Source organism: Delphinapterus leucas, chromosome 15 (assembly GCF_059928025.1).
Source record: "Delphinapterus leucas isolate spDelLeu-1000000601 "Yukka" chromosome 15, BTC_Dleu_Yukka2, whole genome shotgun sequence".
NCBI classification, from domain to species: domain Eukaryota; kingdom Metazoa; phylum Chordata; class Mammalia; order Artiodactyla; family Monodontidae; genus Delphinapterus; species Delphinapterus leucas.
In genome coordinates, this window is record NC_143143.1 from 20,820,405 (window position 1) to 20,964,583 (window position 144,179).

At 42.6% G+C, this 144,179-nt stretch overlaps 1 protein-coding gene, 1 non-coding gene and 1 pseudogene across 4 annotated transcripts; 1 reads left to right on the forward strand and 2 right to left on the reverse strand.

Moving 5' to 3' along the window:
• Positions 1 to 552: 552 nt before the first annotated feature.
• On the forward strand, positions 553 to 77,798 carry USP31 (ubiquitin specific peptidase 31). 3 transcript variants are annotated; one of them, XM_022588555.3, is made up of 16 exons: positions 554 to 1,376; positions 34,596 to 34,733; positions 36,644 to 36,732; positions 36,823 to 36,915; positions 37,531 to 37,666; positions 39,953 to 40,097; positions 44,470 to 44,650; positions 47,639 to 47,750; positions 48,352 to 48,446; positions 49,859 to 49,936; positions 50,531 to 50,660; positions 56,494 to 56,613; positions 58,880 to 59,105; positions 64,380 to 64,538; positions 66,105 to 66,257; positions 68,160 to 77,797. In XM_022588555.3, exons 1-16 carry the CDS (start codon positions 747 to 749, stop codon positions 69,719 to 69,721), a joined length of 4,047 nt encoding a protein of 1,348 aa, XP_022444263.1. In that variant the 5' UTR covers positions 554 to 746; the 3' UTR covers positions 69,722 to 77,797. The 3 variants fall into 3 exon arrangements, with proteins under 3 accessions (XP_089752161.1, XP_022444263.1, XP_089752160.1); XM_089896034.1 differs by lacking the exon at positions 34,596 to 34,733; XM_089896035.1 differs by lacking the exons at positions 37,531 to 37,666; positions 39,953 to 40,097; positions 44,470 to 44,650 and having other exon boundaries at positions 553 to 1,376; positions 68,160 to 77,798.
• Positions 51,242 to 56,251, reverse strand: LOC111182249 (T-complex protein 1 subunit zeta-like; annotated as a pseudogene).
• Positions 52,986 to 53,114, reverse strand: LOC115803810 (small nucleolar RNA SNORA22). Its single transcript, XR_004024601.1, has one exon. It is a non-coding gene; the product is annotated as a small nucleolar RNA SNORA22 (small nucleolar RNA).
• Positions 77,799 to 144,179: the final 66,381 nt, after the last annotated feature.

Consider the following 144,179-nt stretch of genomic DNA (forward strand, 5'->3'; position numbering starts at 1 on the left):
TGAATGAATGAAGGAATGATGGTAGAGCTCAGGGGGGTCTGAAAAGGAAGGTATTCTGATAATATAGTTTCACCGCGACCCCAAAGTGCCGCCTGGAAGACAAGCCTGGCCGAAACGTGCCAGGCTCTGCGATGGCGTTCGAGTGGGCAAGCAGACCGTCGGGGTCCTCGGGAGCCTGGCGGGGCTGGCTTGCCCAGGATCGGTCAGGGCCATGTCCATCACCTCTTCCAGGGTATGGTAAGTGGGCGTCCTGATTCCTGCACTTTCCCAAGGCCTCCACCATCAGATAGGTCAAGACGGAGTCCCACGCCGGGGCATCCATCACCCAGCGCTAGCCCAGCGCTAGCCCAGCGATACCCCGCGGCGTCTGGACCTTGACCACACTAGACATGGCCTCCCTCGGGCTTCACGGAGCAGTACCGCGCCCGGAGCCGCCAGTCATCGCGTCTGGCTGGGGAGGCAGCTCCGTTCCCGGAGTCAACATGGCGGCCGCGGCGGCTTCAGCGCGGGGCGGGGGAGCTGGGAGGCGGGTCACGTGAGCGGCCCAGCTGGGCGGATCTCGCGCGCTCCCGCCCGCCCCGCCGGCCGCGGCTCGCTTGCTAGCTCCGCGGCGCTCTGAGGTGTGTGGGGCATCGAGCCCCCCGTCCTGGTGAGGCGCGGCGCGGCGCGGCGGGATGCGACGGCGGCCGTGGCGGGGACGCGGGCCGGGCGGGCGGACGCGGTGATGAGCGTCAGCGGCCACCGCCATGTCCAAGGTAACGGCGCCCGGGCCCGGGCCGCCGGCGGCGGCAGCGGGCGGGAAGGAGAAGCGCTCCTTCAGCAAGCGGCTGTTCCGGAGCGGCCGCGCGGGCGGCGGCGGCGGCGCTGGAGGCCCCGGGCCGGCCGCGCCCTCCTCGCCCTCCTCGCCCTCGTCGGCGCGCTCGGTGGGTAGCTTCATGAGCCGCGTTCTCAAGACGCTGTCCACGCTCTCGCACCTTAGCTCCGAGGGCGCCGCCCCGGACCGCGGCGGCCTCCGCAGCTGCTTCCCGCCCGGGCCCACGGCCGCGCCCACGCCGCCGCCGTGCCCGCCGCCGCCCGCCTCGCCCGCGCCGCCCGCCTGCGCCGCGGAGCCGGTGCCCGGGGTGGCGGGGCTCCGGAACCACGGCAACACGTGCTTCATGAACGCCACGCTTCAGTGCCTCAGCAACACCGAGCTCTTCGCCGAGTACCTGGCGCTCGGCCAGTACCGGGCGGGGCGGCCCGAGCCCTCGCCTGACCCCGAGCAGCCCGCGGGGCGCGGCGCGCAGGGCCAGGGTGAGGTCACCGAGCAGCTGGCGCACCTGGTGCGGGCCCTCTGGACCCTGGAGTACACCCCGCAGCACAGCCGCGACTTCAAGGTGAGCCCCTGGGGCACCCGCCTGCCCAGAGCTTCCTTCCCCGCTTCCGTCGCGGCCAGAGGACTGATGCTCTGGTTGCCTAAGGAAAGAGGAGCGGGCCTCGAGTCCGGGCAGATGGCGCTGATTGCGAGGGACAGTCATTCACTCATTCAGGCATCGCGCATTTGTAAGGGCTTGCTACGTGGCGGGCCCTTTGATGGGCACAGGGGAGGGATGGGACAATGGGCAAGACCGTCTGCCATCCTGGAACTTACATTCTTGGGGGTGGGAGGGTTGAGCTTGGCTTCAAATCCTTGTTCTGCCACTTACTAGCGGTGTGACCTCGGGCAGGTTACTCTACCTCTCTGTGCCACAATTTCCTCATCTGGTACCTACCTCATAGGTGGTTGTGAGTTGCTAACAAGTTGATATGTTGGGTTGAACCCTATGAAGTTACCCACTGTTGACCGTTCTGACTTACAGATTGGCACTTTTATGGCGTTCAACCTGGTATGTAAAATGCTTCCATTGTGTGCAGTGCTATGAGTATTTGCTGCCATTATTATTTTTAGTATTAAAAACTTTAACAAGTTAAAGAGGTGGTACCAGACAGTGGTTTGAAGGAAGTAAAACCTGGTGATGTGACTGATGTGCTGGTAGGGTACGTTACATGGGTTAGGGTGACTTCTCGGAGAAGGTGATGTTCTGAGACTTGAGTAACCACAGGAAGGGCCAGCCTTGAGGAGCTCAGGGGAAAGCGGTTCCCAGGTGTAAGGCAAGTGTGGACACCTTGAGACGGGAAAGAGCCTGGTGTACTTGACCCGCAGTGTAGCTCCGGGATGGGCAAACTCTTTCTGTAAGGGGCTGCATAGCAAATGTTTTAGGCTCTGCTGTTCAAGATGCAAACTCGAGGATATTAAGTAGATACATATATAACAAGAAAAGACACATTTCTACACATTTTTTATTGCCTAAAATAAAAATGTTATAATAATTGAGTACAATATTTTGTAATACAGGTCTACTAATGAGAAGCATGGGACTGTTCTTTTGGAGAGTACAACGTTTAACTTAATTGGAGTTCAAAATTAATGTTCCCTGTTGTCAAATTGATTACAAGCATTCATCTCTCCAAATCATTCATAGCTCACAGGCCGTACAGAAACAGGCAGTGGGCTAGATGTGGCCTTGGGTCCTTGTTGTGAGTGCGTGAGAGCTGAGAGTGGAGTGTGAGTGGTGGGCTGAGGCCAGGTGGTGTAGGATCATAAATTTAGGGTGTAGTACTAAGGAAATGGGCTCTTACTCTAAGCAAAAGGGGAAGATGATTTGGGATTGTATAAGGGATACTTTTAGGTGGGAAATGGATATAAATAGAACTAAATAGAATGAAATCACACAATGAGAAAGTTAATTCCTATTCTGTTCTCTTTCTGTCCTGATCATGCCCAAGAGAAAGTCTCAGCTTGGTGGTTAGCTTGTCTTTAACACCTCTTGCTCACTCCCCCACCTTTTTTTTTTTTTTAATGTTTATTTATTTTATTTATTTATTTTTTGGCTGTGTTGGGTTGCCCCTGCTGTGCGCGGGCTTTCTCTAGTTGCGGCGAGCGGGGGCTACTCTTTGTTGCACTGCGCGGGCTTCCCATTTCTGTGGCTTCTCTTGTTGTGGAGCATGGGCTCTAGGCGCACAGGCTTCAGTAGTTGTGGCACGCAGGCTCAGTAGTTGTGGCTCGCGGGCTCTTGAGCGCAGGCTCAGTAGTTGTGGCGCACGGGCTTAGTTGCTCCACGGCATGTGGGATCTTCCCGGGCCAGGGCTCGAACCCGTGTCCCTTGCATTGGCGGGCAGATTCTTAACCACTGCACCACCAGGGAAGCCCCCTTTTTTTTTTTTTAAAATAGAGAATAAGCTTCAAGTTTAGAGATCTGAATAGGTAACAGTAGCTAGAACTTAATAAGGTTATGTCTTCATTGGATTTGTCCTTACATTTGTCTTTTTAAAAATAAATTTATTTATTTATTTTTGGCTGCGTTGGGTCTTCGTTGCTGCGTGTGGGCTTTCTCTAGTTGCAGCGAGCAGGGGCTACTCTTTGTTGTGGTGCGCGGGCTTCTCTTGTTGTGGAGCACAGGCTCTAGTTGCACAGGCTTCAGTAGTTGTGGCACGCAGGCTCAGTAGTTGTGGCTCGCGGGCGTGGACTTCAGAGCACAGGCTCAGTAGTTGTGGCTCATGGGCTTAATTGCTCCGCAGCATGTGGGATCTTCCCGGACCAGGGCTCGAACCCTTTGCATTGGCAGGCGGATTCTTAACCACTGCACCACCAGGGAAGCCCTGTCTTCTATTTATGGCAAATGGTACTGGCATTCCATTGGTGCTATGAAGTTTCTTTCTAAAATACACTTATTTAAGTATGAGTAAATGATTTGATTAAAATATAAATTGGTCAGCTATCTAAGGGAATCAGCTTGGTTGAGGACGTACTGTCTTGCTGAGGAACAACACTGCCAAGGTCCACTCCTCTCCTTTTAATACATTTTACTTACATGTTATTTATATTTATTTATGTTCTACCCTGTTTTTCTCAAAAAGAAAAAAATGGTTGTTTGATCTTGGAAATTTGAATGGAAATACTTGACTGGGATAGGGACTGGAAAAAAAGAGATTCATGTCAGAGATCTCAAAATAAGAAAGTAGGAGGGAATGGCAGCCAACCAGCTACTATCGGTCTTTTTCTTTTTGCCTATACATGTCTGCAGGTAGCCACAGCAGTTGCAGACTTTTCAAGGTCTCACAGCCTAGTGTTTTACGTTTGGTTTTCCATTCTTTTCCAAAATGTGAAAATCAATTTCTACAGCATTTTTGTATGTGAACATTTCCATTGCTTTTTAAGAGATTGTGTTTACTTTTTTGTCAATTAAAAAGCTGTAACAGAATTGGGTCAATAATTCTAGAAAAGCATGCTTTGGCAAAGTTGAACAGGTTCTTAGAGGCCTTTTTTTCCCTGAATTTTATTTTATTTATTTTTTTATACAGCAGGTTCTTATTAGTTATCCATTTTATACATATTAGTGTATATATGTCAATCCCAATCTCCCAATTCATCACACCACCACCCCTACCCTGAGGCCTTGTTTTTAAAAAATGTAATCTTCTGAACCGTTAGTAGATTTCACTTTGCATTCATTCATTCACCTCCCTCTGTTGAAGGTTTGTTCAGTCAGTTAGGAATGCTCAGCACCAGAAAGAAGAAGCCCTAATGACAGTGCCTTAAGCAATAAAGATGTTGAATTAGCTCACCTGTAAGAAGTCTGGAGGTAGGTGGTTCTAAGGTGGTGCAGTGGCTTTATGGGCCCAGCTAGGACCCAGACCATTTCTGTGTTTCCATTCTGTTGTCCTTAGCTATCAGTGGCCTTTTGTCCTTAATGTTTGTCACCTCAGGGTTTTCTTCCAAGTCAAGCCAGGAAGTCATTACGGAAATAAAAGTTCTTCCAGAAGCCCCTCAACAGGCTTCTACTTACATCTCATTAACTATAATCATGTCGCTTGACCACCCTGGCTGCCATGGAGGCAGGAAGGTGGTGTTTGGGTTTTCCTGCCTTAATAGAAGAGATGAGTAAAGGAGGGGATTGCCCTGTAGGCAGCCCACCAAAGTGCTTCGCCTACCACGTGCCAGGCACTCTCACGTGGGGAAGGCACTGCGCCTGCCTGTGAGGCACAAAGGAAGTTGAAGCACCAAGCAAGAGGATGCGGGCTCACCAGTCACCACGCCCCCCTCACCTGCTGGTGATATTGATATTTGAGGCAGATACTCTTCTCTACTCTTCTTGAGCTCACATTCAGCCTCAGAATCCTGTTGAATTCTGGGCTCCAGACAGCCACTACCAGTTGGCAGAGGAGATAAAACCAATTTGCCATGTTGAGATAATTTGCCTTGAGGTCTCGAAAAGCACTTAGTATGTCTTTGCATGTACTTTTATAGTCCTAAAACTTCTTTAAGTTCCTAACAATTTTGTTTGTAAAATTTTCAATTTGGATTCTAACCACATTGATTTCAGCTTTAGGAGCTTGCCAGGTAAACGGATTTTTGGTTTTGGATGAGCTAGATGGTTGTTATGGTTGGATTTTCGTTTTCCAGAATGAAAGAAGTTGACTGGTCCAATCTTGGTAAGCTTTAAGAAACTTCTGTAGCTGCCACTTATATCTTTTTCTTTTTTTGTGCAGTCCTTTTTCTCCTGCTGATAGAGTAGCGGTTGTCAACCAGGGCACTTTTGCCTCCCCTACCCCCTCACTTCTGGGGACATTTGGTGATGCCTGGAGACACATACTTGGGTGTCACAGCTGGGGTGGGGTGCTACTGGCAACTAGTGGGGAGACTCCAGGTTTGGGGCTAAGTGTCATACAACATGCAGGACAGTATCCCTCAAAAAGGATAATCCAGCCCCAAATGTCAGTAGTGCTGAGGTTAAGAAACTGTTGGAGGAATGTTTTGAACTTCCTTAGTGCAAGTTTTCCTTACTTTCCCAGCCTTTAATGGTTATCTTGTTACTTTTTCTTCTCTGTGTTTGCTGTAGCACTAGAGTAAAGGTTGGACTTTACTGGCAGGATCCTTGGATCACTGTCTTAGTAAAACTATGACAGTAAGTAAATCATTTTGAAACCCGAATGCTCAGTATGCTGTTGTAAGAGGAAATAAGCCTATTGTCCTAACTTTAACAGGATGCTAGCTTGGGTGCTCCAGGTTCGTACAGATGCTTTCTGATTTCTAGTACTCAGTGCCCTTTTGCAGCAAGTGAAAGACGGAAGGTCATCTTTCAAGTAACAAAGATAGGTTTTATAGCAGCAGTTTTCAAACTGTGCTTCCAAAGAACAACTAGAACAGAGTGATCTACTGATAAAACAAATGTGGGGACTCCTTTCAAATTTGCAGGAAAACAAAAAGTAATTGATGAATCAAATTTTCTCTCCCACATGTTTTTCCTTGAACTTTGGTGCCTGGTGGTGCTTATTTATTAGTGAGAGTTCTTGGGTTACAAAGGGAGTATATGTGTGTAAATGAGTAGTGGCAGAGAAGCTAGCAACCAGGGGCTTCCGCTGGCTCAGTTTCACACCTTACTTTGTCATGGATTAATGCTGGGGAGCTCTGATTTTATGCTGCAGACCTGTGATAAAAGTTTTCCTCGTTTGTATGAAGCTGTTTAGTACGTTGACATTTCACAGTGGTTCCCAAGAAGTGATCTGATTTTAGGGTGTCCCTCAAATTAATTTGAAAAATAGGGAAAAAAAATGAAATAGTGTCGGTCACATTCAGATTTGTAATGGTATTAAATAGAAAGTATGTCTCCTCCTGGTCTGTTCTCTTGTCTGTCAAATGCTGTCAGTTCTGTTTTAGTGAAGTTCCACATCTTTGAAGAAGGGCGGTGAGAGAATCATCAAATTTTAGACTTGGAAGGAGATGTGAGTGAAATGTGAGTGGTCCTCAGCCTTTCTGGATGCGGAAACTAAGGTTCACCTGCTGGCTAGAGGCTGAGGGAGCAGAACCAGAGTTCTGACCACCCCCCGCATGCCGATGCACGCACTGAGCCCTGGTTCTGAGGTCGCTTATTAGCACAACCACTGAAGCGACAGGTCTCAACATAAAACATAAACAGGGAGGGTGGACGTGCTGAAACATGTAGCATTTTTTTCCTCTAAGTTTGCGGTGCTAAATCGTAGTGAAAATAAGGTCAGCTGCAGCTAGCTTTATATATGTGCTATTGCTCCTGAGACTTAGGCACTTTTGGAAGACTTCCTTAAAAAATTATCCTTTCAGACCATTTAAATGCATATATAAACACATCTTTTACATTGATGGGCTTATACTCTCCATAGAGTTCTGTAACTTGCTTTCCCTTATGCCCCTATACTGGACTTGAAAATATATCACGGGTAGCCATAGCTTTCATTGTTTTTTTGTTAATACATCCAAGTCCACCTCATTCTTTTTAACAGTTGTATAGAAGCCCACTGATGGGTGTTTTGGTTGTATAAAATTTTTAACCATTATAGCCAATCCTTCAACATACATCAAGTCTCCTTTTCTAAGGAGTGGGTCTTAGCTGTGGCGTTGCTGAGTCAGAGGGAACGGGCATTTACCCTGTTGATGCACCTCACCAGACTGCCCAGCAAAAGCCTGTGTAGGACAAGACTCTGACCCATCCATGCTGCATGCTAGGGCCTCGCTGCTGACATGTGCTTCCTCTTTCAAGTGACTGCCCTATTCTTCAGTTTTCAAACTTATTTTCTTTCACATAGGTCAGTTTTGTTCCTCTAGGTATGCCTATTCTCCACTCTTCTTAAACGTGTATGTCTCTCTTTCCAGACATGTCCGCCTGATGTGTGCAGCTTCTTATCAGGTGGTAAAGGGGACGCATGAGAAAGTGCAAGAAAAGCATTGAAGAGGACTAGTTGGGGAATAAAAATACACAGGACAATTATGGACTCTCATGTTTGCTGACTTAAACCACATTTACTGAGCAATTATTGTGTATAAAGGGACTAGTTTAGCGGAGAGGGTTGGGAATAGAGGATTAAGTATGACGATTATAGGACAAAGTTCTTGCCCTCAGAGAACTTACCAGTTTTATAGGGAAATGTTTAAAAAATTGTATTGACTGGGAAAGTTCAGTGGGAGTTCAGAGAAGGGTGAAATCATTGTGAGCTGAAGTGCAAGTAGAAGATTCATTCATTCATTGTCGGCAGTTAAGCTTCTACAAATTTATGAATTTATGGAGCTCCTAACTCTGTGCCACGTGCTGTGCTAGTCCTTGGGTATATGGGGTAAACCAAACGGTATGGTAACGTAAAAAAACGGTGCCAGGTCCCGTGATCCATTCCTTCTTGGAACTTCTATTGTTACAGGGGAGGCAGATGTTAAACACACACTGGTAAATGTGAAATTTAAAATTATTAGAGCTAAGAAGGAAAAAATAAGGTGTATGAGAGAGAATGATGGGTGTGGCCAGGTAGGAGTGATAAAATGTATTCAAAAGGCTCTGCAGGGGACAGGGCTGGGGGTCCATTTGAAAGCCTGACAGGCCTTTTTCATGGCTTAGAGAGCTAGGAGGGGTGTGGGATAGATGAGGCTGGAAAAGGAGGTCAGGTAGGCAGAGGCGGGTCCTGTAGGACCCCCTTGTAGACCAAGGTTAGGGGTTTAGATTTGATTCTAAGAGCAGTGGGGAGCTGTTGCAGGTTTTAAGCAGAGTTCTGGCATGATTTCCTTGAAATGTGAAGTGTTCATTCTGAGTCTGAATAATGAATATAGACTGGAAGCAGGGAGGCCAGTTCAGAGGTTTTGCGAAGGTGGTGGATGGGATGGAGAAGCGGATAGATTTGATTATATCTGGAGGTAGACTCGACGGGACTTGCTAAAGGATTGATTCTGGGGAAGGCACTGAGGCAGAGGGGAGCAGCCAGAATAACGCCCTGGTGTTTGTTTTGAGCAAGAGAGTGATTACTGGTGCTGTGCACTTACTTGAGGAGCAGCAGTTCTGGGGGGAGTCGGGAGTTCAGTTTCAGATGTATTAAATAGGACACTCATGAGATACCTGGTTGGCAGCTGGATAAGGAAGTCTGGAGTTCAGAAGATTGGGACTGACTAGAGATAAAGATATGGGACTCCTTGGTCTATAGGTGGTATTTAAAACTGTGGCATATTGCTTGGAATGGGATTTGAAGATAAATAAGGCTTGGATAGTTAAGGGAAAGAGAGATGCCATTCCATATTGTTGGGGAAATATTCTGAGCAAAGGCACAGCCATGGCACATTGTCTAGGGTCAGGGAGGCCACTGGGCTGTCTGCTGTGTGCAGTTGGTTTGCAGAAGTTTTTTTCAGCCTTGGCACTGTTGACATACCTGGCATTATTGGCTAGATGAGTCTTTGCTGTGGGGGGCTGTCCTGGTGTATTAGGATATTGAGCAGTGTCCCTGTCCTCTACCCACTAGGTGCTGGTAGTACTCCCCTGCACCCACCCCAGTCATGATAATCAAAACTGTCTCTAGACGTTGCCACATGTCCCCTGGGGGGCAAAATTGCCCCTGGTTGAGAACCACTGATTTGGAGAGAAGGGCAAATAAATGTAGATGGCTGAGGAGATGAGAGGGGACAGATTATGGGTGCCCTTGAAAGTCTGTCACAACAATTTAGCCTTGAGGCTGCAATCAGTAGTGATTCAATTGAGGCTTCTTGAGCTGTGCAGACTCTGATTTGATGAAAAAAGATGTTTTAGAAAAATGGTTCTGATGGTGAGCAAAAACGAATCAGATGGAGGAGAAAGTAAGTGCGTGGAAAGGGCAATCACAGGTGTGACATGAGGAAAAGGAGGAGGAAAGGGTGAATCCAAGAGACATTTTGGAGGACATCGTGACATCATTAAAGAGGCTCCAAGAGATGGAGAGGTAAAGGAAACACCGAGGTTTCAGACCTGGGTGATGGAGAAAATAAGGGGATATCTGACAGAGGTGGAGCAGTCCAAAAAGGGCACTAAGGGCAGAGAAGATCATGAATATAATTTGAACATGTGGGGTTGGGGGTCATAGGATATCTAAGGAGAGTCTTAATAGTTGGAAATATGGTACGATTTAGAACTAGCTTTGTAGACTTGGATTCAGCTGCATAGAGGTGATAATTGAATCCAGGAGCATTGAGTGTGTAGTCAGAAGCCCAAGGCCAAGCCCTTGGGGGAAACTAAAAATAAGAGGATAGGAGGAGGGAGGGACTTCTTGGACTTGTTAAAGGGGCAGAGAGATAGGCGGAAAACCAGGAAAGCAGAGTCAGGAAACCTGGCTTATTTAGGTTGACTTCCTGCTCTTAGCCCTGAGTACAGTGTAGAGCTGCAGAAATGTCAGTTTATACCCAGTAAGAGGGGCTTCCCTGGTGGTGCAGTGGTTAAGAATCTGCCTGCCAGTGCAGGGGACACGGGTTCGAGCCCTGGTCCGGGAAGATCCCACATGCTGTGGAGCAACTAAGCCCGTGCGCCACAACTACTGAGCCTGCGCTCTAGAGCCCCCGAGCCACAACTACTGAAGCCCGCGCGCCTAGAGCCCGCGAGCCACAACTACTGAAGCCCGCGCGCCTAGATCCCGTGCTCCGCAACAAGAGAAACCACTGCAATGAGAAGCCCGCGCACTGCAACGAAGAGTAGCCCCCGCTCGCTGCGACTAGAGACGGCCCGCTCACAGCAACGAAGACCCTACGCAGCCAAAAATAAAATAAATTAATTAATTAATTTAAAAAAATGCTATATACCCATTAAGAATCAAATTCAGGTTGATATATTGTAGTCATGATTTGTTAAGTCTACAGATTTATCGAGCACATTTTTGTGCTGGTCCTGTGTTGGGAGGCACTGAGCTGTGCCAGGATGAGTGAGATGGTCCATGCCCTTAAGGAATGCAGGGTCTAGAAGGGAAGGGAGGGGTTAAGAAACGATTGCAGAAGGGTAGGATGAGTGCTGTGATAGAGGTATGTATAGAAGTGCTGTGTAGACCCCAGGGAGGGAAGGGAGGGTTGGAGGGGACTGGAGAGATGATACCTTGGCAAGTATCAAGAGATGATACTTGATGGCTGGAAGGATTTGGTCAGAATCCTCTAGGTGGATAAGGGGAGAGGTGGGAAAGGCCTTTCCAGGGCAGAAAACCCATCAAGTACAAAGGCTTAGAACCTCAAACAACTTGGCTTATTCAGGAAATTTCAAGGTCTAGTGTGGTTGGAGCGGAAGGGTAGGGTGGTGGATGGGTTGGGGAGGAGGTCACTGAGTGATGCTTTGGGCAAGGTTAGATCTCTGGCTTTGTTCTTTGGGTGCCATGTCAGAGAATAGCATCTTGTGAGGGCAGCACCAAGGAATTTCAGACAGGCTTGTGGTATCATTGTCTTTTTCTTTTATTATTTTTCAAAGAATGATCACTCAGAGGCCAGGGACATTGAGGATGGGGAGGTGATGATGAGAGAGGGCAGGGGCAGAACTGGGGGGTTCAGGGAGAACAGAATATATCTTAGCCTCTTTGAGCCTGGTTACATTTGGGAAACTGAGGCAGCATAAAACTTTTCAGAGGTGCTAAATTCCACTTTAGGCATGTTGTATTTGAGGTCCCATGGTAACTCATGGAGGAAAATATTCAGTAGTGTAGGCTAGAGTTTCGGCTAGAGATTTTTATTTGTTATTAAACTCCCCTTCTGAGTTTTTAAAAATATCTTTCAAACCAGCAACATAAACTAGCACTAAATCTGTTATTTTGATTTGATCTAGTTTGGTTCTTTACACATTTGCAGGGGCAGAGCTTCAACTTGAACTCAGGGCAGTGTGATGATAACATTTATGCTCTCACTGTACTGAACACATTGCCTTGAAGTGCCATCAGTTTACATTTTTGTACTTGTCCACATACATATATATTTTACGTAGTTGCTATTATCCTGGCCAGGCCATTTTGTATTATAATTTTTTCTCATGCAACTTATAAAACATTTTTCCATGTTTCTAAATAGTACTCATAATACTGTTTAATGTTTAATGATACATAGGGTATCATACTGCTAAGTGATAGTTTAATCATCCAGTCCTCTTTTTTTTTTGCGGTACACGGGCCTCTCACTGTTGTGGCCTCTCCTGTTGTGGAGCACAGGCTCCGGACGCACAGGCCCAGTGGCCATGGCTCATGGGCCCAGCTGCTCCGCGGCATGTGGGATCTTCCCGGACTGGGGCACGAACCCGTGTCCGCTGCATCGGCAGGCGGACTCTCAACCACTGCGCCACCAGGAAAGCCCTCCAGTCCTCTTTCATTGGGCAATTTCCCCCATACTCTTTTTTATTATAATGAACATGAATCATGTGTATAGCTTTTTGTTTTGTCATGTTATTTATTTAGGATAAGTTTCCAAACATGTTCTCAGAGCGTCAGAAGCTTATGGACATCTTTTTGACTTCTTATTACAGAAATTACAGTGCTGCTAGTTTGATCATAAACTTCACCCAGCCCAGTGAATGGTGCATGTTGGATGCTCACAAACCATTTTTGGAATGAGTTGGATTTTATAATTTAAATTTGTCATTGTCAGTTTATATTCATTCTTTGCTTATTTGTCTATTGTCATTTTTTCCAATTTTTTGTTGTGGTAAAATACACATAACATAAAATTTACCCTTTTAGTTGCTTTTAAGTACAGTTCAGTGGCATTAAGTACATTCACTGTTGTGCAACCCATCAACCACTGTCCATTTCCAGAACTTTTTCATCGTCCCAAACAGGAACTCTGTATGCATTAAGCAATCACTCCCGTCTAGTCCCTGGTAACCTGTGTTCTACTTTCTGTCTCTATGAATTTGCCTATTCTAGGTATCCCATATAAGTAGAATTACACAGTACAGTACACAGAATCCTTTTGTGTCTGGTTTATGTCATTTAGAATAATGTTTTCAGTATTCATCTGTGTTGTAGTATGTTGCAGAATTTCATTTCTTTTTATGGCGGAATAATATTCCTTTATACGTATGTACTACATTTTATTTATCCATTCATCTGTTGATGGACAGCTGCGTTGTTTCTGCTTTTTGGCTATTGTGAATAATGATGCTATGAACATAGGCATTCAAGTATCTATGTGTGTCCCTGTTTTTAATTCTTTTGGGTCATGTAGTAATTCTGTGTTTAACTTTTTGAGAAACTGTCAGACTTTTCCACAGTGGCTGCACCATTGTACATTCCCACGAGCAATGCATGAGGGTTCCAATTTCTCCACATCCTTGCCAGCACTTGTTATTTTCCATTTTTGTTTTCAAATAATAGCCATCCTAGCGTGTGTGAAGTGTTATTGTGGTGTTGATTTGCATTTCTTTAATAACTAATGATCATTAGTCATTAATAACTGATGACTTGGACTATCTTTTCAAGCAATAGGCTTATTGCCTATTTGTATATCTTCTTTGGAGAAATGTCTATCCAAATACTTTCCTCATTTTTGAATTGGATTTTTTTGTTGTTGATGCTGAGTTGTAGGAGTTCTTTATATATTCTGGATATTAATCCTTTATCAGATATATGATTAGCAAGTATTTTCTCTCATTCCGTGGGTGGTTGTTTCACTCTCTTGATAACTGTGATGAAGTCTAATTTGTCTATTTTTCTTCTTCTGTTGTCTGTGCTTTTGGTATCATATCCAAGAAATCATTGCCAAATTTAATGTCATGAAGTTTTCCGTCTTTGTTTTTTACTAAAAGTTTTATAGTTTTAGCTCATATATAGGTCTTTCATCCATTTTGAGTTAACTCTTGTATTGATATGTGGTGTAAGGTAAGGTTACAGCTTCATTCTTTTGCATGTGGATATTTAGTTTTCTCAGCACTGTTGTTGAAAAGACTACTGTTCTTTCTTTGTTGAATGGTTTTGGTGCCCCTGTCAAAAATCAATTGACTGTATATGTGAAGGTTTATTTCTGGGCTCTTTATTCTATTCCATTGATCTATATGCCTGTCTTTGTTTCAGCACCACACTGTTTTGATTACTGTAGCTGTGTAGTAAGTTTTGAAATCAGAAGTTTGTGAGTCCTTCAAATTTGTTCTTCTTTTTCAAGATGGTTTTGTCTTTGGAGTTCCTGGAGATTCTATATGAATTTCAGAATAGGCTTTTCTTTCTGCAGAAAATGGGATTTTTATAGGGATTGCACTGAAATCTGTAGATTGTTTTGGGTAGAATTGTCATTGTAACAATATTGTCTTCCAATCCATGAACATGGAATGTCTTTTTTAATATTTATGTTGTCTTTAATTTCCTTCGCTTACGTTTTGTAGTTTTCAATGTACAGGTTTTTCACCTCCTTTGTTAAATGATTATTCCTAAGTATTTTATTCTTTTTGATGTTATACATGGGACTGTTTTCTTAATTTCCTTTTTGGATTGTTCATTGCTAGTGTATAGAAATGGAACTGGTTTTTGTGTGTTGATATTGTATCCTGCACTTTGCTGAATTCATCTATTAGCTCTAACAGTTTTTTTTTTTTTGTGAGTCCTCAGAGTTTTCGACATATAAGATCATATTATCTGCAAACAGATAATTTTACATCTTCCTTTCCAGTTAGGATACCTTTTTTTTTTTTAGATAAAGCATAGTCGGTATACAATGTTGTGTTAGTTTCTGGTGTATAGCAAAGTGATTCAGTTACATATATTCATATATATATATTCTTTTCCATTATAGTTTATTAAAAGATATTGAATATAATTCTCTGTGCTATACAGAAGGACCTTGTTGTTTATCTATTTTATATATAGTAGTTTGTATTTGCTAATCCCAAACTCTTAATTTATTCTCCCACCCTTCTGCTTTCTCGCCTAGTTCTGGCTAGAAATTCCAATACTCTGTTGAATAGAAGTGGTGAAAATGGGCATCCTTGTCTTGTTTCTTCATCCTAGGGGAAAAGCTTTCAGTGTTTCACCATTGAGTATGATGTTAGCTGTGAGCTTTTCAGATATGGCCTTTATCATGTTGAGGAAGTTTTCTTCTTTTCCTACTTTGTTGAGTGTCTTTATCATGAAAGAATGATGAATTTTGTCAAGTGCTTTTTCTGAATTAATTGAGATGATCGTGTGGTAGTTTTCTTTCATTCTATTAATGTAGCATATTACATTGATTGATTTTCATACGTTGAACCCCTTTTCATCCCAGAAATAAATCCTACTTGGTCATGGTGTCTCTTGGGATTTTGAAGGTTCTTTTCTTTTTTAAAAAACTTTATAAGGGCTCTTTATAGAGTGTAGATGTAAGGTAACACCTTCATTAAGCCTTGATACATTTGATATAGATACTTCTTTCAGTCTCTTGCTCTTTTAGTTTTGTTAACTTTTATGTATTACAGAAGGTTTTAATGTTTTTGAACCTGTACCTTTGCCTTATTTTTTTGTTATGTATAGCTGAAAAGTTAGGCTTTCATATAGGATACTTTTTCTCTTTTATTTTTTGTCAGTTTTTTCTTTTATGTTCTAAAATATTTCCCTTTCCAATAGTTTGGAGTTTGGTTTAGTATAGTGCAAGTGTAAAGTGGGGATTTATTTTAAGGTTTGCGATTTCCCATCTTGTATAGTACACTGAGTGGTTGAGAACCTGGACTGGGGAGCCAGACAGCCTGTGTTCCAATCCTAGCTGCAGCACTTATTAGCTATGGGTCCTTGGGCACTTAATTCTCTGGGCTTAGTTTCCTCATTTGTAAAATGGGGATAAGACTATATCTACCTCATTTGGTTGTTTTAAAAAGAAGAGAAAAACTTGGCTAAGGGACTGGCATACCATCAGTGCTAAGTGAGTGTTAACTGGTATTGTTACCCCAGCCTTGTTATCACACTGCTTATTTGTAAAAGTCTTCTCCATATTTAGAATTTTATGGTCTATTTCTGAATTTTGTGTTCTGTTTCATCAGTACTTTTATTGGTACCACATGGCATTGTTGTTGCCTGTTCTTTTCATGCTATTCTTTTTTCCCCCCACTGTGAAACATTTATTTTTCTTCTGCAGTATTAGGCATGATTAAAACCAGTGCATAAAAGTACTCAGTACCTTGGGTAAGAGATGAGCTATCTTGCTGTTCTTTTAAAGTTCTCCAGACAAATTTTAGAATCATTTTGTCAGGTTTCAAAAACCAATCCTATGTGAATTTTAGTGTTAAATATCTACATTAGTTTGGGACAGATAACCATCTTTGCTGAATGTCTGCCTGTCACTGATAAAATTCATAACTTTAAAGAAACCATAAACTTATAATAATGTTACAGTAAGAAAACCTGGTTGACTGATAAGTGAGGGAGAAATTGCAAGAGTTATTAAAAGAACTGCCTGTTCCCCCAAAAGATTACAGAATTGGATGGATTTATTCGTACATTTTTCCAAGGATCAGATAATCCCCACGTTGTATGACTGTCAAAAGTGTAGAAAAATTTCCTCTCCGAGGCAAAAGGATTCTGTTTCCTAAACCTGTTCATGTCTGTCTCCTCCACTCCACTGCGAGGCCCTCGAGGGCAGTGAGTCTGTCTTATTCAGCATTGTTTTGTTGGAGGTGCACAATGTATTGGTCCATCTGAACTGAAGATGCCACAAGCAAGGAAGGACAGCTTGCAGACCAGCCTCAGTTGTAAATGTAGATATGCTGATGATGGGCCACTTCTCTTGTACACATGGGTCAGACCTCACTTGAGGACTGTGATCACGCTTAGGCTTTAAGCCTTGCAAGAGGAGGACGGAAACTGGAGATGGGTGGCATGCCTCAGTAACAGAATTTTTTGAGTATGCTGTCTGAAAATGGAATGAGATGCCTCACCTGAGTATTTTTCTCATTGGACAAGTTGAAGCAGAGCCCTGGGTAGTATTGTAAAGGAGAGTTACACACCCCATAATAGATTGGACTGGATTCAGTTTATTTCTTTCCCTTTCCTTGTCTCCTGCTCCTTTCCTCTGACTTTTGAACATATAAAAAATGTATATTTGAAGCAGAGTTGACAGTGTTTGGCAGCTTTACGTGAAGGGTGGATAAGATGAGGAGGTGAAAATAACTTCGAGGTTTTGAAACAGGGTGTCTTGGGATGGTGTTCTTCACGCCTGGAAGCACAGAATGGAAAACGATTCTGGAGGTGAGTGGATAAGTTCAGTTTTAGAGAGGTCACATAGTATTTGAACATAAGAGCCCTAGGAAAACTTGTTTGTTGTTGTTATTATATTTGTTGAATGTCTCTCATATGTCAGGCAGGCACTGTGTAAAGTGAATCGTTTTAAGTTTTTGGTGAGCCATGTAGAAATGTGCCTATCTGGTCAAAATGTGGAAATCTCTCTTAAATTGATACAGATGTAGTAATAAAGATGCTTGTGCTGAGTTACAGATGCTTATCCTGAGTTAGGTGTTTTACATCTTCCTTTGTGTGGCTTGAACTTTTTAGTTTGACTCTGCCACTTTTGTTCTGTTGTTAGTGTGTGGTTTGGTGCATTTTTCCTGTCCCCATCTATACACTTGTCACAATGAGGGGCTGCTAAATAGGGCAGTGTTCTCTGTTTGTGTAGTTCCCCGCAGCTGTTTCCTATAGTGAAGACTCAGGAAAACAATGACCTCATGGTTTCCACAAAAAAAGCCTTTTATATATAGTCATGGAAAAGAAATCATTGAAAACTGAGTAATTTAAAATTCTGTCCTCTGCAGCTTTTTCCTTCAAAAATATTCTTGTTTGCTCTGTTAATTGGCTGTTCCTCAAATGACCTTTTATGTTTAACAAACAACATTTTTGCAGTGGAGCACATCGGGATATCTTGTCTTTCATTTGATTGTGATCTTTCTCTATTTAGAAATCATTGTTTTCTGCCACGGACTGTGGCAGTTCCTAGAGGAATTGGCCAGTCACCCAACATCTGTTGCTTCTTCCCTCCAGCTGTTGAGCTTGGATGGTAGCAAACAGTGTGTCCACAAACAAATAGTTCACGCATTAGAAGACTGCATAGGACTGGTCAGGAAATGCCTTTGTTGCTTCTACTGTCAGGAACCTTTGTAAGCTCATCACCAGCTTAGTAAATTCTTTTTCTTTTTTTTTTTTAAATTCTTTGACTTTAACTCTTGGTCTTCTCATCTTTAAGAGCAAGGCAGAGCTGTATGATTCTCAGGAGATTTAAGAAATAATAATAATCATAATGAAAATACCATTTATTTGTGTGGAGCCAGATTATTGATTGATTGATTGATTGATTGATTGCGGTACGCGGGCCTCTCACTATTGTGGCCTCTCTCGTTGCGGAGCACAGGCCCAGCGGCCATGGCTCACGGGCCCAGCCGCTCCGCGGCATGTGGGATCCTCCTGGACCGGGGCCACTGCGCTACCAGGGAAGCCCCATTTATTTATTTTTAACCTTCTTTTTAAAAAATTTATTTATTTGGCTGCGTCGGGTCTTAGTTGTGACATGTGGGATCTTTCGTTATGGTGAGCGGGATTCTCTCTAGTTGTGGCATGCGGGCTCTAGAGTGTGCAGGCTTAGTTGCCCTGTGGCATGTGGGATCTTAGTTTCCTGACCAGGGATTGAGACTGCGTCCCCTGCATTGAAAGGTGGATTCTTAACCATTGGACCACCAGGGAAGTCCCTGGAGCCAGATCATTTACACTGTACATTCATATACAACTTTTTCATTTAATCTTCACAACAGCCCGTGAAAGAAGCATTGCTATTCCATTTAAACGATTAGGATATAGGGCTTCAGTGCTAGTACTTGATAAGTAGCAGAGCCAGAACTCCAACCTTGCATGGTTTTTATGAGGTTAAAGGAGAAGATATAATTAAGGGTTTAGTACAGAAACTTGCACATGGTAAGTATTCCAGAAATGGAAGGTGGTGATGAGGAAGGTGCTCATTCCAAGTCTGTGGCCACCTGAATACCCTTCCCCATTTCTAAACTCTGTCCTATTGGCAGTTTTTCTTGCTGCCAGAGTAATCTTACAGCTTATCTGTAACTACATTATTTCTCTTCTCAAAAATTGCCTTTACTTTTTCTTTTATATACAAAATGTGGTATAAATTTCTTAGCTTGGCATTTAAACTTTTCCGGAAAAATAAAATAAAAAAGGCATGCATAAAACCAGCCCCATTAAAAATAATGGTTAGATTCAATAGACACACAATTACTGTTAATTTGCTCTAAATGTTACTGATGCTTACTTTGATTTCTGTACTTATCTCATCATGGACTGGTGAAAAAAGTTCACAGACAGGCACCTATCTGTGGATCATACTTTGAAGAGCACTGTTGTGCAGCTTCCCATGGTCTGATTTTGTCTGTTTATTCCCATAGTTTTCAATGAAAATGTTTTTCTGTCTTTGCTTTTCTTGTAAAATGGTAGTTAGATCTAGAGGCTTAATGAGATTCAGGTTTGAAGGTTTTTTTAAGCCCTCTTCTTTTTTTTTTTTTCGGTAAAACTAGTTTGTGGGAGGTGTTATAAACTTCCATCAGGAAGCCTGTCTTGTCTGGTCGTGTCTCTTGCAGTGTTAGTAGCCGTCAATGGTTAGTCCTTGATCCATTAGTTCAATAAGGGTTGAAAAATGGTGTTTTAATTTTAACATTCCTTTTCACTTATTAGCTGGAGAACTTCTATAGAGACTCTCGCCCTTGTCGGTTGTTTGGTTATCCCAAAGTAAATTTGGAGAAGAAAGGCAAAATAAATACGTGGTATTTTTTTCCCTTGATTTTTCTGGATTTCAAAATAATTACTTGATTTCCAAATGTAGTTAGTGAGTTTTTTTTGTTGTAACTGTATGAATTAATGGATTTAAATGCATATTTGATGTGTTTCAGTCAATTACAGTTATTAACCTTATTATGCCCAACTTGTACCTTTTTTGGCCATTGGGACAAGTCGGCTACCAAGTCCTTTTGACACAATACTGCTAGTAGTCTGTGATGTCAAACCAAAATGCAGGAAGTTAAGATTTTCAAGGCTCATCTTATATGTTTCCTGCTCCAGATCTGGAATCAGTCATTTCTTCAAGGAGCCCTAGTTCCTTTTGGTGGCAGATGGTACTAAGACACCACAGTCTGGGCATTAGGGGTGTACTTGGTTTCTCTGTGTCTAAGTAGGCAGAGCTAGGAAATGTGTGATTTGTTTTAAAGGTGTAATAAATCAAGAATTCATATTGATAGTTTCATTCAGGATTTCAGGGTTTTTATTTAACCTCATTGATCTTACATCTGTTTTTCCTTTCTTCCATGCTGAAACTCCTGTTCTTAACACTAGTGTAAATTCTCGTTTACATTATCTCACAGTGCATTCATAAGTCTCAGAATAATCCAATACTACCAACAACAGGATGAGTATTTGAAAAAGGTTTAAGATTTATTTATTCATTTATTTATTTTTGTCCATAGGATATGTCCTACTAGGACTGTATAGTCATATTATTATGTTTTAAAGTCACTTGGAATAGTTCTCAGTGTGGCTTTGTCACCAATGTGGAATACAGTTAAATTGATTTCTTTTTGCTTTTGGTTTTGAAGAGTCGTTTTTTAAAATTTAGCTTTGTTGCACAATTATGTAAAAAATAAAATTCATTTGCCTGAAGTCAAATCTACATAACAAGATCTGTTCAAAGAAGTCTAGTTTCTGTCTCTGATTCCTATATGCTATTCCCTTTCTCGTTAAATTTTATGACTTATTCTTTCATTGTTTTAATATAAGCAAATACATGTATTCATAATCTTCCTCTTATTCAGATAAATAGTAGCACACCATACGTACATGATTTTCTTCGTCTTGCTTTTTTCCTATAGATAATATGTGAGTGCTTACCATATGCCCTGCACAGTGGATTATTTTATGTATTCCTTATAACATTGTAAGGTAGATATACATATTATTATTTCTGTTTTACAGATGAAGAAGCAGAGGCATTTCTACAGACCTTTAATTCTCTGATTCCCATTATTCCCCATAGTATCTGGTCCTGTCCTTTGTGTGCTTGTTCATGAGTGAATGAATGAGCAGGACCTCACTTTTGTAACTGCTTTACTTTGAGCAACGATGGGAGCAGAGAAAGGCTGTTTTTAAACTGTAGGAAAGGAGATTCAACCTTTTCTTTGAGGTCCATAGCTCTCTATAGCTGGAGAAGAACGCATAGTAGAAAGAACCTTTTTCCTGACCAGGGGTGGTCCCAGCAATTACAAAGATACATTAACTTGGAATATTCTTTAATGTTACCCTAAAATAAGAGTCCCTTTTTGACAGTGCAGTGACAGCTTGGTAAATCTCCCTCGTTTTAGATCTTTATTCCACTGAAGTTATGATAAAGTAGGATAGCTAAAGAGAAGACAAACTCCTTTAAAAGCAATAGCTCATGGGAAATAGCTACTAGTTAATGATTTCAGGATTTTAATAGTGACAGGAAGGAAGGAGGGTAGCCTCATTTCCCTGCAGGCAGGAGAGAAAGAGGAGCATTGGCAGCTTTTTATCTTATATCCAGCAGGAGGAAGGGTTAGCTAGGTTGGAGGCCTGTTGGTCGTTACCCTTTGAGGCTCTGTTGTGACATCAGGCAGCTGGTTAGGCTGTAGTAACTGCCCCACCCACTTCCTGGTGATACCCAGTTCTCTCTCAGGCTTCAGGTTGTCAGCATCAGAGGATAGTGCTGGGAGGAGGATGAGGGCAGCCAGGGTGCAGGTCTGCTCCTTTGCTTTTGAAAATCTGTGAACCCATGAATTTTCAATTTAGTTAGAATCCTGGTATGGCTGAGATCTTGGGGTGGTCACTGAGCCTCAGTTTCCTTATTTTCCTTTTCATTGCCATGTGGTAATGTCAGCCTCACAGACTGTGGTGTTGAATAACCACTGGTTCCTTTACACCTAAGTGGTGGAAACACTTTAGCAGGAAAAACCCACCAACCCAGCCTGTGAAAGTAAGCCTAGAACATAGGAAAGGGACCCTGGTAGGAAGAAGATGTGGAGGATCCTACACCACAGCTAAGTGCTGAAGAGAGATAAATGTGTTCCACCCCAAATTTTCTCTGGGTATGGCCTTGTGACTGTAATTGTTTTGAGCTCACATTTCATGCATGTGTGCTGACCTCTTGAGTTGTAGACTGTTTTTGAAAGGGTGGTATTTAAATCTCCAGTGTAACGGTGCTAGAGGACTCACTGAGGCATCTGTCCCCCAGGAGGGTATCTCTCACTATGATATATTCTGTGCCATTTTGTTGTCATTGTATGATCTTTCTTTTTTTTTTGTTAATATTTATTTGTTTATTTATTTATTTATGGCTGGTTTTGGAAGCCCCTGTATGATCTTTCTTGAGTAACACAGTAATAACCCATTCATCTGGCTTTTCGAGGGAGTAAGTCTTTCATATAAGTTATTTCCTAGATAATTATTTATTTAAATATCAAGTCTTTAAAAGTTTAACTTTTTTTTTTTTTTTGATAGATGGCTTGATATAGCATATTTTACACACTCACTTTCTCAGGGAGGGAATCCTGGGCATACTTTACGCTCTTTGGTGATTTAGAGTCTTTATTATGAGCATGATCTATTGCACTCTTCTTCTGTACTATGGAGGTTTCTTTGGGGCTAGTGGGACTATGTAGGACTTAATGAAGGGTCCTGGCTTGCTGTATTGTTTGAATTCTTATTTCTACTTTTTGTAATACTCCTTCTTGCTCCCTACAATCGTCCCTCAAGGTCCTTCCTTCGTTTTCTCTTGCTTTATCCTGTTTTACTTTATCCTGGGAGCCTGTACCTCCTACCTCCTCATTCCTGCATTTTGCAGTTTCTAATCTGCTTCTAGTTAAATAACCAGATAAATAGAATTGACTCAAATAAGACTAAATATGCTGAGTTAGGGCCTGAGAGTCTGGCTAAATTAAGAAACTTTAGGGTTTTCCTTTTTGAGGTCAATTTTTAAGAGCTTCAAAATAAAGTATGGCCTACATACAGAAAAATGCATAACATCATTAGTGTACAGCTCAATGAATACTAAATCCTAATGTGATATTATATCACCCAGATCAAGAAATGGGCTGTCATTAGCACTTCAGAAGCTTCCTCTTTTGCCCCCTCCCAAACCCTACCCTCTCCCTTCTACCCGAATGTAACCACTTGCCTGGCTTCTAACACCATTGATTCGTTTTGCTTGGTTTTGAGTTTTATTATGAATGAAGTAAAAGTATATGTTCTTTTTAAAGAGAGCTTTATTGGGATACAATTTACATACCATATACTTCACACATTTAAAGTGTGTAATTCAGTGGTTTTTAGTATATTCACAGAATTGTGCCTCCATCATCACAATTTTAGACATTTTTATTATCCCCCAAGAAGCCCCATATCCATTAGCAGTCATTGTTCATTGCCCCCAACCTCCCAGTGCCAGATGTCCATTAATTTACTTCCTGTTTCTGTAGATTTTCCTGTTCTGAACATTTCATATAAATGGAATCATACAACACATGGCCTTTTGCATTTGGCTTCTTTCACTTAGCATGATGTTTTTCAAGGTTCATCATGTCATACCATGTATCATTCCCCGTTATGGCTGAAAAATATTCCATTATATGAATATACCATATTTTGTTTATCCATTCATTTGTTGATTGACATTTGGATTGTCTCTGCTTTTTGGCTGTTACGAGTAATGCTGCTGTAAACATTCATCTACAAATTTTTGTGTGGAAATATGTTTTTATTTCTCTTGGGTGTATACCTAGGAGTAAAATTGCAGGGTCATATGGTGACTCCATGTTTAACTTTTTGAGCAACTGTCCAACAGTTTTCCACAGCGGCTGCACCGTTTTCCTTTTCCACCAGCTGTGTGTTAGGGTTCCAGTTTCTCTACATCCTTGTCAGCAGTTGTTATTGTCTGTCTTCTGTTATAGCCATCTTAGTGGGTGTGGAGTGGTATCTCATTGTGGTTTTTATTTGCAGTAAGGAATCTTTTGTGTTTGGTTTCTTTTGTCAAAATTCATTATGAGTAACATCTATTTGGATAAGAGTAATATCTAAAATATTGTAGAAAACTTGGAAAATATGTAAAAGTTGAATGAGGAAAATTGAAAATGTATTTTTTCCTTTTTGTGTATGCTTTAACATAATTGGGATCAAACTGTGTATACAGTTTTGCATTATGTGATTGTCTTTTCATATTGTATTAGTCATTTTTTTTCACAAAAACTCTTTAGATCACTGTATGAAGGTACTGTAAACCTTTTTTTGGATGGTTTCTGGTTGCAGTGAACATATTTTTTACATAAATCTTTCATTTTGACTATATCTTTTGGATATTTAGAAGTGAAATTCCTTGGTCATTGTTTATCTATTTTGAAGGTTCTTAAATCATATTGTTAGTTTATTTTACAGAAGGGTTGTGCCATTAGCAGTGTAAGAATGTCCGTCATACCCCACTGTTGCAAAAAAGAAACCCTTAAGCTGATAAATGGAAAAGAGCATTTTATTGTTTTATTTGCATTTTTTTGTTGATAGTGAGGTAGGACAGCTTCATCTGTTCTTTAAAGTGGGAGGATATCTATATGAGAGTAACATTTTGATAATTTAGGGAATTACTCTGTTTTGATTTCACAGATTTCTCTTGTTTGCTCTCTGTGTTTTCACACACACCCTTCCAGTTAGCTTTCACATTCTACAGGCAGATGAACAAGACCTGTACCAACTAACATTGGCCGAGATTGGGGCAGTGAGACCAGGTCTAGACTTGGAAGGTTCTAAGTTGCACTTTGCTAGGAAAAGCCTGGAGCCAGGATAAGCTGGAGGCTTGCTAGTTGTCTGCTACCTGATTCTCTTTTTTTTCAATTAAAAAAAATTAATTAATTTTTTTGGGCTGCATTGGGTCTTCGTTGCTGGGCATGGGCTTTCTTTAGTTGCGATGAATGGGGGCTACTCTCTTTGTTGTGGTGTGCAGGCTTCTCATAGTGGTGGCTTCTCTTGTGGAGCACAGGCTCTAGGCGCGCAGGCTTCAGTAGTTGTGGCACGCGGGCTCAGTAGTTGTGGCTTGCAGGCTCTAGAGTGCAGGCTCAGTAGTTGTGGCACATGGGCTTAGTTGCTCTGTGGCATGTGGGATTTTCTTAGGCTAGGGCTCAAACCCATGTCCCCTGTGTTGATAGGCGGATTCCTAACCACTGTGACACCGGGGAAGTCCCTGCTACCTGATTCTTGTGGTGAGGGTTGAAAGAACTGGTGGAGGCCAGGACTGATTTGGAGACTACACCTGTGTGCAGTTTACTAGTCCGCTTGGCTTAACTATCAGACATGCACAGTGCTGGGTATGGAGAAGAGTGAGGCCCATGAGCAGGCCCATGACTTGAATGCTTCTTTAGCCAGTTAAAATTTATTTGGAGTGCTCTGGGTTTATGGCAATATGAATGCATAATTTATAGAGAAACTTGCTGTATCTCTATCTGCTTATGAATAACATCTCTTGATTACTACTAATTGATGCTTTAGTTATCAAAATGCAATAACAGAATATTGATTCAAAGCAAGATTATTTCCAGAATACTTTGAATCCCTTTATAAAATTGTCTATTTGGTCAAAAACATTTTAGATCTGTTTATCATCAAATTCCAATATATTCAAAATCAAGAGGATGTATACTTTGCCAGTGAACGTAAACACACTGATTATGGAAGAAGTAAATGCACGTTTGGCCTTGGAGTAGTTCAAGGCTTCATGCCTACCCCACTCCTTGTCTTTCCCACCCTATTTCACCTCTGATGACGTGTAGGTCCCTTTACTTCCACCCCAAAGAGGAGTGACACTCAGCCAAGAACATCATTGGCCCCTGTGCTGGTGAGCAGAGCCATGTGCTGAGTTCATAAGCCAAGCCCACGTTCCCCCTCTTCTTCCCTCCACTTGATCAAGAAGCTGATGCTGCTATTCTTTTTTTCTCTTACTAGGGTTAAGCTTTCACCTCCCACCGGGCAAGCCAGGGAGGCCTTTTAAAAAGGCCCCTGATGGGTGGCTATAGGCATAAATTCTTCTTTTTTCTCTTTCCCTAATTTTTCTTTGATGCTGGCTGCTTTTTCCCCCAGTTGGTAAGATCCAAAGATTGATTTGGGCTTTGGGTTTAGGATTAATATAGGCAGAAAACTTTGATTTAAGGCTCCCTACGTCTGTCTAGCAGAGAAAAAAATTCTTAGCATAGTGCATCCTGACTCTCAGGGATTTGGGGCCAAAACTTCAGCTAGAAATAAGGTCTGTTTTTATTTGTTTTTTTTTGTCAGCCCTGTTTTCTTTGCATAAGATTTGGGTTCCTTGGTCAGAAATACTAGGGTATGCTATCATAAGATCACCCTTACGTACCACTTGGTTATCATTATCAACAAATTCATTTTAGAAAACGTGGAAAATACTGAAATGTGTAAAGAAGAAAAAGAAAACTCACCCAAAATATGCCACTTTAAGATAATGACTGTTAATATTTTGGTGTATATTTACAAGGATAAAAAACAAAAAGGTCTTTTAAAATGTTTTTTAAAAGTTTGAAATCAAGTTCATACGTAGTTTTGTTATCTTCTTTCCACTTAATTTTATTATGTATTTATTTCTTTGAATTTTCTAAAACTCTCAAACGTTTGTAATGTCCCATGGTAGGAACATATAGTAATTTCTGAGCTATTTAGATGTGGCTTCTCCAGTCTTTCTGTTTTGAGTTTTAACTGCTGAAGATTATTACGCTTCCTGTATGATGACCTTTTAGTCACATCAGGGCTGGGTGTTTGCTTTTTTGATTGTGTTGGTAGTTAGCCAAAATTCCCTGTTTTTTTAAAAAAAAAAAGCTTTTAAAAAGCATTATTTTACTATAGTTGGGAAGAATCTTAGATTGTGTAGGAAAATGTCAAGAAGACTAAAAAGAAGACACTCTTGAGTTACTTGATTGTATACATAAACACATTTTGGTGACCCAAGCTGACTTTGGAGTTGGCTAGGCTTGGCCTGTTAGAGTGCTCTGGGAGGGACGGACGGCATCAGAATCATCTCCACCAGCAGGACAGCTTGACCATTGTAAGGTGAACACTCCCCTTTACATTTGTTGGTGAGAGACAGATGCAGCTCTCCGAGGGAAGGTGGTCGACTCTCTGGTTTCCTTTCTCTAGCATCCTGGGACACTCAGGCAGGTTATAGTTCTTCACATGCTGCACCTTGATTTTCTGACATAGTCCGAATTCCTCCTTATTTCTTGAATAATAACATTTCAATTAGATAAACTGCATTTTTCTTTCTGGGCCATGTTTCAGTCATAGGAAAAAATGCAAATTATAACAAAACTGATTAACAAGAATTTATTTAAAAGCAAATAAACTCCCAGAAGCCTCAGGCTTGGTGCAGCTGTAGTTCAGTCTCCAACACATGTTTTGTGTCTGCATTGAGAATGGCGTTCAGAATGAAGAACCTCAAGCCCTACATGATCCTGAGTTCTCGAAGGGAAAAATCATTTATTGCACAAAATGATTATGGGCAAAAATATTTTAAGGCCGTTTTAATCAGATGAGGTTTAAGAATAGAGGTAACGATGGACAAGTTACTTCACTTTACTGAGCCCAAGGTTTTTTATCTGTAAATAGTGATGTTAATACTTAACAGCCTAGGGAATTTCTGGGGATTCATTTTATAGGAAATAACACCTATAAACAATTAGTATAAAGCCTGATACATTACAGGCACTCACATATTAACTTATTGTTATCCTTTGTGTCAAGTATTTTATTCACTAAGCTTGGGAGAAATAATATTGAGTAAGACATTCCTGATCACTGTCTAGTGGTGGAGACAGATATAAGATTATATATTCTGGTGATTTGTAATAACTGATATAATACAGTTACGACAAAAGAGGCTCCCATAAGTTTTAATGCTTTTGGAACTGAAACTTCAGCGTTTTTCCGGTGTAGCATGCTCTTTCTCAGTCGCAGCTTCACATTAGAAATAGAACTGTGAAAAAAGAAAATCGCATTTGACAAAAAACTAGTGATGATCAGGTCCCACCATAGACCTAATTAAATCAGCATCTCTGGGCTGCTGCCGTGCATGGTTTTTATTTAAAAAAAAAAAAAATTTTTCCCCAGGTGATTCTAATGTGCAGCCAAGGGTCAAGAGCCAATGCTTTAGATACTTTCTTCTCTTTTTCTTTGGTGTTTTCCAGGATTACACTATACAATAGGGTAATTCCTTGCTTTTTACTTGACTTTTGAAACTTACATAATGGCAGGTGTTTAGAGTTTAAAATGCTTTTATGATCTCATTAAAGCCTCACAGTGATAAATTTAGAGAAGTATTATCAATCCCATTTTGCAGAAAAGATAGCGGAAGCTCAGAAAGACTACACCTTAAGTAAAGGGTAGACTTAAACCAAGGTATTCAGAATCCAGTCTTTCTGTTTCTGTTGCATTTCTAGCAGAAACTTCCAACCACTGTTTAAATACTTAAAGGTCTTGCTGCTATATTTTCTGCCGATACAGCTTTATGATCTGTTGAGAAATCTTTGCTCATTGTTCATCTGACTGAACCACTTGTATATTTCTTTTTATATTTCTTCCTTTTATCCTGGCTCTAATGCTCTTGACCATACTTCCACCCTCAGCTATAATTTCTTGAAATGCAGTAGCCATTTTTCAATCCTTTTTTTTTACAGTTTTTTCTTTTATAAAAGAATATACCCTTTCCTATATTTTATTTCAGTGGTGAGTCCCTGCCACCAAGTCTTTGTGGTATATATGAGTTTGTTTAATACTGAAAACTAATCTTATAACTGCAAATATCCGTTGTTGTCCAAATCTGTTTTAGTTCCCGAGTTTGGATCTTGAGAACTTGGATATAAGGGACACCTGTACTTGAGGTCATCTTTGTTCAGTTCTCTGTCTGGAAGGATCAAGGAGCTCTGTATCAGAATAACTCACTTTTCCCTGTGGCCAGACATGAACACATGAACAGGTTGTGTGTGGTGTTCTCTACTATTCTTCCCGAGTTGTCTTTCCATCCTGGAAGGAAACTCCTTTCCCATTGCTTCCTTCCTTTTCTTTCTCCTCTCCCACCAGGGTCCCAGCTCCATCTTGCTGAGGAAGGAGGAGGGGGCAGTGCATTTGGGAGATGGGAGTGGAGGGCATTCCAGGCATAGGGAAAGTGTGTGAAAGTCTGGAGGCCTTACGGTCTCTTTCAAGGGCCCATAGTTGCCATGGCTGACTAGTACTGAGGGCCTCTCTGCCTCATATGTACTATTATGTGAACAGACCTCCCCACCAGAGGTGACAATAAAAGGAGGAAAGGCTGAATGAAGGTCACAGAGAGCCCCGTTGAGTGTGGCTGTGTTCTGTACCCTGGCATGGAATTCTGTTGTATGGACACTTTATCACTGTGCTTTATGGGTCATATCTGGTTTTACAGTGTTCATCCATTTGTACCAATTTCATCCACGATGTTTTTAGTTAATTATTCTTCATCAACTTAGGTGTCCAGAAAGTCAAATACAAGAGATGAAGCTTTTCTCAAGACAAGTGCTTATCATTCTGTTCTTTCCAGCACAGTCCAGAAACCAAGTTTCACTTTTAGATACCATCTATGAACCCAGCTGTTTTTTTTTTTTTTTACACTTCATCTTTCTCTTAAGATGTAAATATATTGTCCTCCCAAGTTCTTCTGTTCTTTCCCAGAATCACTGAAAATAAATTCTACGTTCCTTCTGGCATAGAGTCAAGGAAAGTGAGTGATGATTTGGTTTGATGAGCTTTGGCAAGCCACCTTCTCCCCAAAAGAGTAAGCCAACTCCTGATCAGTCATGTCAGACCGATACTGCCATGTCCATTCCCCATGGGAGGCAATCACCAATAGCCATTACTTTGTCATCTTCTTGGAGTCAGGTAAAGGATGTCTTGAACCAATTACTGTCTTTTTGCTGGAGCCCAGGATTCTGCTGCTTCTGTACTAGGGCTCTGTGGAAAGAAAGAACCTCATGTCTAGTTTTATAGCTCCAGTTGGATAGACTTCATTCTTTTCCTTTTCTGGACCATGCTTCCAACTCATTTTTTTTCCCCTTTAAGGGAAAAAAAAAGTTCTCTGTAGTTCTAGTCCTTAAGGTTTTATTTGAAGGGTAAAAAGAAATTTTATGAGGCTTGAAGGCCCTACAAATGTGTTTGACTTTTACTTTATAGTAACTAGATGTTAGGGATCATCCTGAATGGAAAATTAGAATGATGGTTACATTTATTTGTAATAGGATGTAAAGGATTTAAAGCAACAGTTTAATGTTTTTACAAACCAGAATCATACCCAAATTCTATAAAATAGACACAGATGTGTAAGGTTAATTTTAAGAAGGCTCTTCTCTATTTTTCATAGAAGTGTCAAATTTAATTTTAAATGGTTTCTCAGATTGTAGCAATGCTTATATTTACAGATGACATATTCTAGTGATAATCAACTTTTTAAAAAACTGCAAAACTACGGAAGTATTAATTTTAGGACATTAAATAAACCAAGATTTATTAGGAAGAAAAAATCATAAAAGACAAACCAAAGCAGTGTCAGATATGGCCCAAAAGAAAAACCAAATCACTTGCTGGGACTCTAGGGGCAGAGCTTGGGTGAAGATATGGGATGCCAGGGTCTCTGTGGTGGTCCAGCTCAACTGCTTCATTGTATGACCAGGAATCAGGTTTGGTGAGTTACCTAAGATAACCATCCGTGTGTGGCAGAGCCATGCTTGAGCCCAGGTTTCTTTTTTTTTTTTTTCGGTACGCGGGCCTCTCACTGTTGTGGCCTCTCCCGTTGTGGAGCGCAGGCCCAGCGGCCATGGCTCACGGGCCCAGCCGCTCTGCGGCATGTGGGATCTTCCCGGACCGGGGCACGAACCCGCGTCCCCTGCATCGGCAGGCAGACTCCCAACCACTGCGCCACCAGGGAAGACCGAGCCCAGGTTTCTTGACTCCTACTATGTTTCTTCCTTCTGTAACACATGCTAAAGGATGGTTACTAGGTTATTCTGTGTTATGGTTTCTCTGAGGAAGAAGTAAAATAAATAGTCCCTTGGGTCTCTGGAGTGGGAAGAAGTCACCATTGTGAAGGGAAAAAGGAGCCTTTGTGTTGTGTATGTTCAGTGAGGTTTCCTTTAAAATTTCATTTAGTTTGAGATATAGTGATTTAGGGCGGGGTTGACCCAGAGCAGTTTTGGCCGTAGTTACAGAGGATTGTGGAAGTCCTGTTGCTTGTTTAGTCGTGCCCAACAAAAATCTTGTTGAGCAGCTTCAGCACAGCACCTTTTACAGAGTGATTGGAGGATAAATGCTGGATGAGTTGAAGTGATAGTGGCAGGAGGCATGAATCAGATTTAATGCAATCCTGATAAAGAACTGAATGTTGTCTCCACCCTGAATTTGGTGGCCACCGTGCATAAAATATCTGCTTTGACACAAAAAGAAGCATTTGATTTCAGCTAATTTGTTTCTTAGGATACATATACTGAGAACTACCTCTCCCTCCCTGTTGGGAGTAAATAAGGGAGAGGGTCCTGAACAGAAGCTTGTTATGCTTCTAGCATTTTGTGTGCCCCAACTATATGCCATGAGATTTGTCTTTACCCTTGCTGTACCTAAAACTTCCTCTTGGCAATTGGCCTCTGCTTCCTCCACAAAACAAAGTTTCCCTGCCTTCCTGTGTATAACTTCTCTGAATCCATAACTATCCTTACCTCCTTCTCTTCTCTCTTACCTCCTGTTTAAGATAGTTCCTCTACCTCTTTTCTGAGTCCTTCCTTCTCCCCTTACTGAAGAATCCTCTTTCTTCAAGTATCTCCTTTCTGTTAGCTTCTTCCCTCAGCACTAAGTCCCTCTGTCCTGTAGGTGCCCCCTCCAGAAAGTTACGGCATCTTTCTTCCTGCCTTTTATAACCAAGCTTCTTGTATATGAAGAGTGATCTTCTTGTAACCATTCAGTGTCAGTACCTTTTCTTCTCCTTTAGCCTCTCTGATCAGTGTCACTGAAATTGCACAGGCAATCAATCTCTTAATTTGCAATTCCAAAGGACCGTCTCTGTGCTTGTCTTACTTGACTTTTCTGTGGTGGTTTACGTCGTTTCCATCTCCTTGGAGGTTTCTTCTCCGTCAGCTTGTGTGATGCCACTCTCTTCTGGCTGCTACCTCTTATCTTCTTCTTGGGCCTCTTTTCTGTGACTTGTCCCTTCTATAAGATTCTGCCCCAGCTGCCTCCTTTTCTCATTAAATGTTCCCTATTTCCTCTATGCGCATGTGATAGGTGTATGTGCTCTGATTTAACTGTCCAGCTCAGATCTCTTTCCTGAGCACCAGACCTAACCTCACTTGAGATCCTATAGGTACCTCAAACTCAACATGTTCAAAGCTCTGCAGTCCCCAGTCTCTTCCTCAGTTCCCGATTTCGTTATGCACCGAAGTCCGAAACTAAAAACCCGATTTCTTCTTTATATCACTCAATATAGTGTCACCAGTCATCTCTTTCTCTTCCATCCTGAATCAGCCACAGGTCTACCTGCTAGTGCTGATGATGTTTTCTTTTTACTGATTCATTTTTCTTTGCTAGGAGGTCTCTGTCTTCTGTAGCTCACTTTCTTCTGCTCTTCATGCCAGTGGCTTTAGTTTTGGTTCTCCTAAATGAGAACATAATCATGGCCGCAAGCCAAACCTTTTCAAGATGGAGTAAGATGTCAAGTATATAAAATGCTACAGGGAGAATGAAAAAGGTGAAGACTGAGAAAGAAGAAATTAGATTTGGTGATGTGGGTGGCGTCTGACCTCTGGGGTAAGTTTTGTAGTGTAGTGAAGACTTTTCCCCACACTCACTCCGCCTTTTGTGTACCTGTTTCTGAGGTGGCACCCAAGTGGTATCCTTCAAGTCACTTGAAATCTTGTTTGTTACCAGGGTCCTTTCTCTCTCTTGTTCACTTCGTTCAGTTAGTGAGTTTTGCCAGTGACACTCGTATATTCTCATTTGCGTTGCTTTGATTTTTTCCTCCTTAACTTCGAATTTTGTAGATCATCTTTTTGTTGTTCACATCTAATTGATCATCATGTTGTGATGGTTCTTCTTCATAATTAAAAATGTACCCCTTCTTTTCATCTCTGTTATCATTAATTGGAAAATACAATGGACAGTTATTAGTTCTTTGGCTTACTTTGTCATTCTTCAACTTTTATACAATTGATCACTCTCTCCTTCGTAGCTCTCTTCTCTTGACTCTTGGGACTCCATTCTCTTGATTTTCTTGCCACATCTTTGACGGCCTGTTCTTAGTCTTCTTTTAGGGCCCCCTAAATATAGAAGTCCTCTGGATTCTGTCCTCTGGCTTGATCTCTCATGATCTTGTCTGGGCAGTCTTAGCCATACTCGTGATTTCAAGTGCCACCCATCTGTTGACCCCCAAACCTTTGTCCTGAGCGCAGACTCTTCTACTGAGTGCCAGATCTGTTTTTTTTTTTAGTTGTTTGCCAGGTACTTCCATTTGGAGGTTCCACAGAACTTCAGATATAGTGGATTCTAATGGGAACTCATCATCCTCTTTTCCAGACTCCTTCCTTTTTTATTTTGTCTTGATGAAGGGAACCACCAGTGGCCCATCATCCAGATAAGACACCTGAATGACATTAATGCCTCCATCCTCACTTTCCACATTCATCAGGTCACAAATCCTATTGATTCTACTGCCCCAGTTTTGAAATCTCTCTCAAATTTGCCCTCACGGACTTAGTTTAGACCCTTGTTGTTTCTTGCCTGATTGTTTCATTTGTCTCCTAACTGCTCTCTCTTTGTGCAGTTGTCTCCCCTCCTTTCTCCCTACTTCCAAATCCAATATTCATAGCTAAAATTTGAGTGCTTCTTATATATCATTTACATGTGAAATGTTTTATATGCATTCTCACTTGACCATCACACTAAACCATTATTATCCTTTTTACTTTGGAGCAGAGTAGGCCAGGCCTCACAAATAGTGGTAGGACAGAGAGATTTGAATTCAGGCTATATGCTCCAGAGCCCATAATCTTAATTTTAATTAACCAGTTCACCTACAGCCATTCATGGCCACCCCTCTTTGCATACTCTAGTTTGGAAGCAAGTCACTGTCACAGTCTATATTCAAAGTTGTGGGGCGGGGTTGGGGGGTTAAGATCCAACTCCTGGAGGGGGGATTATTGACATAAATTATTCAGAATTCTTCTTTAAGGAAGATTTATCTCTTCCCACTTATTTATTCACTCAGTCATTTACCTTACGTAGACTTGGTTATTTTATACTTTGGTTGATAATCGAATACTGTGATACTTATTTAACCAATTCTCATTTTTTTCTTTTACTTTTTAAAAAATTGAGGTATAATTGACATATAACATTAGTTTCAGGTTAACAACATAATGATTTGATATTTATAACAATTCTCATTTTTAAGATGTTCAAGTTATTACCAGTTTTTTGCTATTAGTGAATGAATATCTTAGAAGTCTTGGCATGCTGTGTTGATGGTTTCCTTTACATATATTCCTAAAAGTAGGATTGTTGGGTAGGTGCATTTAAAAGTTTTTGGTACATGGGTGAGGTTTTTACATTGAGCATCTGTTTTCATATTTGCTGTCTTTCCAGGAAGTACTCTAACACCCTTGAGATCTTGCGTTCCTCTTTGGGATTATGAATAGTTTATGTTTAAAGCCAGGAACTCACAACTATTCATGCTGATTTATTTACCTGTGTAGAGTATTGTGTCAAAGAATGCACTGCAATATCGGGGAAATTCCCAGCATGACGCCCAGGAGTTTCTGCTGTGGCTTTTGGACCGAGTTCATGAAGACCTCAATCTTGCTGTGAAGCAGAGTGGCCAGCCTCCTCTGAAGGTAAGGGCGCGCCCTCAGGGCAGTCAGGGAGCAGTGAGTGGCTGCAGCCCAGGCCACCGGTGAACCGGTGAACCTAGTGAGGAGTGAGCATAGATTCTTCTTCCAAACCTCCTCTGAGGAGTTGTTGCAGTTTGCAGTTAGTTAATATAGTAAAATTGACTAAGCTCTGGGTGAGTATAAAATTCATGGATACTTAGAGACTGTTTCCTCTGTTTACCACTGTGCTGGCAGTGTCGGATAGGAGCTTACACTCTCATGAGAGGGGACACATTTGCATGAATGACTACCTTTAGACTGACATTAAGGGGTTCCATCTCGCTAAACTGTTTTTAAAGCAGAAATTTGCTTTCTATTCCAATGAGACATAGTCTGTAGATCATTGGAATGTGAATACACAATCAAAAAGGAAATGTATTGATGTCTCTGCTGTCAGGATTCGATTTGAGTGTAGGAACTGAACCCTTAGAATATACTTCCTGAGAAACAGTGATTCATTCTCAATTTTTATTTATGTAATCTTAGTATGATGGGTAGAATGATTTATATAAGGCAAATAAAGTGTTCTCTCACAGCTTCAAAAAATTTTGATAATTCTTTTCTGTACCTCAAATTTTATTTTATTATTTTTTATATCTTTATTGGAGTATAATTGCTTTACAGTGTTGTGTTAGTTTCTGCTGTACAACAAAGTGAATCAGCCATACGTATACATATATCCCCATATCCCCTCCTTCTTGAGCCTCCCTCCCACCCTCCCCATCCCACCTCTCTAGGTCATCACAGAGCACCGAGCTGATCTCCCTGTGCTATGCGGCTGCTTCCCACTAGCTATCTATTTTACAGTTGGTAGTGTATATATGTCAGTGCTACTCTCTCACTTCGTCCCAGCTTCCCCTTCCCCCCCGTGTCCTCAAATCCATTCTCTATGTCTGCATCTTTATTCCTGCCCTGCCACTAGGTTCATCAGTACCACTTTTTTAGATTCCATATATGTGTGTTAGCATACGGTATTTGTTTTTCTCTTTCTGATTTACTTCACTCTGTAAGACAGACTCTAGGTCCATCCACCTCACTACAAATAACTCAATCTTGTTCCTTTTTATGGCTGAGTAATATTCCATTGTGTATATGTGCCACATCTTCTGTATCCATTCATCTGTCGATGGACATTTAGGTTGCTTCCATGTCCTGGCGATTGTAAATAGTGCTGCAGTGAACATTGTATATACCTCAAGTTTTAAATTTCTAGTTTTGGTAAGTTGTTGAAGTATTCTGATTCAAGGTCCTTTGTGCCTGAGCATTCTGTACTCTCATATGACTATATGCTTGCGGCTGACTTTCCCACCAGATTGAGACGTACTCAAGGTCAGGCACTGTGTCTAATTATCTTTGTATCTTAATGCCCTTTGCATTGCTCTCTGCACGTGGTAGCTGATGCTCAGTAACTGTGAGGGGGAGGGACATGAAAAGGTTAAGTAAAATGTGAAGTAGAATGATTAGGCCCAAATAAGCAGCAGAGGTAATAGGTGCCAGACAAAAAATTCGCTTTAGGCAGGGGAGGAATTGGTACTTCTGAATAGTTGGGGTTATTTCCTGGAAGAGGTTGGAGGGGGCCCTTTGAGAGTTGGAGGGGGATTGGAGCTCTCTGGGGAAGGACTGCCCGACTGCCTGGATGGGGTGGAGAGACGAATAAGCACTGTGTCTGGGAGAGCCTGTGAGGCGATGAGTCCATGTGACCCACACCCTGGCATCTGTGTTCTGGTCCCTTTAGCAGATGTCTTTCCCTGAAACATCTGGATCTGATGCAGATCTTGTAAAGGAGGTCAAGGACATCTGTGACATTTTTAGGCTCATCTTTAATCAAGAGCTGGCACTTTTAGTCTGTGAAATTGTACTTTATTTTTTTTTAGCCACCATCAGAGACTGATATGATGCCCGAGGGACCATCTTTTCCTGTCTGTAGCACTTTCGTACAAGAACTTTTTCAAGCCCAGTACAGGTACGAGCAAATTAAAATTTCCCTTATGTTGTGTGCTTATGTAGTTCTAGGTGATCTTAATGTGAGTGTCTTACATTTTTATTTTTGCAGATCTTCTTTGACATGTCCTCATTGCCAGAAGCAGAGCAACACTTTTGATCCTTTCCTCTGCATTTCTTTGCCAATTCCACTACCCCACACAAGGTAAGAACAGAGTTAATAAAATTAAGACTATATTTCTATATGTTCCTTTTCCTCTGTAGGCTCCTGTTGGGGCTTCTTGCATATTTAAACAAGTAATAGGCTCAGTGATAAATTGAATACAGGCATTGTTAAGGCCTTATAGAAATTTATAAATGCCTGTCTGAGTTTGCAGGGTGAGCAGGTGCATGGGGCAAGCAAGTCTTTTTGGTTGGTCTGGTTGTAGTCTGTTCCGCCTATAGGTCATCCACCTATAGTATTGGGGCCGGAGAAGGTTGTTGAATGCCTTCTAGAGCCTCTAGAGACCTTACGTTCCACTTTTAATTAGCTGCTTTATTTGAACTGTTCCTTGAGATTTCTAGGAGTTACGCTGTTATAAAGAAAATACAAAGCACAGAACCAAGTATTGATATGCTGTATTTTTGTTGTGTTGCCTTTATTGTTATGCTGTATTGTCTTTTCCAAAGAGTTCTTGATTGTTGTTTGATAGCTCTACTTAGGTCCAATTAAAGGTGTGGGTTAGCTTTAGTTTTGTTGATTCCAGATCAGGGTTGTCCCGCCTCTATATTTTAGTTGAAGTAAGTGACTAATAAGAATATCTGACTTTGATGTGTACAGGCCTCTGTATGTCACTGTAGTGTATCAGGGGAAGTGTTCTCACTGCATGCGGATTGGCGTGGCCGTGCCTCTGTCTGGGGCTGTCGCCAGACTTCGGGAAGCAGTGTCTACGGAAACAAAGATCCCCACTGATCAGGTAATAAGCTTGCTAAGACCGATTACACACGAGCCACAAAAGTGTTGCTTTCTTTTCTTCTGGAAGTTTTTAACAGTTCTCAGCCAAACATGGTTGGAGAGAAATTTAAAACCAGTTGTTTCTAGTGTTGAGGGAAAAATAAAAAATCAGGATCCAAAGGAGAAAAATATACACAAAAACTTCTCATGCTTCATTTAATTGTGTATATATATTTAAAAGGAAAAGCTATGACTTTACACCAAGACCTTCTTTCAGCTCTGTTTATAAAGTATAATTAGTTAACCCCTCTTAAATCATTCTGTGGGTGCTCATGTGGGCAATAGGAAGAGCATCCTGTGGTATTTGAAGGTCAGAGAGGCTTAGAAAACTCAACCAGTGGCTCTTGAAAATCCCTTCCCATTATGGTGATAAGAATGGGCCTATTTCTAGTACAGCACATACAGGTGCTCAGTTTGGTTTATTTTCTGATTAAAGCTAGGCTAGAGTCTCTTACCTTGTTTAGAGAAGAGAAAGGAAAGTTGTATCTCCTCCCTTTCTTTTTTGGGTAAATTTTTGATAAGTAGTTATATTGACCGAAAATAATTTTGGCCTGTTTGTGACTTGACATACTTTTGCATACTCTTTTACTCAATTCACTGTTGGGGTTTTATTTGGAAAAAAATTCCCTATTTAAAATTTACCAAGGAAAGATGATCCCATGGCTGAATAGCTTTCCCTAGATAACTTCTGGAAGCTGCTGGGTAATCATGTGACTAATAAAGGTGTTTTGTACTTTGGCCTCCTGTGACCTCATTTGAGAAGCTACCACAGTAAAACAAAAACAACCAACAGCGTTGCCCTGATATAGCAAATGTCTCATATTTTCATAGGCCAAGTACTGGCAGATTGATAAAATGTTCACATTTTTCCTTACTTTGAGGTGCTCATTGATTTATTTGCTTATTTATTTATTTTAAATTCAAGGTGAGGGAAAAGACAGAAAGAGGGAGGCTTAGGTGTGTGTCCGAGGCAGATCTGTCTGTATCTTTAAATCTTCCAGTGCTGTCTGGCTCTTTTTGCATTGTTTAAATGAGTGATGTAATTACAAGTTCGTTTTTGACCTCAGCTTGCTGGAGAAAGTGAATTATACTTGCATGTTCACCTTCAGGAAAACAATACGGTCATTAAAATCATTAGAAGAAAAAAGGGCCAGAAATATTTTTCTTGGACTGTTTGTGGAATATGCCACCAAGCTCCTTTCACCTCATCAACTCATAGTATGTTTGTGATAGTAGAGGGGACCTTAGGGGTCCAGTCCAACCCTCTCATTTGAAGGAGGCCCAGAGAAACCATGTGACTTGTTCAAGATCACAGGGCTGGTTGGCGGTGGCAGGCCAGAATTGGAACTTCTTCAAGCTCAGTCCAGTGCTTTTTCACTAGAGGGTGCTGCTGAGCACGTAATGAGGTCTCTAAATGTCTCCATTGTCTTTTTCCCCATCTTTTGTTTTTCTTTCATTACAAAATACTTAACCATTTCAGAAACTTAACTTAGAAGTGAAAGTATCTTGTACTAAGTATCTTAACTAAGGGTTACTAACTTTAATACTGTGTTGTATATTCATTCATATTTTTTCCTGTGCATGTACTATATTAATATTTTATGAAAATGGAACTGTGTAGTCACACTTTTCTTTCCCTACTTTTAATATTTACTTAGGAGATCTTTCCACGTTAGTGCAGATATATGCAGCTCATTCTTTGGAAGCGCTTTATCATTCCAGTAGAACTATAGTATAGTTAACTAGTTCCTTTTGTTGGACATTTGAGTTGATTTCATTTTTTTTCCAACACAAATGTCCATGATTATTTGACATTTTTTAATCTGAAAAGAAGAAAATTTAATGGTAGGAGAAAGTCTCGGAGTCAGATGTGGACTCTATCCTCGCTACGAGGCTGAGTAGTTGTATAACCTTAGGCAAGTCACTCCATCTCTCTTTAGTTTCTTCCCCCTGTGAAAGAAGGGCCTTAGACTTTGTATCTGCTGAGTCTCTTCACCAAAACTTAGAGGAAACTCTGGATTTAGTGCCACAGCACTCTGAAATCAGAGTATGTTGTTATACAATCATAGAAGATACTGTGCTTCCAAGACTCTCTTATTAAAGGCAAATCACATCGGCTTGATGAGGTGTTTCCAAGCCCTCAGATCACTGCAGTCCTGCTGGTCTGGAGATGTTCACAGCTGGATTGGGAGATCAATTCATATTGACTTTCCAGTTATCCAACTATTTACATTTTTCCCATTTTTAGATTGTGTTAACAGAAATGTACTATGATGGGTTCCATCGTTCCTTTTGTGACACAGACGACCTGGAAACAGTCCATGAAAGCGACTGCATTTTTGCCTTTGAGACTCCAGAAATATTTAGGCCTGAAGGAATTCTCAGTCAAAGAGGTAAATGAGTATCTGTTTCCATAATACCACCTGGGTTTGCAGGTCTAACAAATGTCTACCCTCTTAGATTATATGATGGTATAATTTTTTTAAATTGTGGTAGAATACACATAACACATCTTTTTATGATGGTATAAATTTTAGGTAACATATTTCCCTGGCAGAAGGCAATTCTTGGGAAAAACTTTGTTCCTGGCCTTAGTGTTCTTCAAGATCCTAGGGCTTCTATTCTGTTTGCCATACTCCAGTGGTTGTCAAAACATCAGTGTCTCCTGGGAACCGATTAGAAATGCAAATTCTTAGGTGCCACTCGAGACCTGCTGAACAGAAACGCTGGGGGCAGAGCCCAGCAATCTGTTTTTAACAGGTGATTCTGATGCACGTTAAAGTTTGAGAACCGCTGCTCTACCCAGTCTTGCCAGTATTTTCTACTGGTGATTTTTAGAGCGAAACTCTCCACTAGCCCCCACTTTTCTTCTGGTTCCATTCCCTGACTTCCAGCTGTCCACTGGAAACTCTGTTTATAGTCCTACAGGTATCTTACACTGAGCATTTCTTTCTTAGCTCCTCTTGCGTTTCTTCTGTGAAATGCGGCACCACCATCCTTCTCTTCACCCAAGCTGGACCCAAACACTTCTCCCTCAGATTTTGACTTAAATTCACAACTGAAGTTTTCCTCTGCATTCTACTGTGACTGACACAGTGCAGACCAGTCTCAACTGGGCTTTTCTAGTAACTTCTTTACCCCTGGGCTTTCTCCCGTTCAGTTATTTCTTCACAGCGCCACCAGACTTATTCTGACGTACAGTTCTGACCACGTTACATGCTTATTGATTTACCAGTGCTTCCCTTTTGTCTGCGATTAAATCTGAATACCTGGGAAGAATGCATGGCCCCTCATGATTTGGTCCTTGCCTTTTTTCCAGCCTCTACTATATTCCATTTTCTTCCCCATGTACCCTATCCAAGTTACTCTTTATTTCTGGAACATGCCACATGCTTTTATACTTTCCCTACTGTTCGCTTTGCTAAAAATTCATTTCTCCAGCTCCCGTCTCATTAGCTCCTACTTTGTCTCCCCTAAGGACACCTCCCAATCTCCCCATCCCACCCAGTCCTAAGCAGTCATTATTCTACTTTCTGTCTCTATAGATTTCCCTAGTCTAGACTCCGATATGAATGGAATCGTATAATAAGTGGCCTTCTGTGACTTGTTTCTTTGACTTAGCATAGTGTTTCAAGGTTCATCCACATTGTAGCATATATCAGTCCTTCATTCCTTTTTATGGCTGAGTATTATTCCATTATATGTATATACCACATTTTGTTTATCCATTCATCTGTTGATGGACATTTGAGTTGTTTCCACCTTTTGGCTATTATGAAATACTGCTGCTATGACCATTCACGTACAAGTATTTGTTTGAATACTTATTTACAGTTCCTTTGTAGGTATGTACCTAGGAGTGGAAGTGCTGGGTCATACGGTAATTCTATGTTTAACTTTCTGAGGAGTTGCCAGACTGTTTTCCATAGCAACTGCATCATTTTTCATTCCCACCAACAATATATGAGGGTTATAATTTCTCCACATTCTTGCCAATGTTTGTTATTTTCTGTCTTTTTGATTATAGCCATCCTAGTGGGTGCGAAGTGGTATGTCATTGTGATTTTTATTTGCATTTTCCTAATGACAGATCATGTTGATCATCTTTTCATGTGGTTTTTGGCCATTTGTGTATCTTCTTTAGAGAAATGTCTATTCAGGTCCTTTACCTACTTCAAAATTGTGTTGCTTGTCTTTTTGTTTTTGAGTTGTAAGAGTTCTTTATATCTGCTGGATACTAGACCTGTATCAGATATATGACTTGCAAGTATTTTCTCTCATTCTGTGGGCTATCTTTTTACTTCCTTGGTAGTGTTTTTTGATGCACAGAAGTTCTTAATTTTATGAAGTCATATCCAAGAATCCATCACCAAATCCAAGGCCATGAGGTTTACCTGTGTTTTCTTCTAAGAGTTTTATAGTTTTAGCTCTTACATTTGGGTCTTTGATTCATTTTGAGTTAATTTAGCTCTTACATTTGGGTCTTTGATTCATTTTGAGTTAATCTTTGTGTGTAGTGTGAAGTAGTTAATCTTTGTGTGTGGTGTGAAGTAGGAGTTCAGCTCCATTCTTTTGCATGTGAATATCCAGTAGTCCCAGCGCCATTGTTGAAGAGATGATTCTTTCCTCATTGAATGGCCTTGGCACCCCTGTTGAAAGTTCTTATTTTAGTTCCTCTTTTCCTTCACCTCTACTTCTAGAGGTCTCTGGTGCCTCTAGTCTCTGAACCTTTGGTAATTCTGTATTTTGGGTTGGTCGGCTTTCTGCACTGCCAGCTTAGGATTCAGTTTTCTCTGGTCTACTCATATTTACATTATTAGTTTTTTGAGTCTTATTTCAGTTGTCATTCTTTGACTTGGGAGCTTTTTTGTTTATTTTCTAGTTGTTGTGTTTTCAGGCATGTGCTTTTGTTTGTTTAAATTGTTTTCTAATTTTAGTTGCATTATAGTAAAAAATAGCCAATCATCACCTTGTCCAGAAAACCTTTCCTCACTTCCCCCACCCCAGACTGGCTGACTGACTTCTGCTCTCCTGTGTTCCAGTGTAGCTTCTGCTAATCTCTGACACTAGCACGTTGTATGGAAATGCTCTGTTCTCTATCCTTCCTACCAAACTGTGAAATTCTCTGCAGTTGGGACTACACTTTGCTTTATCTTTCTGTACCTAGCAGTTTAGTGTACTTCGTAATACACAGTAAGAGCCCAGTTAACGTTTGTTTAACTGAAAATTTCCCCCAATCCCCCTTCATACCCCAATTGCTTACAGTTAACACTAAGTTTCTATTTATAAATGAATTTGGTGAGGTCCAAGCTTATATAGTCTAGCCAGAGAGCGCCTTTGTTGGAAGAATATACCACTAGTGAATATGAGTAAGCCTCTGTTCTTTACAAAGGCCTCATCAATATTTTGTTGGTGCATATGAGGCTACTGTCTTCCCCAGTTCACCGGTGAGGGAGCTGAGACTTAGAGAGGTTAGGTCACGGGCCCAGGTCACACAGTTGGTAGTGATGGGCCTGGACTATGAATGCGGAGCTTGATTTCTGAGCAGTTGAGTGGTATCCTCTCATCTCATTGGCAATCCTGATCACTTTTAGCAGAACTGGTCTTCCCAGCCTTACTTCTGCCAAGAACCTGGGAAATGAGCCTGTTAATTGTCTCAGATTCAGACTTCTATTTATTTTTCTCATACCAAAGTTTAAGGTGGTTGTGAAGTGAAATCTGCTGCTCTTTTGTGATTTCTCTATGGTATTTAAGCTTAAAAAGTTTTCTTCCCTCTAATAGCTTGGTGAAGATTCAGTTCTTCCTTATTTCTAGTTTCTGTGTTCTCGTTTCTAAACTCTAATTAATCTGGAATTTATTTGAGTATTAACTCTGTATGTTAATAGGTTCAACAAATCTCCTATTGCTGGATATTTAGGTTATTGCTGGAATTTTGCTATGGATACTTTTGTGTAAACCACCTTTTATTTTATTCTCCTTTTGGTGATATTGTTATTATTTCTTTGGTGTGGTAGTGGTGGAGGGCTTCTTCTGTTCTCCAGTTTGGGGTATCATTTCCTTAGGCTATACTTCCAAAGGATTAAAGAAATGAGCAATTATTTAGTCAAGCATTTATTGAGTTCCTACTAAGTGCAGGACCTTGTGCTAGGTGCTGAATTGCTAATGCTAAGTACCTCTGATTGACAGATAGCTCTGCTTTGGGGCATGTCTGAAGACCTGGTTTTTAGCAACCAGCACTGTGCCTGTCAAACATATATTTTTGTTCACTTTATTGTAGGTCAATCCAGGCTAGTTGATTGTATTAAAGTTCCGTAATGGCTGTGAGTTTCTTATAAGTCTGGGTCTAAAGTGGGGAAAAGAAGCTGCTGTTGGAATATTGAAGATCATTCTACATGTACTAGTCTTTATTTTTTATTAAACTTTTTTTATTTGCTTGCTGCTTGTAGGGTCTCACTTTAAGTTTGTCTCAGTGGGTCACCTCTGCAAACTTGCCATTCTAAAACTGATATTCATTGAAGTGAAGAGTTTTAATTTGCAGTTTTTAAGGTAGTAGGTGGTAGGTAAGGCGAGTTTAAATGAAATAATGGATGCAAAAAATTTTCTTATGACTAGATGAGTAATCTCAAAGTACGTCATTTGTTCCTTTTTTCAATTGCAGCTTAAATAACATAATGACAACTTCTTAATTTCTCTAATGGGTAAATTTTTTGTAATGAAAGAATAAAAAATTTTGAAGACATAAAGTAAGTTTTCATTTTGTTTTAGGAATCCACTTAAACAACAACCTAAACCACTTGAAATTTGGCTTGGATCATTATAGACTGTCTTCTTCTACACAAGCAGCAGCAAAGCAGGGGAGAGCGGACTTAACCCCCACGACAGCAGGAAGCGACAAGATTGTTCTGTTAGTGTGTAACCGAGCCTGCACTGGGCAGCAAGGGAAAAGGTGAAGACCAACTTATTTTCCAATAAATATTGAGACTTTAAAAGTCTAATATTTTCAAATGTTTTAAAAAGTAGGGATAAAAAAATCCTTACTTTTAGTAGTTAATTGTTGATTCTGATATTTAGAAAGAGCATGTGTGTAAATTGACCTGATTTGAGGGGTTGGGGGGGGGAGAAGATAAAATTAGGATGATAAGATCTGAGTTAGAATGGCTCCCAAGCTCATGTAGTTTTTAAAGGCACATTTCTCTTGTATATTTTCAGCTCAAGATCCTCCTGGGTATCTAGACCTATAGACCTATATCCAGCTACTTTCTTTACAGCAGTTTTTCTTCTATTAATTCTTAACAAATCTACTTGGATGGCATGTGCACCTCAGTCTTGTGTTCCAAACTGAACTCATTGTGTTTCCCTATAAACCTGACCCTCCAGTATTTCCTGGCTTGGCAAATGGCACCAGTATTCATTCAGCTGCATGTAGTCAGACATTTGGGAGTTCGAAATCTCTCTCAAATCTGTTTCCTTCTGTAAGAATTTATGGGAGTTACTTTTCTTTTTTTTTTTTTTTTTTTTTTCTAAACATCTTTATTGGAGTATACTTGCTTTACAATGTTATGTTAGTTTCTGTATGGGAGTTACTTTTAAAGTAACTTTATCACAATAGTAATGTAACTTGAGTAATAACAAGATATGGATGTGTCTCAGGGAGGAAGGATACTGTGTTTCTAATATTTGTCAGAGTAGCATTTATATTAACTTTTTAAAATGTTGCTTTGAAATAAGTTTCTTATTTAAGAATGGTAAATAATGTAAAAGCAAAATGTGTTGATTTGTATATTTATGATGTTCATTAGCAGCTACTTTAGTGTACAGTGTGTTGGCCACTATTCTGAACACTAGGGATACAGCAGGATCTGTGTGTTCTCATGGAGCTTGCATCCTAGTTAGGACAGAGCCACTAAAGACAAGTAAACACATTTAACTTCAGACAGTCGTTGTCACTTTGAAGATGTTAAAACATGCAGGTGTGATAGAACGTGCTGGTGGGGTCTCTAGCAAAACTGTATTAGAGAGGGAGGCGAGGGGGGCCTCCCTGAGGACGCAGCAGCTGGGCTGAGCCGAGTGGGAAGGTGCGAACTGTGTGAGCCTCTTGGGAAGGGATCCCGTGAAGAGGGGACATCGAGTACAAAGATGCTGAGATTATGGCTGAGTAATATTCTATTGTATATATGTACCACATCTTTATCCAGTCCTCTGCTGATGGACGTTTAGAGTGCTTCCACGTCTTGATTCCTGTAAATAGTGCTGCTGTGAACATTGGGGTGCAGGTATCTTTTCAGATTATGGTTTTCTCTGGATATTACCGGGGGAAAGGGGGCAAGGGATAAATTGGGAGATTGGGATTGACATATACATACTACTATATATAAAATAGATAACTAATGAGGACCTACTTGTATAGCACAGGGAATTCTACTCAGTACTCTGTAATCTCCTATGTGGGAAAAGAATCTAAAAAAGAGTGGATATATGTATATGTATAACTGATTCACTTTGCTGTACACCTGAAACTAACACAACATTGTAAATCAACTATACTCCAATGAAAATTAAAAAGAAAAAAAGTTGCTGAGATCAGAAGGAGCTTGGCATGTTTAAGGGACAGAAGAAAAGGCAGCTCATCGTATTTATATAAAATAAAGAAATTATGAAATCCCTTTCATGATGCTAGTCTCTTAAAAGTGAGGGCATTGTCATGTGAAAAATATGGCTACTGATTTACACATCGTGCTTGTAACTTATTTCGCATCACAGTTGTCTTTAGGAAGGTAGGCTCACTCTTGAGTACTACTGTGAGTAAACTGGTACTTGTTAGGAGCGGGTTTCTTGGTGACCTTAGCACCCCTGCTTTGGCCTGAGTCAGCGTTTATCTGTTTGTTTATTCACTTGTTCATTCATTCATTCAGCACCTACTGTTCTCTAGGTATGGCTGTTTGGGCTAGGAAGATAAGTCGGTCACAGTTCCTGCTGTCAGGTAACACGGTCTGTTGGTGGAGGCAGCAGAATAAACAGGCAGTATTTGTAGTGCAGCAGAGCTCAGGGAACAGATCAACAGGGTGCCAGTGGCTCCTTCTGCGGATGACTAGGAAATAGCTTAAAAGAAGAGTGAGAAGGGTAGTCCAGACTGAGGGAATTGGCTGTACGTTGGCGGTGTGAGTCGGACGCATTCAGAGCACAGCATGCAGGTCTGAATGGCTGGGGCTTGGGTGAGAGTTAAGGCTAGGCCAGTGCTCCTCCACGTTGGCTGCATATTAGAATCACCTGGGGAGCTCCTCAAACAGCCTTAGTGCTCCAGCCACAGACCAGAGGGATTGCAGCAGAATCTCAGGGGAACCATTGTGTTTTAAAGTTCCCTCGCTGATTTCAGCCTGCAGCCACTGCTGAGAACCATGGTTCTGCCTCTGATTCCCTAACGCCTGTGAGCTCAGCACTGGATAGGAAACCTGGCAGGGGCCATGTGACTTCTGCCCTAGGCTAGGAGCTGACTTTTAGTGTCACTTGCTTGCCAGTGCCGTCCTTGTTGTCAGGCCACCTGGATGTGGCTGCCTCGCTGCTAGACCTTCCAGCCCTGTCTTTTCCTCTGGCACCTAACCCCTTATACGTTTGACCCATGCTGCTTGCTAGACTCGTGTCCACTCCCACCTGCTTTCCTCCCCATCTCCACTAATCCTGTCATCTTATTACCAGGCACCATACTCTATTAGAAGCCATTTTGGTGTATGAGTTGTTAAATTTCATTTAGAAATCTCAGTTTCCCTTCTGTTTCATCCACTTATGAGAGTATTAAATTTCCTGTTTGTTTTATTTTGAGAACTGTCCTAAAACTAATTGTATTGTGATTCCATTTAAAAAGATCATGAATAAGGAGTTACAGTATTAAAGGAATTCTCATACTTTTTAAGGTGATTATAATATTTATGTGTGCTAGATTTGGACTACCTTTTGTGCTGCACTTAGAGAAGACAATAGCATGGGACCTTCTGCAGAGGGAAATCTTGGAGAAGATGAAGTATTTCTTGAGGCCCACAGTTGGCATTCAGGTGTGTAAGCCTTTTGGTACTCCGGCATAGCATGTGTGTACCCAGTGAAGAAAGTCATTACGGTGAGATTGGAAGTTCAGACCTTTGCCCTTAGGGAAGACCAGACACTGAGCTGGAATGCTGGGGAGCCCTGGAGAAAAGCTGCATAGTAAAATCTGCTGTGTTCAGGTTTTCCAGAATGAGGACTGTTCCTCATTTTATGAAGGGAGTTGACCACTGCACGGTTTTCCATGCACTGCCAGGTGTTCCTTTATAATGTTTGTCTAATAAAGTTTAGCACATGATCGGCTTGGAGAGATTTTGTAGACTATATATTTTCAAAATTATGATTTCTTTGTTAAGGTATCCATGGAAAACTTATATTAATGTTCAGCTAAAGTAACATATTACTTGTCTTGCATAACATATTTGGTATGTAAATTGCATTTGGGGCAATCATATTTAAAGTGTATTAGAGTGGCTCAACAGCCTCACGGAATGTTGTAGAGAAGCATTTTGCAAAACAGTTTGCTCTCCCTCTAATCTGTTTTGGAAATGCCCCAGTGAACCACATGCCCTCGAAGAGAAACTCAGCCTGATTTGCCTTTGCCATTTGTTGCAGGTGTGTCCATTCAGTTTGCGAGTGGTCAGCGTTGTGGGAATAACATACTTGCTGCCCCAGGAGGAGCAGCCCCTGTGCCACCCAACAGTAGAAAGGTAAAAAAAAAAAATCACCTTCTAGACTTTCATATATGTTTGTGTGTAATTTCTAGTGATGTCTGATGTAATTTCCACATAAGTGTGGTGGGTCCTCCAGGCTCACTTAGAAAGTAAACACTTATTTTACTTTTGATTCATATTTGAGTAGGATACGTTTTATGATCTTTTTTGGAATCGGGAAAGCCTAGAGTACTGATGTTAGGAAAGTAAATTGATTGGCCTCAGGACCGCAGATGAATTGCACTTTCATATTCACCAAGATAAAAGTTTTCCAAAGTAGAATTCTAATCATAACACTTTCCTCCTTGAAATCCTTAAATGGTAACCCGTGGCCTCAAAGATAAAGCCCAGTTTCCACAGTATGTGAAGTTCTCCACAGTTTGAACCCTGACTACTTCCCTTCTGTCAGGCCTCTTTCTTCTCCCCACTATATTAAACATTCAGCAGCATCAAAGTACTGAGGGTTGTTTGAACGCACAATATGGTTTTACGTGTGCCTTTGCACGTGTAGTTTCCTCTGTTGATAATTCATTCCTTTTGAGCCTCTCTTCACAGTGTCCCTCCTCTCCCCCTTAGAATTATCTTCTCCCCTTTGCTATCTGCTTTTACATACTTCTGTTATTAATAAAGTAATAAAGATATGTGTATATAGACACACGATACATATATGGATACATATAAATATAAAAACACATTATTGTTTTTATTATAATGACTTTTTCAACAAATATCATAGTGCCCTGCATTTCAGGATTCCAAAAAAGTATACAACATGGTTCTGTTTGAAAGCAACTCACTGTTTGGTTTTAGAGATTAGAGTTAATAGATAATGATCCAAAACATTGCAAAACTTAAAAACTATTTGATGGGTAATACTGACTGTTAATGCTGAGTATCTCAGGAGATGGCGAAGGAGCCAAGGAGCTCAGGGGAAATAAGTGAGGTGAAACTTGAGGGGTGCCTTGTAGGAAGGCACAGTTTACATTGGTGTGGGCATGGTCCAGGGACCAAGCATGGCCTATGGGGGCAGGTGGAGAGATGCAGGAGCAGAGTTTGTTCCCAGAGGGACTATCGTCCCGTCCAGTCTCTATTGATTTGGTGAGATATTGGACGAAAATTGGAAAGATCATAACATCTAAGAGTTATTGTGGATAACCTTATAGTGTGGTACTAAATTTATTCCAATATCTTTATTTCCATATTGAATATTTTAATTTAAGGATTTTTCAGTCCAGTTGTAATCAAGTTATTAAATAAGAGTTTATAATGGTCAGAAACCTTTTCTGATGGGGAACGATGATGAAGATTTTCAGCAATCACACTATGATTTCAGATTTCAGATCGGATGTATATTTAATTAAAATCATTTATTTAGAAAGTAATACGTGACTTCCTTCCCCATCCTATAGGGCACTAAAATCTTGTGGACCAGGTGGCACTGCTCATGTGAAATTAGTGGTAGAATGGGACAAGGAGACAAAAGATTTGTAAGTATTTTTTTTACTTAGTGTTTGTAGAGTCATTGTCTTAATTATCACTATAATAGCATACCTTTGATCTTTCAAATTAGCTGAAACACAAACCTCTGTTTTCTTTAGCTAAGTATCCAAGTGTGTTGCTGATCCTTTATTTAAGTAATTTATTATTTCTCTCCTACACATTCTGTCGTCTGGATCCCAAAACCTTAGAACATTTGTTTGCTGCTAATGAGACAGAAGCTATATATTCATTAACTACTGTGTAGGTCAAATTACTTTTTTTATTACAGACCCATTAACTCTAGCAAGTTATGCCAAATGCATGCCCTTTGTTACAGAGGACAAGAATATATGATTAATCAGTACAGTTTGTGCCCAATCCCAGAAAAAACAATTCCAAGTTATTTCTTGAAAATAACATTATAGATAGAGAACGTCTCACGACATTTTGGAACATAGAAAAGTTGGATTGCCACTTTTACTTTCTTATATATTGACCTTTTTGGTTATGAATTTACAGCCACGTTGTGAAGCTGTTAATTGTATTTTGTATCAGTTTTCCAAGACATTCTCTAATACATGCTCTTTCTCCCCTGATCGCAGCTTGTTTGTAAATACCGAAGATGAGTATATCCCTGATGCAGAAAGTGTCCGGCTGCAAAGGGAGCGTCACCATCAGCCTCAAACTTGCACTTTATCCCAGTGTTTCCAACTCTACACCAAAGAGGAGCGGGTAAGGGTTGGGCAGCATTTGTTGGGTGGTGAAGGTAGTAGGGAGGGCCCAGGGCAAGATGACAGTGGAGAAACAAATTATGCACCAGAAAACTCCCCAAGGATTTTTGCATTTACATAGGTTCTGCACATGTGATGTGCATCTTAGTGTTATTCCTCTTAGGATTTTAACAAAAAGTAGTTTAAATTTCTGGAAAACCTTGATTAAATGAAATGCTCTAGACATGAACCTTTGTATAGTTCCTTTTTTTTTTTTTTTTTTTACTTTTTAGTGGTTAATGATAAAGTTATATTTTTGTTTCAATTTAGAGATTTTAAATTATTTTCCTTAGTAACTAGATCAGTGGTTCTCAACTTTTTGGAACTAAGAGCATAGGTGCCATTTTAATTAAAATTAATTAAAATTAAAAATTCAGTTCCTTAGTCGCATTAGCCACATTTCAAGGGCTCAGGAGACACATGTGGCTAGTGACTCGTATTGGACAATGTAGATAGAGACATAAAGTTCTGTTGGACAATGCTTTAGACCACTTAGCATAGTGTTTGCAGATCGTAGGTACTCAGTAAATATTTGAATGAATGGATGGACAAATAGTGGATAGGACCCTTGCCTATGTGTTTTTTTTTTTCAACAGGAATATTTAATAACAAGGTAGATAACATGTTTATCTAACATATATTTTTATATAACTGAAGCGAAAGCAAAACATCCTGTTATTGGATAAATATGGCCTGCTGTATGTGTGTACACTGCAGTGCAATTAAAAAAATACTGTAAATATAATTTCAGAACTTCAGAATTTGAATAGGTGCCAGTATTCTGTCCTTTTTTCATATGGGAAAAGAAAATTCCTTTGAAAATCATTTGAAGCTTGGAGCAGAATTCTATAGCTATATTCTTAATATCACTCTGGAGAGTCTTCATGATTCAGGTGATACAAGGGAAGCTTCAGTTCAGCCTTCCTTTCGGAGAAGACATTCCAGCTTTCATGAGCTCATCAACCAGGAGGATATTGGTGGCAATCACAGTGCAGGAGTGAAGAAGCTGTTTCTTTACATAGTAGTGTTCCCATATGCCTCCCATTGGCTTACCTGGGTTCAGGTCCACACCCACAAGCTGACCTGAATGTTCTGCTTGGACTCAAACTAGTGTTTCCTGAAGGTCCAAACCAGAGTTCTGAGCAAGAGCCTTGTGAATAATGAGCACTGCATTAGCAAATACTTGAACTCCCAAGTTGGGCCCTGCCCTTTACACTGACTGGGCTTTTATTTAATCAGGGCTTCTGCCATTGCCACTTGCACTGCACCAGTACCTGGAATGACACAGCCATCATCAATAACATTTTTAACAGCTGTCAAGCCACCTTTGATTGCATCTTTGATTTGCATGAGTGTGTACTTATTTGGTCCTTTGACCAGTAATGTGACGGACGTTACGTTTCTCAATAAAGTCAAACTTCTCTTCTCCCAGTGTGTAGTCATAGACAAGTCCTGCATTTCCCAAACAATCAGGATTTAGGTCATCAATAGTATTTAGAGCTACCCCACCACGAGCAAGCATCAGCCTTTCCACATATCTCTTAGGTCTGTGCAGAACTACTATGCCTTCTTTTGCAAGAGCATCTAAGGCAAAGGGGTCAATTCCCTTTTGATTAATAACAACAAATCCTTTATCTGAATCACCACCACACTTTCTTTCAAAGTTCTATTATTTTTTTAACTCCATCTTCAGCGAATTTTCTTTCAGTCTTTACTAATTTCTCTCTTCTGCACGCTTATTAAAAAAAAGCCAGAATTCACTTCTGTTTTTTCATATTCTAAATGGCACATTTCGTATGAAGATGTATGCATCTTCTACTTTTTTTTTCATATCAGGATGCCATGTCCCATGATCCAAAACAAGACCTCTGATTAAGCTTGTATAGGCTTCAGATTTATGTTTCATCCCTGTGATCTCAACCATGAAGGGGTCACTACGTTCATCTTGCTTTTTAATGGCCAAAATGGAGTCCACTGCAGCGTCTGTTAAAACGTCAGCAAGTTTAGCATGAATTTTAGTATGTAGAGATGTTCTGGCCACGTCTGTAAGTGTTTCACTGTTCATCTCTTTGCATATTTTGACTAGTTGCCAAAACTGAAGTGCCTTTTTCTTTGCAGCTTCAAATCCTTCTGTTATTATTTTGAGATGAAGATCCTATAACAAACACATGGTTACAAAACCACCACTAATACTAGCGATCTTCAGTTAGATGCAACTATAGTTCGTGATAAAGCAGATTTTTGGAAGGATATTCTGGATCATTCATACCCTTTAATACAACTAATATGATGTGCTGACTTTCTGAATACTTTACAAAGGATAAATAAGCTTTCAGGGTAGAGGAAAAGAACAGACATTGCTCTAGCACAGAGTTGAAACCAAGGAACTAAGGCACTCTTGGTGTTCACTGTGCAACAGGCCTTTGTGGTTTTTAAACCTCTCCAGGTTCAGGCGCCTTGAGAAACCTTGACAAGAGCTCTTGGAGTTCATCTGATTTTGAGTTGATGTTTAGGATCATAATTCTGGCTACTGATTCTTACTGCTCACTCTTGCATATAGGGAATCATGCAATTTCAGGGTCAGAGGGGGCTTTAAAATTTCTTTTTTCTAATGGTTGAGTTCTGCCTAATTTCAAATAGGTGATTATCCAGCCGCTGTTTTTCAGAGACACCATTTTCTCTTAGGGTATCTCTGATGGTGACTGACGTTAGTCTGAAATATGTCCCTGGTTGCTACAGCCAGCAGGTGAACTCTCAGGTCGTCAAGAACAGAGGACTGGTCTTCATTTTCTTCTACTTGTTTGTCCTTCAAATATTTGAAAATAGTTTTAATCTTCTAAGTCTTTTCTCCCCCAAGCAGTTAACAGCTAATTCCTTTAATAGTTTTTCATTAGACGTATTTTTCCAATCTTGGGCTTATATAAATAATTGGCTTTGAAACTGGTTGATCACATGCTGTATGTAGCACCTTATCCTATTTAGCTTTTTTTTTTTTAAATTGATTTGGGAGATGTCTGAGAATGTCACAAAGCTTAAAGGTGAGCAGATCTACTAGATGATAACATTGGTATTCTACAGAACATCTCGCTGATCTTTCAAGCTAGCCAGATACATTTTAATAGGGCTTTGTTCATTCAGTACATGTCTGTTGAGTACATACTATGTGCCAGGTACTGTGCTAGGAACTGGGAATATAGCAGGGACCAAGACAGACAACAGTTTTGCCCTCAGCTTGTTTACAGTGTAGTGGGGATAAACAGATAAGTAAAGGAAGCAAAGGTCTTGGGGTCAGAGGAAGGTTGAGAAAAGAAATGAGGCCACTGTGGCTGGGGCACAGCAGGTGAGAGAATCCATCCTGGTCGTAAAATAACCCCAGCATGTCTAGCAGTGTCCGGCCCATGGAAGGCATTCAGCAAATCTGTGCCGCAGTGAACGAATGAGTGAGTGTTCCTTGGGGAGCTCAGTCACTGGGTCCAAAAATAACAGTCCAGATATGGAAGAGGAGGAGGTCAGACTTAGCAGTGGGCTGTGTGACGATAACTTTGGGGTCGCGTTGTCTTCAAGCTCAGTATGATCAGCAGTGTCATGTGGGTGTCAGCCGCTGTTGGCTACCTAAGGGTGCTTTAGAAACAGTGTCCAGAACTCAGATGGTGATAGCACTGCTCTTCTCATTGCCTTAGGTGTTCACTGTTAAGAGACTGACATCCGGGGCCCAAGCAGAGAGTGTGGATAGGGGATGGCGCGGCTGAGTATATCTGACGAAGGAGACCTTAAGTGAGGATCTGATAGTTATTTTCACATACCTCGAGGGCCATCCTGTGGATAAGGGGTTGGACTTAATTTTAGCTAAAAAGCAGAATTAGAGATTGGAAATTACAGGGAGAGTGATTTTGTCTTAATAAGAGGAAGAACTTTGTAACAGACTGCCTGAAAGTGGAACAGCTGCCTCTGGGGCTAGTCACCTTCCTTGCTGGGCAGTTAGCGAGGCTGGCCACGCTCCAAGGGTGCTCTGCAGGCCTAGCAGCTCTTTGTGGCAGTTTACAACGAGATAAGTACAGAAGTCGAGCAGTATTGTAGAAACTGTCAAAGCTGCCAGACATTGTCTTGACATTCTTACTGTATCTTATCAAAGAGTATCTGTTTATGATGTATTGGAAATTAAAAAACAAATAAACAACAACCTGTTCCTTTACCGCGAGCACTGGGCTGATGGCCACGTCCGTAGACAGTTAGCGTGTTAGCACAGATGTGGACGTGCCAGATGACAGTTAGGTTCCTCCTGCCTAACTTTCTTTTTTTTTTTTTAACATCTTTATTGGAGTATAATTGCTTTACAATGGTGTGTTAGTTTCTGCTTTATAACAAAGTGAATCAGCTATGCATATACATATATCCCCATATCTCTTCCCTCTTGCGTCTCCCTCCCCACCTCTCTAGGTGGTCACAAAGCACCGAGCTGATCTCCCTGTGCTATGCCTGCCTAAGTTTCTGATTCACTGCTATCCACCCAGACTTCTGTCTCCCCCCATCTTTCCTACATACATGATAGGATCTCCCTCTCAGGAAAAATAACTCCCTCACTTCTGCTTCCCTTTCAAACTACTGTGCTGGTCTTTCTCTCCTTTTCTGTGTAACTTTACCATTTAGTGATTTCAGGTCTTTCCCTTTCCTCCCTTCCAAACCTCTTGTCATCTGTCTGACTTGCGTTTCTGACATTGCGCTCCGAAGTTCTCGGGGCCCATAGTTTGCTCAGTTCAGTGGCCTCTGCTCAGTCTGCATTTGACCTCTCCGTGGGATATGGTACTGATAACCACCCTGTTCTTGCCACTCTCTTTTCTTGGTGTGCATAAAAGGAATGCTTCTGATTTGCCTATTTTTCTGACTGTGCAGCCTCATGTTCTGGTGGTTTCTCGACCTTTGTGTTTCCCTTAAAAGTTGGCCTTCTGCAAGATTCTGTCCTTGGCTTCTTTCTCTTCCATCTGAGTGGGCATTGCCATCTGTTCCCGTGGCTTCCCTTACCTCATTGTGTTGATGGTCCCAGATCTGATGCATCTTCAGAAATCCAGGGAGATTTTAAGAATCTCTCTTACCAGACATGCTCTGTTAGTACCTTTGTGTTGTCATCCTGAAACCCTTGCCTGCAGAGGTGACATACGTGGATTCGAGGTCTCAGATTGATGTTGAGGAAGATCTTGCTGGTAGCAGGATGGGGAGGATTGTTGGGAGCAGTTTGATGCCTGGGGGAGAGAGGACAGTTAAGAGACTTGAGGAAGTCCAGGTAAGAGTGAGGACTTTGAATTACGGTGGATGGAGAGGAGGAGACGGTGTGAGGAATGGCAGAGAGTGTTACGTCGGATGGACGTGGAGCAGAGGAAGAGGGAAGGGTTTGAGGCTTTGGGTTAACCCCCCGTGTTCTGCTCTTGACGGGTGGTTGTGGTATTTGCTGGGGTAGGACATACAGGAGGAGGAGAAAAGGGAGCTATATTGATAGAAAGGCGACGAGTTGAGCTTGGGAGTATGCTGAGCGTGAGGTGCTTCTGTGGCATCTAACATCTCTGTGCAGTATTTACCTAGTTGGTCATTCCTTTTTGAGAGGTAGCCTGTTCAGCAAATGTTCGGGTGCCAGCTCTAGCCAGGCGCCACTCTTAATTGTGCTTTTCTGTCGGCCCCCATCGGACATAGTTTGGGGAGATCCAGCGCTGTGCCGCGCCCTGGCCGGGAAGTGTCTGGCCGTCTCCTGTAGCAAAGTCTTGCCTTAAGCGGCTCTTAACAGAAGCCGTGCTCCTTGTTTTCAGCTTGCCCCAGATGACGCCTGGCGTTGCCCGCACTGCAAGCAGCTGCAGCAGGGGAGCATCACCTTAAGCCTCTGGACTCTGCCGGATGTGCTCATTATACATCTGAAGAGATTTCGACAGGTAAGGAAACCCTCTGTCATAGGGAAAGAAGCTGTGACCAAGTTTCTTATGCCCCTTACTGGGGGGCTGTTGGGTGGGGAGTTCTTTGGTGTCCCTGTTTGATCCTGTGATCCCGTGTTGTTATGGACACACATCTGCCCCTGCGTTTGGAGCCATGTGTTCTGTTCTTTCCCAGAGCAGTTTGTGCGTCCTGTGGCCCTTTAAATCCTCACCATTGTAGTTCATACTGCAGGTATTTTACTCTGTTCCTGAGGATTTGCTTTAGATTTGTAAATGTTGTGCTCAAATAAGTGCACTTTGGGATTAAAAAAAAAAAGTTGAGCGCCTTTCTTGGGGGTGGGTGGAATTCTATTTCTGCCTAAAGTAATAACGGGTGTTGTCCTGCTTCCAAGGTGCAGTTGTACAGTTGTGGAGATGAGTCATAAATATATACAAAGAAAATCTGCTTTGAGTTGTGTTGCTTTGTGAGTCAGTTTCCCCACAGAGGCTCTCTATTCCTAAGGTTAGAGTTGTCCTGGGCAGCCCCCTTGTAAGAGAGGTAAATGAGGGGTAAACGCTGGAGGAGTCTGAGCCTGGCGTAAGAAAGTTTGCATCTGAAAGATTAGGAGGAGGCCTGTACCGGGTGAGCTGGGAGCGGGGCTGCACATATATAGCGGCTGAGGGAGCAGCAGGTGCAGAGCACGTGCAGGAGGCTGAAAGCTGAGGCCAGTGTGGCTGTAGCTCCGGGGGGTCGGGGGGAGAAAGGCGTGCGTTGAGGTAGAAGAGCAGGCAGGGGCTGGTTGTCCAAGCAGTCCTTGTAGGCAGAGTGGGATTCTGAAGCAGAGAAGCAACATGACCAAATTTGTTCTTGGAAGAGACCATTCAGGCTGCTGTGTGGAGAATTAGAGGCTACAAGGATGAAGACAGGGAGACCTGAAGGAGGCCTTTGCAGTCACTGCAGGGGCGGGGGCCGGCCGATGGCTCGCAGTGGAGTTGCGGCAGTGGAGATGGAGAGACCTGGATAGACTTGAGAGATGTCTAGGGCTGGCTGATGAAGTGAATGTGTTGGGGGCGCGCACATGGTCCCCAGGGTGGCCTTTCACACACAGGTTTGGGGTCCAGCTCCTGTAGTAGTGAGGAGTGGGCACTTGCCCTGAGTGTCCCAGCTGTACGCTTCCATTGGGATCTTTCAGGGGGATGGCCAGTTGAGGGTTTGAACCCAGCTTCTCTGTCTCCTTCCATACACACAAACTGGCTTCCTTTGCTTTCTGTTTCTTTTGAAGACATCATCACCCTTCCAGCGCCCCAACTCAAAACTGCAGTGTCATCTTTGACTCTTCTTTCCCTGTCACCTAGGCAGTCACCTCTTCGGCCTGGTTGTGCCTCTCCACTGCCTCCTGTACGTGTCCCCTTCTCCCCATTCTTGCTGTCATCCTGCCAGTTCCAACTTCTGATACTTCCGAGCTGGTTGCAGTTGCAGTGTCTTTTCATTGGTTTCGTAACCTACACGGCTCTTCCCTTTCTACCATGTTTTGGGCACTACTTAATGGCAGCTCTGATGGCATCACCTCCTCCCTCAAAGCCTCAGTGCTTCTCCCTTGACTGCAGAACAAGGTCCAGCTTCTTTAGCCTGACCTTCCTGACCATGCAAGACCCATCCTACCTTTCTCTTAGGAACATTTTTCTTCCCTTAGTAGGTCCATAGTTCCTTGGGATGGGAATTATCTGTGCCCGATTAATTTTTTAAAGCTCCCATAGACACAGGAAACATTTGGTAAATATCTACTCAACTGATGGTTGGATTTCCCAGTGGGCTTAATGGGAAATAGAGATTGCCCAAGATTGTCAACTAAATGACTAAATTAAGTTAAGTCACTGTTAACTGTTAATTTGTCGGAGGAGTTGGGAAGGAAAGAGGCCCTGTTCCGTGAATGGCTGTTCTGTGCCACCACTGTGCTTTCCCTTCACATGTGTTGTTATTCCATTACTTTTCATGCCTCTTTCGTGACAGAGGTTTCAGGATGAGCCCTTTATCAGGTAAGGCAATGAAGGCTCATTATCCCTTATATGTAGATCATCACTGGTTCCATTTTTGGTGGTATTAAAACCTGTTCCTCCAGTTAGATAAAACTGTTAATCTGTTTCCCTGTGTTGTATGTGTCTTTGGAAACATCAGATAGGTAACTCAACCCTACTTCAGTCGATAGGGTCTGCCTTTCATGCTAAACTGATCTACCATCTGCTTGCACGAAAATGTCATCAGAACTTGTTTTTCTTCTTGCCACAGGAAGGAGACAAGCGTATGAAACTTCAGAACATGGTGAAGTTCCCTCTGACTGGCCTGGACATGACACCTCACGTGGTTAAGAGAAGCCAGAGCAGCTGGAGTTTGCCATCCCATTGGTCTCCATGGAGACGGCCCTACGGACTCGGGCGGGACCCTGAGGACTACATCTATGACCTGTATGCTGTGTGCAATCATCACGGCACCATGCAAGGGGGGCACTACACAGGTCTGCAGCGCGAGAGGCCGGGCGCCTGTGCTGACGATTCCTCCCGACATGTTTTGCTTGTGACAGGGTTGCTTTGCTTTAGAACCTCGCTTTCTCTTCCAGCAGGCAGTGTGCCAACCGTGAGGGCAGTTTTCATCCTTTGGTTCTCTGCCCTGAGTTAGATCGTCTGGTCGGGCTCTGACCTAAGCAGGGAATGGTGTGTGCAGATGGGTGACATCGTCTGACTCACCCTGGACTTGCTTTCTTGACCTCACCTGCATGCCCCGTTTAAGGTTTTGCTCTGCTTCCTTGAGGACCTAACATCTCCTTTATTTGGAGTGGTTGTGAACCACTTTTATAGTGTCTTTAGGGTGACTTGGAAGGGGTTTTCTTTTTGCTGTATGGTTAAATTTACTTTTTCATTTGTCAAAGCAATAGTGCTCATCCTATGAAATTTAGAGACTAGAGGGAGACAGACGGACAGTGCCATCAACCCACGAGATTATCACTCAGAAATAACCCATGAGATTAGTGCTCAAAAAATGGTAACATTTTTAGAAACTGTGGTTAAAATATACACAACAAAATTTACCGTTTTAACCATTTTTAAGCATACGGTTCAGTGTCATTAAGTACGTTCGTATCTTTGTGCAACCATCACCACTGTCCATCTCCAGAGTTTCTTTCATCTTCCCAAATTGAAACTCTGCATCCATTAAACAGTAACTTCCTGTTTACTCCTCGCCCATCCCCTGGCAGCCACCATTCTTTCTATGAATCTGACTGCTCTAGGTACCACATGTAAGTGGAATCATACAGTACTTGTCCTTTTGTGTCTGGCTTATTTCACTTAGCATAATGCAGCCAAGATTCACCCACTTTGCATCGTCTGTTAGAATTTCCTCTTTTTAAGGCTGATAATATCCCATTGTATGTAGGTGACATTTTGATATGTGGTGTTTCCTTCCAGTGTTTTTCTGTACGTTCTGGCCATTATTTTATACTGTTGTGATTGGCCTGATTGGCCTTTTTTTCAAATGTCCAGTGCTCTGTTCAGGTGAACCTTTATGGAACACCTCCTCTACGTCTTGCTTGCACTGGGCTGTGTCACATCAGAGGCACACTGGAAATGAAAAGATCTCGACCTCTGTCTTCCGAGAGTGTAATCAAGCGGTTGAGGCGGTGCGGGTACACTTAAAATGAAAGAGCAGGATGTGTATTGGGTTCTGTGGTTGAAGTGTGAGCAGAGCAGGGGCTGGGGGAGGGTGGTCAGAGCAGCCTTCTCCTGGAGGGGCAGGAGACGCTATTGGGATTAGTAACCTGCTGCCTACACGTGAGGCCCTTGTGGGCTAATGGGGCAGACGCTTAATTTTTTTTTTTAATAAATTTATTTATTTGTTTGTTTGTTTTTATTTTTATTTATTTTACTTTTGGCTGCGTTGGGTCTTCGTTGCTGCACGGGCTTTCTCTAGTTGTGGCGAGCAGGGGCTACTCTTCGTTGCAGTGCACGAGCTTCTCATTGCAGCGGCTTGTCTTGTTGCGGAGCATGGGCTCTAGGAGTGCGGGCTTCAGTAGTGTGGCACGTGGGCTCAGTAGTTGTGGCTCATGGGCTCTAGCGCGCAGGCTCAGTAGTTGTGGCAAACGGGCTTAGCTGCTCTGCGGCACGTGGGATCTTCCCGGACCAGGGCTTGAACCTGTGTCCCCTGCATTGGCAGGCGGATTCTTAACCACTGCGCCACCAGGGAAGTCCCAACAGATGCTTAATTTTTGTAAATATTATTTTTAATGACCACAGAATATTCAGTTGATGGAACTCTAATGTGATATAACCATTCCCCATTGTTGAACACATACATTGTTTCTGGTTTTTAACTTCGAAGATAACTGATGGACATCTTTGTGTGTAGTCACCTTTTCTGTACTATAATTCTGTATTTCCTTGAGATTGAGTCTCAGAAATGGAATTATTGGGTTAAGGGCATTCGTGCATGCTGGGGAAGCAGGTAAATTTGGGGGCTTCTTGCCTGGACATCTGTATGTCGGGGGACTTGATGTGAGGGCCCTCCTACTGTATAGGTGGCCAGGACTCGGATTTTTGCGTCCTTCTCACTCAGCCTATTTGGCATGAACACTTCTCTGGGACTTTTTGTTTCTGCAGTTCAGTGGTTTCTGTAGCAAGACCCCAGGGTGCTAGTGATTCATAAAGGTAGGGGAGGTAGAGGGGGGTAGGCTCTGCCAGTTGGTATTTCAGTCTCTCTGAGACTGTTCCCTGGCAGTTAACCCTGAGACCCCTGCAACACGGTGAAGGAGGCTCTCGGGCCCCAGACCCCCTCCTTGGCCCAGCACAGTTACTCTCTCAACCTGCTCTTCCTCAGGAGACAGGGGACGTGGAGTGTGACTGGACACAACAATCTTTTGTTCTCGAAACCCATTTAGTTCTAGTTCTTTCAGTACGCTGCCGGCAGCAGTCACTTGTGAGAGGAATGATCTCGACCTGGAGTGTATCTCGTAGTGGAGCCGTTTGGATGGCCTCTACTTGCCCTCGGAAGTACTTGAAGGAGAAAAAAGGGACAGAGGATCTATTGAAAAGTCCGTAGAAGACAAAGTTAATGTTAGTGAAATGCTTAAGTATGTTTTACCTCGTGTTTTGGTTTAAGCCAAATTTTAATACTGTATTTTGTGTCTTACATATGTTATATTTATATTTTGGGGGGCCACTTGTATAATAAGTGTTGTGTGTCTAGTTAGATTTTTGCTATTGTGGCATTCCTGGTCATATCTGCATTCTTCGATACTGAGTCACAGAGTTATATACTCAGGGACTCTGAGAATTGAAAGGGACTTAGAGGGAATTTAATTTCACTAATTAGCTGGTGAAGTAATGCCTTTGCCAGCATCACTGGTTGGTGTTCGTGTAGCTTCAGCTTTGGTAAAGAATCTCCTGTGTATAACAGTGTTTCTCAGGAAAATATGGGTGAGCACGTTGTGTGGTTTCTAGCAAGAAATTGTTGAGGAAAATCGGACAGTGCCAGATTTTCGCCTGTTATGTTGCTCTTTGTATAGCATAGACTCTGGAAAGTGCCCGGAAACCCATAACTGCCTTGGAGGCAGTACAAATTAGTGAGAGGAGTGTGGGTTAGAAGCTAGACACGTATTCCTAGCTCTGTGACCTTAGGTGGGTAACCTTATTCAAACCTGGCGACAATGTGAGGGAGGCAGAAGTGCTCGTGCCTGCCTCCTGGGGCCTGTTACCGACGAGGGGCTCGGATATTTTCTGCGTTGTTATCCCTTTCCTGTGCTTAGGCCATACGGCTGCTTTTCTGATGAGAACATTTTAAGTACCTCAGCATTGTTGAGTTAAAGATATCTTGTTTTTAAGCTTTCATTTGGAGTATTTATTTTAATGTGTTCTTTTATTTTGCACTGGTTCTAACTATAATTACATGGTACATGTATGGCTGACTTGTGTAAGGAGTCTAGAACAGTGCTTCTCAAACCATCTGTGATGAGGAACCTTTTAAAAAATTTCTTAAACCTTTTTTTTAAATGTCCAATCCTTCATGAACCATGAACCAGTACTTTTGCAAAAACACAATAAAAGTATCATACATTATCAGATTGCTATGAATGTTTTTAAATGCTTACCTCGTTGTGGTGCTTATCTCATGGACTGGCACCAGTCTGTGAGCCACAATTTGAGTAGCACTGGTCTAGGAAATACTTCAGAAAATAGCGCTGGGAAGAAAAGCACATAGAATTATTTTATAAATACGTCATTGACCCATTCATGAGTCCCTGTGCTGCCTTAGTTTCCACATCCTGAGGAGAAACGGACTGAAGCTGGTACAGGCTGCTCCGTCACCTCCTCTCGGGCGCGTTCCCCCTTACAGACCTCCCACTCCCGAACAGCAGCCCCTCACCAGCTGGGTCGTTCATCCAGCAAGCCTGATGACCCCACTGACCAAGCAGTCACTGTTTTACCAGCTCCATTTGCTGCTTGTGTCTCCCTTTCTCTGCCGTCTGGCTCCAGTGAGTCCACAGCTGCAGACGACTTTCCTCCCTACAGTCATAGGTTCTTCCTCTGCTCTTCTTTTTCAGGAAAAAGAAGAGCAGAAGTATAGCCCTTCCTCTTCCGGGTCCCTTTCGTCTCCTAGGAGTCCATACTTAGCAAAGTGGTTGTGGCCTATGAGGGAGTCACTCCTGGTGCCACTCGGGACCTTACGTGTCCTGCCCCCGGGGCCCTACTGAGCCTGTTCTGGCGTTCAGCTAAATATTCTAGCACTCGTTTATTTTCACCCCAATAAATGGGTCTTTTTAGAAAGAATTGTAAGAGTGTACCTTTCTGGATCAAGCTTATCACACTCCTTGATTGATTCACAGGCTGATGTGGCTCCATGAACACTAAGCCATGTCCTTGCTGGTACTTGAGTGCTCTTTATTTTTATCTCAGCTTAGAGTTTGGACTGGAGGGAAGGCCGCATGCATTCATGAGCTCCAGTGTTCTCAGTTTGCCAGGGGCCTTCCATCAGGCATCGTTTGTGCTACCTCTGAGGGAGGCAGGGTGGGGTAAGGCTTTAAGCTCAGGGACTAGATAATCCTGTAATGAGCTGGCCCCTGCCCTTCACCAGCTGCATGACCTTGGGCAAGCTGGTTAATCTTTTTGAGGCTCTGTAAAATGGCAATGATAATAGAACAAGTTTCATAGGATCAAATGAGATGCACATAATAAGTGCTAAACACATGCTAGCTACTGCTCTCGTTAATATCATCATTTCTAGTTCTATTGTTTTCTGACTCTAAGAAGCACTAAACTGTTACAACATGCTTGAAACAGGGTTTCTCCGTACTGGTACAGTAACATTTTTGCTGGGTAATTCTGTATTGTGGGGACTGTCCCGCGCATGGTGGGATGTGTAGTGGTGCCCCTGATCTCTACCCACTAGATTGCACTAGCATCCTACCCTCCCCACGCCCCCACCCCCAGTTGTGACAGTCAAAAATGTGTCCCCTGGGGCAAAATCATCTCTGGTTGAAATCCACTGGTTTAAAGCAGTATATTGTGTTTTCTAAAATTAAATAGAATTTCATCCATTTGGAATAGTTTGGAATTTCTTGAAGCATTTTGCCTGAGTGTGATTTAGAATTTGGATTTCTTACCTCTTTCTGTATTACTATCTGCAGCCTTAAAAAGTTCTTGAATTAATTATATGAGCCAGAGACATGGTGTCTGTGGGTCAAGTGGAGTGGCCATTGCGGCCGCCCTGGTGCTGATCGCTGGTGGGCTCTTTTTGGCAGCATACTGCAAGAACTCCGTGGACGGCCTCTGGTACTGCTTCGACGACAGTGACGTGCAGCAGCTGTCGGAAGACGAGGTCTGCACGCAGACGGCGTACATCCTCTTCTACCAGAGGCGGACAGCTATACCGTCATGGTCGGCCAACAGCTCGGTGGCAGGTAAGGCCACTCTACTCTTGGGTGGTTTGTTTTGAGAGCAGAAGGTTGTAGTTGATGGTCCAGAGAACTTCTCCAGGAGGTCTCGTGATTCTGTTGCTTGGATCAGACTAATTCTCAGGTTTGCATTTAATCTGGAAACCAGAATGGTTGCAGTTAAAGGAAATGGGGGTGGAATGTGCCAGCAGCTGTGAACCAGGAGTTCCCATGGAGGTGGAGTGGAGCCTGGCTCAAAGCGCGCTCGTGGTGTTTACTTACGGAGTAAATAAACGAGTGAGGGAGCTAAGAAGCAGCGCAGCACCCTGCTCTCAGAGTCGAGGGACTGGAAATAGAACTGAGACTTGGCTTTGCCACATTTTGATCGGGTTATCTTCGAGCATGTCCCACCCAAGCCACATATGTGTCATCTGTAATATGGGTGTGCTGATCCTACCTGCCTCATGGGGTCGTTGTGTGAAACAGATTAGGTAAATGTGCATTAAAGCCTTTTGTAAAGGGTAAAGCACCATTAGAAATCGTTCTTTTTTCCACTAAGATTGGCCTATTCTGTTAGGGGAGGCTATAAAAATATTAGATGGCTTGGATTTAGTTTGATGGGATCTAGCTTGTTGTGCTTATTAATCAATGCAGGAACCAGTACCCACGCGTGATGTTGATGCAGCCACACACAGTCCGAACAGGGGGACGAATGCTTCCTAATGCAGAGTTGGAGTTTAGAGAATAGGACAGAGGATTGGGACATGGCAGTGTGTGATCAGTTATTAATCCCTGCTCCCCTTGAAGCGTGCGAGGGGTAAGTTGGTAGCCGCTAAAAGGAAGCATCACTGAAGCAGAGTGAGCCCTGCTGGAGTCAAACCCCACCCAGTACAGCCGTCTGTCCGTAGCTGCTCTTAGTTCCCAGAAAGTGGAAACTCCAGGGCTCTAGTGCCGTCCCTCAGTGCTTTCCAGAGTCTGAGATAGGCTCAGAAATGACACCCTCTTGAGATCTACTCTAGATAGTCATGTGTCTTCATGTTCTCCATTTCAAGAGCAGTTTCTGTTGCTCCAATATATATTTAAGGGCCTCCCTGGAACAGACAGGACACAATGGCACGTGGCCTTGTGTATGCATGTGTGTGTGTGTTTATATATGAATATTGTGAAAATGATTTAAAGATCCCACCACACAGGCCAGGAAGATAACAGTGCACTGCTGCTTTTTTCTCTGTCAGAAGTATTCCTGCAGGTGCTTGGAACAGTGCCTGGGGTGTAGTGCTTAATGAATGTTTGTAGAATAGATGAATATATGCACGATTGTATCTGTTCCATTCTGTTGCCAGCACTAAGACTCGGACTTTGCGTTCTGAAGTAGCCATCCCTGTACTTGGATTTTATTACTGCAAACGTTGTGTGAGCGTCTGTCCCTTTCATCCCAACAGGTGACGTTCGAGCGGGCACAGCGTGGGCCTGGGAGTTAGTGCTGACCTGGCGGTGAGGTCCCCCGCCGCCCGGGCAGCAGCCCTTGGTGAGGGCGTGTGTGGCACAGGCAGGATTCTGGCCTGACCTCGGCGCCCACTTCCTTTCCTACAGGCTCCACAAGTTCCTCCTTGTGTGAACACTGGGTGAGCCGTCTCCCGGGGAGCAAGCAGGCCAGCGTGACCTCTGCAGCTTCCTCCAGACGCACCTCCCTAGCCTCGCTGTCTGAGTCTGTGGAGATGACTGGGGAAAGGAGTGAAGATGATGGTGGGTCTGGGTTTCGGTGACAGATTTCCAAAATGGCAACTCACGGACACAGCACGGGCTCCCTCATGTCGAGGAGCATTTTATATAACAGGGTCATTTGCTCTTCCTCTGTGACCTAGCACTTCTTCCTTCCACTCCGTTGTTTTCCACTTTTAAGGTCTAATGTGGAGGCTGGGGCTTTAACTCTGTACAGTAATGTATGTTTTTTTTCAAAGCGCTGTTTGAAATCTTCAGAGCACCTGTGAGGGGACTCAGCGAGGTTGTGGTTTGCCGAGGGCCGCCTGGTGTGCGGGGCCTGGCGTGGAGGCTCCTGACTCACTCAGCTTCTCGCCTTCCCACCACGCTCTCTCCCCTGGAGGGATCTGTGGTGTGCCCTTGTGGGTGCAGAGCATCTAGAACAAAAGCTCTTGCCTTTGCATAAAGGTAGTTTTTAGGAATTTTGAAGATAGTCACAGTATAAAAGCTTTGAAAATCTGATAGAAATTGAGCTCCAGTGTTTTGCCTTCAGCTGCCGCTTGAGTAGTGGCGGAACAGCCCTCGGTTCTCACGGGGACCCCAGGTGGTGTGGGGAGGGCCGGGCAGCCGGAGCCCTGAGAGCTGGGAGGAGCAGGGGAGAGTGAGCTCAGCTTCTATAACGAGGACAGTGACTCATCCCCCAGCAGGCCTCATTCTGTGGTCAGCAGTTCCATCACGTCCAGTAGCCGCTCCTAGTGGCGCTCAGGAGGCTGGAAGAGGAAGGGCAGACGAGAGCTCTGTCGCAGCTCCAGCTCTACCCCTGCTTCTGGCTGTTGCTTCTTTTTTTGTAGAAAAAGAGTCTTGGGCTGTAACTGTGAAGCTCCTGACATTTTATGAAAAACTGACCAGTGAACCTTGGCTTGTTTATTATTTAGAGGTTATTTTCAACACAGCCTTTAAACCTAGAATTCACTGTTGTTTTAACAGTAAGCCTAGATATGGTTTGGCCCCAGTCTGTTTTTAAACGGTGTAGTTGGCGAAATCGATATCAGCACCATCATCATGCAGCGGTGCTGGGTGGTGCCCACAGAACAGGGCCTATCTCTTAGGATCTCATCCAGACAGAGTTTTATTAATACCACAGCTACAGCATCAAGTGTGTGGAGAATTTAATTTAGAATATTTTCTGTGGAAGTTTTAAGTCACTTAAAATAGGAGTATAGTGTTCTAATTATGAATATTTTCCTTGGAGGCTTTCCACTGATTGCTTTCATAGTCAACGATTACAGGCCCGCCTACCTGTGGCATTGAGTTGGGGGGAAGGGGTTGCGGTTCTGGTGTTAGCTCTGCCTCTGTCCGTGTGATCTTGGGCAAGGACTGCACTGCTGTGGGCCCCAGTGTTCTTAATAGGATGAAGAAGCTGTAAATGAAGTAGCTCACATTTATTGAGCAGCTGTGCAGTGCCAGGTGCCTTGCTGGGCACAGGACTTTTAAGATTTTATTTAATTCTCATAGTAGCTCTGTGAGTTACAACAAGGGTCAGCAGAGTATAGCCCACAGGCCAAATATGGCCCCTGCCTTTATTTGTGTAAAAAAAAAAAAGTTTTATTGGAACGCAGCCACGCCCATTTGTTTGTGTTGCCTGCGGCTACTTTCGCAGCTAGGGTGGCAGAGTTGAGCAGCTGGCCCACAAAGCCTAAAATATTTACTGTCTGGGCCTTTAGAGGAAAAGTCTGCTGACCCCTGATGTCGAGCAAGAAGGTGGTTTGCTGATCCTCAAGTTAGAATGCCCATATTTCATAGGTAAAGGATCTGGCCTCAGAAGAGTTAAAATCACATGACTACTCCTTGACCCCAGACCCCTTGATTTCCTACCGTCTTAGATGGATGTCCTAGTAAGGACATTTGGTAGGTTTAGCTTAACGACACTCTCTTTGCTGCATTCAGGAGGTTTCTCAACTCGACCGTTCGTGAGAAGCGTCCAGCGCCAGAGCTTGTCATCCAGATCTTCTGTCACCAGCCCCTTGGCTGTCAATGAAAATTGCATCAGACCTTCCTGGTCCCTGTCTGCTAAGCTGCAGATGCGTTCCAGTTCCCCTTCCCGCTTCTCAGGGGACTCTCCGATTCACACCTCTGCCTCCACCTTGGAGAAGATTGGGGAAGCAGTGGACGACAAGGTTTCCATCTCTTGCTTTGGTAGCTTGAGGAACCTGTCCAGCAGTTACCAGGACTCAAGCGATAGTCACAGTCGACGGGAGCACAAGGCTGTGGGTCGGGCCCCTCTGGCTGTCATGGAAGGTGTGTTCAAAGACGAGTCAGACACCTGCAAGTTGAACTCCAGTGTTGTAGACACACAGAGCAAAAGCTCAGTACAAGGGGATCCATTGCCCCCCATATCGGGTCCATTTGATAACAATAACCAGATTGCTTATGTGGATCAGAGCGATTCTGTAGACAGCTCTCCAGTCAAAGAGGTGAAACCTCCAAGCCACCCAGACTCCCTCGCAAAGAAATCGGAGAGCACAGCCAGGAGATCCCCCGGCTCCAGAGGCGCTCCTGAGCCAAACAGAAGCTTGCGGAAGGGGAGACCAGTCTTGGCCAGCCAGGAATCATCTCTTTCCAGTACATCCCCTTCTTCTCCTGTTCCTGTAAAAGTTTCTGTAAAGCCCTCCCGCTCCCGAAGCAAAGCCGATTCTTCTTCCAGGGCCAGTGGACGGCATTCCTCCCCTGCCCGCCAAAAGGAGTCCTCCCCCAAATCCCAGGACTCCGTGTCATCTCCTTCGCTCCAGAAGCAGAAGTCAGCTTCTTCCCTCGCTGACAGTGCTTCCTCCTCATCCGCCAAAAAAGCCTCAGGCCCTGCCCCGAGGGGCCCCTTCCCTCCTGGGAAGAGCAGGACTTCAGACAGGAGCTTAAGCAGAGAGGGCTCCAGACAAAGCCTGGTTTCCGACAGAGCCAGCGTCACCTCCAGCCCCAAACCCAGTTCTCCTCGCGTGAGCCAGGCCAGAGCCGGGGACGGCATGGGGGACGGAAAGCATGTCCGTAGCTCCTCCATGGCCAGCCTGCGCTCCCCCAGCATGAACATGAAGGCCGGTCTGAAGAGGGACAGCAAGTCGGAGGACAAGGGGCTGTCCTTCTTCAAGTCAGCCTTGAGACAGAAGGAAACCCGGCGGTCGACGGATCTTGGCAAGACAACCTTGTTGTCCAAGAAGGTGGGCGGGAGCTCAGTCAAGTCCGTCTCTAAGAGTGCAGTGGATGACAAGGCAGAGAAAGGCTCCCAGGCGCTAGGCTCCCAGCAGCCAAATGTGAATGCAGTTGGAAAAGAGCAGCTTGCCTCCAAGGACCCTGCTTCTGCTAAACATTCCCTGCTGTCCGCTCGCAAATCCAAGTCTTCCCAGCTAGATTCTGGAGTGCCCTCGTCTCCTGGTTGCAGGCAGTCTGCTGAGAAATCCTCAAAAAAGTTACCTTCTAGCATGCAAACCAATGCACGGCCTTCTCAAAAACCTCAGTGATATTTCTGCAATCCAAGTGTTTTATCTGTAAAGATGTTAATTTATTTAGAACCCCTTCCCTCCCACCAAAGCCCTCTATGCTTTTGTATTTTTTGGGTCACGTGCCTGACATACGTGTGTGTGTGTGTGTGTGTGTGTGTGTAGAATTCAATTGCAAATTGTTAAAAGCATCGCCTTATTCTGCCATTGAACCAAATAACAGCCATAGGCAAAGCATTGATACCAAGTTAACTGGAATAATTGCAGACAATACCCTGGACGGTCCCTTTAGCAATTGTACATATTTCTTTCTAGAGAACTCTAATGACTTTCGTTGGACACTAGGGATTTGAAACCTGTGAACCAGTTAAGCTGTCGTTAGTGTGCTCTGTAGAAGGATGAATTATTTGACTTGGGTTTCATCTGAGCGGAATTTGTCCTCAACTGCGTGCGGATTGTCGTGTGGCACCAGAAGCTCTAAAAACTGTGACACTAACAGTGAAACAAACCGAGGGAAGACTGTTGCTTTCTGCACTTTGGCCCCATCTACCAGTCTTTGTAAAGGGCAATATTTTAACACTAATGTTTCTCAGGTATATACTCAGCTAGTCTAGGATGGGTGCGCACATCAGTGAAAGGATCGAAGAAGAAGGTGGCCTGTGGGTGGCTGTCATTTCTCCTACTGCCACAGATAGAAGTTTTTAGAGGTAGAAATGAAGTCCTTCACCACCTTCATATCTGCAAAGATGTCTGTACCATAAGCTGTCTTGACCCTTGGGATATGTCCTAAGAGGTGGCAAACTGGATAGCTGGAAAGCCAGTCGCTAGTAGTTAAATTTTTTTTTTCCTTGTCAATTTGCGAGCTAAGGTCATTGGGATTTTGAAGTGTAGTAGAGCAGTTAATACCTTTGAAAGAGTCCTGGAGAAAAAAAATGGATTCTAAACTGGATGCATAAATCTGCCATTTTCCTTCTCTGTTGTTGCTTTTTTCCACATTAGAAGTTGAAAGCTCCATGCTGCACCATGTGTGCATGCCTTTGTTTCCTCATCTTGTAATTTGGAGAGGAAAGAAGTTGCCTAATGCCAGCAGTTAGTGATGGTATGTTAGAACGATGTGTGACAAAGTGTTATATGCACACTTCTGGTCCTGCCTGTCAGTCTTAGTTGTGACTGTTTTTCAGGAACTCATTTATTTCTTCTTTGTGCTGAAGATTTAATCTCTTACCCAGAAACTCACAAGCAGGATGGAGCATGGTCCATCTGGCATTGTCAGTGCAAGTTGCATTTCTTGTTTAGAAAAAAAAGGGAACCTCACAGAAATCCAAAGATAAGCAAAATTATATATATATATATATATATATATATATATATATATATATATATATATATATATATATATAATTTCAGGCTTTTAGGAGGTATTCTGGAATTTTGTGCTTTTTTTTTTTTTCACTTTTTTTAAATGTCAAGAGAGTCATAGTTCCAATTCTCTTTGAATAGCATTTGTCACTTTGCCATGAAATATAGCATGCTAAGTTTATATGCTTTTACATATTAACTTTTTTTTTTAAGTCATGGACTCTTCAGGTTCTTCCTGAACTCTGTGCACAGATCCATTTATGATCTCCCTTTTCAGTATTGCTCTGTGTGAAGTGACTGTAACACATATTACATGCATAGCTATGAATTCTGCACTGCCCTGTTTTTTTTTTTCTTTCTTTTCTATGAATACCTCTTGGGAAATGTTTCCAGTAAGTTACTTAACTTTATTTTGCTGCTGATTTGAGCATTAGCAGGTAACTTGCAGGTCTGGAGGCCATTTATGTGGCGGGTCGCTGGAATTTTAGACCCTTGCAGTGTTTAAGACCTACACGTTCAGCCTTGTGAGAGTTACACGAGTGCTCCCTGAAATTCACTTCCTGTGAGCCTGTCGCCCATTGCACTCGATCCTGACTCACCACTTTGCTTGGTGTCCTCGTTTCACCGTACAGACGTCTGGTTTCCCAAAGCAGCCTTACTCTCCCCTGCTGGGCTGTGACTGCCTTCGATCTTGTTGTTGCGTCCAACGGCACATTGACAGCCTGATCTGTGCCTAGCCACTTCGAGTTTTCCTGTATCACTTTTATTTCCTAAAAAGATGCACCAAATGTGGGGTTGTCAATATCCGGAACTGAGTGTTTGTCTGACTCTCATCTTTCTTTAATAGGTAAATCTCGTTTGAAATCTCCTATCTGAAGCTCTGAAACAGTCTTAGAATCATAGTTTGACTACACCGAGTGTTTTAATAACACTTTTTTGGGGGCTGTAAAGAGTTAAGTATTAATTAGAATCTAGTTTAATTTTCACGGTGGTAAGTATTTTTACTCTGAGTCCTCCAGGAATGGATTTTCTGTTACGTCTAGTGTCTTTAAGAGAAAAAACACAACTCTGCGAACTCCATTAAATTTCCATGGGATCTAGAAATAAATTTTCCGTATCTATAAACTTATGTCTGTGGAGTTTAGTTCTTGTTTCAGATTTAAATGGAAAAAAAATCAGGAAGTATTATGGCACTGTTTAGGCATCTTTAGGCTATTATATTTCTGTGCTTGGTAAACAATGAAAACTTCATTCTTAATTATTAGGTTACAACCTTTAAGCCACGGAAAAGGATATTTTGCCCCAAAGTTTGGAGGTGCTCTTTGTGGTGTGAAGTACCCTATGGGAAAATTATTACTTGGTTCAGTTCAGTTCTTTGGTAGAGTTAGTGACTTGGTGTTTTGTTTTTTCTTTTCCCAGTGATGTTTGGTACAATGAGCTTGTATGTGTTTTGGGGTTAAAAATCACCTGCTGAGGATGGTAGACCCGGGTTCCTGGTTGACAACCAGGTGGGCCTGATTAGAGTAGTCATTTCCTGGTAGGCACAAAATAATCACCAACAGTAGCGTTGCATCTGTAATGTTTGTTTGCTTTTAAAAAACTTTATTCTTGATTTCTTTTCCTATAAACATCGAGTGCACTGAGTCTGTATCATTCCGTAGGACAGCCCTACACCTTGCCTTTGTAATCCCTTATATAATGTGGAAGCACAAAGAAACTGTTAAGCTCGTATCATCTCAAGACCGTCTCCCACCTTTTTTGTATTTTCTTATCCTAAAAGCAGCCTAACTGAAAGTAAGTAATGCTCCTCTGGACCAATAGAAATGTGGGAGTATTTGTGACATGGTAAAATATTGTTAATGTCTGTGAGGCTTCTCTGACCTCTTCTGTAATCATTCTCTCGTCATTCATTCATTCATTTATTCATTCTGCAAACATTCGTTGAGGGCCTGCTTTGCTTGTAAAGGCAAGCTGAGAGCTTCGAGAGTTTGCTGTAGCTGAGGAGCCCTGGGAGCACAGCTGATGAACCAGGGGATGCCAGTGATGTCCTAGGTGGAGCGACAGTCCTCCCGAGCAGAAAGATCAAGTGGATCCTGGTGATCAGCTGAGCCTGTGGGCCTCGTGAACAAGTCTGTTCTGTTCTGGAAACCAAAAGTGGCCTTCTTCATCTTTGGAGACATTTTACTGTCACATCCTCTTTTTCAGACTGTGCTGTCTCTACTACTTAGGGATATGGAAATCCATTACAGAGTCACTTTTCATTAGAATTCGGTCATCCGCATTTGTATGAGATGGATGTGGGGATTTTGGAGGGTGGGTGGGGAGAGAAATTGTCATCCCTCTAAAGTACCTGTCATGAAAAAACAGAAGCAGAACGTGAAGGAAACAGGTGGCAGCCTTTAGGAAAAAAGGAACAGAGAAGAGCTGTGAACAAAGCTCATTTTTTTTCAAATAAACATGCTTTAAAAAGTAGATTGACATCCGACGTTAAATTTCATTCTGACAAATTACCGAACAGCTGAAGGTACTGTTTCCTGTGTAGGTTATCATAATTATTGGATGCAAAGATAATTAGTGTTTCCGGGTTGGATTTTTGAGATAGTATGCAAACCATAAGCACAGTTTCAATAAAACGTATTCTGTGAGGTGTGTTGAACTTTGTATTATTTGGAATTGAGAAGAGCAAAACTTGCTGACAAACCAGTGCCTATATCATAAACATAAACATAAACACAAAAAATAGCTGTTACTGTACAGGCTGTCTGTCTGCAATTTCACGAAGGGTATATTGTTGCTAAACCTGACTACATATTTTGGGGGGGAATCCCATGCTTTTATTTAAATGAACACTCAGTCTCATACTGCCTTTTGATCAACTCCCAAAGTGTTTTTGCAGCTGCATTTTAAGCATGACCAATCATTTTTCCCCCAAATAATGAAAATAATTTTGCATGGCCTCCATCTAACCCAGAAAGCATGCTCTTACTGCCTATGCAAGCAACTAATAAAAAAATACAGACTATTTAACACTCAACGTAAGTTTAAAAAAAAAAACCCACACACAATTCTTAGATTATGGAGCTCTATTTTTGAATTTGTAATTTTTAAAATGTGGCTTAATCAGTATCAAAGAACATGAATGTGATTTCTTGCTTTGCACGTGTTTCTCTTTGCCGATTTTTCTTTTTTTTTTTTGTTTTGATCATTGGCAAAATTGTATGTAAAATAAGTATTGTGCAAGCAGGAGTGGAAATGGGTATGTTGAACACTCACTGGTTTATATACTGTATTTAGCCTGAAGACTTTCCTAAAGTATTTTGTTCTAAAAATAACCTGCCATTTTCTATAGATCTTAATTTTTTATATCTTCTACGGTTCCATTGTGGCCACAAGGGGAGAATGTGGCTTCTAAAACTGCTAACAATTTTAAAACACTTTTGTAGAGACTTGAGCTGTTCTGGAAAGCTTTGGAGCTTCCCAGCTGCTGGTCACAATGAGACTAAACTGTGGCGTTTACAGTAGCATTGACAGTGGGGTAGGTTCTAGAGCCATCTCACGTTCGTCTGAGACCCGTGTTTCCCAATTTGGGGGAGAAGGGAGATCCATAGCAGACTGGGGAGGCTTTTTCAAATCTCCCAGGCGTACTCTCCCCAGGATTCTGTCAAGCCTCTTCTGAGTGACTCGTCTGAGATTCTGATAGCCAGTGTTCACTAGACTCTTCTAGGGAACTTTTAAAAATGCTTGGGTCCCACTCCCAAGCTTTTGATATACTTAGTGTAGGGGCAGGTCCCAGGAATTACCATATTTATATTGAAAGCTCCGAGATATTTCTAATTTGCAGTCAGAATTGAGAAACACTGTGATACACCCTTCCTTTGCTGAGAACTATGGCGAGAATCACTGCCGTATGAAGTACTCAGGAGTGACTCAGACTTCTCTGTTGCTTTGGAGAGAAAAGAAAAAAAAAGAGATTGAGAGCTACTGATCAACCTCCTGTTTGAAATCAGGGGGGCCTTTCTGATGTGAGGAGCTTGGAGCTTTGTGTGTGCCTCAGCACTGGCCGTCTGGTGGGAACCGGTGGTCCTTAGTTTGCTGAAGCAGGCAGAGTGCCCCATGGGTTTGCCTCCTTCCCAGAGCCCTTCCCCCTGGATGCCACAGCAGGGCCAGACCCTTGGGGGAGCAGGGCGGTCACTCTGAGTTAGAAAATGGAAGTAAAGCCTTCAGTGGCTTTGAAAAACCTGTCCCTGATTTTGATAGACCGATTGTCACCTTGTAGTAATTACAGTAGCAAACCCTAGGCTGCTGCCCAATTTCCTATTTAGCTCACTCTCTACTATCCAGAATGTAGTTTCAGGAATTTTTTTTTTTTTTAGTTTAAAAATGAATGTGAAGCATTTTATTTGGGGTCTTTTTTCAGGTAACCCTCGGTATTTTTTCATGTAATTAAAAAATCAAATAATATTCATCCAAAAATTTGGCAGTACATGTTACCTGTGGAGGCAAATGAAATTTAATTTTAATCTGTGGTGAGCTGAATGCACTACAACATCTTCAAAATAAGCTGCTGTGCTTCTCAGGTGGTTTCTTCCTGTTGAGCATGTTGCTGCCTACAAAAAAAAGAATTTACCTGGTGTTTTCAACATTTCAAGGAATAATATATAAATAAAAATCCAAGTTGGAAATGCTCCTTTAGAAGGGCCGCCTGGAGCAGTGATACCTGTTGTAATGGTGAAAACGCAATATGAAATTTCCTAGGTGCTATTCTAAACGGTGAGGTGTCATTATACCAAATGGGGAAGGCAGTGTTTCTGAAGCTGAAGTTCTCTTTGTAGGCCTTTTAAATATGCATTTATGTTCCCTATAGTTTTGCTCACCAACTGTGCCTCTCACCACTGGTTAAAATTGAATTCAAGCCCCATTACAAAAATAGTTTCTTGATTGAACTCTTAAGTTTTTACACTGGAATTTCTATAGTTGTCTTAAAAGCTGCATGTCATATCACTGTATACAAAATGCTTTGGTGGTGTTCATGCACCATTCATAGTGATTTGTGTATAATTTTCTTTAGTTGTACAGTAATATGGAAGGCAAGATGTCTTTCCTTGAGGCTGGAAACAAAGTGTATCATACATTTTAAATTATTTTAGAACAAGTGCGTGAGATGTGTCACTGACTTCTGTTATTTATTTGTATGTTTTATTATTCAAAGTGTATGCACTTTTAAGAAGCAGAATTTATATTTTTATGTTTAAAACGTTTTATTTCTGGAACAGCAGTTGATTATATAGTATACAGTTGGAATTAAGAGAAAAGTGGAAAATGTAACAAAATATAATAAATTTATTACATGATGCCCTCTTCAAGCCATATTCCTCTTTCTCCCCCTTGCCAACCTCTGTATTTTTGGTGTTAATTAACCTTGGAAATTAAGCAGATACTTGTACTACACTGATGAATACAAAATGCTTTAAAATTGTAGTGTTAAGTGAAAACAAGTTACAGAAGGATACATACAGATACTCTGTAAGTAAAATTTTAAAGCAAAAAAATCACATCCGTGCTTATTTAATTTTCACAACCAAGGATTAATATAGCCATTTTCTCCAAGATGCAGTTTGTCCTGGGCCATGGAACTGGACAAGAACTCACATTCTAACTCACTTCCAATGGGCTTTGTATTATTTCCCTCTTCTACCAAATTTTTATGATGGGAGGAAATAGTATAAAAGGAACCATTCTTTTCTGGGCCCTCTGTTGCCCCTGATATCTTCGTTTTCAACCATCCTGTTCTGATAAAAATTTCCAGGTGGCAAAAATTTACCACCTCTCAGGACGGGAATCCCTATTGAGGATGTCACATCACTTATGACCACTTGGGGGCACTAGAGACCACCATTATCAAAGGTATTTTAGGAGAAGTCCAGCCTCCAAGTTCTTAGCCTCTGTGGAAGTGCTTATTAAATACGAGTTGAGGAACATTAAAAGTGAGCATGGGTTTCAGTTTTGATAAGTACCACCAGCCATCATTTTTCCTAAAAATTGAATACAGATCACAGGACAGATCTTATTTTCCTACAGCACAGTGTTCCGGTTCAGGGTTGGGGCAGGGAGGCTGTTCTGAACCCAGGATGAGTGTGAACCATATGGCATAAAACCCGAGGTACAGCACTATAAACCTCTCTCGTTTTAAGTAGTAAAACTGCTTCAGATTGTATTAAAGAATGTAACCATGTAGTACACTGATCATTCGGGAGGCGTCATTTATGTCTGGAAGTGTTCACGTGCCATAAAATACATAGATTTAATTTTTAGGCAGGTATTGAAGGATCACTCTGTCTCCTTAGAGTTCGGAAGATGACTTTCAAATATTTGAACGAGCAGTATCTCCCTGCACACGTTTCCCTCTGTCGGTCTTCCTGGAAGAAGCAAAGGCCTGATAAAGCCCCTTGCCGTGGGTCCTGCGAGTGATTGCAGGCCACTGTCACTCCACAGGGTGTGCCTTGAAGCCTGCTGCCGCCCCTTTGCCCCCCAGCCCCCAGGATCCTCTCTGTCTTTCCCAGGACCCTCTCTGTCTTTCCCAGGTGGCTCCTGGATTCTCCCAGGTGGATGTTGCGGTGTTTCATTTTGTGGCTCTGTTCTGTGTCTCAGGCGTCTCCACAGGGGTCATCCGGTAGAGGTCCCCTCTCTCTTCCTCTTGTAGAACCCTCTGGAATTCAGTCTTGACTTGGCCTGGCCTTAGCCATGTTTCTCATCCCCTGCCAACATTTGCCACACAGAGGACCAGGGCTGTCCTCTCCCAGAGGGATAGGTTTTTGCATGATGCCGCATAACCCATCAGCCTTGCACCCTGTTTCTTAGAGCGTGCAGGGGTGTGACATTAATTTGATTTGCTCTTTGGATTTATAACAACTCCGTTTTTCTTCAAGAAAGTGGGAAGACAATGTGAGCGAAACCAGCGTTAGAATCAGGCCTCCCTGACGCTGGCAGGCTCTCCTTCTGTACCTTTCCTTTGTTTAGAAAGATTTCATGGAGGCCCACAGTGTACAGATCCTGTACCCAAGACATAGGGACACAGCGTCGGATTCCTTCGGAGAGTGGGGGAGGGAAGGCGTAGGGTGGAGAATGGCGCAGTGTGGCCCAAGGATGGTCAGCTCCGGCCTCAGGGTTCCAAATCCATAGAAGGTTGTGTTGGGGAAGGTGCCCCTTTAACTGTCTTATTCAGAATTAAAGTCCAAGTTTCTTCGTTTAGCAATGCCTCCTGTCTGGAGATAGGACCATGCTCCGCGGGGCTCGCTGTCTAGTCAGGGGTCGGGTTGGTTGGTAGATAATGAGGACTTCAGTGTGTGCTGCCCATGCCTTTCACTCACTGCTCCTCCCTCGAGGCATCTCCCACCCCACCTGCAGCCACTTCCAGCTGCTCTGCTCAGAAACCTTGTCTCTGAGATGCCACATGGCTCATTCCCTTATCTCTCCTGTGTCTTTGCTCAGATGTCAGCGTCTCAGGCCTCCCCTGGCCACCTTTTAAAAAAACACTGCAGCCAGCTTCACATTCTCTCCCTCCTCCCTACTTCATTTTCTTCATATCACTTAGTACCAACAACCACAGTATCTATACAATATATATGCAGTGTATACTACACACCTATGGTATATATGCTCACAGGAGGACAGGGCTGTTTGTTCAGCTTGCTGCTCTCTTCCCACCACCTAGGAGAGTGCCAGGCCCAGGATAGTTACTAAGTAAATATTTACTAACTGGATTAATGGATTTGCTTGGGTAATCCACTTAGCCTTTCTGCCTTCCTATCTAGAAGATAAAGAATGATGGTACTTGCATCATGGAGTTGTGAGGGTTAAATGGGAATGATTCCTGTAAAGCATTCAGCACAGTGTGTGGCACAGAGAAAGGGCTTAGGGGATGGGGAGGTGGGGCTGACCCTGACCTTCCTGGGAGCTCTACAGAGGAGGGGGCATTGGAGCATGACTCATACATTCCAGGCTGGGGAAACTGCTTGTACTTTCTGGAAACCCCAGGAGTCCAATCTTCCTGGAACGTAGGGCAGGAAGGCAGGGCATAGTGGATGAAGGGAGAGGGAGGTTGGCAGAGGCTTCATCTGGAAGGACCCTTTTTGACCTTACACATTTGTCCTGAGGTAAATGAGACTCCAGGAAGAGATTTTAATTTGGGAGAGAGATGAGATCCAGTTTGTGACGTAGCATGGTCACCATGGCAACGATGTGGCACCAGCGAGCCCTGGTTAGGAACTTGTTGCAGGAATCTGGGTAGAGGCCGGTGGAAGGGCTGACCTAAAGCAGTGTTAGGTGGACAGAGGCCCTGAGGGCAGGCTGCTAGGTTCGAATCCTGGTACCATGACTTCCTAGCTGGGCAACCTTGGACAGGTTACTTAACTTCCCTGTGCCTCAAATTCTTCACCTGTTCCGTGTGTCTAATTGTATCTATATGATCGTTGGGAGGCTTAATTGGGGTGCTTGGTTTATTTACATTTTATATAATCACTAATGTATTTAGTTTCATCTATAATACTATCTCACTGTTTCTTTAATATTTATCCCAGCTGTTTTATATTTCTTTTTCTCTTCTTTCTTTTAGATCAGTCGTTTTTTTAAATTCCAGTTTTTCGCCTCTGTTTGTTATGCATTCTTTTCCTCTTCTTTCAATGGTTATCCTTGTGATTTCAACATGCGTTCTTGATTTATAGGAGTCTAAGAAGAACTAGTAATTTTTTACCCCTTCAGAGTCTTAGAGCACTTTAATTCCATTATACCCTTTCTGCCATTTGCTATTTGTCGTGTATTCGAATTCTATGTGTATTTAACATACATATACAGTCATCCCTCCCTATCTGCAGGTTCCATATCACAGGTGGTTGAATCCACGTATGCAGAACCCATGGATATGGGCCAACTGCACTACGCCATCCTTGGACTCGAGCATCCTTGGATTTTGGTCTTCACGGGGTGCGGGGGTCCTGGGACCAATCTCCCATGATACTGAGGGATGACTGTATATATAACTCATGTAACTAACATTATTATTATTAATGTTAGATGTCATAACTAAACTATTATTATTAATGTTAGAAGTCAATATTCATATGGATTTTTTTACTTTTTTATAAGATATTTTTTACAAGATATTTTTTTACTTTTTTACAAGATATTTACTTTCCATTGCTCTGCATTCCTTCCTGCATTTCAGTATTTCCTCTGTGATCATTTTCCTTCTTCCTGAAGAATTCCCTTTAGTGTTTCTTTTTCAAGCCCGTGCTAATGATGCATTCTCTTAGTTTTTAGGTGATTGGAAATGTCTTTATTTTGCCTTTGAAGGGTATTTTCACTGGGAATAGATTTCTAGGTTGCAAGTTATTTTCTTTCATTTTCATTCCATGGTCTTTTGCTTTTTATTATTTCTGTTGATAAGTCAGTTCCTTTGAAGGTGTTTTATTTTATTTTTCTAAATGCTTTGAAGATGCCTCTCTTTGTTTTTCATCAGTTTCATTATGATGGGCCTAGTGTGGGGTTATTGTTTTGTTTGTTTCTATCCTGCACTTCATGAATCAGTCTTGGGAAAGTTTTCAGCCATTAACTCTTTAAATATTGCTTCTGATCCATTTTTCCATCCCCTTCTAGGGCTCAGTAAGTGGCATCACCATCCACTCTAGTCGCTCAGTCCAGAAGCCAGGGATCCATCCTTGACTCTGCTTTTCCTCTCAGCCCCCACCCTTACATCTGATCCATTTGCAAGCCCTGTCCAAGCCTACTTCCACAATTATGTCCTGCCCACTTTTCTTTCTTTCCACTGATGACACCCGAGTCGAGTCCAAGGCTCTGTAGTATCTTGACTGGGCTTCTGCCTCAGCCTCTTAAATAAATCTGCCCCCTTCTCCAACCCCATCTTATGTCGCTCTCCTTCACTGCAGGCACAGAAGCCACCTGAGTGTCTTGACCACAGGGCCTTGCACTTGCTGTTTCCTCTGCCCGGAATGCTCTTCCCCTGCATGTTCATGTGGCAGGTCCTTTCTCATCTCAAATGGAACCCCAGGACGTCCTCTCTGGACCCCCGTATCCAGAGTCGTTGTTGCCCGGCTCTGCAGTCACTCTTTTTGTTGTTGTTGTTTAACATCTTTATTGGAGTATAATTGCTTTACCATGTCGTGTTAGTTTCTGCTGTATAACCAAGTGAATCAGTTATATGTATACATATATCCCCATATCCCCTCCCTCTTGCGTCTCCCTCCCACCCTCCCTATCCCACCCCTCTAGGCGGTCACAAAGCACTGAGCTGATCTCCCTGTGCTATGCGGCTGCTTCCCACTAGCTAGCTATTTTACATTTGGTAATGTATATACGTCCCTGCCACTCTCTCACTTTGTCCCGGCTTACCCTTCCCCCTCCCCGTGTCCTCAAGTCCATTCTCTACGTCTGCATCTTTTTCAAAGATTTTTTTTTTTTTTTTTTTGGCTGCGTTGGGTCCTCGTTGCTGTGGGTGGGCTTTCTCCAGTTGCAGTGATTGGGGGCTACTCCTTGTTGCGGTGCGCGGGCTTCTCATTGCAGTGGCCTCCCCCGTTGCAGAGCACGGGCTCTAGGCACGCGGGCTTCAGTAGTTGTGGCTCGCGGGCTGTAGAGCACAGGCCCAGTAGTTGTGGCACATGGGCTTAGTTGCTCTGCGACATGTGAGATCTTCCTGGACCCGGGCTCGAACCCGTGTCCCCTGCACTGGCAGGCGGACTCTTAAACCACTGCGCCACCAGGGAAGCCCTCTACGTCTGCATCTTTATTCCTGTCCTGCCCCTAGGTTCTTCAGAACCATTCTTTTTTTAGATTCCATATATATGTGTTAACACACGGTATTTGTTTTTCTCTTTCTGACTTACTTCACTCTGTATGACAGACTCTAGGTCCATCCACCTCACTACAAATAACTCAATTTCATTTCTTTTTATGGCTGAGTGATATTCCATTGTATATATGTGCCACATCTTCTTTATCTGTTCATCTGTTGATGGACACTTAGGTTGCTTCCATGTCCTGGCTATTATAAATAGAGCTCTGCAGTCATTCTTTATTTCATTTCCCTGTTGTATTTTCATAACACTCCTCCGTCTCTGAAATTTTTTTTTTTTTTAATTTTTATTGGAGTATAGTTGACTTACAATGTTGTGTTAGTTTCAGGTGTACAGCAAAGTGATTCAGTTATACATGTACATATATCCACTCTTTTTTAGATTCTTTACCCATATAGGCCATTACAGAGTGTTGAGTGGAATTCCCTGTGCTATATAGTAGGTCCTTATTAGTTATCTATTTTATATATAGTAGTGTGTATGTGTCAATCCCCATCTCCCAATTTATCCCTCCCCCTCCTTACCCCCTAAAAAGAACGAAATAATGTCACTTGCAGCAACAGGGATGCACCTAGATATTGTTATACTGAGTGAAGTAAGTCAGAGAAAGATAAATATCATAGGATATTGCTTATATGTGGAATCTAAAAAAATGGTACAAATGAACTTATTCGCAAAACAGAAATAGTCACAGATATATAAAACAAACCTATGAAACTCTATTTATTCACTAGCACTAGTTTATCATGAGTCTGCCCCATCAAAACATAGTTACCGTGAGATCAGAGTCTTTGTCTGTCTTTGCTCTGTTACTTAAGTCATTTTGGGTGTTCTCAGCTCTAAGGAACAAAATGTCCAAACAAAGTAGGCTCCACTATTTCAGTGTTATACATATGTATACTGAGGTGCAGAGAGAGAAAATAACTCACCTAAAAATCACACCAGTCATTAGTGGTACATCTTGGATATGAACCTAGGCCTGCTACTTCAAAACTTGTGTGTTTTTACATTATTACTCCAATACCCTACACTATATTAAATAAGGGAATTTAATAATTAACATATTCAACGGCATTTAGTAATGCAGTTACTAGAAGGGGAATCCTTCGACACTGTATAAAGTCCTGTTTTGTGTGTAATCTCTTGAGTAATTTTTTACTACAGCAAATTCAGGAATTAAGGAAATTGCTACTTTTTGGAAAGAGAATTTAGGAGAGTGTCCTTGGCTTAATTTTTTGAAACTTAAAAAAATAATTTTATACTTATAGAAAAGTCGCAAAACCAGTCCAGAGGATTACCACGTACTCTGCTCAGCTGCCCCTAATGTCAGCACACTGCAGGGCCATAATACTGATTAAAACTCAACAGTGGTATAATGCTATTAACTAAACTACAGAGTTTATCTGGATTTTACCAGTTTGTCCACTAATGTCTTTTTTTCTGTTCCAGAAACCAACCCCAGATCCCACGTTACATTTAAGTGACATGTCTCCTTAGGTCCTCCAAATTGACAGCCCCTCACTCTTTTATGAACTTGACAGTTTTGAAGAGTATGAACCAGTTATTATGTAGAATGTGTCTCAGTTTGGATTTAGTTCATGCTTTGTCATGGTTAGATTGAGGTTTTGCATTTTTTGGCAAGAATATCCCAAAAGCAGTGCATCAGAGGGAGAATGTGACATTGATATGTCTTATTACTGGTGATGTTAAAACCTTGGCCATTTGGTTAAGGTGGTGTCTTCTGGGTTTCTCCACTGTAAAGTTACTCTTTTTCCCTATGAACTTAATAAATGTCTTGGGGAGGTAATGTTAGATCATGCAAATATTGTCTCTCCTCCTTTGGCCAACTAATTTTAGCATCCAGTAGTGGATCTGGCCTGCAACAATTTTTTTATTACTGGGATATTCTAGTGGTGAAAGAAAGACATCTTAAAAACCTCACTTAACAGGAAGTCCAGAAACAGGGCAGGTGCAGGGTTTTCAGTGCCTCAACAGAGTCAGCCAGGACCAAGGCTCTTCCCTCTGCCGTTCTCAGCAGGTTAGCCTGTGTCCTCGGATTTGGCCTTCAGTGATGACATCCAGTTGAAAAAGACAGGGCCTTTCTCTGCCCAGGTGGGGAATGTTTCTCAGATCGACCCCCTGCTCTCTGAAAACCTCCCCTCAGATCCCATCGACCAGGATCTTGGTTACCTGCCTGTGACCAAGTTGCAAGGAAAGCAAAGGAAGTGAGTAACTGGCATTTCCAGCCAGTGTTGGGGGTTGGAAGGATGGGCTCTGGCAGAGAAGAAACTTGTGGGGGATGAGTACTGGCGAGATAGCCCCATGTCTGCCGCATTGCGTCATCCCCAGCACCCAAGGCAGCGCCCTACACCTGCAGGTGCTCAGTTAACCTCTGTGGAGCCAATGAATTCTTTGTCTCTTGCCTGGAGACATAATCTGCCATTATTACCTGGAAGCATTAGAGCTCTGGACTGTGGCCTCAGATAGAGAGAGTGACATGGGGAGCAGATCAGGGGAAAGGTGAGGTCAGCGTGGCAAGGATGGCGAAATGGCAAGGGAGCCCCCTGTGGGAGTCCCCACTCACGACACCTTAGCTGCTTCATGCTTTGGTCTCCAGCAGGGTGATGCTCCTCCGGCCCCGCAGTTCCCTCTACCAAAGCCTAGGGAGAACCTACAGAGGCGTTTGTGCAGCAAGGCAGAGAAATCTGTCTGCCAAACCCAACGGCCTCTACTAAGAAGGTTCTCCAAAGGAAGAAGGGAGCCAGAGGGTGGTCCCTGCTCTGTACACAAAGGAGTCTGGCTCTGGGGTCCTCGGACACAGCCTGGTAGCTTGTTTGGTAAATAGTGACATTGTTATAAATATTTAATAAGTCAAGGGACTGCAGCACATGAAAAATTGATGAGATCCCTTTGTGGGAATGCAGGCTTTTTCTCCACGTCTGCTCTGCGGGAGACAGTTAGAGGCTGACGTCTGTTCGTGCTGACACCTGTATTTGTGGTGGGGCTGATGAATGGCCGGAGAAATATTCTCCGTGTTTAGGAAGCATCAATCCATCAAGCTGGAGTTTAGGCTGAGGGAAGAATTCACAGCCATCAATATTCTCTTGTTTATTAAGCAGTGCGGGTTTTGTGAGACAGTGAGCCTCGTGTCAGTCCTGGGAGCAGCGCCTCCAGAAAGGGCACAGTGGCTCCTTGATGAATGACTTTAATAAGAAGCAGCTTAGAAGTACCTTCAAGTAAGAAACTAATAACAATAATTAGATGTTCCTTAATCATTTATTTATTTTATAGTTTATGCCCTGCCTGCTTCTGGAAAAAGAATGGAAGTGGCTTGCAATTAAAACACACCTACCCAGGATGGTTCAAATGAAGATAAACATGAGATCAGAAATCGCATTGAGGGAGTGAATTTTTCTTAATCAACTTTCCTGCTACCCACTGAGAATATTGTAGTCCCTCTCCTCGCCAGTCACCTTTGGTTCCTCGGCGCCACGGGATGTGGCAGATGTAAAGCGGCGGCTGCAGGTGTCGCAGGACAGGTGGATGAGGCGGGAGCAGGATGTGTGACCCGTGGCCTCAGCATCTGAGCCCTGGGCTTCCAGCCACATTTGGATTTCGTATGTCGTCGCTCCAAACAAATCTGTGTGTCTGCGGCAGGGTGGCATGAAAAATTAATGCCCCTGTGTCAGAGCTTGTCAGAGTGACAGTGCAGAAAGGGAATAACAGGGGCGACACGCGTGGTGCTTTCTACTTAACAACCACTCTTGTGTTTCCTGACTGCCATCTCCCAAGCCTGCGTGTCTGGGCTAATGGGGCTTCAGCAGCCAGACCCTCCTCCCTTCAGGTTGAGGGCACAGAGCCTGCCTCTGTGCAATAGCTCACACCGTGTGTCTGGAGTGTGCTGACCCTCCTCCCCACCCCAGTGGGAGCAGCAGAAGGGGCTGTGGTCAGAGCTGGGTGACCAGTTGAGCAGCCTTGGCTGAACCATCCTGGGTTTAGAGAATGAGGAGGAAGGCACCCCCCAGAGGGTCGTCAGAGAGCAGGCTGGGGCAGAGACGCTCCAGAGATGCTCTAGTGTGGGAGAACCTGGGGAACAGGCGGGCGAGGGGGCAAGGAGAGGAAGAGGGGAAGGCTTAAGGTTCTGTTGCTGCAGAACCTCCACAAGTGGTGGAGTGGAAGTTTCCCCGCACATTTAAATACTCAGCAAATGTTTGTTCACTCTGAATCTCAAGTTGGCTTCTTTCTGACCTGTGGTCATAGGGGTGGGAGTAGCCACCTCCTTCCTGCAGCAGGGTTGGTCTAATGTAGCAGTTTAATATCATGGATTCTGGAGCCAGACCACCTGGGTTCACATCTCAGCTTTTGACTTCCTAACTTTCTGGCCTTAGGCAAATTGTTTAACATTTTTATGCCTCAATGTCACATATGTAAAGTACTTAGAAAAATGTCTGGTGCTTGGTGTTAATTAGGTTAAGGATCCGGTTTCGCTGATCTTCATCCAGGGGGGTGGATGAGGAAAGGCCCTAGAGCTCAGTGACCTAGGCTTAGGCCATGTTGAAAGGTCGCGTGGCTGGAGCTTTGGGGAGGGAATTAGGAGCTTGTTGACCTGCTGAATGGCCGTGGGAAAATATACATCCTCTTCTGTCTGCCTGAGCCACTAAAAAAAAAAAAAATCCCCCTTGCCTCCCTTATCCCCCTAGGATGAACCTAAATGTGATGTTAGGTTTATAAGATGAATTACCCTCATCCAAGCCAGGGCTGAGCAAGGCACTCTTTTTTTGGTGGTGGGGAGGGTATACCATAATTTTTTATTTAAACATCTTTATTGGAGTATAATTGCTTTACAATGTTGTGTTAGTTTCTACTCTATAACAAAATGAATCAGCTATATGTATACATATATCCCCATATCCCCTCCCTCTTGTGTCTCCCTCCCACCCTCCCTATCCCACCTCTCTAGGTGGTCACAAAGCACTGAGCTGATCTCCCTGTGCTATGCGGCTGCTTCCCACTAGCTATTTTACATTTGGTAGTGTATATATGTCCATGCCACTCTCTCACTTTGTCCCAGCTTACCCTTCCCCCTCCCTGTGCCCTCAAGTCCATTCTCTATGTCTGCATCTTTATTCCTGTCCTGCCCCTAGGTTCATCAGAACCTTTAAAAACAATTTCTTTTTTTAGATTCCATATATATGTGTTAGCATATGGTATTTGTTTTTCTCTTTCTGACTTACTTCACTCTCTATGACAGACTCTAGGTCCATCCACCTCACTACAAATAGCTCAATTTCATTTCTTTTTATGGCTGAGTAATATTCCATTGTATATATGAAGGCTCTCTCTTCTTAAGAAATAAAAAGGAAGAAAGCTTTCCTGCTCTTTGTGGAAATTTAGGATTATTCCTAAATGTTAAGGCAGTGGATCTCTTCCCTCATTGCACATAAGAATCCCCCGGGGAGTTTTAAAATTTGTCTGAAGTCTAGAACCCTCACCTAAGATTCTGATCTGATGGGTCTAAGGTGAAGCCTGCATGACAGGGTATTTTTGTGGTTCCCAGATGCAGTACATTCCTTGTTAACCAGGGGAGGACATGATGAAGGAGTCTGGAGCATCTGCAGGAGTGATGATGACAGATCGGGAAGCTGCGTGCACCTCGGGTATAAAGGCTACGACATGATTTTGCGTGGGACACAGATGGTAAATATGGCAAAAATTGTGAAGTTGTCTCTAAAATGGCTAGCGTTCAGAAATACTCTGGGGTAGATCATTCACTATGGTTTGGGGCTGGGGAGGCCATCCGGTTTCCTGCTCTGGCCCATGAACTTCTGTTGACACTTAAGCAAGTGCTAAGAGGCGTTGAGAAGTGAATTTATTTCTCTGCGTTGATGGTCTTGTTCTCTGCAATAGACACTGATAACTGTCCTGCATTATCGTGTCTTCTCTATGCTGCCAGAGGCTGCATTTCCCAGCCTCCTAAGGGTAGGTATGGCCATGTGACTAACTTCTGGCTGGGAGAGTGTAAGAGGAAGTGGTATGTACAACGTCCAGATCACATCTTTTAAAAAGAAGCAGGTTTCCCTCCACTTCCTGTCTTTCCCCCTTCTTTCTGGCCGAAAATGATAACACCTGGAGCAGAAATGGAAGCCACTTGTCAGGAGGGCAGTGCAATCCGGCAGCTCTGGACTATTGTGTGAGAGAAAATAAAAGCCTATTATTTTATTTAAGGTTTCGCATTGTTAGGTCTCTGTTTCAACAGCATAGCCTGTACCCTAACTAATATATGCTTCCTTTGGCACTAACTTTGGCACACTCAGAATTCTAGGATGAGGGGAATAACTATATAAATGCATAAATAAAATAAGGGAAGAAGGATTTTCACAGCCTGAAGATGGTCATATGCCATAAACAGAGGGGTATGTTTATCTCAACTTTCTGCAAATGAGGTCAATTAGATAAACAGACATTCTAATGTAGAATTTCCTTCTCCTTTGGTCTCACAATTCATCAACGTGAGGAATTATTAATGAAGCTCCCTCAGCTACTGACATTGAACTATCTTCACCTCATTTCCAAGAAAACTCTCTAAACACATGAAGAAATTCATCAGAGTGAGTCTCTGAGGACTCAAAACAAGTGACATGTTGTGAAGCCATATTACTGCAGTGAGACTTGGGAGGATATGGCAATGATACAAGTAAAAGCAGGATACTATGAAAAGGTATTAGAGAAGCAAAGGGAATTTTTGGAGCTACAAAACATGATCAAAAAAATGGAATAGCACAATCAAATCAATTAATTAAAAGGCTTTATTAAGAAACTCCTCTAGAGCTTGGTTAAAAAAGACAAAGAAACAAAAATCCTGAACGACAAAATACAATGTCAAACTAGATCAAATGATTCGATATTTATGTAAAAGAAATTCCAGAAATACAAAGTGAAGTAGATGGAAGAGAAGAAATAATTGAAGAAAAGAAGAAAATTTACTTGACCTGAATATTTAAATCTTTATGTCAAAAGCGTTTCCTGATTTATCCTCAGGATTAACTGGAAAAAAGAGCCTGCACATGGATATATTTTGTGGATTTTTATAAATTCTAGGTATAAAAAATATTAAGGTCAGTTAGGTAGGTTAAAACGTGATGATTAAAAAGGACAGGAGGGCTTCCCTGGTGGCACAGTAGTTAAGAATCCACCTGCCAGTGCAGGGGACACGGGATAGAGCCCTGGTCTGGGAGGATCCCACATGCCACAGAGCAACTAAGCCCATGGGCCACAACTGCTGAAACCTGCACTCTAGAGCCCATGCTCCACAACAAAGAGAAGCCACTGCAGTGAGGGGCCCGCACGCCACAGAGAGGAGTGGCCTCTGCTCACTGCAACTAAAAAAGAAAGCCTGCACACAGCAATGAGGACCTAACACAGCCCAAAATACAATAAATTTTAAAAAAGGACAGGAAAAAAAAAAAAGATGCATCAGATTGTTCCCCTGCAACAGTGAGTATTAGAAGGCAATGGCAAAATTTACAGAGTTCTGAGAAAAAGTGCTTGTGACCCCATAATTCTATACCTTTTCAAACTATTGTTTTTGCATAAGAATAAAAGACAAATATTTGTAGGTGTTCAAAAACTCAGAAAAGATGCCATCCACATATAGCCATAAGAAATTTACTGGAAGCAGCTCTCCAGCAAAATGGAAAAATTCAAAATAAGGAACTGAACAAAAGGAAGAGTTGGTATTCAAAAAACAGTGGTTCCAACTATATACATAATAACATTAAATGTGAATGAATTAAACAATCTAATCAAAAGGCAAAGATTGTCAGACTGGATTTAAAAACAAGATCTAACTATTTGCTATTTACAGAAGATACCGTTTAGACTCAAAGATAGAAGTAGTTTGGAAGTAAAAAGATGTAAAAGAAATAGCATGCAACTAACAACCATAAGAAAGCTGAATGGTTATACTAATACCAGACAAAATAGACTTTCAAACAAAAAACAGATAAGAGAGGGGCATTTTATAATGATAAAAGGATTGATACATCAAGAAGATATGACAGGGGGCTTCCCTGGTGGCGCAGTGGTTGAGAGTCCGCCTGCCGATGCAGGGGACACGGGTTCGTGCCCCGGTCCGGGAAGATCCCATGTGCCGCAGAGTGGCTGGGCCCGTGAGCCATGGCTGCTGAGCCTGCGCGTCTGGAGCCTGTGCTCCGCAACGGGAGAGGCCACAACAGTGAGAGGCCCGCATACTGCAAAAAAAAAAAAAAAAAAAAAGAATATATGACAATTATATATATTCACCTAACAACAGTGCCCCCAAATACATAAAAGAGAAATGGATAAAATTGAGGGAAAAATAGATAATTCAACAGTAATAGTTGGAGACTTTAATAGCCCATTTTCAATGATGGATAGTAGAACTAAGCAGAAGATCAACAAGGAGACTTCAACACTATAAATGAATTATACTTAACAAACACCTGTAGAACACTCTACCCAGCACCAGCAGAATACTCATTCTTCTCAAGTTCACACATGGGACATTCTCCAAGATAGGTCTTATGATATGCCACAGAACAAGCCACAATAAATTTAATAGTATTGAAATCATACAAAGAATGTTCTCTGACTACAATGGAGTAAAAACAACAGAAAGAAATTTGGAGAATTCACAAATCTGTGGAAATTAAACAACACACTCCTAAACAGCCAATGGGTAAAAGAAAAAATCACAGGGAGTTAGAAAATACTTTGAAATGAATTAAAAGGGAGATACAACATACCAAAACTTATGGGAAGCAGCTAAAACAGTGAAAAATATATAGCTGTAAACACATACATTAAAAAAGAAAGAGAGAGAAATATCCCAAATCAATAACATGCCCTTGCACGCTAAGAAATGGGAAAAAGATGGAACTTCCCTGGCGGTCCTGTGGTTAAGGCTTCGCCCTTCCAATGGAGGGGGCGTGAGTTTGATCCCTGGTCAGGGAGCTAAAATCCCACATGCTGCGCAGCCAAAAAACAACAGCAACAAAAAACGAAATGGGAAAAAGAACAAACTAAACCCAAAGCAAGCAGAAGGAAACAATAAAGTTTAGAGTAGAAATTAATAAAATAGAGCATAGAAAAATAGGGAAAAATCAACAAAACAAAAAGTTGGTGCTTTGAATAGGTCAATAAAATTGGCAAATCTTTAGTTAAGAAAAGATCAAGAAAAAAGGAGACTCAAATTACTAAAATCAAGAATGAAAAAGAGGACATTTGTGATTTATAATAAGAAATATGTATTTGGTCATCATCAGGTTCCTGGCACAGAGTTCCTACAACCTCTGGAATTTCCTAAGTGATAACAGTGATAAAGATGAAAGCAGTGTCTTTTCTTAGTCCTAACACTCCCCTTTCAATCACACCTGAGTTTACGTTGATGAGGTGACTTTGGGAAAGCTCTTAAGGGTTGGGGGAGGGGGGAATTGGTTGCCAGGGGAACCAACCAACTGATTAGAGGGTTGAAACTTTCAGTCCCACCCCCAACTTCCAGGGAGGAGGGGGGACAGGCTGGAGGTTGAGTTAATCGCCAATGGCCAATGATTTAATCAATCATGCCTGCATAAAAATCCTTAAAGTACAGAGTTTGGAGAGCTTTCCAGTTGGTGAACACAGAGGTTCTGGGAGGTTGGCTTGCTTGGAGAGGACATGGTACCTCCTTGCCCATTGCCACATAGCTTGCCCTATGCATCTCTTCCATATGGCTGTCCTGAGTTGTATCCTTTAATAATAAACTGGTAATTTAGTAAATAAACTGTTTCCTGAGTTCTGTGAGCCATTCTAGCAAATTATCAGACCAGAAGAGGAGGTCATGGGAACCTATGATTTATAGCCAGTCGGCCAGAAGCACAAGTAACAACCTAGACTTGCAGTTGGTGTCTGAAGTGGGGGTGTGTGTGCAATCTTGTTGGACTGAGTTCTTTGCCTGTGGGGTCTGTGCTAACCCCAGTAGACAGTGTCAGATCTATTGAACTGTGGGGCATCTAGTTGGTGTCTGCAGAAAATTGGAGAATTGCTTGGTGTGGAGAAAACCCTCTCACATTTGGGTGTCAGCCATGAAATACTGAGAATAGTAGTAGAGATCTGAGAGAAGAAGCAGGTTTTTTTTCCTCCTTACAACATAACTATTGACCTTACAGAAATAAAAAGGATTATAAGAGAATACTATGAACACTGTAGCCAACAAATTAGATGACTTAGACAAAATGGACAAATTCTTAGGAAGATGTAAACTACCTAGACGGACTCAGGAAGTACTAGAACATCTGAATAGACTTTTAACAAGTAAAGAGATTGAGTTAGTAAAATGAAACAAAATTACCCACCAAGAAAAGCCTAGGCCCAGAAATTTTCATTGGTGAATTCTACCAAATAGTTAAAGAAGAATTGATACTAAACTCTTCCAAAAAACTGAAGAAAAGGGAACACTTTTCAACTCATTCTATGAGACTAGTATTACCCTGATACCCAAACAAGATAAGGACATCACAAGAAAAGGAAAGTACAGACCAATATCTCATGAATATGAATGCAAAAATCCTCAACAAAAACTAGGCCAAGTCTAGCAATATATAAAAAGGATTACACACAATGACCAAATGGGATTTATCCCAGCAATGCAAGGTTGGTTTAACATCCCAAAGTCAATTAATTTAATACACAATATGAATAGAATAAAGGACAAAAGCCACATGATCATCTCAATAGCTGAAGAAAGGAATTTGACACTATTCAACACCCCTTCATTATAAAAAAATACTCAACAACCTAGGAATGGAAACAAACTTCCTCAACCTGATAAGGAGCATCTATGAAAAACCCACAGCTAACATCATACTTCGTGGTAAAAGACTGAGTATTTCTCCCTAAGATCAGGAACTAGAAGGATGTCTGTTCTCATCACTCCTATTCAACATCATACTGGAGGTTCTAGTCAGGGCAATGAGGCTAGAAAATGCGATAAAGGCATCCAGATTGGAAAGGAAGAACTCAGATTATCTCTATTTGCAGATGACACGGTCTTGTATGTAGAAAATTCTAAAGGAATCCACTAAAAAACAATTAGAACTAATAAGTTGAGTAAGTGTGCAGGATGTGAGATCAATCCACAGAAATTAATTCTTGTTCTATACACTAGTAATGAGCAATCTGGAAGTGAAATTAAGAAAACAATTGCATTTACAATAGCATCAAAAAATAAAATACTCAGGAATAAACTTAACAAAGGAGATGCAAGGCTTGTACACTAAAACTACAAAACATTATTGAAAGAAATTAAAGAAGATTTAAATAAATAGAAAGACATCCCATACTCATGGATTGGAAGACAATATTGTCAAGATGGCAGTACTTCCCAAATTGACCTACAGATTCAATGAAATCCCTATCAAAACCACAGCTGGCTTTGTTGAAGAAATTGACAAGCTGATGCTAAAATTCATATGGAAATTTAAGGGACCCGGAATAGCCAAAAATAAATCTTGAGAAAGAAAAAGTTGGAAGATTCTTACTTCCTGATTTCAAAACTTACTATTAGAAAGATGTGGTAGTCAAGAGAGTGTGGTACTGCAATAAGGATAGACATATAGGTCAACAGAATAGGATTGAAAATCCAGAAATAGACCCTCATATTTACAGTCAATTGATTTTTAACAAGTGTGTCAAGATAACCCAATGAGAGAAAGAATAGTCTTCTCAACAAATAGTGATGGGACAGCTGGATATTACATGAAAAAAAAAGAAGTTGAACTTCTATCTCACACCATATATAAAAATTGATTCAAAATGGATCAAGACTAAAATTAAATGATAAAACTATTAAATTCTTGAAGAAAATGTTGATGTGAATCTTTGTGACCTTGACACCAAAAGCACAAACAGAAGGGAAAAAAATAGATAATTGACATCACCAGAATTAAGAACTTTTGTGCTTTGAAGGACACTATCAAAAAATGAAAAGACAGCCTATAGAATGGGAGATAATTTTTGCAAATCATATTTCTGATAAGAAATTTGTACTAATATATATAAAGAACTCTTAAAACTCAACAATACAGAGACAACCCAATTTAAAAGTGGGCAGATAATTAATTAATTTATTTATTTATTGAGCACACAACGTGGCATGTGGGATCTTAGTTCCCCGACCAGGGATCGAACCCATGCCCCCTGCAGTGGAAGCACGGAGTCTTAACTACTGGACCACCAGGGAAGTCCTAGGCAAAGAATTTAAATAGTTCCCCAAAGAAGATACACATGTGACCAATAAATATATGAAAAGAAGTCAATATCATTAGCTGCCAAAGAAATGCAAATCAAGCCCTCAATGAGATTTTACTTTATACTCCCTACAAGGGCTAAAATAAAAAAGACAGGTAATAACAGGGTTGGAGAGAATGTGGAGAAATTGGAACCCTCATACACTGTTGGTAGGAATGCAAAACAGTGCAGCCACTTTGGGGAACAGCTTGGAAGTTTCTCAGAAAGTTAAACATTGAATGAACGTACAACTCGGCAATTCCACTCCCAGGTATACATCCAGAATAATCCAAAACAGGTCTTCAAACAAAAACTTGTATAGGAATATTCATCGCAACATTATTCATAATAGCAAGAAAAAAGGAAACAATTCAAATGTCCATCTACCAATGAATGAATAAAAACATGGTATATTCATACAATGAAATAAGATTCAGGATACATGCTACACTATGAATGAACTGTGAAAACATGGTAAGTGGAAGAAGCTAGTCATAAAAGACCACATAATGTATCATTCCATTTATATGAAATGTCCAGAACAATCAAATCCATAGAGACAGAAAATAGATTAGTAATTGCCTAGGGCTGGGGATGAGAGTGGAGTGAAGGAGGGGTGAGAGGAGTGGGGCATGTTGGGGTGAAATAGGGAGCACTTCCAATGGGTACAGTGTTTCTTGTTAGGGTGCTGAAAATATTCTAAAATAGACTGTGGTGATGGTTGCCAATTCTGTGAACATACTATTGACAAAATCTATTGAATTGTACACTTTAAATAGGTGAATTATATGATATGTAAATTATATCTCAATAAAGCTGTTATTGCAAATAAGAACAGTGAAATCTGGGACTTCTCTGGTGGCACAGTGGTTGAGAATCTGCCTGCCAGTGTATGGGAAACAGGTTCGATCCCTGGTCTGGGAAGATCCCACATGCCGTGGAGCAACTAAGCCTGTGTGCCACAACTATTGAGCCTGCAAGCCACAACTACTGAGACCACATGCCACAACTACTGAAGCCCGGGTGCCTAGAGCCTGTGCTCCACAACAAGAGAAGCCACCGCAATGAGAAGCCCACGCACTGCAATGAAGAGTAGCCCCCGCTCGCCGCATCTAGAGAAAGCCTGTGCACAGCAACGAAGACCCAACGCAGCCAAGTATAAATAAATAAATAATAAAATAAAAATAAAAAAAGAACAGTGAAAGCTGAAGTTGTGTAAGTAATTGTTAGTATGATTGTTAAGCCTATTATAAATGATTAAAAAATGTTTTATTGTGAAAAAATAGTTTCTTTGTACAACAGCTATCAACGTTTTGCAAATCTTATTTCACGGCCTTTTGGTTTTCTTTTTTCGGTTCTCCTTTTTTTTCGTACGTCTTTATTGGAGTATAATTACTTTACACTGTTGTGTTAGTTTCTGCTGTTCAACAAAATGAATCAGCTATATGCATACATATATCCCCATATCCCCTCCCTCTTGAACCTCCCTTCCACCCTCCCTATCCCACCCCTCTAGGTGGTCACAAAGCACCAGGCTGATCTCCCTGTGCCATACAGCAGCTTCCTGCTAACTATTTTACATTTGGTAGTGTATACATGTCAGTGCTACTCTCTTACTATATCCCAGCCTCTCCTTCATCCCCTGTGTCCTCAAGTCTGTTCTCAACGTCTGCATCTTTATTCCTACCCTACCACTAGGTTCATCAGTACCATTTTTCTAGATTCTATATATATGCATTAGCATACGGTATGCTTTGTTTTTCTCTTTCTGACTTACTTCACTCTGTATGACAGACTCTAAGTCCGTCCTCCTCACTACAAATAACTCAATTTCATTCCTTTTTATGGCTGAGTATTATTCCATTGTATATATGTGCCACATTTTCTTTATCCATTCATCTGTCAATGGACATTTATGTTGTTTCTATGTCCTGGCTATTATAAGTAGTGCTGCAACAAACACTGTGGTACATGTATCTTTTTGAATTATGGTTTTCTCAGAGTATATGCCCAGTAGTGGGATTGCTGGGTCGTATGGTAGTTCTATTTTTCGTTTTTTAAGGAACCTCCATACTGTTCTCCACAGTAGCTGTATCAATTTACATTCCCACCAACAGTGCAGGAGGCTTCCCTTTTCTCCACACCTTCTCCAGCATTTATTGTTTTTAGATTTTTTGATTATGGCCATTCTGACTGGTGTGAGGTGATACCTCATTGTGGTTTTGATTTGCATTTCTTTAATGATTAATGACGTTGAGCATCTTTTCATGTGCCTCTTGGCCGTCTGTATGTCTTCTTTGGAGAAATGTCTGTTTCAGTCTTCCACCCATTTTTGTATTGGGTTGTTTGTTTTTTTGAGATTGAGCTGCATGAGCTGCTTGTATATTTTGGAGATTAATCCTTTGTCAGTTGCTTTGTTTGCAAATATTTTCTCCCATTCTGAGGGTTGACTTTTCATCTTGTTTATGGTTTCCTTTGCTGTGCAAAAGCTTTTAAGTTTCATTAGGTCCCATTTGTTTATTTTTTATTTTATTTCCATTACTCTAGGAGGTGGGTCAAAAAGGATCTTGCTGTGATTTATGTCATAGACTGTTCTGCCTCTGTTTTCCTCTAAGAGTTTTATAGTGTCTGGCCTTACATTTAGGTCTTTAATCCATTTTGAGTTTATTTTTGTGTATGGTGTTAGGGAGTGTTCTAATTTCATTCTTTTACAAGTAGCTGTCCAGTTTTCCCAGCACCACTTATTGAAGAGGCTGTCTTTTCTCCATTGTATATCCTTGCCTCCTTTATCAAAGATAAGGTGACCATATGTGCATGGGTTTATTTCTGGGCTTTCTATCCTGTTGCATTAATCTGTATTTCTGTTTTTGTGTCAGTACCATATGGCCTTGATTACTGTAGCTTTGTAATATAGTCTAAAGTCAGGGAGCCTGGTTCCCCCAACTCCATTTTTCTTCCTCAAGATTGCTTTGGCTATTCGGGGTCTTCTGTGTTTCCATACAAATTATAAAATGTTTTTGTTCTAATTCTGTGAAGAATGCCATTGGTAATTTGATAGGGATTGCATTGAATCTGTAGATTGCTTTGGGTAGTAGAGTCATTTTCACAATGTTGATTCTTCCAATCCAAGAACATGGTATATCTCTAATTTGTCTGTGTCATCTTTGATTTCCTTCATCAGTGTCTTATAGTTTTCTGCATACAGGTCTTTGGCCTCCTTAGGTAGGTTTATTCCCAGGTATTTTATTCTTTTTGTTGCAGTGGTAAATGGGAGTGTTTCCTTAATTTATCATTCTGATTTTTCGTTGTTAGTATATGGGAATGCAAGAGATATCTGTGCATTAATTTTGTATCCTGCTACTTTACCAAATTCATTGATCAGTTCTAGTAGTTTTCTGGTGGCATCTTTAGGATTCTCTATGTATAGCATCATGTCATTTGCAAACAGCAACAGTTTTACTTCTTCTTTTCCAATTTGCATTCCTTTTATTTCTTTTTCTTCTCTGATTGCCATGGCTAAAACTTCCAAAACTATGTTGAATAATAGTGGTGAGAGTGGGCAACCTTGTCTTGTTCCTGATCTTAGAGGAAATGCTTTCAGTTTTTCACCATTGAGAATGATGTTGGCTGTGGGTGCCATATATGGCCTTAATTATGTTGAGGTAGGTTCCCTGTATGCCCACTTTCTGGAGAGCTTTTATCATAAATGGGTGTTGAATTTTGTTGAAAGTTTTTGCTGTATCTATTGAGATTACCATATGGTTTTTATCTTTCAGTTTGTTAATATGGCGTGTCACATTGATTGATTAGCATATATTGAAGAATCCTTGCATTCCTGGGATAAAGCCGACTTGATCATGGTGTATGATCCTTTTAATGTGCTGTTGGATTCTGTTTGCTAGTATTTTGTTGAGGATTTTTGCATCTGTGTTCATCAGTGATATTGGCCTGTAATTTTCTTTCTTTGTGACATCTTTATCTGGTTTTGGTATCAGGGTGATGGTGGCCTCATAGAATGAGTTTGGGAGTGTTCTTCCCTCTGTTATATTTTGAAAGAGTTTGAGAAGGATAGGTGTTAGCTCTTCTCTAAATGTTTGGTAGAATTTACCTGGGAAGCCAACTGGCCTTGGGCTTTTGTTTGTTGGAAGATTTTTTTTTTTAACATCTTTATTGGAGTATAATTGCTTTACAATTGTGTGTTAGTTTCTGCTTTATAACAAAGTGAATCAGCTATACCTATACACATATCCCCATATCTCCTTCCTCTTGCATCTCCCTCCCACCCTCCCTTTCCCACGCCTGCTGGAAGATTTTTAATCACAGTTTCAGTTCTTGTGATTTGTCTGTTCATATTTTCTATTTCTTCCTGGTTCAGTCTTGGAAGGTTGTACTTTTCTAAGAATTTGTCCCGTTCTTCCAGGTTGTCCATTTTGTTGGCATATAGTTGTTTGTAGTAATCTCTCAAGATCCTTTGTATTTCTGCAGTGTCAGTTGTTACTTCTCCTTTTTTGTTTCTAGTTCTGTTGATTTGAGTCTTCTCCCTTTTTTTCCTGATGAGTCTGGCTAACGGCTTATCAATTTTATTTATCTTCTTGAAGAACCAGATTTTAGTTTTATTGATCTTTGTTATTGTTTCCTTCATTTCTTTTTCATTTATTTCTGATCTGATCTTTATGATTTATTTCCTACTGCTAACTTTGCAGGCTTTTGTTCTTCTTTCTCTAATTGCTTTAGGTGTAAGGTTAGGTTGTTTATTTGAGATGTTTCTTGTTTCTTGAGGTAGGATTGTATTGCTATAAACTTCCCTCTTAGAACTGCTTTTACTGCATCCCATAGGTTTTGGGTTGTTATGTTTTTGTTGTTATTTGTTTCTAGGTATTTTTTGATTTCCTCTTTGATTTCTTCAGTGATCTCTTGGTTATTTAGTAGTGTGTTTGTATATTTTACAGTGTTTTTTCCCTGTAATTAAATTAGTCTCATAGTGTTGTGGTTGGAAAAGATTCTTGATATGATTTCAGCTTTCTTAAATTTACCTAGGCTTAATCTGTGACCCAAGATGTGATCTATCATGGAGAATGTTCCATGTGCACTTGAGAAGAAAGTGTATTCTGCTGTTTTTGGATGGAATATCTTATAAATATCAATTAAGTCCATCAGGTCTAATATGTCATTTAAAACTTGTGTTTCTTATTTATTTTCTGTTTGGATTATCTGTCCATTGGTGAAAGTGGGGTGTTAAAGTCCCCTACTATTATTGTGTTACTGTCAATTTCCTCTTTTATGACTGTTAGCATTTGCCTTATGTATTGTTGTGCTCCTCTGTTGGGTGCATAAATATTTACAATTGTTATACCTTCTAGGATTGATCCTTTGATCATTATGTAGTGTCCTTCCTTGTCTCCTGTAATAGTCTTTATTTTAAAGTCTATTTTGTCTGATATCAGTATTGCTACTCCAGCTTTCTTTTGATTTATTTATTTATTTATTTATGGCTATATTGGGCCTTCGTTGCTGCTCGCGGGCTTTCTCTAGTTGTGATGAGTGGGGGCTACTCTTCATTGCGGTGCATGGGCTTCTCATTGTGGTGGCTTCTCTTGTTGTGGAGCACCAGCTCTGGGCACGCAGGCTTCAGTAGTTGTGGCACGCAAGCTCAGTAGTTGTGGCTTGCAGGCTCTAGAGTGCAGGCTCAGTGGTTGTGGCACACGGGCTTAGTTGCTCTGCGGCATGTGGGATCTTCCTGAACCAGGGCTCGAACCCCTGTCCCCTGCATTGGCAGATGGATTTTTAACCACTGTGCCACCAGGGAAGTCCTTTGGTTTGTTTTTGTAGGCCATTTTCTTCTCTTGTGTTGCCCACTTAGAGAACTTCCTTTAGCATTTGTTGTAGAGCTGGTTTTGTGGTGCTGAATTCTCTTAGGTTTTGCTTGTCTGTAAAGCTTTTGAATTCTCCATCAAATCTGAATGAGATCCTTGCTGGGTAGAGTAATCTTAGTTGTAGATTCTTCCCTTTCATCACTTTAAATATATCATGCCACTCCCTTCTGGCCTGCAGAGTTTCTACTGAAAAATCATCTGATAACCTTATGGGGATTCCCTTGTATATTATTTGTTGTTTTCCCTTGCTGCTTTTAATATTTTTTCTTCATATTTAATTTTTGATTGTTTGATTAATATGTGTCTCATTGTGTTTCTTCTTGGGTTTATCCTGTATTGTACTCTGTGCTTCCTGGACTTGATTGACTGTTTCCTTTCCCATGCTTGGGAAGTTTTCAACTATAATCTCTTCAAATATTTTCTCAGTCCCTTTCTTTTTCTGTTTTTTTTCTGGGACCCCTATAATTCGAATGTTGGTGTGTTTAATGTTGTCCCAGAGGTCCCTGAGACTGTCCTGAATTCTTTTCATTCTTTTTTCTTTATTCTGCTCTGTGGCAGTTATTTCCACCATTCTACCTTCCAGCTCACTTATTCCTTCTTCTGCCTCAGTTATTCTGCTATTGATTCCTTCTAGAGTATTTTTAATTGCAGTTATTATGTTGTTCATCACTGTTTGTTTGTTCTTTAGTTCTTCTAGGTCCTTGTTAAATGTTTCTTGTATTTTTTCCATTCTGTTTCCGAGATTTTGGATCACCTTTACTATCATTACTCTGAATTCTTTTTCAGGTAGACTGCCCATCTCCTCTTCATTTGTCTGGTCTTTGGTTTTTACCTTGCTCCTTCATCTGCTGCATATTTCTCTATCTTCTCATTTTGTTTAACTTACTGTGTTTGGGGTCTCCTTTCTGCAGGCTGCAGGGTCATAGTTCCTCTTACTTCTGTTGTCTGTCCCCAGTGAGTGAGGTTGGTACAGTGGCTTGTGTAGGCTTCCTGGTGGAGGGGACTGGTGCCTGTGTTCTGGAGGGTGGAGCTGGATCTTGTCCCTCTGATGGGCAAGGCCGCATATGGTGGTGTGTTTTGGGGCGCCTGTGAGCTTAGTATGACTTTAGGCAGCCTGTCTGCTAGTGGGTGGATTGTGTTCCTATCTTGCTAGTTGTTTGGAGTGAGGCATCCGGCACTGGAGCTTGCTGGCCGTTGGATGGAGCTGGGTGTTAGTGTTGAGATGGAGACCTCTGGGAGAGCTCTCACTGATTAATATTCCATGGGGCTGGGAGTTCTCTGGTGGTGCATTGTCCTGGACTTGGCTCTCCCACCTCAGAGGCTCAGGCCCAAGTCCGGGCCAGAGCAACCATACCCTGCAAGCCACACAGAACCGAAGAAAAGGAAGAAGAAAAAAATAAAACAAAACCCCCAACCCCCCCAAAACAACAAACAAACAGACAGACAAACCCCCAAGATAAATGGTAAAATCACAGCATATTTTTAAGGATAAAAATTTTGTGACATTTGGAACCATATAAACATTTTTGCATTTATTTTATTTTTTGATTAAAAATTTTTTTATTATTTATTTTTTAATGTTTTTTGGCTACATTTGGTCTTCATTGCTGCGCGTGGGCTTTCTCTAGTTGCGGCGAGTGGAGGCTACTCTTCGTTGTGGTGCACAGGCTTCTCATTGTGGTGGCTTCTGGCTTCTCTTGTTGCAGAGCTCTAGGTGTGTGGGCTTCAGTAGTTGAGGGTGTGTGGGCTCAGTAGTTGTGGTGCATGGGCTTAGTTGCTCTGCTGCATGTGGGATCTTCCTGGACCAGGGATCGAACCCATGTCTCCTGAATTGGCAGGCACATTCTTAACCACTGCACCACCATGGAAGTCCCTTTTTTGCATTTAGAAAGTGTATTTAGCATTGTTTTCAGATGTCTACAGATGAATTGGAAAAACTCATCACTCTTGTGTCTTTTGCCCTTAACTTTCACTCTACTACCACTACCACACTTGCAACACTTCCCACACAGAAGCTTCTGTCCCTGTGGAGTTGGGGTGCATCACACTCCTAGTACGTGGATGTGTTCACCAACCTGGATGTTCTCCAAACCCTATACTATTAGATTTTTTTAATGGAGGCTTTCTCACGTAGGCATGATCAATTATTAATTTCATTTTCAGCCCCTCTCCCCTCTGGAGAATGGGGGGTGGGGTGGGGCTGAAAATTCCAAGCTTCTAATTATGTCTTGGTCTTTCTAGTGACCAGCCTCCATCCATGAGTCCACCAAGAGTCCCCTCATTAGAACAAAAGACACTGCTATCATCTAGGAAATTCCAAGGGATTTAGGAGCTCTGTGTCAGGAACTGTGGTCAAATACCAAATATTAGAACAAAAGATGCTCCTAGTGCTCTTATCACTTAGAAAATTACAGGGGTTTTAGGAGCTCTGTGCAGGAACCAGGGATCAGAGACAAATACATATATATCTCTATTATCTTACAACAGAATACTTCCAAAGGATTATCATTCATTTAAGATGGAAATTGTCTATCTTGTTTATATGCTGAATTCTTTCAGATGCAGGTAACAAGAAACGCAACCACAGTGGCTTGTACAAACATGAGTCTATTTTTTTCTTCATATGAGAAATCTGAAGGTAGGCTGCTGCTGCTGGTATTGGTTCAGATGTTCAACAGTGTCAAGGCAAACATTTCTGGGATTCTCTTGGCCTTTCTCACATTAGCAGTCAAGACAGAGAGAAGGAGGAAGAAGACAGGGCAGCACCAATACCAGAAAAGCAAAATCTTTTCCAGGAACCTCACCAACTTCCATTTATATCTGGGTCACATGGTCACCTCTGGCTGGAGAGTGGATGAGGAAAGGAGGCAGGGTACCAACTAAAAATTACCTGTCAGGATCTCAGTGTCTATAACAATCTTTGGTGTATAGTAGGAGGTATCCCCATAGTCCCTTATAAGTATCTGTTGAATGCATATGGTAAAATGTTTATTCACGAACACTCAGTGCTCCTCCCTTTAGAGGATAAGACATCCATGCTCTGTTGAACTCAGGAATCTGAATTTTCTTTGGCCAATGAAATGGGCACAGAAGTGGCTTCAAGAGCCAGGCTCTTTTCTCTGTCTCTGTGATCATGGAAGCATGTGTCCAGATGGAGCTTGGGTCCCTGAGTGACTGCGATGAGAACTCTGAGCTTACCCATATTATTTAAACCGCTGATATTTCTCGGGAGTTGTTCGTTACTGCAGCTTAACCTAATTTATCCTGGCTGATGTGATGTATGTATCAGGTAAGAAATCCACAACAAATCTCCAAATTAAAATTTTGCAGACTATATTTCCTGGTCACATGAATAGCAAGAGTATGCCTAGATTAAGATAAATGATAGCCATTTGGAAATTAAGCAAAATAAAAAATAGCTTTTCTGTCAAAGTGGAAATCAATACGGAAAAGACAGACTATTTAGACATTTAAGATGATGAGACAAAAGTTGTCTCATGTGAATATGACAAAAGTTATTCTTAGTAAAATCCATAATCTAAACCTGTTATTACTAAAATAAATATGCTTAAGTGTTGAAAAATTGAGAATAATTGGATTAAGAATTCAAAATAAGAAGCTGGAAAACAAATAGCAAAATAGTGAGAGGAAGAAATTAATAAAGATAAGAGCCTACATTAATCACAAAGCAAAAAGTCAGGGAATTGAATTGGTTAATCAAATCAACAAGCAGAATTTTGAAAAGATAAATCAAATAGACAAGCCTGTGGGAAGTTTGACTCCCCTCAAAGCAGGTGAAAACATGATAGATACTCAATGTGAGGTACGAGAAAAAGACAGTATAAATTGGTACAACATTTCTGGGGAGAGGTTTGACACAACTGTCAAAATGTAAAATGTTCATACCTTGAACATTTGATGAATAAATAAATGTTAGATTGAACTGAATGAGCTTCTCAAATGTGAAGTCTTGTGAAAAAATACTCTTTTATAAGAAGTTTGTGACCCTGGGCCTGGTGAATAGGGGATAAAGTGGAATGCCCTCTACATCAGCCTTTGGAGAAGGATGTGTCTCAATCATTTTGGTCCTGGAGATGGGCCACCTGGAGAATGACCCCATGATCCTATGAATCCTGTACAAAGGGAATGGTCCTGGCTATATCACCTCCCTTCCCTCTTCCCCTTTCAGAAAATTTTCCTGGATTCTCCTGGTGCTCTAACAGACAAAATCATTCCCCAGGCTCCCAGAGCACCCACAAACTCTGTGGGTATTCACAGCAATGCCTTACATATTCTCTGAGCTATCCTCACCTCTGATGCCTCCAGGGAAGCTCCTTGAGTCAACTTGTCCCTTCTCATGCTATGAACCAGGGCCCTTTTTGAACTCAGGTTCAAACCCCCTCCTCTTTCACCATTTTACCTCAGGATTAAATAAACACTTATGGCTGGAATGTTAAGGCTCATTCTGAGCTCTGGACCTCGCTCTGTAGATGCTCACTGGATGATGCCCTTAGCATCTCCATCTCCCATGGGAAGATTTCTTTAATGCCCAGCATCCACGATGCAAAGTGCAAATGCATCCAGGCTCCTGGCCTAGAGTAGACTCTGGCCATTGGAATTCGTGGCCGGAGACAAGTGACAGACTATTCATCCATTTATATATGTTTACATTTATTCATTTACTCCATTCACTCAAAAAATATTTGCACACCTACTTAGTGCTGGGCATTTTTCTAGTCACTGGGGATTCAGCAATGAAACCAACAGAGAAAAATCCTTGTCCTCCTCGAGCTAACATTCTAGTAGGGCAGATAAACAATAAACAAAATAAATAGGTGAACTAAAAAGGTATGTCAGAAAAAAAAAAAAGGTATGTCAGTAGTAAAATCTATGGAGAAAAATAAAACCAAGATGGAGGATAGGGAGTATGTGGTAGTTGGAATTTTAAAGGGGATGGTTAGAGCCCCGCCCCGCCCCCCCATCCCCCAGCCCAAATGAGAGGTGACATTTGGATGAAGACATGAAGGAGTGAGGGAGTGAGCATGCAGCTTTCTGGGAGAGACATATTCCAGGAAGAGGGAATGGCAAGTGAAAAGCCCTAAGGAGGAAGCACGTGAAGAGCATTCAAGGAGATAGCAAGGAGGTCAGGGGGGCTGGAGCTGAATGAGCAAAGGGGAGAGAATTAGGAGAGAAGGTCAACAGGAACAGCAGGTTGGAGGCCATTGTCAGAACCTGGGCTTTCTTCTGCGTGAGCTGGGAGCCTTTGGAGGGTCCTGAGGTGGGGAGGGGGCCATGGAAGGCCTCCAGATGCTGTGGTGGGAACAGACGGTAGCGAGGCTGAGATAAATGTAGGAGGACAGTTAAGGGGCTTCTACAATAATCTGGGTGAGAGGTGAAGGTGGCTTGGACCCGGATGATGGCATGGAGGTGATGAGACGTGGCTGGATTTTGGTGACCCTAAAGATAGTGCTGCTGAGAAGGGGGTTTTAGAGAAAGAAAGGTGCCAGCAATGGCTCCATCACCAGATTTTAATGCCAAGACCCCGTATCTTCTACAGGAAATGCTACAAAGAAAACGTGAGTTCTTATAACTCATCTTTTAACCACCCTGGTCGTTTCTGAGGACCAGCATGAGATCATCTCCAAAAGCTATTCTTGAGAACTCTGCGATTCTCCCTCCAGAGGGCTCTGCTTCCCATTGTTGGACGAAAAATGAATAGGATGAGAGCACGGAGTGAGCCTGGGCTCATCTGAATTCTGCCCCGGTCCCCGTGTTCTATTCATTGACAGGAAAAAAATCACTGTGTAAGCTGCTCAATGAAAAACAATATTTAATTAGGGCTGAGAGAGTTAGACAAGCAAACAATTAGATGTTCTATTACGATCAGTCTTGAGCCATTTAAGCTTCAGTTCAATGAGAAATCATTATAAAGGTCTAATCACTGGGGATTAGAAATGAAATAGAAATAATAGAAAAAATAATAGAAAAAATAGAAATAATAAAATAATAGAAATGAAAATATAAATAGCGTAGTTTTGTGTTTCATTTCAGCTGTTTCCTCAGGCTTGTGGATCTAAAAGTCTGTTTGACCATGGTGGATGAAGGCTGTCAGCCACAAAGGGATTCAGCACAGACAGGAAGGTTGTGGAAGGTGGGCATGTCCACCAGCTGGCTGGGTGGGGGCAGGAGCCTTTCAGATAAGCTGGTTTGGACCTGAGCGACAGGGGCTTTTTCATCTTATTTTTAATGTCTGAGAAGCAACATGAGAATTCTGTCTGGGAGGGAGGAGAGACAGCTTAAAAATAAACTCCTGGATGTCTTGTGAGAAGCTGGGTCATAGAATAAATATGTCTAATAAAATCCCCCTGGTTACCCAGCTTTGAGGATTTGGAAATAACTTCAGACTGCTTCATGAAGGAATTTCTTCACAGCAACTGGAAAAATGCCTGCAAAGGGCACCACCATCACCACGGAGGGCTTTGAGATAAAGATACCATCCATTGCTGAGATTTGAGTCTCTGCAGCCAGGACTCCTGCCCAGGCTTCTGGGGATGTAGAGGTGCAAGCCCAGGTCACCTCTTGCTTGTATCCTTTCAACATCTCCCTCCTTCTCTCTAGGAGTTCCAGTCTTCTTTCTGGAATACCCAGTGTGTCATGAGGATACGATCTGGAGGTAGTCCTAGTACAAGTTAGGTCTTTGGGGTTGCAAGTGACAGAAAATCCCACTCAAATTGGTTTAAGCAAAATGCAGAACCTGTTGGCTTATGTAACTGAGAACTCCAAGGCTGGATCTAGCTTCAGGCATGGCTAAATCCGGGTGCTAAAATGACACCCCTAGGAATCCGTCCCCCTCACCCTTGACTCTGCCCCCCTAAGGTGTTGGCGTCGCTCTCAGACAAGCTGTCCCTGAGTGGTGGCAGGATGACTCCCGGAAGTGCCAGGGTTCTGCATCAACCTTTCAGCAATGGTAACAGAGAAACCGCTTCTCCTAATACCTCTAGTCAAAGACCAGCTTGGCCTATGTGCCCATCCCTAATCTGGTTACAGTGCCCAGAGGAGTGGAACATTCGGATTGGCCAGGTTAAGGTCACATGTTCGTCCTTGGATTCAGAGGTGAGATTAGCCTCTACAGAAAGCACCTGATTGTGAGTGGGAGAGGGGTGGTTTCCCGCAGGAAAATCAGAATACAGTTCCCCAAAGTGGTGGAGGTTTGCTGGGTAACAATAACAGATTACCCCACATCCTCGCCTCCTGACTTTCATAGTCATGGGTAAAAGCTTGTAGGTCCCTTTAAGGCCAGACACACACAGGGCATGGCAGGATGGCTTTGTAGCTTTGTCAGGAAGGTAGTGGCCAGTAGGAGAAGCCAGTCTGAACATGGTGAGATGACACAGATCCTACCCTTGACCTTCCAATATCTTTCAGGGTCTGAACTCTGGACTTGTGGCTCCTTAACTACTTCAGGGTCTTGTTTGAGACCAGTTGTGAGTCAGGGAGAACCACACATAAAATGAGGCACAGAGTGGGTGTCTCAGGCTCACGGGAAGAGACCATAATTTTTCATTGCATTAGTCTTTGGTTGCCCTCAGAACTCTAATATCTAGAGCAGAGTTTGGCAACAGTTTTTCTGGACCAGATATGAAACATTTTAGGCTTTGTAGGTCTCTGTTGCAACTGCTTAACCTGGCCATTGCCATGCAAAAGCAGCCACAGACGACAAGTAAACAAACAAGTTTGGCTGTGTGCCGATGAAACTTTATTTACAAGACAGGCCACAGGCCAGGATGGGGCCCCGGGCCACAGTTTGCTGACTTCTGAGCTAGAGCATGGCTGTAGGCTGGGCTCCTTAAGACGCTGCTGTAGACTTAGAAGCAAAACCTTTTGTCAGGAGTACATGTGTGTAAAGAAAGCGGGAGAAGGCAGGATGGGCCAGAGGAGCCGTGAGACTACCCTGCAGACATTTAAAGGTCTCTGCCAGCCCAGGGAGTGCTCTGGGGCACAGGTTGCCCATTAGAGGGGCCCTGAATTGAACAGAAATGGCCAGGCCATGGTACCACTGCCTTACTCAGTCACTGGCCAGGGGCCAGCCCAAGAGGAACGTGACCTGAGGCCCCTGAAGGAGCCGCCTGATGGAGGCTGTCAGTCAGTCACACTCCTTGCCGCTGGGCAGCGTGCATCTCTTGAAGGGGGACTTGAGTGGCTCATCTCTGGATCTTCCGCAAGACCCAAGATCAAGCAGTAACACAGGGGGACGGCCCGGGAGGAAGACTGGCTTGCATTGGAGGAGGACTTTGGCCTGCCTCTGGAATGGGCCAAAAGTTTTAGATTTGGGACAAAACCCTTTCTGCAAAGTGTGCTTTTGCCTGGAGCATACCTTCTCTTGAGAGCCTGTGGTGGCATCCAGCAGCTGAATGAGAAGTCAGAGGCCCCGGGTCCTGGCCGAACTCATCGTGGCCATCACATGCGAGGTGACCGAACTGATTTTGTTCAGCTTTAATTATTTTAAATTTTATTTTATTATTATTTGGCTGCGTCGGGTCTTAGTTGTGGCATGTGGATCTTTCGTTGTGGCGCGCGGGCTTCTTTAGTTGTGGTGCACAGGCTCCAGAGTGCGGGGGCTCTCTAGTTGCTTTGCGCAGACTTTTCTCTAGTGGTAGCTTGCGGGCTCCAGAGCGTGCGAGCTCAGTAGTTGCAGCGCGTGGGCTCCAGAGTGCGTGGGCTTAGTTGCCCCTGCAACATGTGGGAATCTTAGTTCCCCGACCAGGGATCGAACCCGCATCCCCTGCGTTGGAAGGCATATTCTTTTTTTTTGCCGGTACGTGGCCTCTCACTGTTGTGGTCTCTCCAGTTGCGGAGTACAGGCTCCGGACGCGCAGGCTCAGCGGCCATGGCTCACGGGCCTAGCTGCTCCACGGCATGTGGGATCTTCCCGGACTGGGTCACGAACCTGTGTCCCCTGCATCGGCAGGTGGACTCTCAACCACTGCGCCACCAGGGAAGCCCTGGAAGGCGTATTCTTAACCACTGCGCCACCAGGGAAGTCCTTGTTCAGCTTTATTTTTAATTGGCAAAGTTTTGAGTATAATTTGGCTTCCCATGCAGCCTTCTCTATAGCAAAGAATGCACAGGCCACTAGGCTTGAGTGAACGATTGTATCTCTCATTGTAAGTGAATACTTCGGAATTATAGCTCATGTTCCAGCCTCAGTTTCAGGTGAGTCAACCTCAGAGAAAGGGGTTCACTGTCAGAGTCTGGACTCAGCCTAAGAAACTGAGAACTGGACTGTGAACCTTTGAAATGCACCAAAGCCAGTGCCTCCCTGTAAGGCTTTTTGGAACTCAGGGAGGCTGCCCTCCCTAGACACTCCCCTGCCTCGTCCAGCTCTTCTTTGGATTGTCTACATTGCAAATATTTGAGAAGGTCGTTTGGGTGGATGACAACCACCAAACTTGCAAGATGTGGAAGGACTCATCATTCACAAATGTCTGTAATACCACGCGGGTGACATGGGAGGCTGACAACCGCAAGATTTCAAACCCCCCTGCAGTGAGTCTGAAGGCTCCCAGCCAGAGACTACATTTCCCCGACTCCCTACGTGGAGCCCCTGGTTGACAGTGTCCTTATCCCCTTCGGGAGGGCAGAGCTGTGCTTGCAGCACTGTGACCTGAGCTAGGGACCGCACAAGGCCACGGGGGGGCGGCACCTCCCTGCGGAGCGGAGTGATACCACTAGAGCTGCAGAGTCTCCGTCATCTTGTTAGGCATGGATAGTTGGCCACTGGTACGCGTGAGGCTCTGGGGTGGGTGGGGCATGAATATTGGGGTGGGGGGTATCTATGTGTGGAGTCACTGTCTCTGGGTGGTCTCCGGGTGAGTGGTGTTGCAGGCTGAGGGAGAGGGGTTTTGCACCTGATGGCATCAGAGGGAGTGCAGGTGCCGTGTCTACGCGGATGCGGAGCCTGTGCCTCGAACGGAGGGTGTGAGACATGTGTGTAGCATCCGAATGAATGTGCTTAATTTTTATTATCACACAGCTCTTTTATCAGCATATAATTTCAGTTTAATTGATAGCGGCGCTCCCTCCTCCAGGATAATTCATTCGGGTTTATCATTGAAAGCAGAACTAAGGCCCATCCATCCTGGTTTCTCAAGGTGTTGCAGGCTCATCTCCTGGTCCTGGTTGGCCTGTCCATTTAGCTGGTTAGCTAGCTGGTTGAGCAGTCATACTTTAGACCACCTCTGGGGGTCTCCTCTCTTTTCTGAGCCACATTTTTGGCTTGTTCTGTGGAGTCATCAAACCCCCGTTTTCTCTGCAGCTCATTGCTGCAGAATTCTTTGTTTTATTTAAATGAGTTTAAATCACTCAGAATATATTAGATTACCCTCTCCCTTGGGTTGGATCTTTGTAGGGAAGGAAGTAAACTGAACACTTAGCAGTCATCTTTTCTTCTTCTCTTAATTGAACAGGGGCTGGCTGCCGGGAAGATTGGTATTCTGCCCAAAGACATCCCCCAGCATCCATAGCTGGGTTCCTGTCGGGTCTGTAAATACATGAGGCCAGGCTGGGATAAAGGTGTGTCAGGGTTTAGAGCCGGAATCTCGCTGAACAAAGCCCCATTTGAGGCCCTACTTAACTTATGATGGCCAGTCCCTCCTTAATTGGCAGCCATCTGCCTACATAGCAGTTCACAGAGACCTCATGCCAGTGTTTAGGCAGCGTCCTCTTTTGCAAATGATTTATGATTCATAATGAGCAAAAGACTGCTCCTCAGATGACCTGTCAGGGTTAGCCTGACCCAGCACTGGGGTCCATAGGAGAGGAAACTATTCTCCATGTTCTGGGTGGGAGAAATGGAGAGACACGAAGAGCAGAGGTGCTGCAGACCAGGGCTGCTGCCAGCCTATAGAGTGCCTTTGTGTGCAATTGCAAAATATGTCTCCTCTGGGTAGACACAGCCCCATGGCCACACAGTTAGAAGGGGAGGGCTCCTTCTAGGAAGAAACGTGACTTTCTCCAGGCACACTTAGCTCTGTGCCAGGAAGTGTGTAGTAGTAAGGAGAGTGTGGACTGTATTTCAGTCCTAGACCTGAAGCAGATGCCACTCCTTCTCTTGTGGCAACTGGGCCAGCCTCCCGCAGTGCTGGTTCTTCCCACCTTGAGAGAAAGAATAATCTACCCTCTTTGCTTTTTCTTCCTCATGTCCTCTTCATGTCTTAACCATTCTGCTGTGATGTAGGTATTATGTGTTCCATTTTAGAGATGAGAAAACTGATGATCAGAGCAGTTTTCCAAGGCTGTGTAGCTTGTAAGTGATTGGACTTGGCTGATTAGAACTCAAATCTGTCTGACACCCATGGTCTTTCAACTACATTTCCTTATAAAGTCGTTGGATGGATTCGAATTTTCTGTGATCAGGACACATTCATCCTTCGGTATCTATGGGAGATTTGTTCCAGGGGCCCCCACGGATAACAAAATCTGCAGACACTCAAGTCCCTTATATAAAACGGTATAGTGCAATGAAGACAATAGGCCTTTCAAACCCCAAAACAACTTCGATCGAAATTCTAGGGTGGGACTGTCCTGCGGTGTCGGGTCTCTCCCTCCTCAACCCTGTGATGATGACTTTAGTCTAACTCTAGGTACCAGCTCTTTGTCAGGCTCTGTGATACACACTGGGCTTAAGAAGTAAATGAGCAAAAGGGGTCTCCTGTCTAGTTGGGTGAGATTGACAAGTCCTGTCACCCAGCACACCCATGTCTATTTCTGTTTCTCCACGAGAGGTGCCTGGGGTGAAGGAGGAGCCCTAGACTGGGGATCAGGGGTCTGGGAGCCTCCCCTAAGGCTGGCTGCTGATTTGCTGTGCGATGCCCTGAGCAAATCACCCAACTAGGTGACCAACTCACTCCGGTTTGCTTGGGACTTTCCCAGTTTTAGCACTAAGGGTCCTGTATCCCAGGAACCCCCCATTCTCACCCCTGTGAACCGTTGCACAGTTGGTCACCCTACACTCAGCCATAAAACTTCCCTCTGGCTCCTTCATGGACTGTAAAGCACTTTGCAGAAAAGAGGGGGCCAGCATTTTTTTCTTTCTTTCTTTCTTTCTTTTTTTTTTTATTATATAAGTCATGCATGTTGATTGCTGAAAATAGAGATAACCAAAAAAGAACTATGCTAAAATGGCATATCTATCAGTGTTTGAGTGTGTGTACATCCTTTGTCCTAGTAAATCCATTTTAAGAATGTGCCCTACAGAAATACTTGCATGGGTCCATGAAGATGCATATGAGAGAATGTCCGATAGAGGCTTTTTGTTGTTGTAAGAAAAAATTGGAATTAATCCAGGAGTTCACCAACTAGGGTGAACAGTGGAACAATTGCACATCATGGAATTTGAGGCATCTTCTTCTCGTAACTCCTGTAGACAAGGGTTCTCAAATGTCAGTGTGTGTCAGAATCCTCTGGAGGGCTTGCTCAAGCAGATTGCTGGACCACATTCCCAGAGTTTTTGTTTTTGTGGTCTGGGGTGGAGCTGCAGAATTTGCATTTCATATAAGCTCCCAGGTGATGTTTGCAGGTCCCAAAGTGTGGTCACACATTGAGAACCACAGATACGGAGAGAAATGAGAAAACCTTTTTCAAGTATGACCTAAACCAGATCTGGGAGCAGCACAGTCAAAGACAGAGAGGCAGGGGTCCAGGAGAGGGTTGAGGGATCCCCTCTGATTTCCCTTCTGTTGGCCTGGAGCCCTCACCTGATCCCTCAGAGCATGGGTCAGGTAAAACGTGGCTGGATTCCTTGGCAAACATGAATGCCAGGGGTTCCTGCAGAGTGGGTCTTAGCTGTGGGCAGAGGGAGGGAGAAGCTTGTGGGTTGGCCTTACCAGCAAAGGTACAGGGCTGAGGGCTTCCCTGGTGGTGCTGTGGTTGACAGTCCGCCTGCAGATGCAGGGGACACGGGTTCGTGCCCCGGTCTTGGAGGATTCCACATGCCGCGGAGCGGCTGGGCCTGTGAGCCATGGACGCTGAGCCTGCGCGTCCGGAGCCTGGGCTCCACAACGGGAGAAGCCACAACAGTGGGAGGCCCGCGTACCGCAAAAAAAAAAAAAAAAAAAAAGGTACAGGGCTGAAAGGAGGAGTGAGGGTCAGCTGGGTGACTCCTGACAGCTGTGTTTGTTGGTGTCTCTGCTCCTCCCTGGGAACATGGCATTCTGGTTTCAAGGACAACATGAGATGCTTGGGTAATAGAAGGGCAGGTGTTTTCAGGAACCAAACCTTGCAAATGAATTACCAGGTGTTGATTGCTGGCACGCAGATGTGTGTTATGTGTGGATATCGTTTTCTACCTTCTTCCTTCAGTCTCAGGCTAACACCATGACCTCATCCTCCTCAGCTAGAGCTGCTGTTGAACTCTCCCCATGTACCTACTGTGACTTAATTTGGGACTTTCCCCTAAGTACACATTTTTGCTCTGTCTTCTTCATCCAAGGCAATGGTTTGTGGCCTGATGAGGAATATGAGAAAGGAGTGGGGAAAAAAACGCTTCTTGCCTCCCTCTTGGAAACGCCCCGCAATTCCCATCACCACCACATTTGCTAGAATTTTTCTCAGCGTCCTGGGAAAGGTCAATGGAGGGATGGAAAAAAACAATAAATCACTGCTACTGCATTGCCCCTCATCCACCAATCTGGACTTGGCTCCATTTCTGGTCTCTGTTTCCCTGGTGGGTGCTCTATCTTTTGTTTTCAACAGGCTGACCTAGCTCCTTGAAAACGAATACCTTCTTCGCATATCCTATGCATCACTTCGTAAGGGCATTCTGGCGCCCACTAGCTCTTCATGGTCTTATTCTTGAACCACTTTGATCCATGCATTGCTCCTTGCTTTATTGTGGACTTGACTCTTCCGGCTATTGAATTTGCTAGGCATTCTCCCATTTGTCTCTCTTCCTCATCCTTCAGATTCATATGAATTTGGCTCTTCTCAAAACATTCTTAGTTCTCCACCCGAGCTACACTGTCCCGGGTTATCATGGGTAGTTCCCATTCCTAGTCCTCCCTAGTAACCTTTGTCTCACCCTTCCCTTGCCAGCAACCCACGCCTGCAGACAGAGCAGCCCCCAAAGAAAAGACTGGGAATTCCTGCTGGAGGAATCCCTGACCTGAACCGGAGAAGAGAAATACAAACTTGGAAGCAAATGTCCCCCACTCCTGACAGCCAAAGCCACAAGACTTCAGCCTAACACCGAGTCAGCTGTACAGCTCACAGCAAGTCTTCGAACCCTGAGCCAAAGTGCCAGCCAGTGAACGAACTCCATGAGAATCTAGCAAGCAGCACCTCCGCTGTCCACGGTGCTGAACCCCTCCCACCATTTGCCCCTGGGACAGGAACAGGTTCAAGAAGCCCACGTGAAGGAAATTAAAACTGCCCTGAAACCTAGGTCCCCATCAGGAAGGCGAATACCACTAAATCAAGATCTAGTTAAACTGTTGTTGTCTGAGGTCATCTGGTTTGGCTTCAGGTCCACCGATCAAGGAGAAAGGAAATAACGTTGAACACCTGGACAGGCAATGTGCTTGACACTTTGGGTACGTTATTTATCTTAATATTTAAAATAACCAGCAGGGGTAGGCACTGTTATCTTCATTTTACTGATGAGGAAGTAGGGGCACTCATGCTTTGGCTAAGCTCCTACAGCTATTAAGTGGTGGAGCCAGGCCCCAAACACAGAGGTGCTTATTCCCAAAGCTGGAACTGATGACGTTAGACCCACACACCCCTAAGGCCTGGGCTGACGGCTCTTTGTTAGGCAGCTGTTGACATTTGGGCAGGTCACCAGATTTTTTTCTCCCTGGGACATTTAAAATTTCAAGTCTTTGAGACCCTGAAACCATTTCAAAACCCGTCATTGCCCTCAAAAAATACACACTACACCCACACAAATGAAAATGCTTCATTTACTTTCTCATTTATGGGAAAACGATGTGAATATAAGCAAGACATTCAAATTAAAATTGACCATTTTATTTTAATTGACCTTTGATTCCCAGCTCACTGCCTCCCCAACGTCCCCATCCTGGCCCCTTCCATCCCTTGCTGTGCTCTGTGATTCATCAGGGCCCGAGGCTCAGCAGCTGTAATTGGTTTGTAACTTCCTGGAATGTCAAAGCCAAGATGGAAATTTTGCGTATCGCTCCACCAATTCCATCCTGGCTTTAATAATAAGTTGGCAGAGGGAAAGGCAGATTTACAGCAGAAGAGAAATGTAATCAAATTTGGAGGTGCAATGCAATAAGTACAAATGCTAGTTTTCATTTGGAAGCTTCTTAGATAAATGTGATCTCACCCAGCTCCCCAGGCAAATCTGTTGTTTCTTCAGGAGCAGTGGAGGGCCCCAGTGGAATAATAATCCGCAGAGAGAGAGTTTGTGTCCAGTATTCCCCCACCCCAGCCCCAGCAGAGTGACCCTGGTAGACTGGAAAGCAATGAAGGGAGAGGCATGAAGAGTCAGTTAAGGAGACAAGGCTTAATAGGGGCCTCTGATAAACTGAATACTTGAGGGAAAAGCAGAGTTAAGTACTTGTTAGGCAGTGTAGTAAGTGCCTTACATGTCTTATCTGAGTTTCACAGCAACGCTGTAAGGTAATTAACGTTATTCTTCCCATTTTATAGAGCAATAAAGTAAGACTTAGGGAGAGGATTCTCAGCTACAGTAAAGTAAGGTTCTGTTTGGCTCTGCAGCTTGTACTATTAACCCCTCTCTTACAGGAAAGTAACAGCTGACATTTCTTGAATATTTACGTGCCAGTCGCTCTTCAGGTGCTTCATGAGAACTTTCACAGCATCTCTGTGTGATAAGTGCTATTGTCATTATTATCTTCATTTACCAAGTGAGAAAACTTTCGGAAGATTGATCCTGGAAAAGTCAGTGAGGGTCATGTGAAAACACGTTCACATCATTAGCTGTTAGTGAAATGTAAATTAACACCACAACAAGATACCACTATGTATCTATCAGGATGGTTAAATTTTTTTTCTTTTTAAATAGCGATAACACCAAAGGCTGGTGAGAATATAGAGGACCTGGATCACTCATTCATTGCTGGTGGGGATGTAAAATGATACAGTCTCTCTCGAAAAAGAATATGGCACTTTCTTATGACATTAAACATGTGCTTAGCATACAATCCAGCAATTGCACTCTTGGGCATTTGTCCCAGAGAAATGAAGACTTAACATTCACACAGCAGCCTGTACATGAATGTTCATAGCAGCTTTATTCATAATAACCAATAATTGGAAGTAATCCAAATGTCCTTCAATGGGTGACTGGTTAAACAAACTGTGGAACACCCATACTATGAATTACTGGTCAGTAATAAAAAGGAACAAGCTATTGATACATGTAACAACTTGGATGGATCTCAAGGGAATTAGGCTGAGTGGGAAAAAAAGCCAGTCCCCGCAGTTTACAAACTGTAAAATTCCATTTAAATAACATTTTTGAAAGGACAAAATTATAGAAATGGAGAATCCAGGTTGCAATGGATTAGAGAATAGGGGAGGGAGGCCGGTGGCTCTGGCTATGAAAGAACAGCACAAGAAATTCTTGTGGTAATGGATCTTGACTGTGGTGGCAGTCGCACAGATCTACACACATGATAAACTTGCTTAGAGCTAAACACACACACGACTGCATGTAAAATGAGTGAAATCTAAATTAGGTTGGTGGATTGTATCAGTGTCAGTTTCCTGGCTTTGATATTATATTCTACTTATGCAAGATGTTACCACTGGGGAAAAACTGGGGAAAAAGATCTATGATCTTTTTCTTTTTTTTCTTTTTTTTAAAACATCTTTATTAGAGTATAATTGCTTTATGATAGTGTGTCAGTTTCTGCTTTATAACAAAGTGAATCAGTTATACATATACATATGTCCCCATATCTCTTCCCTCTTGCATCTCTCTCCCTCCCACCCTTCCTACCCCATCCCTGTAGGTGATCACAAAGGACCGAGCTGATCTCCCTGTGCTATGCGGCTGCTTCCCACTAGTGATCTATTTTACGTTTGGTAGTGTATATATGTCCATGCCACTCTCTCACTTCGTCCCAGCTTACCCTTCCCGCTCCCCGTATCCTCAAGTCCATTCTCTAGTAGGTCTGTATCTTTATTCCCGTCTTGCCCCTAGGTTCTTCTGACCATTTTCTTTTTTTTTTTTTAGATTCCATATATATGTGTTAGCTTACGGTAGTTGTTTTTCTCTTTCTGACTTACTTCACTCTGTATGACAGTCTCTAGGTCCATCCACCTCACTACAAATAACTCAGTTTCGTTCCTTTTTATGGCTGAGTAATATTCCATTGTATATATGTGCCACATCTTCTTTATCCATTCATCTCTTGATGGACACTTAGGTTGCTTCCATGTCCTGGCTATTGTAAATAGAGCTGCAATGAACATTTTGGTACATGACTCTTTGAATTATGGTTTTCTCAGGGTATATGCCCAGTAGTGGGATTGCTAGGTCGTATGGTAGTTCTAATTTTAGTTTTTTAAGGAACCTCCATACTGTTCTCCATAGTGGCTGTATCAATTTACATTCCCACCAACAGTGCAAGAGGGTTCCCTTTTCTCCACACCCTCTCCAGCATTTATTGTTTGTAGATTTTTTGATGATGGCCATTCTGACAGGTGTGAGATGATATCTCATTGTAGTTTTGATTTGCATTTCTCTAATGATTAATGATGTTGAGCATTCTTTCATGTGTTTGTTGGCAATCTGTATATCTTCTTTGGAGAAAAGTCTATTTAGGTCTTCTGCCCATTTTTGGATTGGGTTGTTTGTTTTTTGTTATTGAGCTGCATGAGCTGCTTGTATGTTTTGGAGATTAATCCTTTGTAAGTTGCTTCATTTGCAAATATTTTCTCCCATTCTGAGGGTTGTCTCTTCGTCTTGTTTATGATTTCCTTTGCTGTGCAAAAGCTTTTAAGTTTCATTAGGTGCCATTTGTTTATTTTTGTTTTTATTTCCATTCCTCTAGGAGGTAGGTCAAAAAGGATCTTGCTGTGATTTATGTCATAGAGTGTTCTGCCTATGTTTTCCTCTAACAGTTTGATGGTGTCTGGCCTTACATTTAGGTCTTTAATCCATTTTGAGTTTATTTTTGTGTATGGTGTTAGGGAGTGTTCTAATTTCATTCTTTTACATGTAGCTGTCCAGTTTTCCCAACACCACTTATTGGAGAGGCTGTCTTTTCTCCACTGTATATTCTTGCCTTTATCAAAGATAAGGTGACCATATGTGCATGGGTTTATCTCTGGGCTTTCTATCCTGTTCCAGTGATCTATATTTCTGTTTTTGTGCCAGTACCATACTGTCTTGATTACTGTAGCTCTGTAGTATAGTCTGAAGTCAGGGAGCCTGATTCCTCCAGCTCTGTTTTTCTTTCTCAATATTGTTTTGGCTATTCGGGGTCTTTTGTGTTTCCATACAAATTGTGAAATTTTTTGTTCTAGTTCTGTGAAAAATGCCAGTGGTAGTTTGATAGGGATTTCATTGAATCTGTAGATTGCTTTGGGTAGTAGAGTCATTTCCACAATGTTGATTCTTCCATTCCAAGAACATGGTGTATCTCTCCATCTGTTTGTATCATCTTTAATTTCTTTCATCAGTGTCTTATAGTTTTCTGCATACAGGTCTTTTGTCTCCTTAGGTAGGTTTATTCCTAGATATTTTATTCTTTTTGTTGCAATGGTAAATGGGAGTGTTTTCTTAATTTCACTTTTAGATTTTTCATCATTAGTGTACAGGAATGCAAGAGATTTCTGTGCATTACTTTTGTATCCTGCTACTTTACCAAATTCATTGATTAGCTCTAGTAGTTTTCTGGTAGCATCTTTAGGATTCTCTATGTATAGTATCATGTCATCTGCAAACAGTGACAGCTTTACTTCTTCTCCGATTTGGATTCCTTTTATTTCTTTTTCTTCTCTGATGGTGGTGGCTAAAACTTCCAAAACTATGTTGAATAATAGTGGTGAGAATAGGCAACCTTGTCTTGTTCCTGATCTTAGTAGAAATGGTTTCAGTTTTTCACCATTGAGGACGATGTTGGCTGTGGGTTTGTCATATATGCCTTTATTATGTTGACGAAAGTTCCCTCTATGGGTTTCTATCATAAATTGGTGTTGAATTTTGTCGAAAGCTTTCTCTGCATCTATTGAGATTATCATATGGTTTTTCTCCTTCAATTTGCTAATGTGGTATATCACATTGATTGATTTGTGTATATTGAAGAATCCTTGCATTCCCGGGATAAACCCCACTTGATCATAATGTATGATCCTTTCAATGTGCTGTTGGATTCTGTTTACTAGTATTTTGTTGAGGATTTTTGCATCTATGTTCATCGGTGATATTGGCCTATAGTTTTCTTTCTTTGTGACCTCTTTGTCTGGTTTTGGTATCAGGGTGATGGTGGCCTCATAGAATGAGTTTGGGAATGTTCCTCCCTCTGCTATATTTTGGAAGAGTTTGAGAAGGATGGGTGTTAGCTCTTCTCTAAATGTTTGATAGAATTTGTCTGTGAAGCCATCTGGTCCTGGGCTTTTGTTTGTTGTAAGATTTTTAATCACAGTCTCAATTTCAGTGCTTGTGATTGGTCTGTTCGTATTTTCTATATCTTCCTGGTTCAGTCTTGGAAGGTTGTGCATTTCTAAGAATTTGTCCATTTCTTCCAGGTTGTCCATTTTATTGGCATAGAGTTGCTTGTAGTAATCTCTCATGATCCTTTGTATTTCTGCAGTGTCAGTTGTTACTTCTCCTTTTTCATATCTAATTCTATTGATTTGAGTCTTCTCCCTTTTTTTCTTGATAAATCTGGCTAATGGTTTATCAATTTTGTTTGTCTTCTCAAAGAACCAGCTTTTAGTTTTATTGATCCTTGCTATTATTTCCTTCATTTCTTTTTCATTTATTTCTGATCTGATCTTTATGATATCTTTCCTTCTGCTAATTTTGGGGTTTTTTGGTTCTCCTTTCTCTAATTGCTTTAGGTGTAAGGTTAGGTTTTTTATTTGAGATGTTTCTTGTTTCTGAAGGTAGGCTTATATAGCTATAAACTTCCCTCTTAGAACTGCTTTTACTGCATCCCATAGGTTTTGTGTCGTTGTGTTTTCATTGTCATTTGTTTCTAGGTATTTTTTGATTTCCTCTTTGATTTCTTCAGTGATCTCTTGGTTATTAAGTAGTGTGTTGTTTAGCCTCCATGTGTTTGTATTTCTTACAGATTTTTTACTATAATTGATAACTAGTTTCATAGCATTGTGGTCGGAAAAGATACTTGATATGATTTCAATTTTCTTAAATTTACCAAGGCTTGATTTGTGACCCAAGATATGATCTATCCTGGATAATGTTCCATGAGCACTTGAGAAGAATGTGTATTCTGTTGTTTTTGGATGGAATGTCCTATAAATATCAATTAAGTCCATCTTGTTTAATGTATCATTTAAAGCTTGTGTTTCCTTTATTTTCATTTTGGATGATCTGTCCATTGGTGAAAGTGGGGTGTTAAAATCCCCCACTATGATTGTGTTATTGTCGATTTCCCCTTTTATGGCTGTTAGTATTTGCCTTATGTATTGAGGTGCTCCTATGTTGAGTGCATAAATATTTACAATTGTTATATCTTCTTCTTGGATTGATCCCTTGATCATTATGTAGTGTCCTTCTTTGTCTCTTGTAATAGTCTTTGTTTTAAAATCTATTTTTTCTGATATGAGAATTGCTACTCCAGCTTTCTTTTGATTTCCATTTGCATGGAATATCTTTTTCCATCCCCTCACTTTCAGTCTGTATGTGTCTCTAGGTCTGAAGTGGGTCTCTTATAGACAGCATATATACAGGTCTTGTTTTTGTATCCATTCAGCCAGTCTATGTCTTCTGGTTGGAGCATTTAATCCATGTACATTTAAGGTAATTATCGATATGTATGTTCCTATTACCATTTTCTTAATTGTTTTGGGTTTATTCTTGTAGGCCTTTTCCTTCTCTTGTGTTTCCTGCCTAGAGAAGTTCCTTTAGCATTTGTTGTAAAGCTGGTTTGGTGGTGCTGAATTCTCTTAACTTTTGCTTGTCTGTGAAGCTTTTAATTTCTCTGTCAAATCTGAATGAGATCCTTGCTGGGTAGAGTAATCTTGCTTGTAGGTTTTTCTCTTTCATCACTTTAAATATGTCCTGCTACTCCCTTCTGGCTTGCAGAGTTTCTGTTGAAAGATCAGCTGTTAACCTTATGGGGATTCCCTTGTGTGTTTTTTGTTGTTTTTCCCTTGCTGCTTTTAATATTTTTTCTTTGTATTTAATTTTTGATAGTTTGATTATTATGTGTCTTGGCGTGTTTCTCCTTGGATTTATCCTGTATCGGACTCTCCGTGCTTCCTGGACTTGATTAACTATTTCCTTTCCCATATTAGGGAAGTTTTCAACTATAATCTCTTCAAATATTTTCTCAGTCCCTTTCTTTTTCTCTTCTTCTTCTGGGACCCCTATAATTCGAATGTTGGTGCATTTAATGTTGTCCCAGAGGTCTCTGAGACTGTCCTCAATTCTTTTTTCTTTATTCTGCTCTGCAGTAGTTTTTTCCACTATTTTGTCTTCCAGGTCACTTACCCGTTCTTCTGCCTCAGTTATTCTGCTATTGTTCCCTTCTAGAGAATTTTTAATTTCATCTATTGTGTTGTTCATCACTGTTTGTTTGCTCTTTAGTTCTTCTCGGTCCTTGTTAAACGTTTCTTGTATTTTCTCCATTCTGTTTCCAAGATTTTGGATCATCTTTACTATCATTATTCTGAATTCTTTTTCAGGTAGACTGCCTATTTCCTCTTCATTTGTTAGGTCTGGTGGGTTTTTGCCTTGCTCCTTCATCTGCTGTATGTTTCTCTGTCTTCTCATTTTGCTTAACTTTCTGTGTTTGGGGTCTCTTTTTCACATGCTGCATCTTCGTAGTTCCTGTTGTTTTTGGTGTCTGTCCCCAGTGGCTAAAGTTGGTTCAGTGGGTTGTGTAGGCTTCTTGGTGTAGGGGACTAGTGCCTGTGTTCTGGTGGATGAGGCTGGATCTTGTCTTTCTGTTGGGCAGGTCCACGTCTGGTGGTGTGTTTTGGGGTGTCTGTGACTTTATTATGATTTTAGGCAGCCTCTGTGCTAATGGGTTGTGTTGTGTTCTCGTCTTGCTAGGTGTTTGGCATAGGGTGTCCAGCAGTGTAGCTTGCTGGTCGTTGAGTGGAGCTGGGTCTTGGCGTTGAGATGGAGATCTCTGGGAGATTTTTGCCATTTGATATTACGTGGAGCTGGGAGGTCTCTTGTGGACCAGTGTCCTGAACTCAGCTCTCCCACCTCAGAGGCACAGCCCTGATGCCTGGCTGGAGCACCAAGAGCCTGTCATCCACACGGGTCAGAATAAAAGGGAGAAAAGAAAGAAAGAAAGAAGAAGATTAAATAAAGTAAAGTAAAATAAAATAAAGTTATTAAAATTAAAAAATAATTATTAAGAAAAATAATTTTTTTAAGTAATAAAAAAACAACAACAAAAAAACCCGGACAGACAGAACTCTAGGACAAATGATAAAAACAAAGCTATACAGACAAAATCACACATGGAAACATACACATACACAGTCACAAAAAGAGGAAAAGGGGACAAAATATATATATCTTTGCTCCCAAAGTTCACCTCCTCGATTTGGGATGATTCGTTGTCTCTTCAGGTCTTCCACAGATACATCAAATTGATTGTGGAGATATAATCCGCGGCTCCTCAGGGTGCATGGAGAGACTTCCCTTTCTCTTCTTTGTTCGAACAGCTCCTGGGGTTCAGCTTTGGATTTGGCCCCGCCTCTGCATGTAGGTTTCCTGAGGGTGTCTGTTTCCTGCCCCGACAGGACGGGGTTAAAGGAGCCGCTGATTGGGGGCTCCGGCTCACTCAGGCCGGGCGGAGGGAGGGGCACGGAGTGCGGGGCGGGCCTGCGGCAGCAGAGGCCGGCATGACGTTGCACCAGCCTGAGGCGCGCCGTGCGCTCTCCCGGGGAAGTTGTCCCTGGATCCCGGGACCCTGGCAATGGCGGGCTGCACAGGCTCCCCGGAAGGGGGGTGTGGAGAGTGACTTGTGCTCGCACACAGGCTTCTTGGTGGCGGCAGCAGCGGCCTTAGCGTCTCATGCCTGTCTCTGGGGTCCGCGCTTTTAGCCGCGGCTCGCGCCCGTCTCTGGAGCTCCTTTAAGCGGCGCTCTTAATCCCTCTCCTCGCGCACCAGGAAACAAAGAGACAAGAAAAAGTCTCTTGCCTCTTTGGCAGCTCCAGACTTTTCCCCCGGACTCCCTCCCGGGTAGCCGTGGCGCACTAGCCCCTTCAGGCTGTGTTCACGCCGCCAGTCCTCTCCCTGCGCTTCGACCAAAGCCCGAGCCTCACCTCCCAGCCCCGCCCGCCCCGGCGGGGCAGCAGACAAGCCTCTCGGGCTGGTGAGTGCCGGTTGGCCCTGATCCTCTGCGCGGGAATCTCTCCGCTTTGCCCTCCGCACCCCTCTTGCTGTGCTCTCCTCCGCGGCGCCGAAGCTCCCCCCTCCGCCACCCGCAGTCTCCGCCCGCGAAGGGGCTTCCTAGTGTGTGGAAACCATTCCTCCTTCACGGCTCCCTCCCACTGGTGCCGGTCCCGTCCCTATTCTTTGTCTCTGTTTATTCCTTTTTCTTTTGCCCTACCCAGGTACGTGAGGACTTTCTTGCCTTTTGGGAGGTCTGAGGTCTCTGCCAGCGTTCAGTAGGTGTTCTATAGGAGTTGTTCCACACGTAGGTGTATTTCTGATGCATTTGTGGGGAGGAAGGTGATCTCTGCGTCTTACTCTTCCGCCATCTTGAAGCTCCTCTCTATGACCTTTTTCTATTTTGTTCTTAAAACTGCACGTAAATCTACAATTTCTTAAAATAAAAAGTTTTTTTTTTTATGTCAATGAGAGAAATGGATGGAGAGAGGACAGAGGGAAGAAACAAAGGCACTTGTCTAAATCCACACATTGGGCAATCAAACTACTTGTGCTCATCAGAGCCTTGGGCTCATATCCTCTGCTCTGTGCCACCTCCCCATCTGATAAAAGACTGTTATGTCCTCTACTTCTGGGACCTTCCCCTTCCTCTCTCCATCTAAGCCTAGCGATGTGATCAATCAAGAGGTCTTGAACCCTCAGTTGCAAGGCCCGGGCTTTTACTCACATTCAAGGTTGGGCACGTGAGTTCTGTGTCCACCACTCCCACAGCAGAGAGGAGGGGTGCAGGAGGGCTCTTTGACTCTGCAGCTTATTCTAAGCCATGTTGGGTTAGAGGGATCAACATGGACACTGAGAAGGAGAGACTCTTTAGTTCTAAAAGCACCATTGAAACAGAAATTTCTGAGTGCCATTTTCCTACTATGTAGAACTAGTATACCTAAAAATAAAGTAAGATCAGAGGTGAGGGACAGAGGAAGGGAGGAAAAAGTTGATGATAAAAATTGAGCATCTGTGTCTATATATCTATATGAATATGTATAAATACCTTTATATTTATATCTATATCATCTATGTCTATATGTATATCTATATCTATATCTATGTCATCTCCCTGTATTCATATCTGAAGCATTAAAACTCATGGACTTCTTTGGGATGTGAAGCAATATGTTTACTTTTTGGGTGCTTAAGTTATGTTTGAGTATCATTTCTATTCTTTGCAACCAAAGAGTCCCAGCATATAACCTCCCACCTGCTATATGCCTCCTAGCACTTCGCCCACCAGCCCAAGCCCTACTCAACCTCGGAACGCATTAGTAAACTCACAACCCTGTATGTGCCGACAGCTGGCCAGCTCCCAGATATTTGAAGATTCTAATCTGAGCTTCCCTCTGCAGGGTGTTCTGAGCTCTGTCTGAGGAGGGGGAGAAGGGAGGCTGTGTCCTGAGATGGGATCAGTGCCTCTGAGGTGAGGTGTAGCAAGCTCCAATCTACAACGGGTTTTCCTTGGAGGCTATGCCTTAGAGTCTGTTTCCCACTTCATTTTGTCAGCTCATCTCCAAAATGACTTACAGTGGGACTCTGGGAATGCAGATTCTCACCAAGGCTCTGACACTAGCTGGGGACATGGGGTGCCACCGCCAGTTTCAAGGGAGATGAGACTAGCTGCCCTCATTGCCTGGGATTTGTCCCCACCAATGAAGGCTAATTTGGAAGCCTGGAGGCCTCTGTTGCTAGTTACTAGACCAGAACCATGGGTGAAATCATAGCATAAAGGTCGTAGCACCTCACCGAGGTCGTCAAAGAATGTTTTGAGGTCATAGCCAGGTTCTGGGAGCTTGCTCTACAGGTTGAGGGAGAGGGAAGCACACGTCTTGGTGAGCTTTGAAGTGGGTGAGTGTCAGGAAGTTCAAGCACTTAGGGGGATCCATTCTTGCACGTGCATCATGGCCTCACTACCCTTCCTTCTTGTTGGTCTTACCAAGGAAGGCAGCCTTGAGGTCCCCCTCCCCACACCATCCCTGATGCCCTGTCAGATAACAGCTATGCTGGGGCACCCCGTGTTGGTCAGGAGGCAGGTCCCATCTCATGTTACCCCACTTCACCAGTTCTCCCTTCCTCCCTCCATTCTGCCTCACACTACCCCTCCCTCCTCTCTCCGCCATTCACCACACCCCGTCCCACTTCAACCACACTCCTTCTCTGCTTCCTGCCTGCTCCACTCATTTCTCTTTAATTTAGGCCATATTTCCTGTTTCATTCCAGCCACACCCTCCCCTTCGCTGCATTCTACTTACCTGCATTTCATCCCATTCAATGTTGAATCTAGAATCCAGCCTACTCAGCAATGCCTGGGTCAAATCCCAGGCAACAAAGGCAGCTGCTCTCCTCTCCTTTTGGCAGATGGGGAAACTCAGAGAGTTGCATGTGACTCCCTCCAAAACATGGCACGAGAGAATGACCTAAGAAGAATGATTCCAGAATCTCAAATGAGAACAGCTGTTACTCTGGCTGGCACTGTTCTAAGAACTTTAATTCTCTTAAACAGCTTAATGAGGTAGATACAAGCATTATCTCCATTTTTCGGATGAGTAAACTGAGGCACGCAATGCTAATTAACTCCCAAGGGCAAACAGCCACTGAGTGGAAGAGCCAGAACTCGACCCTGGTGTCCATGCTTTCATCCACACTCAGGAGCAGTGGTGGATGTTTATATGAGAAGGTAGCCAAGGGCTGTTCTGATTTCCTACCTTGACTAGATATTTGTGATGTTTAAACATTTTCAGGTATCTAGTTACTTCCTCCAAGCTTATCTCCAAGGGGATGATTTTGCCTAAGACTTATAGGCCATAGGAAACACCTTCTCCCAGGGCAATAATAAACAGTCTTTCCCAAAGTTTAGTCTCTCCCATGCAGCGTTAGAAGTAGCCACGTTGTGTAACCAGGCAGGATGCAAGGTCGGGGATGGAATGCTGTCAGGAGACAAGGGAGAAATTCACTTGCTGCTCTGTCTTGGGCAGATCCCCATCTTCTCTTCCTGAACTCTTCATCACTTGAGGATTTTTTAATGCCTACTTGGGATATTTGGAGGATATGTGCTTTTTACTAACCAGCGTAGTGCTTGAGTCCCCCTCCTTTGACCCCACGTCCCGATGGACACCGACATTAAATCCATCCTTCACGGCAGTGACAGCAGTGTTTCTCACAGCAAAGTGTGTGGCCAGGGCCCAGAAATCTGCATTTTACTAAACCATACCCAAGCTAGGTAAAACTTAAAGGAAAGATTGAGATTGAACTGAGAAAGGCTCTAAATTTTAGAAGAAAGTTAAAAAAATACGCAGGCAATGGGAGTTGCATTTTTCACTAGGGGGCTCTGTTTGATAGATAAGTTTTGGCAGGATGGAGAGCTGCAATGTTTAAGGCTGGATCTGAAGACTCTAAGCATTGAAAAGATCTCATTCCCCAGATCACCACTGTTACTTCAAAATAAAAATAACACTGAAGCATAAAAACACAAAGTGTACATGTTGAAATAGCTTCCTCCTAGATGTGCTAATTGGCAAATGTTGAGTACGTTTATTGAAATGCAAACTGTCTTATTTGGGGGCTGCCCCTGCTTAGTTGGTGTCCTACAGATGATGCTGCTTCTGCCTCAAGTCATCTGGCTCCGGTAACATTCATTCATTTGTTCTTTCACTCATTCATGCAACAAATATTTATTGAGCTTGGCACAGCAATTAACCAAAAAGCGAGTATCTTTGCTTCCACAGAGCTTGCATTCTAGTGCTGGGGAGAAAGGCGAGAAACAAAGTCAATATGTAAAATCTATGGCATGTTAAGAGTTATAGGTCCTCCAGAGAAAAATAAGATGGAGAAAGGGGAGAAAAGTTCTGGAGCTTGGAGGAGGGGTTATCAGGGAAGTCTTCTCCCAAAGTGAGGTTTAAAGAAAGTCCTAAAAGAGGTGAGGGAGCCACGTGGTCCCACAGGAGGAGGGTGCAGGCAGAGAGGACAGAGCTTTGCCTAATCCTGTAGCAGCCAAGACACAGACCCCTGACCCCGCACAAAAAGACCTAAACAGTCCCCAATTCCGAGGGAAGCCAAGCTGGGCGGTCGCTCCCATCTCATTACAGTAGCAAAGCCTGACCTCACTGCCCGGAGGCCTTAGGGGCTGTCACCCAAACCCTGCCGACAGGTACCACCTTCTCCCTGTGGGTTCGGGTCAGATCTGTTCAGTGAAGACCAATTAAGCACCGACCCTGTGCCCAGACCTGTGCCAGGACCCGTCAGAGCCTGGCCTGCAAACCTGACACAGAAAAGTAGGATCCAAGTGTGAGGGTCAGAGAAGAGGCGTGGAGTCAGCCTGGGGACAGCAGTTGTTTGGTTTGCTCTCATCCCACCCCCGTCATTCCTGCTCCCCAGACACGCTGCTGCTCTCAGATTCGTTCTTCATGTCAGGGCTTTTGCTGTTTCTTTCCCTTGGATTCTCTCTCCCCAGACTTCCCCAGGGGTCAGTTCTCACTGTTCCGGCTTCAGCCAAGTGTCACCTCCCCAGGAGCGTCTCCGAGATGGCCCTGCAGTCTGTGTCGCTGTTACTATGTGCCTCGTCCTTTTTTCCCTTCCTATCATTGTCCCCACCACCAACTGAGATGACTGGTGTCGCGGTCCCCTCTCCCCTACCCTCCCCGCGGGAGCTGGGACCCAGTTTCTCCCATTTGCCTCCTCCGTCCCCAGGGCCTCAAAAATAGGAGGTGCTCAATAAATGTCAGCCAACAAAGTTATTTACTGAGCAAGGGACCATCAATGCTTTACCTGAATAACCCATGCCGTCTGTCCAGCTCTCCTCCTGCCTGCACACCCCCTGCCTGCTCCTGAGGCCCCTGAAGTACATTCTCGGATACTCTCGCTGACCATGGAGAACTGTTGTTATCCATCCTACAGAAAGGAGGGCAAGGTGATGATTAAGAATATGGATCGGACATCAGATGGGTTTGCTTTGGCCTCTGACTCCGCCACTTTCAAACTGTGTGCCCTGGGCAAGTTAATTAACATCTCTGAACCTCAGTTTCCCCACCTGAGCAGAGCTGCTTTCAGTAAACAGTAGTCTTTGTTATTCTACCCAAATAACAATGGTTACTAACTCCTCTGTCCAGAGGGGAGGTTTGTACCACTTTCTTCCTGAGATGAGCGCCCTGGCCCAGGCTGGAGCCCCCAGGGACTCCTGCAGAGAGACCAACAAAAAGGGAAAGTCCAAACGCAGTGACTGTGCCGCTGGGGAGCAAGAGTTAATGATCCGGGGACGCTTAATGAGCTTCCTCCTCTGCTCTCTCCCATTGCAGGTGGCGTGGCAGCCTTCCAGGACCAGAGGCTGCTCCCTGCACCTGCCCCTCCACATCCAATTTGTTTGCAGTGTCCTAAAAAGCTAACCAAGCTGAAATCACTGATACCAAGGCTCTAAAAGTCCTGCACCAGTATTTAGTGTTCTCCAAGGCCCCAACCTTGTCCCTGCCTCCTAATCCTTTCCATCTGTTGGGAGCAGTTGAGGGATTCAGTGATGATAACTGCCGAGATGATCTCTTCTGCTTGGGGCTGGGAGCACAGCTGTCCTGGAGGCTTGCTTCTTGTGAATTCCTGCAGTGTCCCTTCTCATGCCTGAGCACTCTTCCTGGGGGCTTCCTGAGGAAGCGCCATGCATTAGCGTCACAATTATATTATGATATAATAAAGCTGCTGGTGATTATCCTGGAGATGTGGCAGGCCATAGTGGCCTAGAGCATAGATTGGGAATCAGGTTGCCTGGATTGAATCCTGGCTCCATTCAATAACTGTGTGATCTTGGCCCAAAATAATGTTATCTTATCTATTACATACAGCCTGCCTTGTGGGAGCCAGGCATTGTTCATAAACCCCCAATATAATAATAATAATAACAATACCTAATATTTATTGAGAGCCAGGAATCCTTCGATGAGTCCACTTAAGCTCCAGAAGACAGTCATGTTAATGGACAACTTTCACGGTGGTCAGGGCTGTGCCTCAGCCAGGACTGGACCCAGAAGCCTAGGTTCCTGAGTTATTAATTGCATGGGTGGCTTGCCTGAGGGCAAGGAAACTGTGATGAGGACCTTTTAAGGGTTCATTTCTAGGCTCAGAGTAGACAGGATGGCATGTCCCCAGGCCAGGTCAGCCCACACCGTATCTCATGGCTCTTGTCAGATATCATGATATTTGTCTTTCTCCATGTGGCTTACTTCACTTAGTATGATCATCTCCAGTTCCATCCATGTTGCTGCAAATGGCATTATTTTGTTCTTTTTTTATGGCTGAGTAGTATTCCATTGTATATATGTACCACATCTTCTTTATCCATTCACTTGCTGATGGACATTTAGGTTCCTTGCATGTCTTGGCTATTGTGAATACTGCTGCAGTGAACATTGGGGTGCATCTTTTCATGGTATTAGTTTTCTATTGCCGTGTAACTGATCACCACAAACTTGGTGGCTTAAAACAGTATCTGCTTATTATCTCACAGTTCTGTGGATCAGGGGTCAAGGAGAGTTTAGCTGGATTCTCTGTTTCAGTTCTCCCGAGGCTGAAATCAAGGTGTTGGCTGGGCTAGGCTCTCATCTGGAGGCCCTGGGGAAGAAACTTCTTCCAGGGTCATTCAGAGTGTTGGCAGAATTCTGTTCCTGTGGTTGTAGGACTGAGGTCCCAGTTTTCTTGCTGGCTGTTGGCCACTCTCTAGTCTTTAATGTGGTCTCCCCTTTATATACAAAACCAGCAATAGCACACTGAACCTTTTTCATCCTTCGAACCTCTCTGACTTACTCTGCTGTCAGCTTGAGAAAAGTCTCAGCTTTTAAAACTCACATGATTTTATATATATATATATATATAATTTATTTATTTTTGGCTGTGTTGGGTCTTTGTTGAGGTGCGCAGACTTCTCATTGCGGTGGCTTCTTTTGTTGCGGAGTATGGGCTCTAGGCACGCGGGCTTCAGTAGCCGTGGCTCACAGGCTTAGTTGCTCCATGGCATGTGGGATCTTCCTGGACTGAGGCTCGAACCCATGTCCCCTGCATTGGCAGGCGGATTCTTAACCACTGCGCCACTAGGGAAGCCCAAAGCTCACATGATTATATTAAGCTCACTGGATGATCTCCCTTTTGATGAACTCGAAGGCAACAAATTAGTAACCTTAATTACATCTGCAAAATGCCTTTTGCTACGTAAGGTAATGTGATCACAGGCATGTTTTTACATCATATTCACAGTCCTGGGGATTCGAGCAGGAAATCGTGGTGTCGTCTTAGAATTCTGCCGACCTCATCTACCCTGCCTTGAATTTTAGAATGTTCAAACTTCACCTTTCCTTGGGGCACAGGAAAGGTGATCGCTTGATGCTGGATTTGGGGGAGACCCTCACTAGGGCAAAGCATCCAAGGATGCTTGAAGGGAGTGGGATTAAGAGTCGAAGGATGGTTAATCTTGGATAAGGACAGACATTTTATTTGCTTATCCAGCCATGTTTATTGAGAATCTCTAGGTGCCCAGGATCTAGCAGTGGGCAGAATAGACACAGTCCATGCCCTCATGGAGCTGATGGTCTGGTGGGTGATGAGGGTTCCCCAAAGAGAAGTATGGGGTTCAGTGGGGGGAAGGAAACGAAGGCTAGCCTGTCATCTGAGGGCAAAGAGGGCAGGGGTTCAGGTAAATTTTTACAGCTTATGTGAGGAATGGGAAGGACACCATCTCCTAGGTGAGGTAGAGCTCAAACAATTATAGGCTGATCTAAAGAGCACTGAGTCCTCTAAGGATCCTGAGCTCCCCTCATGCCCCAGGCATCACCAGGAAACTCTGTCTCAGCCTATTAGCTTAGCCTGGCAGTCACTAACTTGAATATAGAAATGCCTACAAGGGCAGGAACTTGACATAAATAAATGGCGCATCTGAGTGTGAACAAAAGAATAGGGCAAGTGTGATGGCAAATGGTGACTGGCCTGCGGCTTTGGTGTCAGGAGGGTAACAGGGAGTGCTGGGGTCCGCGCACACTGGAGCATGGACACCTGTCTACAGGGGTTGCCAGTACCTACTCCAGCTGTTTGTACCATCAGGAACAAATCATCAGGTCTTCCGACTTTTGACAAAATTCAGATGATTTTGTGGAAAATCCCCGATTTTAAAAATTTAAGTAATTGTTTTAAATGTAAAGATCTTCAGAGAGGTGACATACGTGCAGGTGTCTGTGACACAGGGCCAGCCTGCAGACATCTATTTGTGAACTTCAGTAGAGCTGCCCGCACTGAGTTGTGTTTGGGTGTCACATCGTCAGCTTTTTTTCTTTTTTTTTTAATATTTATTTATTTATTTTGTTGCACCAAGTCTTTGTTACGGCACGTGGGATCTTCGTTGCGGCACACGGACCTCTTAGCTGCGGCATTCCGTCTTCTCAGTTGCAGCATGCATGCAGGATCTAGTTCTCCGACCAGGGATTGAACCTGGGCCCCCTGCGTTGGGAGTGTAGAGTCTCACCCACTGGACCACCAGAGAAGTTCCCCCCACCATCAGCTTTAACTGAGAAGTGCAGGTGGCCTCTGTATCCCAGGGTTCCCAGCCCGAAGTTATGCATCACAAATGCCTTTGCACACTTTCAATGGAGGAAACCTTGTGTCTCCTTGAGATTTCTATTTCTCCCCTTCCATTGTGACCATGGGAACAATCACATTGCCTTCTCTGCCATGCATGTTAGACGCTCACAGTTCAATTCAAAGTTTTGCTCCTCTGGTATCCAGTGTCTACCTTTTCCTCCTCATGGTCTCATCAACTGAGGCAGCTGTCCAAGCTCCTGTTCCATTTCCTAGTACGTACTCTCTGACTCTGGGCTGGGAAGCTAACTATTTTATTTACCTTAGTATCTACAGTGTCTAATACATGGGAGGCACTCAATAAATATTTGAGTGTTGGGCAAATGATGAGTTGCCCATTATTTTTGGTTGATACAAGAAATAGACATGTGTGAAAAGAACACTTTTGTAGACACTATTATTGAAAACTCAACCCTTAAGTTCCCTTAATGAATAATGAATTAGAGTGACCAACAGTCCTCACGTGCCCAAGAATGAAGGGGTTCTTGAGATGCAGGACTTTCAGTTTTAAAACCGAGATGAAAGAGTTTCCCAAGACACAAAACTTTCAGTGCTAAAACTGGGAAAGTCCCGGGAAAACTCAGTTGGTCACCCTCCCTTAAATAAAAACTCAAAGGAAAACAAGCTTCTCTTGAAGCTCAAGAAATGGAAAAAGACCATTTCTCCTGCTAAACAGGGATGATCCCTTTTATCTGCTGATGGGAGGTTTGAAAATCTCACGTCCCCTCTTTACCTTGACCTCTAAGAAACTCCAAGGTAAATTCTCTGGATCATGTCAGCAGCATCTGTCAGTCTGTGTTGTCTGAGATAATTGTTTCATTGACTCTGCCTTGTTTTTCTTAAATCTTTTTTCTCTTTAAAAGTGGTAACATGGTGTAAATTGCACCCAGAATTACATTAAATAATTTATGCCAAGCACACATGAGGGAAAGCCTATGTCTTTTGCCTTTTTGCTTCTTTTCAATTGGCTGTTACTTCATTCTATGTGTGTATTACTTCAGGGGTTGGCAGACTATGGCCTGTGGGCCAAATCTGGGACCACTGCCTCTTTTCGTAAATAAATTTTTACTGGAATAACAGTCATACTTATGAACTTATGTATTGTCCATGGCCGTTTTCACGTTACGAGGGCAGAGTTGAGTAGTCGCAACGGACACTGTGTGGCCCACAAAACCTAAGATATTTGCTCTCTATAGTCTGTCAACCCCTGCATTATGTCACAAACCACAAATCCTTTTGAAAGGATTTATATAGAATTTCAAATTTTACATATATATTACCCTTTCTGTTCCCAAATGTAGTTTCAAAATTTATACATGTATATATATTCTGTTTACAAAAGTAGTACATGCTAATTATAAAAATGTTAACATCACAGAAATACGTAATGATGATAGTAACCATCCCTTTTTAAACTCAATTCCTACTGGTAAGCCTCAGTTAACTAGTCAGTGTAGATTCCTCCTGATTCCTTTCAGTGCATAAACTAATTCACATATATCATTAAAATAATACTAAAAAAGACATAAATCTCTCTGTGAGCACATTTCCCTGGGTAAGCATTTTTAAATTCTCCATCAGCAGCATTTTTCACCCATGTCTCCACTGGCACATTTGCAGACATTCTCACTCATTGTTTCCAATATCTTTCCTCATTGATCTAGTTTGATCAGAAGCCCTTTCTAACTCGTCTTCACAATAGCCACATCATTGCAGGTTCTAATTATTCCTGGTACCTCTCATTTTAATGATTCTTTTTTGTCATTGCTAATTACTGTTACTTTAAAACATCTCTCAGAACCAATGAGGATGTCAGATGCCTGCAGACTGTCACTTTGCTTCTAAATCATCAAGCTAAGTGTTCAGGACATGGCTTCAGCTGATCATCTATTTGTTTCTGAGAGACTATCAGGACCACAGACCTCACGCAACACATGCATGATCGCGTCACTCACCCCCAGAAGTCCAAATCTTCTAGGGCATCCGTCATCACCCAGAATCTTAGATCCACACTGCTTTCTACGTACTGATTGGACCAGCTTACCTCCCCTCTCCAAACATTTCCTCTGAGCCCTTTGGAATTCCCAGTTCGTAACCAGGAGACATCCCTATATTTTCTTTTCTTTTTTTTTTTTTTGCGGTACGCGGGCCTCTCACTGTTGTGGCCTCTCCCGTTGCGGAGCACAGGCTCCGGACGCGCAGGCTCAGCGGCCATGGCTCACGGGCCCAGCCGCTCCGCGGCATGTGGGATCTTCCCGGACCGGGGCACGAACCCGTGTCCCCTGCATCGGCAGGCGGACTCTCAACCACTGTGCCACCAGGGAAGCCCCATCCTTATATTTTCAATTTCTCCTCCAAACGTTTTCTTTCATTTCTTGCCTTGGTTTAAGCCAGAGCTCCCCCCACCCCACCCCCCCCCGCATCCTGGCCAACCTTCCCAAGTGTAAGTTGCTTTTCTCTCTCAACTCATGTACCCCAAGGTTCCCCTTTGCCACTTCCAAAACATTTTCCCTTTCCAAAAAGTCCCAGAATCTTTCAAGCGAAGCCCTCAGATTATAGTGCCAGCTATGGTCAAAATGGTCACCAGCTCTTCTCTCAATCATTAGAGATGCTCATGCTTAACGAGCCACTATCTTTATTCCCACCCTGTTTTCGTCATTCTCAGTGATTTCAACATTTACACAGATAACTCATCCAACCCTTTGATGTCTCCATTCCTTGGCCTTCCCACACATCCACGTCTCTTTCCCATCACTTCTCAGCCTTTCCCATGGCCTTGCCGTTGATGGTAACTGTACAACCTCTTAAATCTGAATTTCAAATCTCCCCCTTTTTGACCAATATTTCCTCTCATACTTAATACCTCCACTCCAAACAATTTCCTGACTCGGTGAGACCTTTAGTTCAGTCCCATCCAACAGAAAAATAATGCAAGCTACGTGTGTCACTTAAAATTTTCTAGTAGCCACATTAAAGAAATATAAACAGTTAAATTTAAATAATATTTTTGTTTAACCCAATGGATCCAAAATATTTTCATGTTATCATTGTAACCAACATAAACATTATCAATGAGATAGTTTACATTCTATTTCTTATACTCTGAAATATGTGTACATTACACTTACTGTACATCTCAATTTCGACCAGACGCATTTCAAGGGCTCGATAGCCACATGTGACTATCATATTGGACAAAGCAGCTCTGGTCCATTGACCTAATTAAGTTTTCATCCCATCTCTTGAATGTTCTCCCATTATTTCTTATCCAAAGCAGATTCCATTTCCCACTACTATCATCACACTATTTCAAACATCCTCCACTGTCCCTTTATCTAGTCATCTAGAAAAAACTCATTATTGGTTGGACCAGACAATCAGTTTGCGCTCATGCAGTTAAATACAGGAGAAAATCACATCTGGGCTGCCTTGCTTCATGTTAGCTTTAGGACCACAGATTTCAAATGGGCACATAACCCTCCACAGAAACCTCATCACATGTTCTTCATGGCATTTGTTTAATTGCTCTCTGAGACTGCCCCCCCTCCCCCCCACATCTCCCTCTCAGCATATGCCCAACTTCATTATCCACTAACAGGCATCACAAAGGAAATATGTCCAAAGTGGAACCCCACACTGCAGTTCAGGTGATGGTGTCGTCCTCAAGCCCCGAACCTAGGAATCAGTTTGCTTTCCTCACTTCTAAGTCACCAGCATGTCCTATTGTCCAAAAGGTATCTCAAATCTTTCCCTTTGTCCTTGAGTTTATAGCCACCACCTCGGATCTAGTCAGCATTACCTCTTGCCTGGACTTCAGTGACAGCTAACCGGCTTCCTTCTTTCCACTCTGCCACCTTGCAATCCCTTTTCTACTCAGTCTTTAAGAACACAAACTGGAGAGTATTGCTGTCTTTCTCACAACTCCTTGTTTCCATGGCTACAAAGGTCCTACACGATGGCCCATGCTCACTTCTTCAATGAAATGTTTGATTGCTTTTCTCCCTACTCCCCACATTATACTCATACTGGCTTCTCTCTTGTCTCTGGAACACACCAAGCTCTTTCTTGCCTTCTGGCTTTGGCACTGCTATTCCCTCTGCCTAGAAATATCTTCATTAGTGTTTCTCATGATTGGTCCCTTTTCTCCCTTTGATTTTTAGAGACATCTTCCCAAAGACCCCCATGTAAAGCCCTCCTCTCCTCTCACCCGTCAGTTATTCTCTTGTCAGGTCTCCCGTTATTTCCCTCATGGCACTTATTGTCTGAAATCACCTGGTTTATCTCCTCGTTTACTTCTTTATCATTTGTTTACCTACTAGAGATAAGCACCATGATGGTAAGGATGTTGTCTTGTTCAGCACTGTGTACCCTGAGCCTGGCACAGTACCCAACATATAACAAACTCAGTAAATATTCATTGAATAAATGAATGAACAGTCAAGGAACTGGATGTTCCAGTATATCAGGGCTCCTCTCATTACTGTGAAATGCACAGAATCACAAGATTGAACTTAACAGCCCCAGCAAGATCATTAACCTCCGATCTGGGTCACTGAGATTGACAAAGTACCCTTCCCCCCACTTTGATAGAGATCATGTCTATAAATACTGCTGGGTGTTTAAGCTCTTTAAATGTGGTAAAACAGCAAATCTAAATAGACTGCTTTCCTGACAGTGCTGGGTCAACAGAATATATTATCCCAGAGGGGAAGATGGGGTTGAAGCCTCAGGGCTACATCACTTCGAGAACTCAAGGGATGTTCATCACGCAAGCTGTACAAATAGGCTATGACCTAGTGCTAGTTCTGAGAACTTATCATATATTCACAAATCATGCTGGCTTCTGTGTGGAGGATGGATTGGAACGAGGCAAAAAGGAGTATGGAGCATCTGTTAGTAGTCTTTCATTTGCAAGTGATAGAAATTCAACTCAAATTGGTTCCAGCAATAAAAGAATGTATTAACTCATGTAAACCGAAAAGGCTGGGGGTGTTTGGCTTCAGGTATAGGTGGATCCAGGGGCTCAAAACTAGTCAGGATTTGGAGCTTAATTACCTCCTCTCTTGAGCATAGGCTGGACTTAATGACATGCTTCCCAAGAACAGAGTATGGACAAGGGAAAATAAAAAAGGTAACTTTAAGTGAAGAAGCCTGGCAAAAATTATGTTGGTCAGGTGATCAAAGTCATCATCACCAGCGACAAGTCATTTTGAAAACATGTACCTCCTGCCGTGCTGTGACCAGCAGGGCACTTCTGGGGTATTTTTCCCCAAGCTCATGACTCCAGTCTGATCATGAGAAAAACATCAGAGAAACCCAAATTAAGGGACATCCCACCAAATACCTGACCAGTACTCTGCAAAACTCCTAATGCTGTGAAAAACAAGAAACGTCTGAGAAAGCATCACAGAGTAGAGTAACCTAAGGAGACGTGACAGCTAAATGTAATGTAATCTCCTGGATGGGATCCTGGAACAGAAAATGTTGTTAGTGGAAAAGCTGGTGAAATCTGAATGAAGCCTGGGCTTCAGTTAATAGTGAGGTACTAATGTTGTTTTCTTAGCTGTGATAAATGTACATGGTGATGTAAGTTGTTAACATTAAGGGAAACTGGGTGAGGGGTATATGGCAACCCTCTGTTCTATCTTTGTAACTTTTCTGTAAGCCTAAAATTGTTCCAAAATAAAAAGTTTATTAAATCCTTGGTGTTTACTCAAATGAGTTACAACCTTATGTCTCCACAAAACTGGCACATGGATGTTTATAACAGCTTTATTCATAATTGCCAAAACTTGGAAGCAACCAAGTTGTCGTTCAGTAGGTGAATGGATAAATAAGCTATGGTACATCCAAACAATGGGATATTACTCAGTGCTAAAAAGAAAGGACCTATCAAGCTGTGAAAAGACATGGAAGAAACTTAAATGCATATAACTAAGTGAAAGAAGTCAATCTGAAAAGTCTACATAATGTATGATCCCAAATATATGGCATTTTGGGAAAAGCAAAGCTATAGAGACATTGAAAAGGTGAACGGTTACCAGGTGTTCAGGGGAGAGAGGAATGGCTAGGCAGAACACAGAGGATTTTTAGGGCAGTGAAAGTACTCTATATGATACTATAATTGTGGATACATGTCATTATACATTTGTCCAAACCCATAGAATGTACAACATCAAGCATGAGCCCTAAGTAAACACTATGGACTTTCAGTGATAATGATGTGACGATAGCTTCTTCGATTATCACAAATGTATCTGGCGTGGGATGTGGATAGCAGGAGACGCTGTATTTTAATGTGGGGAGGTAGGGGGTGTAAGGGAGCTCTATGTACTTTCCACTCAATTTTGCTGTGAACCTAAAACTGCTCTAAAAAAATAAAATCTATTTTAAAAAATTATTAAATAACAAAACTGTCAGCAGGACCCGCGATTTCTGAGTTCTGCTTTCCTTGCTGTCAGCTCTTCTTATGGGTAGAATGACCAGTCACTCCAGTTTGACTGAGAAAGTCCTAATGTTTGCGCTGCTGTCCAGCATAATTATTAATAGCATCTCTTTTTACTCTCAAGAGTGTTCAGATTTGGGTGATAAGTTATGTAGTCACCCAACTCTGTGGACCCCAGCAGCTCTGGGCCTTTATCCTCCCAGATTTAAAGCCAAGAGATGGGAGAGGTTCTTGTTTCTCAGCAGTTCTGACTGAAGTCCCAGCCCTGAGTCTGACTGGCCCTGCTTGAGTCAGGTGACCAATCCTGAAGCAATAGGGAGTCTCATGTTCTCATTGGCCAAGTCTGGGCCACGTGCCCACCATTGGCACTAGGCCTGAATGGCTCTACTCAGTCTGCATGAGACAGAGGGAGGGCGTGTTTCTCAGGCTCAATTGGAGGTGGAATGGATACAAGGCAGGACAAAACACAGATGTCACTCAGATGGGGACACATGAGGTTTTCAAATGACTTACTTTTTGACTCCCCTAATTTGAGTGGGTTTTAGGTTGCATTCATAACACACTGCCCTCACCCCCTTTGCATCACACTTAGTGTGTTAAGAATCACACATATATGCAGACTCTCTCGTCTTGGCCATAGTTCATTGTGATCGAAAGTTGCTGTGATGTTGTTGTCTTAACTGTGATAGTTGGGAATTATTGAACTGCTTGTGAGTCATGATTTATCGTTGCTTCAAGTTTCTTTTACATTTTACCCATGCGCAAAGCGGAAATTTTGCTGTGTCTGTGGAGGTATATTGTGAATTCCACTGGTATGTGTGTCAATAGTGGGGAATGATGAGAACCATTGTTGCAGGGGACAGATGGCCAATCTCATAACAAGAGGTCTCAGGGCCACCTAGCAGGGCTGGCATAGTCCTCAGCATGCTGGGTTCTTGGCAAGTCCCACCCACTTGGACATTTGATGTAAGCACTGGTTAAGGTCACAGGCTCAGAGGGAGGAGACAGAAACAGGACCTCAATGCTACCAAAGCTGTGTGACCTTGGGCAAGTTACTCAAACTCTCTGAGAATAGATGAAGCTAATAATCATACCTCCCTATAGCATTGTTTTAGGATTAAATAAGATAATGCATAGGAAGCACTTAGAAGTGACCAGCACATAGGAAGAGCTCAAGAAATACTTACTATTATTTTTATTATCTTAGTACAACTCCAGAAGCCTGCCTGCAAGAAGTCAGCATTTCAATCCAGGCTGCTTTAAGGCAGTGCAACTCAAAGTGTGGTCTGCAGCCCTGCAGTAGCAGCAGCATCTCGGAGCTTGTTAGAAATACAGACCCTTGGACCCCATCTCACACCTCTGAACCCAAATCTCTTAAGATTGGACTTGCACTTTAACAAGCTCTCCAGCGATTAACATGCATGTGAGGTGTGAGAACCATCGCTGTAAAGTGCCTTCGCGTTAACCCAGAGAGCAGTGTTTCCAAGCCATAGCCTTGCTATTGTAAGAAATAAAGAAGAGGAATTTTCCCCTTCCAAAAGATTCTTCTCTTCCACTTAGAGAAGACCCTTCAACATTTCTTTTAGGATAGGTTTAGTACAGCAAGGTCTGAGGACCAACTGCCTAAATAAGCCAGTATAAAGATTAAAGGCAAAAAGTTGTAAAAGCAACCATAACTACATAAAGATGTGACATATGACAACAAAAACACAAAATTTAAGGAAGGGGAGTAAAAAATGTAGATCACTCAGAGAAATGCAAATCAAATCCACAATGAGATATCACCTCATACCTGTCAGGATGGCTATCATCAGAAAGTCTACAAATAGAGAAGATAATCCAGCCAGCTTGTACCTGGACTTCTGACCTGCAGAAACTGTGAGATAATAAATAGGTATTTTTCTTAATTCTAAAAAAAAAAAAAGTCTACAAATAACAAACGCTGACAAGGATATGGAGAAAAGGGAACCCTAGTACACTGCTGGCTGGAATGCAAATTGGTGCAGCCACTATGGATAACAGTATAGAGGTTCCTCAAAAAACTAAAATTAGAACTACCATATGATCCAGCAATTCCACTCCCGGGTATATATTTGAAGAAAACAAAAACACTAATTTGAAAAGATACACCCCAATGTTCATAGCAGCACAATTTACAATAGCCAAGATATGAAATCAACCCAAGTGTGCATCAACAAATGAATGAAGACCATAAAAAAATGAAATATTACCATTTGCAGCAAAGTGGATGGACCTAGAGAATATTATGCTTAATGAAATAAGTCAAACAGAGAAAGACAAATACTAATGGAATCATGAAATCTAAAAATAAAAAATAGTAGAAATGAATGTGTATGCAAAACAGAAACAGACTCACAAATATAGAAAATAAACTAGTGGTTACCATTATGGAGAGGGACGGGGAAGGCAAATTAGGGGTATGGGATTAAGAAATACAAACCAGCATGCGTAAAATAGATAAGCAACAAGGACATATAGTATAGAACAGGGGATTATAGCCATTATCCTGTAATAACTTTTTTTTTTTTTTTTTGTGGTACGTGGGCCTCTCACTGTTGTGGCCTCTCCCGTTGCGGAGCACAGGCTCCGGACGCGCAGGCTCAGTGGCCATGGCTCATGGGCCCAGCTGCTCCGCGGCACGTGGGATCTTCCCGGACCGGGGCACGAACCCGTGTCCCCTGCATCAGCAGGTGGACTCTCAACCACTGCGCCACCAGGGAAGCCCTGTAATAACTTTTAATGTAGTATAATCTGTAAAAATACTGCATCATTATGCTGTACACCTGAAATTAAAATAGTATTATAAATGGAAAAAAAAAAGAAACAAAGAAAATAAAGCAGAAGAGATGAAGTTGGCAGAGAGAGGTGTTGGTCCCTGGGAGTCCTCTCTGGCCACCGGGACTTAGGCTCTGCTGGAGGTGCAGAAGGCTCTTCCCATAAAAATGAGCAGAACCCTGAGGCCACACTTGTCAAGAAGACTTCAAGATGCAAAGGAGGGTGGGCGGCTATTCTTTCATGAGGCTTGCACTTTGCAAGAGCCTTTCTCTCCTCTTTTGGCTCCCGTGACCCTGAGCTATCTGGAGCTGTCCTGATGTTCCTTGACCCCAAAGACTCCTTTTCCATCTCCTCCCCACCCTGCCCCCGAATACAGTTCTCAGGACTCCACTCAGCCCCGCCCTCATCATGCAGGTGTGTCTGCCTGTGTGCTCTCCACCCTGCCCACAGCTTCCACCTCCAACAGGTCTCTGTGTGGAGCCTTCACTTCTCTCTGGAACTCCAAGTTAGTACTTTGAGTTGCCAACAGCACTTTCCACCAAGAGACCACTGATTTAAAATGCCCAACCCAGACTCAATTATCTTTTTCTCTCACAGCTGATTGTCTCTCTGTGTTCCTTATCCTGTTGAATGACTTATTCCAACCTCCCCTCCCCACACCCCCACTTACACTCCAACCACATTAGACTCATTAGATGAGCAGCAGATTCTCAAATGTGTGCTGAATTTTCCTATCTCGATGGCGTCAATGTTACCTCCACCCGGAATCCTTTTCATCTGATGTCTATCCTTAATTGCCTACTCATCTGTCTTCCTCTTTCTACTAAATGGCACCACTGTCCATCCCGTTGCCCAAACCCCAAATCTGGGAGTCATCCTGGCCTCATAGCATTTTCTAGCCGATACCTAGCAGTGTTTGTAAGAGCATTGACCAGACTTGTCTTGTTAGCTGCTGCATCCCCGGTGCCTGGAACAGTGCCAGGTCAGAATAGGTACTTAATAACCACTGGTTGAATAAATGTCTAAAATGCTTTTCCAGATTTTCTAGTTTGAGTAAATTCTTTTGTCCTTTGTACCTTATAGCTTGGATTCTAAGCAAACTGACTCTGAGGAAGAGGTTTGCATGTAGGAAAGATGGCGGGGAGTGGTCTTGGGTACAGCACCAGTGAGGAAGCTGGAGAAGCAGGAATGGGTGGAGGGAGAAATTGGACCACGGTGGAGTTACAAGAGAGACCTTGGCTAATCTTCAGAGGTGGGAGGCTCCTGTAACGCCATTATCAGCCCGTCATTGCACGAGGCTGCCCCTGGGGAGGAGGCATTAGGGTGAGCAACCCGCATTCCCTGAGCTGAGGGCAGCGCCTGCAGAAGAATCCAGCTATGAGCTGATGACAACCAACACTTGTGGCAGCTGGGGAATGAAGTCATACTGGGAAGATCTGGGCAGCCCACAGGGTGTCTGCTACATGCCCCATGCATAGCCTTTAGCAGAATCTGCTATAGCTCACTTATTTGTGTATGTCCAGCTCTCCCTCTCAATTTATCAGCCTCTGGAGGGAAGGAACCAAGATTTTCCCATTTTTTTGTGCCCCCCATAATGTTCAATACATAGCATGTGTTTAGTAAATGCTATTTGAATTTAATTTAGCAGCAAAAAATTTGTAGCTAAGAATTTCCTTTATGTTTGTGAAATTCCTAATGAAGACTCCACGAAAGAGTTAATGGAAATGCTTTTTGGGTTGGAGAGGGGAGGCCATAGCCAGGTTCCCAGAAATATAGGTACAGAAAGTAAGTAAATCCTCTACTTAATAAGTTGCAAAGAACCTTAGCTCTTGGGTGCCATTCTTTATTTGAAAAGCAGAGCACAAAGTGAGTACTAGGCATCATGGATCTGGACCCTGGCTCATAATACTCCCATGTGAGAGTGTTTTACAAGGCAGAAATTTGTTTGGAAATTCAGTGTATTTAGCTGCATTCCTTTCAGACGCAATATCAGAATACATAGGCTGGAGGAAGGAACCAGGAGGAAGAAGAAGAATTGAGAAAAATAATGGGTTTCAAACTAGAATTTAACCCTCTTTAGTAAAAAATTTGATGTGCCTTTCTAATGAATGAATAGTTGAACAGAATGAGATAGGGGATGCCAAACAGAAGGCTCTTGACAAGGATTATCAACTTAGGGTCGAATCATTTCAAATCTATCCTGGTGCCAGACTCCCCACCCACCTGGAATGGCTTATGTCTCTCTCACTCCTTGTTTCTTAGACTCCCAGCTGCTGGGGTTTTACCAGGCCTATCCCAGCTGGATGTGACAGTGAGAGGTGCCAGGGCAGTGGCAGAAAGGGTCCCATTGATTTAGGAATTGGAGGAGCAGCTGGAATGGAGAGAGGAAATAATCTGCTTGGGCTGTGATGAGATGCTGTGAACGTACCCCTTTAGATTCCAGGATTCAATGCAAAAGTCAGGAACCAGAATGGATCACGACACCTTTGAAGTTTTATTAATGTCATGATACTTTCTACACATGACAATAAGACTATGCTGTCCTCAGCAAATTCAAAGGAGTTATGTGTATTTGAAGTGTTTCATTAGTGACTGACCAATTCAGCCATCCTTCCCATCATCTTAATAGCCTGCCTTCAACGTCAAGTGGAAGGGA

Excerpts from the sequence above, each read along its gene's own strand:
- USP31 (XM_022588555.3), top strand. The coding sequence starts at position 747 with ATGTCCAAGGTAACGGCGCCCGGGCCCGGGCCGCCGGCGGCGGCAGCG. Across the intron at positions 34,734-36,643 it reads GTGGCCAGCCTCCTCTGAAG|CCACCATCAGAGACTGATAT; the intron begins GTAAGGGCGCGC and ends ATTTTTTTTTAG. Across the intron at positions 66,258-68,159 it reads GGAAAGGAGTGAAGATGATG|GAGGTTTCTCAACTCGACCG; the intron begins GTGGGTCTGGGT and ends TGCTGCATTCAG.